The following is a 144,179-nucleotide window of genomic DNA, read 5'->3' as shown; positions in this document are numbered from 1 at the left end:
ATAAGCCTCAGTTTCCTTTGATTTAAATGAGGCTAACATTACCCATCTTGTGAGGATGTAGGTAAAAAGGATGGGACAGTACTTGGCACAGAGTAGCTCTCAGTAAGCATTCGCTCCCCATTTCTTCCCCGCCCAGGATACTCAATACATGGAGTTGAATAAATGAATAAATTATTTCAGAGATGAATACACTTTGGCATCTTTCTTGGATATATTCACACTCCCCAAAGCCCAAATATTGCAGTTAAAAAAAAAGCATCCAACGGCCGGGTGCGGTGGCTCATGCCTGTAATCTCAGCACATTGGGAGGCCAAGGCGGGTGGATCATTTGAGGTCAGGAGTTTGAGACCAGCCTGGCCGACATGGTGAAGCCCTGTCTCTACTAAAAATACAAAAGTTAGCCAGGTGTAGTGGTGTGCACCTATAATCCCAGTTATTCAGGAGGCTGAGGCAGGAGAATCGCTTGAGCCTGGGAGGCGGAGGTTGCAATGAGCCAAGATTGTACCAGTGCACTCCAGTTTGGGCAACAGAGTGAGACCTTGTCTCAAAAAAAAAAAAAAAAAAAATCAACTAGGTAACCAAATTTGCAGGAGGCAGCCATCCTATACCAGGGCCTAAAATGATTTCCAGCAGATGGAGAAGCACCTCTGTTGTTTTCTAAAGGGAAATACATGTCTGAAATCCCAGCACTTTGGGAGGCTGAGGAGAGGATCATTTGAGCCCAGGAGTTTGAGACCAGCCTGGGCAACATAGTGATACTCCATCCTGACATATAAAAAATTTAAAAATTAGCTGGGCACAGTGGCAGGCACCTGTAGTCCCAGCTACTCGGAAGGTGGAGATGGGAGGCTTGTCTGAGCCTGGGAGTTCAAGGCTGCAGTGAGCTGTGTTTGCACCCCAGCACTCCAGCCTGGGTAACACAGTAAGACCTTATCTCAAAAAATAAACAAACACATAAAATAAAATAATGCAAAGAAACTACGTCAGGAAACACGACCGGATGCGGTGGCTCATGCCTGTAATCCCAGCACTTTGGGGGACTGAGGCGGGTGGATCACCTGAGGTAAGATGTTCGAGACCAGCCTGGCCAACATGGGGAAACTCTGACTCTACTAAAAATACAAGTATCAGCTGGGCGTGGTCGCGGGTGCCTGTAATCCCAGCTACTTGGGAGGCTGAGTAATGAGAATCGCTTGCACCCAGGAGGCAGATGTTGCAGTGAGCTGAGATTGCGCCACTGCACTCCTGCCTGGGCGACAAGAGCGAGACTCCATCTCAAAAAAAAAAAAGAAACGACATCAGGAAACAATGCCACAGGACCTTGTGTTTGACCTCTTTTATTTCTCTCCTTGATACAGAAAGCACCCAATTGGTGCCTAATAAATGCACACTAAAGGCTTTGCCTCCTTTGAGGTGCTGGAGCAGCGAGACTGGCTGGGAGCCACATGAAGTCCTGGAGCCACAGTGTCCTCTAGTGGGAAACTGAGGCCACAGCACTCCACAGAGTTGAAGACACACAGTGCGGTGCCAGAGCTGGGCAGTTTCCCTAAAGTGACCCGGATTAGTCTCAGTGCAGGTGCCAGGGCAGACTTCCAGGGCTGTTTTCATGCCTGGAAAAAACAAACAAACAAACAACACACTTTACAAGACGTGTTTTTCTGCACGTATTACTCAGAAAGCCATTGCAGCCACATTTGTTCCTTAAAATTCATTGTCAGTCAATTTACCGGTCTAGGAGATGATTATAGGCTAACATCACAGAAAGAAACCAGATATTTGCTGCCTCTGATGGAACTATACAGCACCCCCTAAGTATTTTTGCTGTAGAATAGAACCTGAATCTGTTTAAGTCTCTAGATCCAATTCACAGGAAATACATTGGTCATTAATGAATAAACACATTTAGAATATGTTGAATGACACCACAGGGATATGATCAGGAAAATCCATACCATAGGAAACTACAGGACAAATCTCCTAGTTTCATCATATATATATGTATGTATGCATATTTGATCCTGAGTTTAAAAAATCAAGTGAAAAAAAAAACTTATTTAAAAACTTGGGGTGATCCAAACACTGTATATTTGATTTTAAGGAATTGTGTTTTTTTTTGAGACAGGGTCTTGTTCTGTTGCCAAGGTTGGAGTGCAATGGTGTCATCGTGTCTCACTGCAGCCTCGACATCCCAGGCTCAATCAATCCTCCTACCTCAGCCTTCTGGGAATCTGTCACTACAGGCCTCACCACCACGCCCAGCTAATTTTTGTATTTCTTTGTCGACATCGGGTCTTGCCATGTTGCCCAGGCTGGTCTTGAGCTCCTGAGCTCAAGCGATCTGCCCACCTTGACCTCCCAAAGTGCCAGGATGAGCCAACATGCTTGGCCAGTAGTTATTTTTAAAGTGTGAAGATGGTATTGTGGTTTGGTTTGGTTTTAAGATTCTTTATACTTTAGAGGTACACACTGAAGTATTTTCAGATGAAATAATGGGCTATCTGGGATTTGTTCAGCATAATTCCAGAGGGGGTGGGGGAACAATGAAACAGATAGACCATGTTGGGAAGTGTTGAAGTTTGGTGGTGGGTACGTGACAGATCATTATACTAGTCTACTTTTGTTTTTATTTGAACGTTTTAAAAATATATATTAAAAAAAATCCTTACTAAGGTTTTACTTTAATTCTCTTTGAGAGCCCATAGGTAACTCCTTTAAAAGCCTTATTTTGCTGCCTCTGTGAGAAAACTATTTGACAGCTTCTGTAGGATGGGGTGTTACAGATTGCTTTCACCAAGCACATCTGAGAAGTATGGTCAGAATCGGGTGAATCGCTATGCTTTAAAACTTGAGGGTCAGGTACAGTGGCTCATGCCTGTAATCCCAAGACTTTGAGAGGCAGAGGTGGGAGGATCGCCTGAGCTTAGGATGTTCAAGTCCAGCTTGGGCAATATAAGGAGACCTCACCTCTACAAAAAAATTTAAAAAGCTGGGGGCAGGGGTGTGGGCCTCTAGTCCCAGCTACTCAGGAGGCTGAGGCAGGAAGATTGCTTGAGCCCAGGAGATGGAGGCTGCAGTGAGCCGTGATGGCGCCACTGAACTCCAGCTTGGGCGACAGAGACCCTGTCTCAAAAAAATAAATAAAACGGCACCATTTGAAAGAGCTTCTGTTCTTTTATTTACCCCTGGATCATAGGGTGGGAAGAGGCCAAGAACCAGTGGACAGGTGGTTTAAGGGCGGCTTTGACAAATGCTCTGACTCGAGGAAGCCAGTCGCACCTATGCTCCAGGCAATCTCCAGACTGTCTCCATGACCCTCTCTCCTGAACAGTAACTCCTGACCAGAACTTCCCAAGAAAACCTCAGCAAGTGTATAGGTGGGTTAAGCACCTCCTGCGTCCTTTGCAACCATTATTCTCCCCTCTGCACCAGCTTATATAAACACAGCTGTATCAGCAGCCCGCCAGCTGCCAACTCTCCTAGAAGATATTCGGCATTTTCCTATTCTGGCTAAAAATAAGTCTCAGGCTCTCCTGGGCATCTGCAGGTGGAGTGCTCATTCTGCCATGCTGGAGTTTTCTTAAGATGCTGGAAGAAAGAAACATGGAATTACTTGTATCATGTTCATGGCAGAAGCTCTGCTCCTTCCTTTGGGAAATGGTCACAAGCATAATTGAAGCTGAAAGGAGCCCTTCTGCCTGTCCCTAAAGGTCTTCACTAACTGGGTACTAACCTCGAACACGGCATCTGCAGACAGAGGGCATGGGTTCAAGTCCCAGTCCTGCTGCTTACCTAAGTCTAGCACAGGTTCCTTAAACTCCTTTAGCCTTAGTTCTTTTATAATGGGCATGATAGTAATATCTACCTCTTGGTTATGATAAATGATATGTGAAAAGGGCTTTGGAAACAGTTCTATAAATGTGCTAATTTTTTTCCTTCTTCTTTTTTTTTTTTTTTTTTTTTTTTGAGACAGAGTTTCACTCTTATTGCCCAGGTTGGAGTGCAATGGTGCGATCTAGGCTCATTGCAACCTCCGCCTCCCAGGTTCAAGTGATTCTCCCGCCTTAGCCTCTTGAGTGGCTGGGATTACAGACATGCGCCACCACACCTGGGTAATTTTGTATTTTTGGTAGAGACGGGGGTTTCTCCATGTTGGTCAACTCCCGACCTCAGGTGATCTGCTTGTCTCAGCCTCCCAAAGTGCTAAGATTACAGGTGTGAGCCACCGCACCCAGCCTATTTTTTCCTTCTTATTACACTCTCCCACCCACCCCCTTGGACCAACAGGCTCTCATTTATACACTCAACAAACACTTGAGACATTTTAAGAAAAGAAAACTTCAGACCAATATTCCTCGTGAACATAGGTTCAGACATTCTTAAAATGTTGGCAAGTCAACTCTAACATATATGAATAGAATAATACATCGTGACCAAATGGGGTTAATTTAGCACAGCAACTTGGTTTAACATTTGCAAATCCATGTTGGCTGGGCATGGTGGCTCATGCCTGTAATCCCAGCACTTTGGGAGGCTGAGGCAGCAAGATTGCTTGAGCTCGGGAATTTGAGACCAGCCTGGGCAACATTATGAGACCTTATAATGAGACTTTGTTTCTAAAATGTCAGCTAGGCATCGTGGCACATGCCCATTGTACCAGCTACTTGGGAGATTGAGGTGGGAGAATTGCTTTAGCCTGGGTGATCGAGGCTGCAGTGAGCCAAGATCAAGGCTGCAGTGAGCCATGATTGCACCACTGCACTCCCGCCTGGGAGGCAGAGATCCTATCTAAAACAAAACAAAACCGAAACTATGTTATTTACCATATTAACAGACTGAAGAAGAAAAAACATACGATAATTTCAATAGATGTGGAAAATCATCTGACAAAATTCAACATCTATTTATGATAGGAACTCTCAGGTGGTTGCTGTCCCAGCAACAGCCTGAAGGTGGGCAAAGGGGGAAGGAGGGAGACCAGTTAGAAGCCTATTCCATCAATCCCAGCTAGAGAAAGACTAGGGAGAGAATTGAATCATGACGGTGGTGAGAGGTGGTCACTCTCTGATTATCTTGAAGGTAGGCCCAATAGGATTTGCTAATAGAATGACTGTAGGGAGTGAGGGAAAGAAAGTATCCAATAAGGATGACTCAAATATTTTTGGACTGATCAACTGAAAAGCTAAAGTTGTGGTTAATAATGATGGGGAAGATGGTGGGCACAGCAGATTTTGGTGGAATAGATCAAAAGTTTAATTTTGGACATGTTGAGTTTGAGATATACATTGAGCATCCAAGGTAAGACGTCTAATAGGCAGAGGATATATGAATCCAACGATAAAGAGAGAGACCATATTTGGGCTCTAAATTTGGGAGGCTTCAGCATATAGTTGGTGTTTAAAGTTAGGAGAGAAATAAAATTACCAAAAATCTGAGAAGAGACAGAAAAAAGGTGTCAAGTACTCAGCCCTGTGTCCCTTCACCATTAAGATATCTGATAGAGAAAGACAATACAGCAAAGAAGCCCAGAAAATAGTGGCCAGCGAGGCAGAAAAAAAAAACAGGAGATTGTGGAGGCCAGAAGCAGACAGTGCTCTGAGGAGAAAGGAAATGTGTCAGACACTGTTGCTGAGGGTAAGACGACGGCTGAGATCAGATGCTGTTGTTGAGGGTAAGACGGTGGCTGAGATCAGACACTGTTGTTGAGGGTAAGACGGTGGCTGAGATCAGATGCTGTTGTTGAGGGTAAGACGGTGGCTGAGATCAGATGCTGTTGCTGAGGGTAAGACGGTGGCTGAGAACCGATTGTTGAATTTGGCAATGTGGAGGACATTGGAGACCTTTACAAGAGCAGTTTCGATATGGTAGGGGAGGCAACAAGCTGGGAGGAGCGGCTCAAGACAGAATAGGAACATCAATCTCTTCAAAAACTCTTCCAAAAAATAGAAAAGGAGAGAACACTTCCCAACTCATTCTATGAGGCCAGTATTACCATGAAAAGTGTTACTTGGGGCCGGGCGCAGTGGCTCATGCCTGTAATCCCAGCATTTTGAGAGGCCGAGGTGGGCGGATCACGAGGTCAGGAGATTGAGACCACCCTGGCTAACACAGTGAAACCCCATCTCTACTAAAAATACAAAAAATTAGCCGGGCGTGGTGGTGGGCACCTATAGTCCCAGCTACTTGGGAGGCTGAGGCAGGAAAATGGCGTGAACCCGGGAGAGGGAGGTTGCAGTGAGCTGAGATCGTGCCATTGCACTCCAGCCTGGGTGATAGAGCGAGACTCTGTCTCAAAAAAAAAAAAAAAAAAGAAAAAGAAAAGTGTTACTTGGATAACAAAACTAGACAGAGACATCACAAGAAAACTATACAATGATACACCTTATGCTATAGATGCAAACGTCCTCAACAAAATACTAACAAACTGAATCCAACAACATATAAAAAGAAGTATATACCATGACCAAACAGGATTTTCCCAGAAATGCGAGATTGGTTCATCATACAAAAATCAATGTAATACATATACTCTATGAATAGAATAAAGGACAAAAAACAAATGATCATTTCAGTAAACAAAAAAAAGCACTTGATAAAATCCAATGTTGCTTCATTATAAAAACACTCAACAAACTAGGAGGAGAATTGGTTTAATCTGATGAAAGACATCTGTGAAAGACCCACAGCTCAGCCTGGGCAACATGGCGAAACGCTGTCTCTACTAAAACATACAAACATTAGCCGGAGGCTGGGTGTGGTGGCTCACCCCTATAATCCCAGCACTTAGGGAGGCTGAGGCGGGCAGATTGCTTGAGGTCAGGAGTTCAAGACCAGCCTGGCCAACATAGCAAAACCCCATCTGTACTAAAAATACAAAAATTAGCTGGGCATGGTGGCACGTGCCTGTAATCCCAGCCATTCGGGAGGCTGAGACAAGAGAATTGCTTGAACCCAGGAGGCAGAGGTTGCAGTGAGCTGAGATTGTGCCACTGTACTCCAGCCTGGGTGACACAGCAAGACTCTGAAGAAAAAAAAAAAAAGGCTGGGCACAGTGGCTCACATCTGTGATTCCAGCCCTTTGGGAGGCCGAGGCAGGTGGATCACGAGGTCAGGAGATCGAGACCATCCTGGCTAACATGGTGAAACTCCGTCTCTACTAAAAATACAAAAATATTAGCTGGGCTTGGTGGTGGGCACCTGTCGTCCCATCTGCTGGGGAGGCTGAAGCAGGAGAATGATGCAAACCCGGGAGGCAGAGCTTGCAGTGAGCCAAGATTGGGCCACTGCACTCCAGCCTGGGCGACTGAGCAAGACTCCGTCTCAAAACAAACAAACAAACAAACAAAGCAGAATTAGCCAGGCATGGTGGTGTGTGCCTGTGATCCCAGTCACTTGGGGGCTGGGAGGCTTGCTTGAGCCCAGGAGGCGGAGGTTGCAGTGAACCAAGATCATGCCACTGCACTACAGGCTGGATAAAAGAACAAGACCCTGTCTCAAAAAATAAAAAAAATAAAAAAGAGAAAACCCACAGCTAACCCGTAACTTACTCCTGAAAAGACTGAATGCTTTCCCCCCTAAGAACAAAACAAGGATGTCTGCTCTTGTCATTTGTACTTAACATTGTACTGAGAGGTCTAGGCCGGGCAATTAAGAAAGAAAAATAAGTAAAAGACATACACTTTGGAAAGGAAGGAATAAAACTATCTCTAATTGCAGATGACATGGTCTTATGTATAGAAAGTCCTAGGCCTGGTGTGGTGGCTCACGCCTAATTCCAGCACTTTGGGAGACCAAGGAGGGAGGATTGCTTGAACCCAGGAGTTGGAGATCAGGCTGGGCAACATGGCAAGACTGTGTTTCCACCAAAAAAAAAAAAAAAAGGGAAAGAAAGAAAGAGTAGCCGGGCACAGTGGCTCACGTCTGTAATCCCAGTACTTTGGGGGACTGAAGCGGGCCGATCACCTGAGGTCAGGAGTTCGAGACCAGCCTGACCAACATGGAGAAACCCTGTCTCTACTAAAAATACAAAAATAAATTAGCCTGGCATGGTGGCACATGCCTGTAATCCCAGCTACTCTGGAGGCTGAGGCAGGAGAATCACTTGAACTCGGGAGGCAGAAGTTTCCACGAGCCGAGATGGAGCCATTGCACTCCAGCCTGGGTAACGAGAGCAAAACTCTGAAAAAAAAAAAAAGAAAAGAAAAGAAAAGAAAGAAAGAAAGAGAAAAAAGCTGCGTGTGGTGGCATGTGCCTGTGGTCTCAGCTACCGGGGAGGCTGAAGTGGGAGGATCACATGAGCCTGGGAGGCAGAGGTTGCAGTGAGCCGAGATCATGCCACTGTACTCCAGCCTGGGCAACAGAATGAAACCCTGTCATAAAAAAAGAAAAGAAAATTGAAAACATATGCCCATACAAAACCTTGCATATGAATGTTTGTAGCATTACTGATAATAATGAAAAGGAGGAAACAACCCAAAATATCCATAATTTTTTTTTTTTGAGACAGAGTCTTGTTCTGTTGCCCAGGTGATCTCGGCTCACCGCAACTTCCACCTCCTGGGTTCAAGTGATTCTCATGTCTCAACTTCCCAGTAGCTAGAATCACAGGCATGCACCACCACGCCCAGCTAATTTTCATATTTTCAGTAGAGAGTCATGTTGGTCGGGCTGGTCTCGAACTCCAGCCTCAAGTGATCTGCCTGCCTTGGTGGATCCACATATTGTATGATTCCATTTACATAAAATATTTAGAAGAGGCAAATTCGTAGAGACAGAAAGTAGATTAGTGATTACCAGGGGTTCGGAGAAAGGACTGGGGAGGGACTGCTAATGGGTACAGTTTCTTTCTGGAGTGATGAAATGAGATAGTGGTGATGGTTGCACAAGTTTGTGACTATACTAAAAAGCCACTGAATTGTACATGCTAAAAAGGTGAATTTTATGGAGTGTGAGCTATATCTCAGGTTCTGAAAAGAGACAGAATAGGAGACACTGAGGAAACTCTTTCAAGCAAGTTATAAAGGGAACAGAGAAATATGGACGAAGAGATATTTTTTTTTCATATGGGGGAAATAACTTTGTTAGTAAATCCAGAGGAAAACAAATCGAAGATCCAAGAAAGACAGGGGGAACTGTTGAAGGATGCAGACGACAGAGGGAAGAATCTAGTGCTTAACCGAAGGAGCTGCCTAGGGACAGTTTCTCTGTAGTCACAGAAGGGAAAATACAGCAGATACGTGCAAGTCTAGGTAGGTGGGCGCGCACGGGATGAGAGCTGGATGAGATTCTCTTCCAAGTGCTCTCCTTCAGAGAGCTTGGTCTGTTTTCCTTCAACATCTTGCTTATAGCCTCCTATTTCAAAACGTGCCTGCCAAGAAAGCACACTTGCTTCCAAGAAAACAAGCAAGAAATCAAACAAACCAATCCCCTAAAATCATCTACCCTGAAAGCTTTATTCCTTTTCCTCAAGACAGGGTCTTGCTCTGTCATCCAGGCACAATTATAGCTCACTGCTGGCCCCAACAGCTTTAAAAAATGAATTCCAGCCAGGGACACAGTGGCTTATGCCTGTAATCCCAGCACTTTGGGAGGCCGAGGCAGGAGGACTGCTTTAACTCAGGAATTTGAGCCTGGGCAATCTAGCAAGACCTCACCTCTTCTAAAAATTTTTTTAAACTAGTCAGGTATGGTGGCATGTGCCTGTAGTCCCAGGTTCTTGGGAGGTTGAGGTGGGAGGATTGCCTGAGCCCGAGAGGGCGAGGCTGCAGTGAACTATGATTGTCACTGTACTCCCTGATGGGCAAGAGTGAAACCCCAACTCAAAAAAAAAAAAAATTCTATCTCAAACTAGTCATTCTGAATTCTTTCAACAATGTTATTTATTTCTATGTTATTTTAATCTATTTTTGAAATTAAATTTTATTATTAAAGACTGATACTTGCTCAAATGAAATCCAAAAGGTATAGAAAGCAAATCTCTTTCCCACCTGTCCCCAGCCCTCCTCCTTGAGGCCAGTTTATTGTATATCCTCTGAAAGGTAGTCTACGCACAATTGCGTATTTATCCCTCCTCCCTTTTTAATTAATTAATTAATTTATTTATTTATTTTTGAGATGGAGTCTCACTCTGTCGCATAGGCTGGAGTGCAGTGGCGCGATCTCAGCTCACTGCAAGCTCTGCCTCCTGAGTTCATGCCCTTCTGCCTCAGCCTCCTGAGTAGCTGGGACTACAGGTGCCCGCCACCACACCCAGCTAATTTTTGTATTTTTTTCCGTAGAGACGGGATTTCACCGTATTAGCCAGGATGGTCTCAATCTCCTGACCTTGTGATCCACCCGCTTCAGCCTCCCAAAGTGCTGGGATTACAGGCGTGAGCCACCGCGTCCGGCTCTCTCTTCCCTTTTTAAAACCATAAATAGTATCCAGACTTACCTAGTATTCTGCATCATGCTGTTTTCACTGAAGATACATCTTGGAGACCGCTTCATATCAGTACATACAGCACTGATACATTCGTTTTCATAACTGCCATGACATGGTGGTCCTAAAACATGTTCACAGAGTCCTTGATACTTCTCCTTTCAAGAGGTGGCTTGATTCCCCTCCCCAAACATGTGTGCTGGACTTAGTGACATGCTTCTGTAGAACAGAATACAGCAGAAGCAATGATGTGTGCCCTCTGAGACTAGGTCAAACAAGACAGTGTAACTTCCTTCTGTTTTCTATCTCTTGGGTCACTTGCTCTGGGATCAGCCAACTGTCATGTCATTCAAGCAGCCGTGTGAAGAGAGGCCCATGTGGTGAGAAGCTGAGGCCTCCTGCCAATGGCTACTGTGCCATCTTGGAAAGGGATCTCCCAGCCCCAGTCAAGCCTTCAGGTGACTGCAGCCCTGGTTGACAGTCTGAATACAATCTAATTAGTGACCTGGAGCCAGAATCACCCAGCTAAATTGCTCCCAAATTCCTGACCCACAGAGACTGTGAGATAACACGTTTATTTTAAGCTGCCAAGTTTTGGGATAATTTGTTACACAGCTATATGTAATTATATATATATATATATATACACTTTTTTTTTGAGATAGGGTCTTGCTGTGTCACTCAGGCTAGAGGGCAGTGGCACGATCTCAACTCACTGCAACCTCTGCTTCCTCAGCTCATGAGATCCTCTCACGTCAGCACCCTGAGTAGCTGGGACTACAGGCGTACAGTTCCATGCCTGGCAAATTTTTTAATTTTTTTTGTAGAGATGGGTAGAGACCATGTTGCTCAGGCTGGTCTCGAACTCCTGGACTCAAGCAATCCGCCTGCCTTGGCCTCCCAAAGTGCTGGGATTCCAGGTGTGAGCCATCATACCCCACCAGCAATAGAAAATTAAGACACGTGTTTAAGATAAATGTGTCCTATCTCCTCCATCATCCCATTTCAACATGAAAAGCCCTTGGCCAGCCATAAAGCGTGTCATGAATGTGAGGTAAAATGCTTCCTATCCCATTTTCTCTCCCCAGCTTTCTGATGGCGACCAGCACATACCTCTGAGTTTATTCAAACCTGTCGCTCTCCAGTAACACAGTATGGTCTGTGGGTCTTTGAGCCAAGTGTGTGCTGGCCCATCTCATGTGCTCCCAGTTGATGATTTCCCCCAGAGATGTTGGTGTTTTCATCAGTACTTCCACCAGCAATTCTCTGGGTCGGTGTCAGAACCATGTAATAATAAGTTTTTGAAATGTTCAGGAAGTGAAGTCAGCTAAGAAACAAATTTGGCTTTCTGAGCCCTTTCCCATCTCGCTGATCTGGGCAGGCCTCCCTGCAGTGTGGAGAGGACCTGTCAACTGTACTCTGAGAAGAAAGATTTCTTTTTTTAAAAAATCTCATCTTTTCCCTGGAGTGGAAAGGCAGCTAATAGCATTCAGATATTTTGAGATGAAACTGTTACCATGGGAATGTTTCCATATCTCTCCCTTAATAATGATGGGTAGAAACAATGAACAGTACAGCTCTTAGAATTCTAGAAATAAAGGAAACAAGGGGAGAAAAATGAAAGCTGGAAAAACAGGTCCCCCTAAAGGACTGATTACCTCACTCAAAACTCTGCTCTGGCTGCATTCTAGGTGAATGTGGGGAGTCTGTAGGGTCAGCAGTTTTTCTCCAAGGGTCGGGGTTCCCATATAGGAGGGAGATCGGTGATCCTGAGGTGGGTGGGGGGTGATTCTTCAGTATTGCTGGTAAGGGGGTGAAGCTGGTCTCTCCTTCTGAGGCTCTGTGTGTGGGGTGAGGAGTGAAGGAGGAAAATTGAAGAGCTAACAAATCCAGATGCTTCTAAATACTTCTCCATCTTTGTCCTGGCAAGAGGTCAAAGCACTTGAGGAACTCCTCCTCCCTAGGGCCTCAGACTGTACCCTAAAAGTAGAAGCATGCTGGCACACATTTTCATCTTGCAGTTCCAGAATTTCCTATGCTGGACTGTCCTCTACAAGGGCTCAGGAATAATTTTTTTTTTTTTTTTTTTTTTTTTTTTTTTTTTTTGAGACGGAGTCTCACTCTGTAGCCCAGGCTGGAGTGCAGTGGCCGGATCTCAGCTCACTGCAAGCTCCGCCTCCCGGGTTCACGCCATTCTCCGGCCTCAGCCTCCCGAGTAGCTGGGACTACAGGCGCTGCCACCTCGCCCGGCTATTTTTTGTATTTCTTAGTAGAGACGGGGTTTCACCGTGTTAGCCAGGATGGTCTCGATCTCCTGACCTCGTGATCCGCCCATCTCGGCCTCCCAAAGTGCTGGGATTACAGGCTTGAGCCACCGCGCCCGGCCAGGAATAATTTCTTAACCAGGAAGGCACCTCCTCCTCCACCCACTGCTTGAAACACTGTAGGGGTCCCCTCAGGTCATTGTCAGCTGAGGTCCTGTTTCTCTAGGACTTTGAGAAATCAAAGGACAGATGACTCATTAATGAGCAAAATAATTTATCTCCTGTGACAGGCATTTTACCTTGTCTGCCATAACCCCATACTCTCTCTTGGAAGGATTTGTTTGCCTTTATTGTTTCTACTTTTGAGAAGGGTCATCCAAATAGAGCCATCCTGCCTATAAAATGAACGGGGATCCAACCCATTAGCTGGGAATTTAAGAACTCACGTTGAGGCCGGGCGCAGTGGCTCAAGCCTGTAATCCCAGCACTTTGGGAGGCCGAGACGGGTGGATCACGAGGTCAGGAGATCGAGACCATCCTGGCTAACACGGTGAAACCCCGTCTCTACTAAAAAATACAAAAAACTAGCCGGGCGTGGTGGCGGGCACCTGTAGTCCCAGCTACTCGGGAGGCTGAGGCAGGAGAATGGCATAAACCCGGGAGGCGGAGCTTGCAGTGAGCTGAGATTTGGCCACTGCACTCCAGCCAGGGCGACAGAACGAGACTCTGTCTCAAAAAAAAAAAAAAGAAAAAAGAAAAAAAAAAAAAGAACTCATGTTGAATGTGTCAAGATAGGCACATTGGGTATCCCCTTATTGTAGGCACCCCTTAAATATCTCAAAGATGAAAGAAGTGGATACCATCCCACCAAGCACCCCTGCACAGTGTGAACTCACCTAAGGTGAGAACCGCCTGTTCACCGAAATCTTTATCTGTCAATTCCCTGCCTCCACCCCTGACCTAAGTTTGCTTGGAATGTCAGCATCTAGGGATTTCTTTTTTGTTCTTGAGATCTTTAGTTAAAATACAATGTAAGCAGCACTTGAACTATTTCTTGGCGGTAGCAACTGAAAGCTAATCTTTATAGGAATGTAGCTTAAGGAGCAGAAACCATATTGGGTTGGGTGAACAACTAGAGAACGAAGTGTCTTCTTTCTCTGAAGCATCTACTGAAGCAACACATATGGTTGTCCCTGTCTCTCACACCCTCCAGAACCCACATTTTCTGTTCTAAAATTTATGATCCACAAAGAGAAAAGCAGTTTAAACATTTGATCTAGCATAAATATAAGCTCAGCAGAGGGAGCGCGGCAAGAGGTTCTAAACATAGGTGGCTCCACAGCGCAGAGAAACCAGCCAGGAGACACCCAGGCAAGCGTCCTTGGCTGACTTCCCAGGTCCCTTGGCTTTGGGCTTTCCACGGTCCTGGCCACATAAGGAAGGCTCTCTCTGCGGGTAACAGGCATCTCCTAATTCTTTCTAGCTGCCTGCTGCCCTGGTAGGGCCTCTTCATTTGGGCTTGGGAGGTCATTTTTGGCAAACAGTAACTGTTACTCCCAAAATGTGGATCCTAAAATGTGGAAGAATCCTGATAACAATGTAAGATGCTACAGCTGCACCTGGATGGCGGCAGAGTTATAATCTGGTACATGTTTCAGCTGCCACTTATACATAACAGGTGAGCACAGCGTTCCTGCTGCTTGAAATGAACACCCATTCTGTTCCAAGCACATTATTACATGGCATATTTTTTTAAATTCAGCTGCACTTTGACAGTTTTTACAGAAAGTATGTGTCTCAATTTTTATATACCAAACTGGAGGAAATTTATCCAGTGAGGTGATTACTGATCTCCAGCCCCAGAACCCAGAAGCGTGAGGCACACAGGCACCTGAACTCTTCCAGGCCAAATGAAACTAACTAAACGCTCTTTTGTTTTGTTTTGTTTTGTTTTGTTTTGAGATGGAGTCTCGCTCTGTCGCCCAGGCTGGAGCGCAGTGGCAAGATCTCAGCTCACTGCAAGCTCCGCCTCCCAGGTTCACGCCATTCTCCTGCCTCAGCCTCCCGAGTAGCTGGGACTACACAGGTGCCCGCCACCACGCCTGGCTAATTTTTTGTATTTTTAATAGAGACGGGGTTTCACCATGTTAGCCAGGATGGTCTTGATCTCCTGACCTTGTGATCCTCCCACCTTGGCCTCTCAAAGTGCTGGGATTACAGGTGTGAGCCACCGCACCCGGCCTAAATATTCTTTATGTATGAATTGTTATGGTGCAAGGTGAACACTACCTCCTCCATAAAAGCTTTCTGGGAGCTCCTTAACGGGAGAAAATCCCACCTCTGCTCGAATTCCCACTGCACTTGATTTTTTTTTTTTTTTTTTTTGAGATGGAGTCTCGCTCTGTCACCCAAGCTGTAGTGCAGTGGTGCAATCTCAGCTCACTGCAAGCTCTGCCTCCTGGGTTCAAGCGATTCTCCCACCTCAGCCTCCCGAGTAGCTGGGATTACAGGCATCTGCCATCATGCCTGGCTAATGTTTGTATTTTTGTAGAGATGGGGTTTCACCATGTTGGACAGGCTGGTCTTGAACTCCAGACCTCAGGTGATCCACCTGCCTCAGCCTCCCAAGGTGCTGGGATTACAGGCGTGAGACACTGCACCCAGCCCGTACTTGATTTTATCTCTTATAGTTCTTATTTTTCTACCTAAATACTTATTTACGTATTACTTCTCCCTATTGTATCAGAAGATCTTTGAATCAGGCACCTCCCCCATAACTATTTCATCTCTATTTCTCACAACATACAGCCCAGCACTTTATACAAAGGAGGCTCCAAGTACATGTTTCTGAAGGAAAGAATGACCAAGCAGAACAGAATCCCTTGTGATAAACTAAGTGTAGCAGTAGAAGAGAGATCACTGAGCCCCGGCCAAGAGGCCTAGTTGACCAGACGACTTGAAGAAAGGCTCAGACCCCAAGTCTGAGGCCTGTGACCCCTGGCTCTGAATTGTGCAAGTTCCTGACATTCTGTCGTTGATTTTGTGGAAGCCCTTCCCCACAGCTCAGTTGTTTGAGCCAGCTCTGCAGGAAATATTTTGGTTGTCCTTTAGCTTTATTTCCTCACTCAGTCCAACAAGCTGCACTGACTTTCATAGAATTTTAAGGCAAATGGCTTAAAGTTCATTTATTTGTCCATTTACTCATTGATTCAAAACATATTTATTGAGCATCGACTATGTACCAAGTATTGTTCTAGTCCCTGAATATAAAGTGGTGATTAAGACAGTCAAAGCCCTACTCTTATAGAGCCTACGTTGAAGCAGCAGGGAGACCCTCGACAAATGAAGGAACACATGTGGAAAAGGAAGGAAGGAGGGAAAGAGGAGAGAGAAGGAGGGAGGGACAGAAGATAGTGGGGAGGGAGGGGGAGAGGGAATGAGAGAGGGAGGGAGGAAGAAGTAAGGGAGGGAGGGAGGGAGGGAGGATGGAATGGTGGGAGGGATGGAGGATGGGAATGAGACAGGGAGGGAGGATGGAAGGGAGGGAGGGATGGAGGATGGGAACGAGAGAGGGAGGGAGGGAGGATGGAAGGGAGGGAACGAGAGAGGATGAAAGGGAGGGAGGGAGGATGGCTGGTGGTGAGATGCTGACAATCAGGGTGATGTCAGATAGAGTTTTTGTTTATTTGTTTTGAGACAGAGTCTCGCTTTGTCACCCAGGCTGGAGTTCAATGGTGTGATCTCGGCTCACTGCAACCTCTGCCACCTGGATTCTCCTGCCTCAGCCTCCCAAGTGACGGGGATTACAGGCACCCACCACCATGCCCAGCTAATTTTTGTATTTTTAGTAGAGAAGGGGTTTCACCATGTTGGTCAGGCTGGTCTTGAACTCCTGGCCTCAAGTGATCCACCCCCCTCAGCCTCCCAACATGTTGGGATTACAGGTGTGAGCCACCACACCTGACCGTCAGATTGAGTTTCTAGATGGTTTCTTTACACAGTCTGGAAAGGCTCCACTTTGAGGAGGTAACATTTAAATTGAGATGTACGTGACAAGCATGAGGCAGCTTTGCAAAAAAAGAGGGAAAAGCATTTCAAGCAGAGAATAGCCGGTGCAAAGGCTCTGAAGGAAGCAGGCAATAGGTCTGCAAACTGAGATCAGAGAAGCAGGCAAGGAACAGTGCAGTCAGGCTTTAAAAAGCAGGACAAGGGCCAGGCGCGGTGGCTCATGTCTGTAATCCCAGCACTTTGAGAGGCCGAAGCAGGCAGATCACGAGGTCCGGAGATCGAGACCATCCTGGCTAACACGGTGAAACCCCGTCTCTACAAAAAATACAAAAAATTAGCTGGGCCCACGTGGAGGTGGGTGCCTGTAATCCCAGTTACTTGGGGGGCTGAGGCAGGAGAATCGCTTGAACCCAGGAGGCAGAGGTTGCAGTGAGCTGAGATAGCGCCATTGCACTCCAGCCTGGGCGACAAGAGTGAGACTCCATCTCAAAAAAAAAAAAAAAAAAAAAAAAAAAAAAGTAAGAGGAAGTCAGGAAAAAGTGTAGTGAATGTGTGAAAACATATTCAGCCACTCATTCTCTAGATGGTATATAGAAGTGGCTGGGCCGGGCGCGGTGGCTCAAGCCTGTAATCCCAGCACTTTGGGAGGCCGAGACGGGCGGATCACGAGATCAGGAGATCGAGACCATCCTGGCTAACACGGTGAAACCCCGTCTCTACTAAAAATACAAAAAAATAAGCCGGGCGAGGTGGCGGGCGCCTGTAGTCCCAGCTGCTCGGGAGGCTGAGGCAGGAGAATTGCGCGAACCCGGGAGGCGGAGCTTGCAGTGAGCGGAGATCTGGCCACTGCACTCCAGCCTGGGCGACAGAGCGAGACTCCGTCTCAAAAAAAAAAAAAAAAAAAAAAAAAAAAAGAAGTGGCTGGATGGCACTGGAATTACGGAAATCCTGGAGGCAGATTACAGAAGCAGATATGAAAAATATTAGTGACAAAACTTTATTCTAGGAGGTTCCCCCCATTAAAGCCCCTGACACAAGTACTTTTCCATTTATAAAATGTGAATAAATTTTAAGAGCATTTTTTCAAAATTAACAACTTAAGAACAATTAAAAATCATAAAAAGTGCTTTTCAAAGAGTAGTTATAGCCTTACTTCCCCTCAGTTATCTGTACCTGAGATAAACCTAACCACGTGTCTGCACTCCTCTCAATAAACACATCAATTACCTAGTGACAGCTAGCAGAAATGAAAGCAGAATGCCTCAGAGGAAATGAAAGTCTTCCAGAAAATTTGCTTTGCCAACTTTAACCCTTTTTAGTTAAAGAGATGTCAAAACTGTTTAGTGGGGTTTTTCTTTCTTTCTCTTTTTCCCCTTAGGCCTGTTTCTTTTTGTTTTTTGTTTTCACAGAATATACTGCAAATTTACCAAAGGTAGGAAAAAAAGGCCAGTCATTAGGTTGGCTCCTACAGTGGAAGGAGTACCAAACTGGGAAACAAGATACCCGGTTTCAGTCCTAGCTCGAGGACAAACTAATACTGTGGCTTTGAGTAAGTCACTTCTTGCTGTCACCTAGGCTGGAGTTCAGGGATCTGGGCTCACTGCAAGCTCCACCTCCTGGGTTCAAGCAATTCTCCTGCCTCAGCCTCCCAAGTAGCTGGGACTACAGGCACCCACCACCATGCCTGGCTAATTTTTTGTATTTTTAATAGGGACGTGATTTCACTGTGTTAGCCAGGATGGTCTCGATCTCCTGACCTCGTAATCTGCCCGCCTCGGCCTCCCAAAGTGCTGGGATTACAGGCGTGAGAAACCGCACCCGGCCATCACTTCTCGCCTTTTTGTGCTCCCTGTATGCTATGAAAGTATGGAGTTGGACAGATGACCTTTATACTATGTAAGCTATTTAAGCTTTGAAATATTGGCTTTAAAATTTAAAGAAATATAAGAAGGATGATCACACGTTCATGCGCACAAGGGGGTAAATTCCCCAGATAACTAGAGTTCAAAATAACCATTCTCATGGGATTCCTTTACTTTCCATGTATACCAGTTACACAACTGGACAACTGAAAACAAGCATGGATGAAGTGCCAAAAGAATAGTTCCACATGAGTCCTCAGAAGAAGTGGAACCGATGCTCCCTTTACCTTCTAAGCATCAAACTGCTCTTTGAGGTTAATCCCACGGTGGCGGGCGCACCGTGCTCTTATGAGCAATATGATCAGTAAAAGTGAAAAAAATCAAACACTCCTACATCCACTCTTAGTTTTCACACAAACAAAACATGACTACAGTATTTTTAAGTTCTTCCTAATATTGAAACTTTTTTGGCCGGGCGCGGTGGCTCAAGCCTGTAATCCCAGCACTTTGGGAGGCCGAGGCGGGTGGATCACGAGGTCAGGAGATCGAGACTATCCTGGCTAACATGGTGAAACCCTGTCTCTACTAAAAATACAAAAAACCAGCCGGGCGTGGTGGCGGGCGCCTGTAGTCTCAGCTACTTGGGAGGCTGAGGCGGGAGAATGGCGTGAACCCGGGAGGCGGAGCTTGCAGTGAGCCGAGATCACGCCACTGCACTCCAGCCTGGGAGACACAGCGAGACTCCGTCTCAAAAAAAAAAAAAAAAAAAAAAAAAAATATTGAACCTTTTCACATTCCAAAACAATCAGGTAATTTTTAAAAATCATTAGTAAATGCTGCTGTGCATTTACTACTATATTTTCATCAGTTACAGGGGGTGTTTATCAAATCTGGCTGTCAGTTTCTGTACAGCACGTGAATGGTTTCCACTTTTTTGTTGCTGTTGCTGTTGAGATGGAGTCTTGCTGGAGTGCAGTGATGTAATCTCGGCTAAGTGCAACATCTGCCTCCTGGAGTCAAGCTATTCTCCTGCCTCAGGCTCCCAAGTAGCTGGGATTATAGGCATGCACCACCACATCTGGCTAATTTTTGTGTTTTTAGTAAAGAAGGGGTTTCACCACATTGCACCAGCTGGTCTCAAACTCTTGACTTCAGGTGCCCGCCTCGGCCTCCCAAAGTGCTGGGATTACAGGCGTGAGCCACCACGCCTGGCTAGTTTCCACATTTTTAGATGGTTAAGAAAATCAAAATAAGAATATTTTCTGGTACATAAAACTGACACAAAACTCACATCTCTGTGTCCATAAATGAAGTTTCATTAGAACGAAATCACTCATTTGCTTATATATTGTCTATGATTGTTTTCATGCTACAACAGAGTTAACTAGTTGTGAAAGTCTCAAATACTTCCAATCTGGCCCTTTGCAGAAAAAGTTTGCGACTTATAACTTAAACTGCAGCCTATACATTCATGTTATCCTAATAAAACTCCTAAGAGTTGATTAAAATACACTTATATGGGCTGCGCATGATGGCTTCTGCCTGTAATCAATCCCAGCACTTTGAGAGGCCGAGGTGGCAGATCACCTGAGGTCAGGAGTTCGAGACCAGCCTGGCCAACATGGTGAAACTTTCCATCTCTACTAAAAATACAAAAATTAGGTGAGCATGGTGGCAGGCACCTGTAATCCCAGCTACTCGGGAGGCTGAGGCAGGAGAATCGTTTGAACCTGGGAGGCAGAGGTTGCAGTGAGCCAAGATCATGCCATTGCACTCCAGCCTGGGCAACAAGAGCAAAACTCTGTCTCAAAAAAATAAAAAAAAAACTTGTATATAAACTATAAATAGGAAAATGCTGAAAGAGAAACACTGTTCTTGTGGAATTTGGAATTTTCAATGTATAAAAATAATATTGGCAATTCCTCCTTATCTGTACACAGCTGACATTCAGCTTTCAAACCCAGAAGGACTAACAATCTCTCGATTTCACCATTGGACCTCTGCAACTATCTATGCTAAAGAAGATAAAATTGGCCGGGCGTGGTAACAAAAATTAGTTGGGCATGGTGGCACATGCCTGTAATCCCGGCTACTCAGGAGGCTGAGGCGGGAGAATCACATGAAGCCGGGAGGCAGAGGTTTCAGTGAGCCGAGTGGTGCCACTGTGAGACTGTCTCAAATAAAATAAAATCTTACCTTCTGGGTAAGATACTTTCTGAACCCAAAATATCTGGGACAAACGGTCTGACAAGTCTGAGTGCCATGGGAGCAAGAGGATATTTTATGAAACTGAGATGCACTAGAGAAACCTAAAATACACAGCTGTGATACTCACAGGTCAGACTTCCACAGAGCTGAGGGCCAAGCAGGTTAACAGACACTTGCTTTCACTGACAGCGACGTTTGATAAAAAGAGTTAAAAAGACACGAATTACTTGTAACCTTAGGGGTTTAAATAAGTGTGTTATTGGACTGTGAATCTGGTGATAAAGGCATTGGGTGATTGAGTGAGACTCCATCTCAAAAAAAAAAAAAAAGACTGGCTCATCAGTATAGTTCTTTTTTCCTTTGTTTTTTTTAGATGAGGTCTCGCTCTGTTGCCCAGGCTGAAGAGCTGTGGCGTGATCTCAGCTCACTGCAACCTCCACCTCCTGAGTTCAAGCGATTCTCCTGCCTCAGCCCGCTGGGTAGCTGAGATTACAGGTGTGTGCTACCACACCCGGGTGTTTTTTTGTTTTTGTGTGTTTTTTTTTTTTTTTTTTTTTGAGACGGAATCTTGCTCTGTCGCCCAGGCTGGAGTGCAGTGGCCGGATCTCAGCTCACTGCAAGCTCTGCCTCCCGGGTTCATGCCATTCTCCTGCCTCAGCCTCCCGAGTAGCTGGGACTACAGACGCCCGCCACCTCGCCCGGCTAGTTTTTTGTATTTTTTTAGTAGAGACGGGGTTTCACCGTGTTAGCCAGGATGGTCTCGATCTCCTGACCTCGTGATCCGCCCGTCTCGGCCTCCTAAAGTGCTGGGATTACAGGCTTGAGCCACCGCACCCGGCCTGTTCTTGTTTTTTTTTAAATTAGAGACAGTGTTTCATCATGTTGGTCAGGCTGGTCTGAAACTCCTGATCTCAAATGATCTGCCTGCCTTGGCCTCCCAAAGTGCTGGGATTACAGGCATGAGCCACTGTGCTCGGCCTCATCAGTATATTTCTTCTTTGATGCCTTTCCCTGGCAGGTGATGTGCATATATGCACTGATACCCAAAGTCCTACCACTTTCATAGGCCATTTCAGAATGGTCATGTGCTCCCCAAATTCCTAACATCAGTGCCCACTCCTACCGTAGCATTATTAGTGCCAACAATGCGGGAAATTGCTCATTTTTTGGTCAAATGTGAAAGAGAAAGACATGAATAGCAAGAAGCAACAGACGCCTGATATAATAAATAAGGCTAAGTTACTACATTATGCTAGGACTACACACCTTCAAAGCAATGTTTCTTCACACAACTGCCTTATTATTCATTAAGACATTGTAGTAAACGGCCTCAAATTGTCCATTTGAAAGACAATGCTGAGGAGCTAGTGGTGTCGACAGGTTCCAGGCAATTCGAGCTCCAGCTAGGACGATGGAGGTTGTTTGCAACGACCATCTGGGGAAGAAGGTCCATGCTAAATGCAACACGGATGATACCATTGGGGACCTTAAGAAACCAATTGCCGGCCGGGCGCGGTGGCTCATGCCTGTTATTCCAGCACTTTGGGAGGCCAAGGTGGGTGGATCACGAGGTCAGGAGATCGAGACCATCCTGGCTAACACGGTGAAACCCCGTCTCTACTAAAAATCAAAAAATTAGCTGGGCGTGGTGGTGAGCGCCTGTAATCCCAGCCACTGGGAGGCTGAGGCAGGAGAATGGCATGAACCCAGGAGGTGGAGCTTGCAGTGAGCCCAGATTGCACCACTGCACTCCAGCCTGGGCAACAAGGCGAGACTCCGTCTCAAAAAAAAAAAAAAAAAAGAAACCGATTGCAGCCTAAACTGGTACCCGTTGGAACAAGATCTTGGAACAAGATTGTAATCCCAGCACTTTGTAATCCCAGCACTTTGGGAGGCCGAAGTGGGTGGATCATCTGAAGTCAGGAGTTCAAGACCAGCCTAGCCAACATGGCAAAACCCCGTCTCTACTAAAAATACAAAAATTCGCCAGGCATGGTGATGCGTGCCTGTAATCCCAGCTCCTCGGGTGGCTGAGGCAGAAGAATTGCTGGAACCTGGGAGGTGGAGGTTTCAGGGAGCCAACATTGTGCCACTGCACCCCAGCCTATGGGTAACAGAGCAAGACTGTCTCAAAAAAAAAAAAAAAAAAAAAAAAATTAGCCGGGCATGGTGGTGGGCGCCTGTAGTCCCAGCTACTAGGAGGCTGAGGTTGCAGTGAGCCATGATCGTGCCACTGCACTCTAGCCTGGGTGACAGAGCAAGACTCTGTCTCAGAAAAAAAAAAAAAAAGACAATGCAACTGGTGTAAAGTGAAAGATCTCCTTTCGACTCTCAAGTTTCTATTTTCTTCATTTCTCCTTAGTATTCTTAAAGCTTGCATCTCCTGAGCAAACTGTAAAAGCCAGAAGAAGCCTTTTCTTGTGTTCACATTATTTTCTCACATTCACTAGTCTCTAAAGTAGATGCAAAATGAAGAAAAATAGGCCAGCTCTGGTGGCTCATACCTATAATCCCAGCACTTTGGGAGGCTGAGGCAGAAGGATCACTTGAGCTCTGGAGTTTGAGACCAGCCTGTGCAACAGAGTGAGACCTCATCTCCACTAAAAGTATTTTTTTTTAAATTTGCCAGGTGTGGTGGCACATGTCTGCAGTCCCAGCTACTTGGAGGCTGAGGAGGGTGGATCACTTGAGCGCACAACGTCAAGGTTGCAGTGAGCTGTGATTACGCTCCTGCATTCCAGCCCTGGCAACAGAGCAAGACTCTGTCTCGAAAAGAAAGAAAAAACCACTATGTGCCTGTAGGTTAAAGATGAGAAAACAGTGAGCATTCCCTCTACTAATCCACCCCACCTGGAGTGATTGACAAGCGAGGAAAGGGGCTAGCTTAGCAAGGGAGTGTGTCCAGAGCAAGCGCAAGATAGGGCAGCTGCTCCCTCCCTTCTTTTGAACCAAAGAAATGTAAGTTCCCCAAATGAAAAGATGGAGAGAGAGTATCTAAATATATAAACACACCACTCATTAACTCTTGGTAAGCTAGCTTCTTTCCTCTGCTTCTCACAAACGCAACAACCTATAAAGCATTTAAAGCAGTATTTCAGACAAACTAGAAAAGAGCTTGGAAAAAATTAACTGTCATTGCAAACTATACAACTGACATAAATTTGGTAAGTGGGAAATTCTCAGAAAATAATAAAAATGAGGAGTCAGGCCGGGTGTGGGGGCTCACACCTGTAATCCCAGCACTTTGGGAGGCTGAGATGGGAGGACTGCTTGAGCCCAGGAGTTCAAGGATGCGGTGAGCTATGATCGTGCCACTGCACTCCAGCCTGAGCAACAGAGTGAGACCTTGTCTTATAAAAAAATAAATAAAAATAAAAAATGAAGTGTCTATGTTATTTTGCAAGCTAGTAAGTGATACTGTTACTAGTTGCTCAAGAGGTGTGATCTTGTAAGAAAATGTCCCTTAGAACGGCAAAGGGGAAAAATCATGTTAAAGGAGAAAATAAACATGCAAACAACAGTAGAAACCACATTAATTAGCTATGTGAAGGGGAAAACAATTGGCCTTTTACCAGAATAGACTTCTCTACAACTTTTAAATAAATATCCTCTTACATGTATACATCGTACTTGACCGTTTTCCTAATGATTTTTTTTTTTTTTTGAGATGAAGTCTTGCTCTGTTGCCCAGGCGGAGTGTAGTGGTATGATCTCGGTTGACTGCAACCTCTGCCTCCTGGGTTCAAGCAATTCTCCTGCCTCAGCCTCCCGAGTAGCTGAGATTACAGGCATGCGCCACCACACCTGGCTAATTTCTTGTATTTTTAATGGAGACGGGTTTTTGCCGTGTTGGCCAGGCTGGTCTTGAACTCCTGACCTCAAGTGATCTGCCTGCCTCAGCCTCCCAAAGTGCTGGGATTACAGGCGTGAGGCATCACAACTGACTCAGCATTTTTTTTTTTTTTTTTGAGATGTAGTTTCACTCTTGTTGCCCAGGCTGGAGTGCAATGGCGCGATCTCAGCTCACCGCAATCTACACCTCCCAGGTTCAAACGATCTCCTGCCTCAGCCTCCCAAGTAGCTGGGATTACAGGCATGTGCCACCATGCCCAGCTAATTTTTTGTATTTAGTAGAGACAGGTTTTCACCTTGTTGGTCAGGCTAGTCTCGAACTCCTGATCTCAGGTGATCCACCCACCTCGGCCTCCCAAAGTGCCGGGATTACACGATTGAGCCACCACTCCCTACTGAGTATTCCTTTTACACAAACAATTCTCAATATGAGAGACAGAAACCAGAGGACTTCACTCACATCTGTACAGAAATACTTCAGAAGACAAAAGAACTCAAGATCACAGTACACAGCAGTTATTTATTTAAATACTTGAAAAGGCGGATGATGGAAAAAATAGGTTTATCATGAGAGTTTATATTCATTAGATTTATCATTTAAAAAATTACTGCCTCTAGGTTATCCTAGCCTGATATAGAACACTTGGTGACACATGCAGTTACTGTAATAGACTATAATAGACACAGCCATTATAGAATGATTTACACTTGGGAGGAAATTCAACAGTAGTAAGGGTGACTCTTTATTTAAACTAAAAACATTGGTAATATACAAATTGGTTTTTTTTTTCATTTCATTGAAAGGGCTATAAAATTCAACATACTGACAAAAGAAGCAACATAATCACATAGATAACGTCTCTGCTAATTGCTTTTACCTTACTTCACCCTTAAAGGTGAGCTGCACACTCAGCTACACAATTTTCTAGACTGTGCGATGGCTTCAAGGCTGGCCTACCACAACTGACTGAAAAAAAGTCATGTTGGTAAGCTGACACTGCTTATGTTTTTAAAAACGGAGAGAGAATGGCAAATTGTGCCTCATGTCCTTATAGAATCCAAAGGATCATTCTGAGTAAATGTGAAATAAATAAAGTGTTCCATGAGTAAATACAATCTCTGGGCTAACTTAAACCTAGGAGAGTGAGCCAAGTGAGCACTAACAATACCATTTAGAAATGTCTAGAAACACCATTTCTAGAACTCAGCTTGGGAGACCGTATCTTACCTGAATATGTACATATATTTACAAAATATTCCCTTTTGGCCTCTGGAATTTAGCCATTTTAGTTTGGCTGTTAGCTGTTTTCTTTCCATATGCTAGCCAATACTGCAGTTATAACTATCATTAAAATACTCTTATGCATGAATTACAAATATTAATAAAGTAACTCTGCATGTATAAATATCTCAATATTTCTAGCAGAACTTAAAGCATTCAGAATGTACATAAAAGTATTTGTTTTTGGTAGGGCCAGTATTTCTTTTTATATCATCGCTGTTTCAGTAATGCTTTGTACATAGCAAAGCCCAAAACTGCAAAAACAGTAGCACCAAAACTTGCTCGAAGCCAAAACGTGGAGCTCTTGAGGTCAGCTTGTGTCACATGCCTGTAGTCAGAAAATATAATTATTACTTAAAACATGATTAGTATGAAAACCTATACCAGTTATTTAGCAGTCTACTTTTAGGTAAGTATTAGTACACTTGTCAAGCTAATTGCATACAGTAATGTTTATCAAAAACATTGATCAATATAGCCATGTATATAATTACTTAATCATTACTTTAAGAAAATGACATAATGTAGACACTAATAAAGACAATTAGCTACTTTGTGGGAGTAGACATCCAAATTTGTAAACGTTTTTTTCACACGGGAAATAAAGAAGTTAGACAAATCAATCTAGCATTTTGTAATACCATCATGGTCCTTCAAAATGAAAATTAAGGTGGTGTTCCCACAATTTTGAGGATCATATTCATGGTTAAATAATGTGCAATCTCCTATCCCCAGGAACTGAAAGCTATTTTGTAAGCAGTTAAGTGACAAGTGACAATACTTTTCTAAGATAAGTGATTAAAGTCAACTTTGGAAACACTGAGCCTCATAAAAATTTACAAAAAACACCACCCCAAAAAACCGAAAGGGGGAGGGGAAGATTTATCAGTTTGCATTAATTTGGTTACTGCTAATTAAAGAGAAAAAAAAACAATCCCTGGTGTTAGTCAGACAGGCAGTGATAATGGTACCAACTAACGGACATAATGTAACGTGATGGATTGAAAGGCAATGACATAAAGGAAGCCATAGTATGCATGACAAGGGACAGCCTGTACCACAAACTGAGTTGTGAGCATGCTTAGTAAGTACCCTCAAGAGTCTCAAGTATGACAGCTTACCATGAAGAGGATAAAGCTCTAAAGAAAAGGTCAGAACGTTTTATTTAAATGTCACTGAAGTCTTAGTTACTAAGTGAACACAATTGAGATGATGTAGAAAACTTAAAAAATTGGCCGGGTGCAGTGGCTCATGCCTGTAATCCCAGCACTCTGGGAGGCCAAGACGGGTGGATCACCTGAGGTCAGGAGTTCGAGACCGGCCTGGCCAACATGGTGAAACCCTGTCTCTACTAAAAATATAAAAATTAGCCGGGCATGGTGGTGGGTGCCTGTAATCCCAGCTACTTGGGAGGCTGAGGCAGGAAAATTGCTTGAACCTAGGAGACAGAGGCTGCAGTGAGCCGACATGATGCCACTGCACTCTAGCCTAGGTGACAGAGTGAGACTCCATCTCAAAAAAAAAAAAAGAAAGAAAACTTACAAAATTAAGAGCTTAGAGAGACTGTCTAGTTTAGATTATTTTATAACTAAGTTAAACAGATTTGAAGCAAAAGTCAGATATCATTAAAAGACCAAGGTACTGACATATGCAAAAGAGTTAAGAGCCAAGAATTCAAACTGCACAAAACTACTTTGCCTCAGTAACAGTCAAAGTGAACAGATTAGTTATCACAAAATAGAGTCTGTACATCCCTAGGACAAAAGTCTACAACACAAGCTAGAGTGCTCCATGCTTACCACCACAACAAAGCAAGACACAACACTCCAATTCTCACCCTCACCAGTTTCTATTTTTAAAAAAATCACTCCTCACATAATTATTTCTTACAAAGCAAAGTGATATCACAGATTCATTCCAGCTTGCAAGTTAGTTTTTCCAACAGGCAGTGTTTCATTTAAAAAAAAGGCAGAGAAGAAAACGCTTAGGTTTTTCAAGTTGGAAAAATTCCAACTAGACCAACCCATTGGAAATGTTACCTGGCTTCAAGAAAAAGTGGACCATGAGATGACTCCATGAAGATGGAATCTTCTACAGAGCTGACAGCGTGCACCTGGTGAGTAATACTGCCTTCGTCGTCTGCTAACAGCATGGCACCCCACTCAGCTACCCGGGCTCTTAACCTTTTATATACATGCATACAGTTTGCAGTTCACAGCAGAGCTCACAAAAAAGGGGACTCAAAATAACATCTCTCAATTATGCATCCCACACATAAATTGAGTTGCCACACTATATGATGGATCTCATGTTTTCTATATTTAAAATAAATGTATTCTATAGCAAATTGCCAAACTTAAAAAAAAATCTATCTGTATGTACTCTCTCAACAAACACACACACACCCACCCCAGACAAGGAAATCTAAAGCTGTTATATATATTCTCTAAACATCCCTATGAGTCTGGTCTTGGTACATCTGAAATACCAAGTCCTCTAAACCAACACCATAAGCAGTACCTGACAACATGTAGTAACCATAAGTATTCATCAGAAATGAGGTTAACGACTATTAGTCATGAAGTTTACAGATGATTATAACTTTGGATTATCAAAAACTACAAATATATATCTGTGAAAAAATTGAGTCCAATATCCCAAACTCATAGACCACCATGGATCTATGACAAGAGTAACAAAAGTTTACAACAACTAGTCAATGCAGATGTATAGAATTTAAAGTCAGATCACAGGCTAAAGATGCATTAGAGGTTTCTCTTCATCTTTGGTCTCCCTGTGATTATCACGCATCTGCACTGACGGATTTATTTTATTTTATTTTAAAATTTTTACATTTATTTTTTAACTTAGGAGGGAAAAAGAATTAGGATTTAAGCTAACTATAATCACATTGAAATCAATCAAAACGATTTCTCATAAATAGTCTTCAAATATGGACATCTGTTTCACAGAGCTCCCTGTGGTTTTCTGTTTGTTTGTTTATAGAGATGAAGTCTCACTATGTTGTCCAGGCTGGTCTTGAACTCCTGAGCTCAAGCAATCCTTCCACCTTGACCTCTATAACTGCTGGAACTACAGGCTGGTCTCCCCTGTGTTTTAAGACACATGAAATAATATATTCTGACTGATCTTATTGCTTAGTTTTCTTTTGCATTTCAAGATTAATATAGATACATGTTCAAGATACAGCTAGTTTAAAACTTAAGGTAAATATTAACTTATAAAATATATTTCAATGGCTCCATCAATGTTACAGTAGCTATTTAAGACAATTTTAGACATGGAAAATTACTTACAGAACTATTTTACACCTTTACCACCTGCATGTAAAGGCTGCACTACCAGGTTCTATTTATAAAAGAGAAAGCATTTAAAATGGAGGGCACACTTATCATTGCTTAACTGATACCATTTCAATAGAGAATAGTGTGGTCTCGCATGTATTCCAAAAGTATCAAAAACTAACTCATGTTTGTCCTTTCAGTTCTCAAACAGAGGCAAGTAACAGTTTCATAAAGCTTCTGGCTCATTTATTTCTTTCTTTCTTTTTCTTTTTATTTTTTTGGAGACAGACGAATTCTCACTCTGTCGCTAGGCTGGAGTGCAGTGGCGTGATCTCAGCTCACTGCAACCTCCGCCTCCCAGGTTCAAGTGATTCTCCTGCCTCAGCCTTCCGAGTAGCTGGGACTACAGGTGCATGCCACCACGCCCAACTAATTTTTGTATTTTTAGTAGAGACAGGGTTTCACCATGTTGGCCACGACGGTCTCAATCTCCCGAACTCAAGTGATCCACCCACCTTGGCTTCCCAAAGGGCTGAGATTACAGGCGTGAGCCACCATGCCCAGCTGCTTCTGGCTCATTTCTAAACTTAAGCAGAAACAATTCTTCCACAGTTCAAAAGCATAATTCTTTCAAAATGACTTACAGAAAATACCATCTTAGAATAACTTACAGTATCTTATTGCATAGTTTTCTTTCTTTCTAAAGTTTATTTTCAAAGATAAAAAAAGTTAATATACACTCATTAGAAAATAAGGCAAAGTAAGAAAAAAAATCATTTATGTTACCCAAGGCAACAAATTAAAATGTCAGGTATTTCCTTTTAGACTTTTTTTTTTTTTTTTTTTTTTTTTTTTTGAGACAGAGTCTCACAATCTCAGCTCACTGCAACCTCCACCTCCCGGCTTCAAGTCATTCTTGTGCCTCAGGCTCCCGAGTAGCTGGGATTACAGGTATGTACCACCATGCCCAGCTAATTTTTGGTATTTTTAGTAGAGATGGGTTTTCACCATGTTGACCAGGCTGGTCTCAAACTCCTGACCTCAAGTGATCTGCCTGCCTCAGCTTCCCAAAGTGCTGGGATTACAGGTGTGAGCCACTGTGACCAGCCCCTTTTAGACTTTTTCTATGTATTTTTTACATAGCTGCAAACACAGTGTGTGTATAATTCTATATATTTTTCACACTTGTTATAAGGCATGGACTTCTTCATCAATTATGGAAACATTCTAAATAGCTGGATTATATTCTATTATCCTATTGCTGGCTATCTCCTTTTGTTTTATTATTTTACTTTTCAGAGACAGCGTCTTGCTGTGTCACCCAGGCTGGATAGTGCAGTGGTACAATCCTAGCTCACCGCAGCCTTGAACTGCTGAGCTCAAGTGATCTTCCTGCTTCAGCCACATAAGTAGCTGGGACTACAGGTGTATGCTATCATGCCTGGATAATTTTCATTTTTCTTGTAGAGATGGGGTCTTGCTATGTTACACAGGCTAGTCTTGAACTCCTGGCCTCAGCCTCCCAAAGTGCTGGGATTATAGGCATAAGCCACCATGCCCAACCTGGCTATCTCCATTTATTTGTGGCTACAAAAAAAAGACTATCTTTCTACATAAAATTTTTCTCCATATTTAGGATGTTTTCATTAAGATAGACTTCCCAGAATTAAATGTTACAAGGTCAAAAACGTGTATGTGTGTCTATGTAAAAAGGGTTTTTTCTAACCTAGTGATATATCAAAATCACCAAACTTTCCTACTCTATGTGGAATAAGATCATTTAGTTAAGCAGTATGTCTTTTTACAACATTAGAAATAATGACTAACTGTTGAATATAACCCTGACTAATCATTCACAGTTTGTTAGAGCTTTCAAGTTCTCAGTTGAAAATTACTGTGTCTGGGATGTTGGCTTTCTGGCTTAGAAGTGCTGAAGGCCCATAAATATATCAGACGTCAAGTTCTCCTTGACATAGGTGTAGGAGCCAACCAACACATCTGGACTTGGGTTTTATTAAGGCCGCTACTTAATAATGCAGAGAGAAGAAAATGTTGCAAAAATTCAGGTAATAAAGAGTTAAATGAATAACTGTGTGAACAGTCACACAAGGCATATGCAGACTGGCCAAAATTCCTATGTACCTTTGCACTGAATATCTTTAGTGCAAGGGCATACAAAATACTTTTAATTAACCCTGCAACTTAAGGTGAATATAAAAACATGAACTGGCTGGGCACAGAGGCTCACACTGTAATCCCAGATCTTTGGGGGGCTGAAGTTGGAGGACTGCTTGAGGCCAGGAGTTCAAGACCAGCCTGGGCAACACAGAGGAAGGGTAAGAATTCAGAAATTGTTACCCAGATATCAATTAACCTTGTCTTAGACTGTAAGCTGTGATGCAGATGAAAAGAAAAGTTCAGTAGAAAATACTCAAAGGAAGCAAAACTGAGAGACTTTACTCAGAGGCGCTCCAGAGAGTCATTTTTATCAGTCTTCCCCACAATTTCTCAGAAATGTATTTGAATTTCCTATTTTTCACTCCTCATCTCACCATCTTATTCTTTCCAAAATACAACTAAGAGATGTACAAATGCACTAATGTGAATGGTCTTCTAATTTTACAACTCTATCCATATATATATATCTCAGGTATAGATTTTTAAGATAATACTCTAAAACAACCAACATAACTGTAATGTGAGTGTATCTAAAGTTACCAGGGCACAGAGATATCATATTTAGCTTTTTCTTATTTGTAATTACATATCTCAAGTTGAAAACTATACTGAGGTCACCAAACTACAGTAAATTTTTCTGTCTTTATTTATTTATTTAAAGACAGGGTCTTGCTCTTATTCAGGCTGGAATGCAGTGGCATGAACACAGCTCACTGCAGCCTCAACCTCCTGGGCTCAGGTGATCCTTCTGCCTTAGCCTCCCATGTAGCTGGGACCCCAAAAGCATGCTACCACATCTGGCTAATTTATGATTTTTTGTAGAGATGGGGGGTCTTAATACAACTTTGTTGCCCAGACTGGTCTGGAACTCCTGGGTTCACATAATCCTACTGCCTCGATCTCCAAAACTGCTGAAATTATGAGTGTGAAACACTGTGCCCAGCTCTATTTTTTTTTTTTTTTTCAGACAGAATCTCATTGTGTCACCCAGGCTAGAGTACAGTGGCACAAACACAGCTCACTACAGCCTTGACCTCCTGGACTCAAGCAAACCTCTCACCTCAACCTCCTATATAGCTGGGACCACAGGTGTGAGCCATCACACCCAGCTTTTTTTTTTTTTTTTTTTACTTTTTGTAGAGACAGGATCTCACTTTGTGACCCAGGCTGGTCCCGAACTCCTGAGCTCAAGTGATCCTCCTGCCTTGACCTCCCAAAGTGCTGGGATTAGAAGCATGAGCCACTGCACTTGGCCCTTTTCTATTTTCAAATATTCCACTTAAAAAAAAGTCTTCTGAGGCCGGGCATGGTGGCCCATGCCTGTAATCTCAGCATTTGGGAGGCAGAAGAAGCCAGATCACTTGAGGTCAGGAGTTCAAGATCAGCCTGGCCAACATGGTGAAACCCATCTCTACTAAAAATACAAAAAATTAGCCAGGTGTGGTGGTGCATACCTGTAATCCCAGCTACTTGGGAGCTGAGGCAGGAGAATCGCTTGAACCTGGGAGGTGGGGGTTGCAGTGAGCCGAGATAGGGCCACTGCACTCCAGCCTGGGCAACAAAGTCAGACTCTATCATAAAATAAAATAAAAAAATAAAATTAAAAAAATAAAATAAAAAATAAAATAAAATAAAATATTAGAAATTAAAAAAAAAAAAAGTCTTCTGAACTCTCTGCTTTTATTTCTCCAAATGTTTCAATCTGGTGAAGTATTTTCTTTCTTTCTTTTTTTTTTTGAGATGGAGTCTTTGCTCTGTCACCAGGTTGGAATGCAGTGGTGCGATCTCAGCTCACTGCAACCTCCGCCTCCTGGGTTCAAGCAATTCTCCTGCCTCAGCCTCCTGAGTAGCTGGGACTACAGGTGCGCACCACCACGCCCAGCTAATTTTTGTATTTTTAGTAGAGATGGGGTTTCACCATGTTGGCCAGGATGGTCTCAATCTCTTGACCTCATGATCTGCCCTCCTTGGCCTCCCGAAGTGCTGGGATTACAGGCGTGAGCCACAGTGCCTGGCCATATTTTCTATATCTACTTTTAATAATAATGCCACTATAGCTAATAACAATTTTAATAAGGACAATTCTCCTAACTGAGCCAATAGGCATAAAATATTTCAATAGGATATTTATTAGGATAAATATTTAATAGGATAAATAGGTTAAGGAATCAATATACAGTGTCTAGCAGCTTCAACACAAACCATAAGCAAGCTGTTAACTGAGCATGCCTAAATAGTAACACACTTTGGGAAAGGACACGGGTGTGTACTAATGTCAAGAAATGCTTCACCAAGCATTAGAAGAATCTGAATTTACAGATGATCATGAATACAAAGGAAATGCTCCAATATCTATATGTTAACTAGTGATACTTAAAGATCACGTAAGACAAACTTCACCTTGTCATGTCCTTTAATATATTAACCAAATGACAAAAAATTTAAAAATTATAAGAAGCAGCAGCTTACTTAATGAAATCTATTAAACTCTTGTATAACTTTAAATATATAACTATGTATACAAATTCACGAACAATCTTATAAGGACCTTCATACAAGGGAATAAATAAGTTTCATAAGAAACTAACGGGCCGGGCGCGGTGGCTCAAGCCTGTAATCCCAGCACTTTGGGAGCCGAGACGGGCGGATCACGAGGTCAGGAGATCGAGACCATCCTGGCTAACATGGTGAAACCCCGTCTCTACTAAAAAAAATACAAAAAATTAGCCGGGCGAGGTGGCAGGCGCCTGTAGTCCCAGCTACTCGGGAGGCTGAGGCAGGAGAATGGCGTGAACCCGGGAGGCGGAGCTTGCAGTGAGCTGAGATCCCGCCACTGCACTCCAGCCTGGGCGACAGAGCGAGACTCCGAGACTCCGTCTCAAAAAAAAAAAAAAAAAAAAGAAACTAACGCAGGACTTCCTTGGATAAAATATTTTACTATAACGTAATATTCCAAGGACTCTTAGATTTCCAACATTTAACAACATTAAGATTTTTAGAAACCTATCCTCTTCATAAGGCAATCCTATGAAAAAGCAGTTCATTTTTGTCTGACAATATTAAAATCCTTTTTTCAACAAAGGACTCCTATATTAAGTAATGAATTTCACGCTACATAAAGGAAGAACTTGGGTGATTATTAAAGCAATATGGGTGAATGAAGTCAGTCATTAATGAATGGCTTAAATGTCACACACATATTTAATCTAAAAATACATTATAAATAGGGTAAAAAATGCAATAGGTATGCTGTCCATCACGCTTTTGGGCCTCTGTAAATACTCAGTGTGAACTATGCGCTTGGTTGTCAAACTCTAATGCTGCCACTGAACTTAAGAAGTAGCACGAACCAACAATGTATATGGCTAATGCAAATAATAAAATAGAATGAAAGAAATCCTAAAACCAAAACATGCACAAAGGAAATCATGCCCAAATAACAAACTGTAAAATAAACAATATTTGATTAAATAACAGGTTAGAGGAAGTTATGGGATTATACACAAAAACTTAGCTGGGAAGGAGATTGAGAGTATTAAAAAATTACTAAGTGACACAAACAAACAAATGAAAACAAACATCTAAAAAAAGGACAAATTAAAGTTCACGACACACTACAATCTAGAAACATTCTCATGCAAAGCAGGAGTGTTCTCAAGTCAGAGTAATAAATACTTAACAAATAAAAATCCTGGGTAGTTCAAACCAACAATCAAGCTCATCTATATATAATCACTTTCAAATTTAAAAGATATTTAAAATATAAAATATATTCAAAAGATCTTTTTCTCCAGTAATGTAATTTATACCACTTGAAATGAAAGCAGTCCCAAAGATTAAAATCATCTGACCACATGTTAATCATTCTCCAAATGTATTTAAATTCAAATAGTTCCAGTTATTCATAAATTAGTCTAAAGGAAAACATAAACCTATCCAGATCTAAGAGTGAGATCATAATTACCAAGAGAAAGATTACATGTGAGATAGATGTGTGTTTAATACTACTCTCACATGTCAAAGTCAATATACGTTCAATTAAATTGGAAATAATTTTTTTATTATTTCTATATTTAAAATATATAATGTTAGTAAATAAGTTCAAGAAAAAAGACAATTTTTTTCTCATAAAAGAAAAAACACTTGCAGAAATTAACCTCTTGAAACTGCCTAATTCATTTTCAGGTTATATAGCACTTTTCTTTTTAGCATGAAGGACTAACATCACTGAAAATATAAGCAAAGTTAAAAAATGTTTTTCTTAGAGACATAATATTTAGAAAGATGCGTAAAAGCAGGTTCCATATCTTCTTCATTTTCAAATTTTGCCCCAGTTCACAGCAGGTTCCTATTCAAAGCAGGTACTTAAATTAAGTACTCTGAATGAATAAACCAAATCAAGGTGGGGTTAGGAGAGAGTAGGGTAATAAGAGAATGTGGCCTCAATCAAACATGTATCATATCTGGTAGCAATTTGTATTTCAGTGACCAAAATTTTTACAAGCACTCTAAAACAATTGCTGATTTGAGACCAATACTTGTCTACTAATTTAATTCTTTGCAGACATTCAATGAAACTTTTTACTTAAATAAAAATGACGGCTGGGCGAGGTGGCGCACACCTGTAATCCCAGCACTTTGGGAGCCTGAGGCGGGCAGATCACCTGAGGTCAGGAGTTCGAGACCAGTTTGAAACACGGCGAAACTAAAAATACAAAAGTTAGCCGGGCAAGGTGGCACATGCCTGTGCTCCCAGCTACTCAGGAGGCTGAGGCACAAGAATCACTTGAACCTGGGAGGTGGAGGTTGCAGTGAGCTGAGATCATGCCACTGCACTCCAGCCTGGGTGGCAGAGTGAGACTCCATCTCAAAAAACAAACAAACAAACAAACAAACAAACAAACAAAGACAAGCCTTTTAGAACTGCTCTTTTACAATTCTAAATCAAACACTAAGCATGGTAGTTCTGATATCTAAAAACAAAGACTTAGGACCTAGTGGTAAGTGAGAACCCTCCACCCTCCCTATGAATAAACTACAGTGAAAAAGTTTTAAATGACTTTTACTTAATCAGTCTTTTTTGTGCTTAACATTAGGATATGTCTAACACAGGAAACCAATAGTGACCAACTAATAACAGCTGCCAAAACCTGAGAAGTTAACAGGGAAAAGTGGTTCCATTCTCATCCCACCACCCAATAACTTTTTCCAATTTTTCATGGGAAAGGAGTAAAATGGTGGTGGTGGTGATGGGACCAGAGACATTTTCATTCTGTAGGTGTCCTTTTCCTGGGCCTCCATTTTCACAACTAGGCCATACCTTAAGACTGAGGTTGCAAGCTGGTGGACCATAAGCATGCTTTGCTCTGATTAGTACTTTAAAAATTTGTTAATTAATTGCTAATCTCTAAATATCAGGAAATTTCACACCAAAGCCTTGATTTCCAGTCTCTTGTAAAACCAGAAAATCTGGCAACACCAGACCTGTACAACAACAAATGGCCAGAGCTGAGTGGTGGCTGCCTCTTTTAGACAGTGCCTGTCACAGTCCCCACCTCTCCTTGTTTCTTATACTTGGCCACCTTCATTCTTTTACATTATCCATCCAGGACCTGTGGGCACTGAGTTTTTGGCCCCCACCTACCTATCTTACTTACCTTTCATAAAGTAGAAGAAACTCCAGTATGCAGCCCCTAAAATTCCACTGTACTTCTCTTAAATAATTGAAATACTAACGGGGATAAGGAAGGAGCTGTTTGAAAAGTACACTGGATCCTCTACTTGTTGTTTTCATTCCTTCCGTTCTTGATTACCAGATGTCAGGATGTGTGCTGACATTACCATCAAATTACTACCAGTTTATAAACAGGTATGACCAAAGCTTACTGATTTCTCTTTGAGGGTCACTATATAATTTACTATGTGCAATTGTATTCATTTAATGCACAATCTATCCTATTTCATTTGAAAGCTAACTAAACCAATTTTATTTGAAAGCTAACTAAACCAATTTTATTTGAAAGCTAACTAAACCAATCTAGGAATAAAATTGTCACCAGGGACACAGACGATGAATCAATCTGTAATTATGGACAATCAAGAGTTTCTAGAATAGGTAAAAAAAAAAAAAAAAAAAATAGGTGGTTTGTGATCAGCAATTATGGGGAGCCAAGGTAAGTCCACCAAAATAAGATATCAAATAGATGTTGCTTGCTAATTAGATAAAATTATGATATTGGTAGATCAGAGGAATATGGAAGAAATTATATACTGATTTTAGAAAAATCCTTCATGAAATATCTGATAAGATAGGAAGATAAAATGTGGGCTGGATAATAGCATATTTTTCATTGACTGAAAAATCCTTTCCCAAGAATTTTGAACCTGTCATTATACTATAGGGCTTGCTCAGTTTAGTACTCTCCCTCTTTCCAACCTCTGCGTATTCAACATCTTTTTTTTTTTATCAGTAACTTGAAAGACAGTACATATCTACCAAATTTGCAAACAGCACAATGCTTAGAGAGATATATAATGGGACAAATGACAGAAATAATGTTCGAAATGATTGAACTAGAACAAATGGATCAAAAAGAAGAATATGACATTTAATAGAGATATGTATGTATCTGCATTTAGATTTAAAGCATCAACTAAAAAATGCCAAATACACAATTAGAAAGGAGGAGACATCTGTCTCTTCATATGAAAAACATCTGACTTTAATTAACCCCAAGATAATATATGTCAACAGTGGGATGGGACTGCCAAAAAGTTAATTCATGCCCTAGACAGATGCTGTCCTAATTGTGAAACACAGCTGCCCACTGTTCTGGACTACTCACACTAGAAGTGCAACACTGCTTTCTATTCTTGGTGGCACCTTTTAAGAGGTACTGTGAAAACCTAAGGGGCTTTCAGATGAAGACAACCAGGAATGATGAGTTCACTAAACCATCTAATTTAAGAAAAGGCTGAAAGAAATGGGAATGTTCTACCTGGAGAAGAGAAAATTAGGGGAGACATGATGGCCGTCTTCAAATGCCTGAAGGATTGCTATGTTGAAGAGGGAGTAGAATGGTCGTATGTTGTTCTAAAGGGCAGAACTAAAACTAAAGAGAGAAAGTTATAGGGAAAACATTTAGTTAAAAAAAAATAATAAAAGCAAAAGCAAAAACGCTTTCCAATGAGGCAAGCCATCAGCAGATAAACAGCACTCTCTCAGGAAGGCTTGCAGGAAGGCATTCTAACAGGAGGTCAGGCCAGATGAATTCCAGAATCTCTTCCAACTCAACGATTCCCAAAACTGGAGCACCTGAGTGTTGTTTGGTTTGAACTAGCCTTGCATTTTCTGTCAGTCATCATGAGAGAATCTGTCTATGTTACTACTTTACAAGGTGCTGAAGCACAGAAGCAGAACTTTGCCACCAAATGAGTGTGGTGATCCCTTCAAAGCAGTCACCTGAGATGGTTGCATTCTTATTCCAGAGCTGCTAGTGCTCGAAACATCACTGAAACTCTTAGAATGCCTTCAAAATCAGTTTCTGACTCATAGAAGAAATAAACTCACTGTTTCACAGACATATCCACTATATTGCTGGTGGATACAAACTATGGTCATTTGATATAAAGTCTAGCCCTCAGTGAGTGTCCGAATGGTGAGCCAAATAACTGACCCATTTCTAACCAAAACTGAATATTTAGGTTGACATCCATCTTAATCCAGCCCAGCTCCCAATGACTTTTAAATGATTTCAAAAACCTAATGCATATAAATATGACATCAGGTACAAATTAGTATTCAGCTCCTAAATGCTCAAAAAATGTAAAACTGTTTTGAACAAAGGTAGCATGATCAGAATAAGAATACAACCTTCCAAGATTATTGCTTTGAGGGAATATATGCATCCTTTTTTTTTTTTCTCTTTCTTTCTTAAAAGCATATTACTTTATAGGATTACTTCATGCTTTTGGTTCAATTATAAAGACCTAAAAAACCAGTACTACAGATCTTTTTCTCTTTTCCATATTCCTTTGAGTTCTTAAAGCTGGTTATTATCCTCATGTCTAGAAACCATGTTCTTTCAAATAAACACTCCAGGTGCTTAAAAGTAAAAGTAGATTATAATTATAAATGGTTTCAAGAATAGAATATTTTTTCAAACCCAAAATACTGTTTGCATTACTATGGTTTTAATGAGATATATTATTTCAATGTAAGCTGAGTACAGTATAATATAATATCTTTCATTTAGGATCAATGTGTCTTTTCTTTACTACAAAAGTCCTAATCTATTTCTATTATTTCTATAACTCACAGCCAAAAGATTTTAATTTCCCTATACATATTATCTTTTAATAGGAAAGATAATTTATTTTCCTTATGAAAAAAATTATCCAAAATCTTATTTTACAGTCCTCTAAATATACCTATTAATTTTAAAACATTATTAAGGATGCTTCCAAAACTAAACATTGTCATCACAGTGAGAATTTTAGTGGAAGTTAGTTGGGCATCAGTCAGCTTGTCTTTGTAGTGAGTATCTGTATAATAAATAGTTATCCACTTTTTTCTTTTGTATTTTAACAGAATGCCTGGTACCCAGTAAATAAAGTTAAGAACCTGTTAAGAACTGCAGTGAAGATTTTGTTCTTTACAGATTGCAGCAAGTCTGAGTTGAGGAAGTTCTGACAGATGCAAAATGTACACCTGTTGCAGGTGCACATACAGCGTAACCGGGCATGGCTGCGAAAACACACAGAAGGACAGGAGTTGAGTTCTTACTTACAAATATGGCACAAGTCAGGGCGTGCCAACTTAAAAAAAAAAAAAGACTTAGGCATAAGCAACACTCTTTGTAGAAAGGAAAAGGACAGTGTGGGGCATGCTAAAGTTGTGCAGAATTCCACATTTACCAAAAACATAATAAACAGTAATAGCTTCCTCCTCCCTCCCTGTAGAAAATCTAGGGAAAATTAGCTGACACTTTTGCTTTTTTTGGAGGGGGGATGGAATTATTATTACATGGATTTTTGTGGAATAAATATGCACAGCAATAGATGGCACCCTTGTCTAAATTAATAAAAAGAAAAACTGAGTAAGCCATAAGCACCCACCAAAAGGACAAAGTTTGCTAGCGTTTAAATAACCATTCCCTCCTCCTCCTCCCTCAGCATACACACATGCCTGAAAACCAGGAAGGAGAAGAATGATAAATACACAAATGAGTCAAAAGACAAGTATATTCAACCCTGAGAAGATGTGAACAACAACGTCTTTACTTCATCAAGCACCCTGGCTCTCAAAGGAACTAAATCAAGGTGCTTTATAAATTTCTACTCAAATAAAATATAGGGTTGATTTCATCTGCTACCCAAACACAGCAGCTAAATATGACAGTATGAAACTCTGGGTAAGGATGTAAAAATCAACAATGGATCCAATTGAAATTAGATATGAAATTTAGGGAGGCTTTTTGACTCCTTTCTGGTTGAGTAGAGTTGTACTAGTTGGTGCAGGCACAGGGGACAACCCATTTCACCTCAGCTCTAACTACCAAAGTAGGGGGTCTCCAATGACTGTTCAGTGGTCAGAGCCACTCATTCATACAAAGCCATCACACCACCCATGAAGAGGTACTGGCTCAGAACCCACTCAGAAGAGCACCACCTGATGAATCAATGACATCAATTCCTGTAACACCTGAACATTTTTTTATAGGCTTCTCAGTCAAAGGACTGGCCCAATCTGACTTGGCTTAGCTTGTGAGATCTGATGAGACCACAGCACATGGTGGCATGGTTGTGGCGATTAGCAGCATTCCAATAATGCCTAATTCCCAACATGAAGAAAAACAAGAATTAATTTTTAAAAAAATCTGTATAGTCTCAAGACATTCCTTTTTCATTTTTTTTTCATTTTTTTTTTGACTTGTGATGATGAACAAATCACTGCTACTAAGTCACTGCCAGCTGTCATACTGGAATCCATCTGTTATTTTATAAATCAAATCTGATTCTTTAACATACACAAGGCTCCACCCACCAAAAAGGAGAGATGCAAAGTATGCTTAGCAACAGGGAGATGCTTCATGAGAAGTAGTTTGGGATTAACCGTATAAACAAGTGGTCCATGTATGTACATTTATCATATAACACACACACACACACACGCGCACACACACAGAATTACAATAACATGTTTTAAAAATGCAGATGTAAAAACACAGTTGCAGTTACTGTAACTACAAGATTAAAGAAGTACATTTATATAGTAAGGAAGACAACGTAATATACAGTTAGGCAGCAAGCCTGACCAAGCAGTGCGTTTCTACATAATTACTAAATGTTAATTATGGCAAGAAAGGAGATTTGGTCATTCTCTAAGAAAATATCAACAAAATCCCACAGAAGTCATAAAGAAAAAGTAACTTACAAAGCAGTTTTTAGAAAGACCCAGATTTTTCTCAAATTCTCTATTCTATCAGTGTGGCCCATGTCTCGGGAGAGTCTGTCTCTGTAATGATCCTCTCTGTAGATAACATACATGAGAGTTTTAAAGCAAAGGTAAAACATAAATAAGGTTTTGGTTATTCTATAATAATAGGAATGACTTGTCTTCGAATACAAATAGAAATTCAAGGGTTTGTTGCATCTAAAAAAAGTATTAGGTAATAAAATAGCAGTAAAGTTAACTCTGACTTTAAAAATCTGTACAAATCAACACCTTTTTGAAAAATGTTAGTCTTGGTTTATAGCAATGTTTGATTATTACTCTATTTTACACTACAGTTTTTATAAGAAGAAAAATAATTTAGAGACTAACATAAGAATAAGTAGAATAAGCTATAAAGTCCTGAGAAACGCACTGCCTGAAAAACTATTTTGTTACAAAACAGAATTTATACAAACACACTACTTGAGGGAAATGCCATTAAGAACCATGCAATTTTAAGGCAGTTAGTAAACTACAGAGATGACCACAGTTATGTGCTTGTGCATATGCATGTATAGATATATAATAAATGTACATGAAATTTGTGGCTCATAACACTTAATGTAAAACATTTATACAGTAGAAATTCCAATTACAACTACTCTTTACGGCACTTAAAAAAGACATATCCTGAACTCAAGCATACCCATAATTTCAACATAAATTAATAAAAGATTTTAGAAAACTTCATATACCTAAGGTCAATAACAGAAAAATGTAAAAATAAACTTTGTTCATATGAAAATGCTTTATAAGCATAAAACAACATGATGCCAACCCCATTTTATTCCAGTAAAACTATTTTTTAATGCTGGGTAGGGCGTTGTGTTTTATTGTACTATCCTATTAAGATAGTTAGAGCCTGCTCAAAAATATACAAATATTGCCAGAAGTACTGTTTATATTGTTCTATTGAGGCATTCAAACCAAACTTGCATTTACTCACATTTGTACCTTCTCATTACAAAGTATCTTTCTGTTGCTGAACAATTCCTATGTGACAAAGATATTCCCTTCATGGCTAATAATGGCATGCAATGTTATGAACCATGCAACATGAAAATGAAGACAGAGCAAGTACTTACGGATACATGGCCATTGTTGTCAATTTAACAAAGATATCCTTACTGGGGGCATCAGCAGTATTGCAAGTGAAGGCTTGGGGTGGAGGCATTTTGTGTTTCCTGCAGAAATCAGTAGGTGAAATACTATATTCTTGTTTAACTTCATGCAGGTCTGACTTTGCAGCTACGATTAAGCAAGGTATTCTGCTGTCCATAAAGTGTTGCTATGGAATAAAAAATGAAATCAAAATCTGATAATAAGTTCAAAAATTACTATTTAATTAAATGTGAACCACACATTTCCTCCAGAGAGGCAAAGCAACAGTAGTTTCAAAGCAAAAAAATGAACCAAAAGGCAAAGATTAGCAGTGGTCTAGGTAAATTTCATATAATAAATAAGACCCAGACCACTTTTCCAATGCGGATGACAAAACAGACCTATACTGATTCTTTAGTTTACAATTTAAAAAAAATGTAATTAAAAACACACATTAAACACACATTATTTTGAAATATGAAGAAATCCACCTAAATTCTTCTATAAAAACTACTTTCATTTTTTCATATCACCTCTAGTCCTTGAACACATGTATTCATATGGTGTTTGTACAGTTGCAGTCATGCTGGACATAATAACTTAAAAATGTAATACTGTGTCCTCCATATTCTTCAGAATTCAAAACCATTTTTAATTATCCATTTATTGTTTTTAATTTATTTTTTAAATATTGTCTAATATTCCACTAGATTATTTTATCTTCAGTAAATCATCGTCCATTGTCAGCCATCTTGATTATTTCCAGTTTTTTGCTATTTCATAATCTCTAAGTGACTGATAGACTTTCTAAGCTTCAGGTTTATCCTTTTCCTCTGGCTGTTATTCTTGGTATATTTGGCAATATATAATCCATACGTACTACTCTTTTTTTTTCATCAGAGAGAAGGCAGACATATGTAACTTTAACAGCCAGGAAGACCTTGCATTAATGCAAAAGTTCTCAATCAAGAAGCACCTCAGAATCACATGTAGAAAACTTTTAGAAATATATAGGTCTGAGACTCTACCACTTTAGAACAAAACCAGAACCTTTAGGGATAGGGTAAAGATGTATGTATTTTTAAAAAGCTCCACACATGATTTTGTTGCATTTTTGTGATTAGGAAACACCACACTGCAATTCCATAAAAACTCCATATGAGGTTACATTTAGTCATAGTCTGTAGGAGCAACAAACCTTAAAAATCCTGGCACAGTATTCAAAGGATTTGGGATTGCTGACATCATATACCAGGCACACAACATCACAAATGATCTCAGCTTCAGTTAGAAATTCCGATTCTGAGATATCATGCAACTTGTAAAAGAAAAAGACAATGAAATATATAAGTATCATAATATTGATATATTAAGTCATGATAGCTTATTACTTCCTCCCCTGGACTTCCTAGCTTTAAAAGTACTGGTTAAGCATAACTTTTCGGGCCATTTTTAAAAGTAGAAAGTATAGACAAATAAGTATCTTCTGTTTCTGTAGACTAAAAATGGTGATTAAGATTCTGTGGAAGCTTAGCCAAGCACACTGACATGTGCCTGTAGTCCCAGCTACTGGGGAGGCTAAGGCAGGAGAATCGCTTGAGCCTGGAAAGCAGAGGTTACAGTGAGCCAAGATCGTGCCACTGCACTCCAGCCTGGGTGAGCCTGTCTCAAAAAAAAAAAAAATTCAATGGCAGCTAGTATTAGTGAGTGACTAATGTGTGGCAGCAGACCCTCTACATGCATTGTTTACATTCTACAGAAAAGGAGACGGGCTAGAAAGATTAAGTCAGCTGCCCATGGTACACATCTAGGAAGTTATCAAATCAAAATTTGAACTCAGATATGATTCTCAAATCTATTTTCTTTCTACCACACCACCTTTTCTCCCCCACTAATCAAAAACAAAAAGCAAATAACTCTTTACAGTAAAGTCATTTTGCTCTGTTTCACTGCCACTCTTTGGTGTTTATTATAAAATTTCTTAAATATTCCATCTATGATATAATGATCTCCAATAAGAGTAAAATTCAGGGATGGGCACTGTGGCTCACACCTGTAATCCCAGCACTTTGGAAGACTGAGGTGGGTAAACCGCTTGAGCCCAGGAGTTTGAGACCAGCCCGGGATAGGGTTTCTCCATGTTGGTCAGGCTGGGGTGATCCACCTGCCTCGGCCTCCCAAAGTTTGCTGGGATTACAGGTGTGAGCCACCACACCCGGCCCATATAACCGTCCTTCTACTGTATTTCATGGTATCTTTTCAGCCCTTCTTTTGTACTTTTTTTATTGTTTGTTTGATTTTATTGCTACTTGCAGAGCAGGGCTAACCCACAGGCAGTGTGCCTAGAGTAGCCTATACATTTTTAAGGCTAACATATTTGTTAAATATTCCCTTCCCTGCTAAATAAACTTGATTCAGATTATAGGTAAACTACCAAGCATTAGCAGGATTTTCATATTAATTTCTAGTCAATAGTACAGGAAATAATTTTTTAAAAAATAGAAGTATGCAGCCATAAATAAGGAGTTCATGTCCTTTGCAGAGACATGGATGAAGTTGGAAGCCATCATTCTCAGCAAACTAACACAGGAACAGAAAACCAAACACTGCATGTTCTCACTCATAAGTGGGAGTTGAACAATGAGAATACATGGATACAGGGAGGGGCACATCACACACCGGGGCCTGTCGGGGGCTGAGGGGCAAGGGAAGGGAGAGCATTAGGACAAATACCTAGTGCATGTGGGTCTGAAAACCTAGATGATGGGTTGACCTATGCAACAAACCTGCACAAGTATCCCAGAACTTAAAGTAAAAAAAAAAAAAAAAAATAGAAGTAGAAGAAAGTAAAAGGGGAGTTCATTTTTTTCACCTTTTTTGTTTTTGTTTTTGAGGTGGAGTCTCACTTTGTCGCCCAGGCTGGGACGCAGTGGCGCAATCTTGACTCACTGCAACCTCCGCCTCCCAGGTTCACGCAATTCTCCTGCCTCAGCCTCCTAAGTACCTGGGATTACAGGCACGTGCCACCATGCCCAGCTAATTTTTGCATTTTTAGTAGAGACAAGCTTTCACCATGTTGGCCAGGCTGGTCTCGAACTCCTGACCTCAGGTGATCCACCTGACTCAGCCTCCCAAAGTGTCGGGATTACAGGCATGAGCTACTGCGCCTGGCCTAAACCTCTTTTCCTTATAAATTACCCAGTCTTAGGTAGTGTGAGCCACCACACCTGGCCCGTTTTCTTCCACTTTCTTATTGTGGTATAGCTAATGTGCAATTAAGCGTACCAATAGATGAATTTTTATTTATATCTATACCTATGCAATTATCACATAGATAAAAAGACTTAAAATTCTTTTTTTTTTCCCCCTGGAGATGGAGTTTCACTCTTGCTGCCCAGGCAGGAGTGCAATGGCATTATCTCAGCTCACCACAACCTCTGCCTCCCGGGTTCAAGCGATTCTCCTGCCTCAGCCTCCCGAGTAGCTGGGATTACAGGCATGAGCCACCATGCCCGGCTAATTTTGTATTTTTAGTAGAGACGGGGTTTTTCCATGTTGGTCAGGCTGGTCTTGAACTCCTGACCTCAGGTGCTCCACCTGCCCTGGCCTCCCAAAATGCTGGGATTACAGGCATGAGCCACCGCGCCCAGCCAAAAAGACTTAAAATTCTAATGAATAAACCAGATGAAAAAAAATAAAATCAAGCTTGGTAGCACATGCCTGTAGTCCCAGCTCCTTGGGAGGCTGAGGTGGGAGATCCCTTGAGCCCAAGAGCTAGCCAGGACAACATAGTTAAGACTGTGTCTCTAAAGAAATTATTAAGAAATTTTGCCAGGCGCAGTGGCTCACGCCTGTAATCCCAGCACTTTGGGAGGCCGAGACGGGCGGATCACGAGGTCAGGAGATCGAGACCATCCTGGCTAACACGGTGAAACCCCGTCTCTACTAAAAAAATACAAAAAACTATCCGGGCGAGGCGGCGGTCGCCTGTAGTCCCAGCTACTCGGGAGGCTGAGGCAGGAGAATGGCATGAACCTGGGAGGCGGAGCTTGCAGTGAGCTGAGATCCGGCCACTGCACTCCAGCCTGGGCGACAGAGTGAGACTCCGTCTCAAAAAAATAAAAAAAATAAAAAAAAATAAAAAATTTTATAATTTTCTAAAGAAATATATAAAAAAAAACACACACAAGTTCTATATAGAGTCATTCAATTGAAGCCAATTTGTTTTCAAAGAGCCATTTTAAAATGTACCCAATAATTAGAAATTTTTGTGTGCCACAGAATTTCTTACCAACAAGTATTTCTCTTGTCCATATACATAAACAGTGTTAATCGCATAGTAGGATTTATGATCTTCACGAATTTTCTTCTGCCTCTGAAAACAGAACACCGAAAATCTCAATATCTGCAGTAACTAGTTTTCAACAATACACAAATACCTCTGTGTATATGTGCAGGTGTGTTATAAATAAAAGGGCATTCTTCCCTACACTGTGTACTACTTACCAGTATAAAGGAGATACTGATTTTATGTTTCTTAGTTCTTAAGACCTAAAATAAAAAGATGTATTTGTTCTGCATAAAGTACAAGCAGTAGCTAAAAAGGAAGGAAACTATCCCTATTACTGCAAGTATATTCTAGAGCCACCTGCTGGCAATCTTCATTATACTATAATTTGGTCTGATCGAGATGAATACCCACCTAGAAATATGTCGGCAGGGTGTGGTGGCACATACCTGTAATCTCAGCACTTTGGGAGGCCAAGGTGAGAGGATCACTTGAGCTCAGGAGTTCAAGACCACCCTGGGCAACATGGCAAAACCCCATCTCTACTAAAAATACAAAAATTAGCTGGGCCTGGTGGTTCACGCCTGTAGTCCCAGCTGCTCTGGGGGCTGAGCTGGGAGGATCACCTAAGCCCAGATGGTTGAGGCTGCAGTGAGCCATGATCACGTCACTGAACTCCAGTCTAGCCAACAGAACAACACCTTGCCTCAAAAAAAAAAAAAAAAAAAAAAAAAAAAAAAAGAAGAAGAAGAAAAGAAATATGTCTTCTTCTTCTTACTCAAGGGAGTAGTAAGAACTAGATAACAATATTCAATTCAAAATATTTACTGTGCATTTCCTTCATGCCAAGAACTGTGTTAGGTGCTTTCACATCTATAGTCGTTTAATGCCCATTTAAACACTGGTTAAAAAAAGACAAATGAACGAGCTAATATCAATGAAACAAAGATAAAGACAGTTCAACAGGATTATTGTTACATTTAGACTGTACTTGACTAATATAGGCCATTGAGTTCTACTAATTATCTAAAAATGTCAATGGCTACGAAAACATATAAACTTGTAAATATAAAAATTTGTTGGATAAAATTGTATTTTACAAGAACTCTCACCATTAAGTTTCTTCCAAGAAGAGCCTGAAGAACTCCACTTTTCCCACAGTTTTTCACTCCAATTACATTACATCTGAACACATTTCTTTGAGTTTGTTTTTTCTGCAGGTCTATCTTTTTATCTCTTGTTACTAAAAAAAATAATAATAATAAAAACCCACTAAATATATACCACTTAGATTCAATAAGCCTCCATTCCACCTTTTGCAAAATAGGGCATTGCTGCTTATCATTTTTATGAAGTAGTTGATCTATAAACAAACATATTGTATGACAGTCAAGCTGTATGTGAATGAAGTACATAGAATGCAGAAGGGCCCCAGTTAGTGGAAAAATGCATTTCTGAAAGTTGACTGGAATGTGAATGTCATGTAACCAAACATTTATTTCATCATAAAATAGTGTATTTTCATAAGGAAAATATCCTACAAATGAATGAAAATTACTAAGAATATAGCCAACATTATATTCCATCTAATTTTTTCTGTGATAAACTGTCACATATTATAAACTAAAAGATGCTATTTCAAATCTGCACTCTCTTGGAGCTGGATCCATAAAAGGAAAAGGGACACACACTTTGGGGTTAGCCATCCTTTCAAATGTAAACTGTAAAAGAGGCATGCCAGAAAACAATGCTGTATCATCAGGACAGCAGGTAACCCTTCCTGAGGTAAAGAGACCTCCTTGGAGCCTGGCGCGGTGGCTCACACCTGTAATCCCAGAACGGTGGGAGGCCAGGGTGGGCAGATCGCAAGGTCAAGAGATTGAGACCATCCTGGCCAACATGGTGAAACCCCATCTCTACTAAAAATACAAAAATCAGCTGGGCATGGTGGCACATGCCTGTAGTCCCAGCTATTTGGGAGGCTGAGGCAAGTGAATCGCTTGAACCCAGGAGGCGGAGGTTGCAGTGAGCCAAGATCTCGTCACTGCACTCCAGCCTGGTGACAGAGAGAGACTCTGTCTCAAACAACAACAACAAAAAAACCAACAACCTCCTTAGGCTATACCTGAAGACTGAACTACAGACCTCACCAGAGATACTAGTGATAGTAGAAAAAAACCAAAAATGATAAAAATATATAATTATGGGATAGTTAAATAAGTTATAGAACATCCATATTGTGACACATTATTAACATTAAGATAAATAAAGTATACTTACTGATACAGAAAGATGTAAACAATGTGCTGAGTGAAAGAACCTCATGGCTGGCTAGTGACTATTTTCTTATTTTCTGGTGTTGAATTAAATACTGTCTAATTGGTTAAGTATTTTAAAGGGTACCTGCTCTGTCAATTTAAGAAAGGCTGTCTTCTTGTGCTAGGGATTCCCGTAAGATACGGCACATTTTCCACCAACAGGGATATAAGAAACTCTTGAAATGATCAGTTCCTTAACTTGCTATTTCCATACATTTGGTTTACTTTAAGTGGTGCACATTCCTTGGCAAGAATGCCTGGCTTACATTACAAGATTTGTGAAAGCTGTATTAATACAGAAAACAGTTAATAGGCATTATTTTTAATGTTTAAAGAAAATTAAAATGCAAGATCAACTGGTAAATCCTTTAATGCCCGTAGCTCTTCTTCATTTTCATCAGTGGAGTAACCCCAGGGAGTAGACTCGAAGCTAAGTCTCTACTCTTCCTTTCTTTTCATAAACAGTAAAATCAAACACCTCAACACAAAAGAAATGATCAGATCACAAGGAAAACTAATCGAGTGTAGATGGAAGACTAATGAAGATGAATTTATTCTTACTCTTTGTTACGTTTGAAAATGGAGTGCAAATCTCTAATCATGAGCTGAACAGTATCTAGATACTTACCTGTAATAGCTGAAGCTTGAGACTCTTGCTCAGTCAATATTGAATAGCCAAGATAGCCCAAATACTCCAGGCACCGCTGTACATCTAAATAAGTTGTGAGCCTACAAAAGAAAAGAATTTAAAATGTGAAAATTCCTAAATGAATATTTATGGGAAAAAAATCCAATAGCTAAAAAACTTTATGTACCACACCTAGATAATTTTTGTATAGACTACTTTAATTTCCTATGTGCCCAACCATAGTTTTTCCTACACTGCCATTCTTTTTTTTTTTTTTTTTTTTTGAAAGACAGAGTCTTACTTTGTCATCCACGCTAGAGTGCAATGGCATAAACACAGCTCACTGTAGCCTCAACCCCCTGGGTGCAAGTGATCTTCCTGCATCAGCCCCCCAAGTAGCTGGGACTATAGGCATGTGCCCCCAAGCCTGGCTAATTTATTTTTTAATTTTTAAAAATGTTTTAGTAGAGACAGGGTTTCGCCACGTTGCCTAGGCTGGTCTCGAACTCCTGATCTCAAGTGATCCATCCGCCTTGGCCTCCCAAAGTGCTAGGATTATAGGTATGAGCCACGTTGCCTGGCCCTACACTGCCGTTCTTAAAGCAGAGAAGAAAAGGGAGAAGAATGCAAGATGGCGGGAAATTCCTCTCTCTACTCCATCTGCCCAGAAACACCAAGGCCACAAAGATAAGCAGTGAGTGGCTGGTAAAATCGTGATAGAGTGGGGATATTTTACGTGATCTACTTTCCAAGTTAATATAAAGTTAATATATTTTCAAATATTAGCCAGTTGAGGACTTAATAAAACACACATGAAAAAGTGACAAAGGTGGCCAGGCACAGTGGCTCATGACTGTAATCCCAGCACTTTGGGAGGCTGAAGTGGGTAGATCACCTGAGGTCAGGAGTTCCAGACCAGCCTGACCAACATGGAGAAATCCCATCTCTACTAAAAATACACAATTAGCCAGGTGTGGTGGCGCATGCCTGTAATCCCAGCTACTCGGGAGGCTGAGGTAGGAGAATCGCTTGAATCCGGGAGGCTAAGGTTGCAGTGAGCTGAGATCACACCATTGCACTCCAGCCTGGGCAACAAGAGCGAAATTCTGTTTCAAAAAAAAAAAAAAGTGACAAAGGTGCAAAAATAATCTGAAATTAGCCTTTCTTACATATTTGAAAAAAGAAAAGATCCTAATGTTGAGTCAGTTAAGGCTAAAGCAATTATGTCACTATGCAAGACCAGAAGATTCCCTTAATACCCTAGGTATAATATCAACCATGCTATAACTAGGTTGTAGACAAATCCTCACAAAATCTTACTAAGAGTTCATTAAAGGCTAGGCGTGGTAGCTCATGCCTGTAATCCCAGCACTTTGGGAGGCTGAAGCGGGCAGATCACTTGAGGCCAGAAGTTCGAGACCAGCCTGGCCAACATGGTGAAACCCTGTCTCTACTAAAAATACATCATCCAAAATAAAACAGTCCCTTCCTGATAAATTTATAGAACATTTATAGTTCATCTTAGAGATATCAGCAGCTAATCTTGCTTAGAGGCAATTATGATTGAAGCATTTCATAAGGTCTTACAAGCTGACAAAGTAACAAATGTAATACATAATAACTTTAAACTATTTGCAACTCTAGAGGAAAGAGGTGAGCTCTATACTCACGTCCACTGGGAAAGGAATCCCTGGTAGGTTATCCAGCCTCTCTCATTGGTACAAACTGTATTATTCACATCTGGCCCCCAAGGTATGTAAGGGAAAACTTTAAATAAATCTTTAAGCTCATCAGGTGACAAAGCACAGTCTCTATCCTGAAGAAACACAAGGATACATAATGTTTAGATAGCGAAGATACTAATTTCCAACACAAAAGTCCCCCAATCTAGTAAAGCTATGCTTTTTAAAACTACTTAACAAGTGACAAGAAATTTTACATTTTATCAAGAAAATTCCTCACGTGTATATAAGAAAACCGATAAGAGAGTCTGTTAGAAATTAGACATTTTCATCTTGAGAAAACAACAAAGGTAAACAGCAGAAAATATTTTTGTGAATTTTACTTAGAGAGGTTAAGCAGTTTTTGGCTATGTGACATACACATCCCATAGCTCAGGGAACAGAGTTATATCATTCACTGAAAAATATTTTGCTATATATTATGGAAAATTACAGCTAAAGGCTTACCAAATCATGCTTGTCAAAGGTGCTTTGGAGAAACAAATATGCATGATGATTTAATTCAGTAGTGCAATCAGGAGGTATTTTTAGCCTGTTGAAAAAATTCAAGAGTAAAATAAATCATTACTCAAATTTTAAAATTTAAGAAATGAATATAAAATTGCAACAAGTCTTTTGTGAGGTAATACCATTTACAAGAATATCTTCACTTGGTATCATTTAGACTTCCCAAGGAAACTCTCTGGAGTGATTTTGCCACTCTTCAGAAGAGTCATAATAATGCTCATTCCAAAGTAACAACATTTTCTTTCTTTCCCATTTTTAAATTCAGACAGGGTCTCACTGTTGCCCAGGCTACAGTACAGTGGCACGATCACAGCTCATTGCAGTCTCGACCTCCTGGGCTCAATCAATCTGCCCATCTCAGCCTCTTGAGTAGCTGGGACCACAGGCGCACACTACCATGCCTGGCTAATTTTTGTATTTTTGTAGAGATGGGGTCTCACCCCATTGCCCAGGCTGGCTTGAACTCCTGGGCTCAAACAATCCACCCACCTTGGCCTCCCAAAGTGTTGGGATTACAGGCATGAGCCACTGTACCAGGCCCATTTTCTTAAATATCAGAAAAGCAGGTTGAAGGGAAGTAACAGAGCCAAATTTTTATTTATTTATCCACTATTCTAGCAGCAATGTGAAGGAGAGAGGAAGAAGGTTCCATAAGGATAGAGAGATTCATGTAGTAGCTCCAGGAAGTTATTTTGAAGAAAATTAAAGGCAAAGAGGATAAAAAAAACTGAAAGAGATGATTAGTGTAAGCCACAATGCCATAAGACAGGGAATTTCCCAACTGTCATACTTAAAGCAATAAGCAACCTCCCATAGAATTCATCTATTCACATAAATGACACAAGAAAAGAAAACCTTATGAGAGAGTCCTATAACAAATTCATTCATTCAGTATATATTTATTGAAAAATCTAGGAAATTAACTTGAGCCAAGATTTAGTAACTTAGTCAAAGGAAGTTTCAGTTTAGAACTGATTAATGGACTAGGAATCTAATCAGAAAGAACTTTGCTTCCTCAAAAATGGAGAAGTAAAAAGTAACAGTCTTTCTAGATAGCTGGAGGTGCTATGCTAAAATAACAGAGCACCATGAAGGTAATGTGCCAATGAAAAAATGAAGAATGACTGAAAACTCTGAGGCCAGATCCTGGGAAGTCACCATCCCTGAAAAGCTCGCTTCCCTGGGATATAGAAGAGGGATCCTGCAACAAGGCAGTCTCTTGTTTGGGGATGGCACTGGGTCTATTTTTAAACAAACAGAACTTGAACATAGTATTATCAAAGGAAAATAACGGGCCAGGCATGGTGGCTCAGGCCTGTAATCCCAGCACCTTAGGAGGCTGAGGCAAGAAGATCATTTGAGGCCCCAAGATGAGCCTAGGAAATATAGTGAAACAAAGAAAGAAAAGAAAGAAAAGAAAAGAAAAAAGGAGGGGAGGGGACGGCATTGTGGTGCACACCTATAGTCCCAGCTATTCGGAAAGCTCAGGTGGGAGGATTGCTTGAGCCATGGAGCTCAAGGTTGCAGTGAGCTAGCCAAAATGAGACGTCTCTTTAAAAAAAAAAAAAAAAAGGCCGGGTGCGGTGGCTCACATCTGTAATCCCAGCACTTTGGGAGGCCGAGGCGGGCGGATCATGAGATCAGGAGATCGAGACCATCCTGGCTAACACGGTGAAACCCTGCCTCTCTAAAAATACCAAAAATTGACCAGGTGTGGTGGCGGGCGCCTATAGTCCCAGCTACTCAGGAGGCTGAGGCAGGAGAATGGCGTGAACCCGGGAGGCAGAGCTTGCGCCACTGCACTCCAGCCTGGGCGACAGAGCAAAATTCCCGTCTCAAAAAAAAAAGAAAGAAAGAAGAAGAAAAAGAACCACAAATAGACCAGTCGTTTAGGAAAATACCTACTTCAACTTAAGCTGTTTAGGAAAATACCGACTTCAACTTAAGCTAAGAAGAACAGGCTATAAAACTAAGGGAGAAGAACAACGTAAGAAAAATGTTAACCAGCATATTTCTGAGATCTCTTGACTCCCAAAACAAGTTTATTGTCTAGCATCTTATTTTTCCTTCCTCAGTAAAACGAACAAAAAAAGATACCTGTAGTCTCCACAAGAAGAGGAAAAGTTTGAGTCATGAGGGAATCAGTGGTTCCCAACTGGGGATAATTTCACTTCAGAGGGCACATTTGGCAATTTCTCAACAGTTCTGGTTGTCACAACTGGAGGTATCACTGACTTCTACAGATGTGATAAACATCCTATACTGCACAGGACATCCACAACAAAAAATTCTCTGGTCCAAAATGTCAATAGTGCTGAGGTTGAGAAATCCTACTATAAAGCTCTGCTATAATTCTAAAATATTCCCAATTAGCTTAAAGCCCACCTCCCCATGTGTGCTAAATCAACCTTAAAAATATTTAGCAAGTAAAATCAATTACAAGACCAAAGGTGACTAAGCATGGCTCAATGCCTGTAATCACAGCAATTTGGGAGGCCGAGGTGGGAGGATCACTTGAGCCCAGGAGTTCAAAACCAGCCTGGGCAACATAGTGAGATCCTGTCTCAATAAAAAATTTAAAAAACAAAACAAAACAAAACCAAAGGTACATACAGGGGGAACAAATATTCAGGTGTCAAATCCAGATCATCATCATAACCAAATCGTCGAAGCACAGTCCAAGTAGTTTCGTGTCTCCCTCTCTGGATAAAAAGTGTGTGTAAAAAGAGAAAACCTGAAATAAAGTAAATTAGTAAATAAAGGATACAGAGTCACATAGGAGAAAAGCATGTAACATAATGGCAAGAACTAGATTCATGAACATATGGATGCTAGCTTTGCATTGTAAAGCTCAAAACAAAACAAAATTCACAAGTATCTCAATGAAACAGCTGATTTCAGAGTTGTTTCACATATACACCCAGCTCAGCAAGAGACAGCACAGGAGGAAATGGCCAACATTACATCTCAAGGAATATACTGACATGCACAAAGTTATACAAGAGTAGTGTTCTACAGATCTTTGAGTTTATTTTTGTCATGGAAAATTCTGGTTTTCAATCTCATTAACTTCACTGTGCCTCTATAATATATTCTCCAGAGAACATTCTATACTGGTAAATTTGACCCATAGACAAAATTCCCTAAAAATAATGACTATTTAAAGGCTGTTTATGAGTAGGAAGAATTTTAAGACACTTTTTTTTTGTTCCAGATATCTCCTTCCCTCAGGTGGACCTCTGTATCCTTGAGATCCAACCAATTTCCCCACCTCTAATTTATACTGGTAGTAAAGATGATAATCCCCAACAATGGTCTGTCCCTCCCAACTCGTAAATATCCAAATCAGACTTTAGGCATACTAGTAAATATTAACGTTTCCTTAAAGTATAAATAATGCAATAAAGACCTTCACCTTCTGCCAAATTTTGAAAATATTAAGTTTCAAAAGGGGGAAAAATACCATTCACCTACCTTTCAGGGTCAACCCACTGTCAGCCACACCATCACTTATATGTTTTCTGACTACATTCTTGACATCCTCCAGAGCTTGAGGAGCTAATGGAGTGTTGAAACAAATCCTCTAGCAAAAAACATAAAAATATATTTAAAAACAAACCAGCATTAAAACCACAAATAATATAAAATGGTAATCTACAAAGCAACATTAAATCCAATAACTGCAACCAAAGAAACATATTCTACATTAGGAATAGTCTCCACTTTGTATTATTTAAGTAAAACCTGGGCCGGGCACGGTGGCTCACGCCTGTAATCCCAGCACTTTGGGAGGCTGAGGCAGGTGGATCATGAGGTCAGGAGATCGAGTCCACCCTGGCCAACATGGTGAAACCTCATCTTCACTAAAAATACAAAAATTAGCTGGGTGTGGTGGCACATGCCTGTAGTCCCAGCTACCTGGGAGGCTGAGGCAGGAGAATCACTTGAACCCAGGAGGTGGAGGTTGCAGTGAGCCAAGATTACACCATTGCACTCCAGCCTGGGTGACAGAGCGAGACTCTATCTCAAAAAACAAAAGTAAAACATGTCATACTTAGAAAGAAATATTTCCAACTCCCTCCATCCTGTATCTAAAACACAGGGCTATTTGTGTAGCTATGTTATTCAAAACTAAGAAAGCAAAATGAAGGCCGGGCGCGGTGGCTCAAGCCTGTAATCCTAGCACTTTGGGAGGCCGAGACGGGTGGAGACCTCGTGGTCAGGAGATCGAGACCATCCTGGCTAACACGGTGAAACCCCGTCTCTACTAAGAAATACAAAAAACTAGCCGGGCGAGGTGGCGGGCGCCTGTAGTCCCAGCTACTCGGGAGGCTGAGGCAGGAGAATGGCGTGAACCCGGGAGGCGGAGCTTGCAGTGAGCTGAGATCCGGCCACTGCACTCCAGCCTGGGCGACAGAGCGAGACTCCGTCTCAAAACAAACAAACAAACAAAAAAAAAAGAAAGCAAAATGATTCAGAGTTCAGACTCCAAGTCATCCTTAACATTTATACCATAAAATGAAGCTACCAAATCCCCTCAATTCCTGGGCATAAGAGAGTTTTATAGACTAAGTAAAGGCATATATAGGTTGATGTGATAGTTCTATGTGAAAGAAACTTATGTTTATAACATACTGTTCTTGTTGTTTAAGCTAATACATTTTATAGCTTTCAGCAAAAAAAAAAAAAAAAAAAAAAGATATGCAAATATCTGAAATAAAGGACCATTACCTGAAAGAAGTTGAGTTCAGCATCATTGAGAGTACCATCATTATCTTGATCAGATATTTTAAATATACGAGTAAGGGCTTTTATACAAGCTGGTTTCATCTATAAATCATTGAGAAAAGAAATAATTATTTAAACTGTGATTTTCATAAGCAATGCTGAGAAAAATTCTGATTGTTTTTACACAGTATCAAATACCACCAACATGAAAAAATGAACTAAAGCAAAGCCATTTACTTTTATATGCAAACCTTTTTAAGTAAATGAGGCAATATTTGCTGGGACTGATAATTGGAATGGTCAAGCTCTCCCCTTATGACCACAAATCCTTTAAGAACAGGCAAAGGAGAAGTTCATCTTTAGGAGGGATTCATTTTTCTAGTCACATAAAGAAGAACTATTTATTTATCTATATCTTCTGTCATTCCATAGACAATATGAACTGACTTATAAAACTACTAAGGACTTTCCCCTCAACTTCCGATTTCTGACCATCCACTTTCTGGTAGCAGAATGAGATTTGTTTTGATCTGTCCCCTGTGTGTATGTTAAAGCTGGAAAATAAAATACGCTCATTCACAAACAAGTGGCAAAATTATCACTAGTTAGTAAGTGTAAAAAATTTTTACTAACTTCCTAGTATAAGAATTTATACTTTAAAAAGAACTTTGCCTTTTGTGACTCTAAAACTGTTATGACTAATGCTGCTGGAAATATATTCTGACAATTTCCTTCATTTTTATTTTATGATTCATCATGGATAGAATAAATAAATGACTATTTTAAAATAAGGCCCACATGCTTCTTCACTGTATAACCACTATAGGGTAATCACTGTCAATAATTTTGAGAATAAAACTTCAAGGAGAGCTTCGAATTTTGTCTAAGCTTGGAAATAGATCTCCTATGGTTCTACCTAAATCAGAGAAATGACATGTCAAGCTGAGGAAATATAAACTTATTAACTTACAAAATGGTAATGATGACAGCTTTGATCATGCTATCAAACTCAAATGCAGAAAAGAAATTCTTTTAAAAATAGGAAAGAAAATAATTATCTTCCAAACATACACAGATAACCCCTTCTATTCTTGTTTTAAATGGGATCTTTGGGAGAGTAATTTGATATAGTGAGAAAAAGATAAAACTTAAGATACTAAGAGATTAGAAAGAAATGAGAAAAAGAAGTCAAACATTTAGAAAGCATTTGAGGCTGGGTGTGGTGGCTCACACTTGTAATCCCAGCACTTTGGGAGGCCGAGGAGTGCAGATCACCTGAGATCAGGAGTTCGAGATCAGCCTGGCCAACATGGCGAAACCCCATCTCTACTAAAAATAGAAAAGTTAGCTGTGTGTGGTGGCGCATGCCTGTAGTCCCAGTACTTGGGATGCTAAGGCAGGAGAATCGCTTGAACCTGGGAGGCAGAGGTTGCAGTGAGCCAAGATTGTACCACTGCACTCCAGTCTGGGAGACAAAGAAAGACTCCGTCTCAAAAAAAAGAAAGCATCTAATGGGGCTTCCTTTATAAAAGAGTACTAAATGGACTATAACATCTACAATCACAGGTGATTTATTCTTTAAAATAATGAATGGTAAGATGATGCTTCTATAAATGTGATCCTAATGTTAGACATTAAAGATTAATAAAAACTACACTGTTATATTTCATTTACTCTCCTTTAAAATAAGTTGAATAATTTAAATGTTTCCAAAAGAAGCAACAGCAAGAATAATATACAAAACAGAACCTAAACATAACCTTTTATTTTGTCTAAGTGATTTTTCCTCACATAATAAAGGGGTACATTTTCAAAAAGTAATTTTAAGAAAAATAAACAATGTACTTTTCTTCTTTTTTTTTTTTTTGAGACGGAATCTTGCTCTGTTGCCTAGGCTGGAGTGCAGTGGTGCGATCTTGGCTCACTGCAACCTCCGCCTCCCAGGTTCAAGCGATTCTCCTGCCTCAGCCTCCCGAGTAGCTGGGACTACAGGCATGTGCCACCACACCCAGTTAATTTTTCGTATTTTTAGTAGAGACGGGGTTTCACCATGTTAGCCAGGATAGTCTCGCTCTCCCCACCTTGTGATCTGCCTGCCTCAGCCTTCCAAAGTGCTGGGATTACAGGCATGAGCCATCACACCCAGCCAACAATATACACACTTTTCATTAAAGCTTGAAAAGAACTCTAAGGTATTGGCCCAATGTCATATTTAAAAACTAACCACCTGAAAATGTAACATCAAAAAAAGGACTACTAAAAAGTATTAAAAATTCTACTTAATAAAGCTGTAAAAAATTATGGTATTTGGCTGGATATGGTAGCTCACACACTTTGGGAGGCCAAGGCAGGCAGATCACTTGAGGCTAGAAGTTTTAGATCAGACTAGCCCACATGATGAAACCCCATCTCTGCTAAAAATACAAAAATTAGCCAGGCATGGTGGTGCACGCCTGTAATCCCAGCTACTTGGGAGGCTGAGGCAGGAGAATCGTGTGAACCTGGGAGGCAGAGGCTGCAGAGAGCTGAGATCGTGCCATTGCACTCCATCCTGGGAGACAGAGTGAGACTCCATCTCGAAAAGGGAAGGGGAGAGGAAGGGAGGGGAAGGGGGAGGGGGAGGGGAGGGGGAGGGGAGGCGGGGAGGGGAGGGGGAGGGGAGCTGGGGGGGGAGGGGAGGGGAGGGGGGGCGGGGAGGGGCGGGGGCGGGGAGGGGGGGGAGGGGCGGGGGGGGGGGGGCGGGGAGGGGCGGGGAGGGGGGGGGGGGGGGGGGGGAGGGGAGGGGAGGCGGGGAGGGGCGGGGAGGGGAGGCGGGGAGGGGAGGCGGGAAACGGGAAACGAAAAGATTGTTGTTTAAATAAAAGATTCTGTTATAGGCAATTTAAAGTTTGTACTTGTGTAAAACAAGGTATAGTCTAAAAGTTGAAATTTTGGCCGGGCGCGGTGGCTCACGCCTGTAATCCCAGCACTTTGGGAGGCCGAGGCGGGCGGATCACAAGGTCAGGAGATCGAGACCACGGTGAAACCCCGTCTCTACTAAAAATACAAAAAATTAGCCGGGCGCGGTTGTGGGCGCCTGTAGTCCCAGCTACTCGGGATGCTGAGGCAGGAGAATGGCGTGAACCCGGGAGGCGGAGCTTGCAGTGAGCCGAGATCGCGCCACTGCACTCCAGCCTGGGCTGGGCGACAGAGCGAGACTCCGTCTCAAAAAATAAATAAATAAAAAATAAATAAATAAATAAATAAAATAAATAAAATAAAAGTTGAAATTTTTACCTCTCACTCAGGTCCACCTAAGAATTGAGTAATAGATGGTGGTAGATATTTTAACTCTTATGGGATGGGGATGGGGATGAGGGATTAACAGATTAGCAGAACAAATAACAGGCCTGAGAACAAAGTAGCAATTAAAAAATTGAGAACAAACTAATAAAGGGGATTTCATATACTGCTAGGCTAAGGCCTCAGAGGTAAATCCCTGTAACAGTTCCCACAGTATTAAGACTGTTTCCCAAATTTCCTTTATCATACATAAAATACCTAGCTGAATCAGAATGGAATCTATGTATTTCGTTTTTTTGTTTTGTTTTGTTTTGTTTTCTTGACACAGAGTCTTCTCACTCCGTCGCCCAGGCTGGAGTGCAGTGGCGCAATCCCGGCTCACTGCAAGCCTCGGCCTCCTGGGTTCACGCCATTCTCCTGCTTCAGCCTCCTGAGTAGCTGGGACTACAGGCGTCTGCCATCACGCCCAGCTAATTTTTTTGTATTTTTAGTAGAGACAGGGTTTTACCATGTTAGCCAGGATAGTCTCAATCTCCTCACCTCGTGATCCGCCCACCTTGGCCTTCCAAAGTGCTGGGATTACAGGCGTGAGCCACCACGCCCAGCCAGAATCTATGTTTTTAACAAGTAACACCTAGTGACTATTATGATGAGGTAAATTTGGGAAATACTGGATTCAGAGTAAATTAGAGGCCGGGCGCGGTGGCTCACGCCTGTAATCCCAGCACTTTGGGAGGCCGAGACGGGCGGATCACGAGGTCAGGAGATCAAGACCATCCTGGCTAACACAGTGAAACCCTGTCTCTACTAAAAAAATACAAAAAACTAGCCGGGCGAGGTGGCGGGCGCCTGTAGTCCCAGCTACTCGGGAGGCTGAGGAGGGGAGAATGGCGTGAACCCGGGAGGCGGAGCTTGCAGTGAGCTGAGATCCGGCCACTGCACTCCAGCCTGGGCGACAGAGCGAGACTCCGTCTCAAAAAAAAAAAAAAAAAGAAAAGAAAAGAACAGAGTAAATTAGAAAGAAGAATCCTAACTAAGGAAAAGTAAACCAAGAATAAGAGTAAACTAGAATCAGATTAAGGATAACTCAAATTAATTATTTATACTAGGAGTTGGCACTTTTTCTGTAAAGGGCCACACAGCAATTTTTTAAGCTTTGGGGCCAACAGGCAAAGTTAAGCATGTCATTTAGGTACTTACATCGTAAGAAAGAAATCAAACTTCTACCAAGTTTTTCTGATAAAACTCAAAATACAACTGAGTACAGTTTTGCAACACAAATTTATTAATGAGAAGAATGAAATTGTTTTTTGGAAGGAAAACATTTTGCTTTGTTAGGGTTCAAAGTTAGTGTTGTCTACCATGAAAATTAATTGCAAATGTTTGTATGTTAATGCTGATCTGTACTGACATTTTACATGTCCCATCTTTGAAAATGTCTTTTTGCACAAATATATACTGCCAATACTGGTACATATCCACAAACCTATGACTTCAATAGAACACAAGGTATTTATAAAATTATATTTGATTCTTTTCTTGATGTTTGCCTTTTAGCGTGTCATTACAATGCAGATTAATCAATTCCAGTTGAAGGTTAATGGAAACTCAATTGCATAGTTAAATGGATTACAAAATATGGAAATTTCCTTTGCATTTGCACCGATGTCTAAAAAAATGATGCTGGAACTGTAATTCGAACCTGGAAAATTTATCTGCTTTCCCATCTAAAAAAATACTTTATTATTATTTTCATGTTTTGGCATGATGGGTATGCAATGAATATAAATAAAAGGTCCTGGTACAGTGATATACATAGTACTTGAAATGCTGTCTAGGTGTGTCAGCGCAATTAGTAGTACACTCAGCAGCAGTGAGAAGAGATGAGAGTAGCACATATAAACTCTATTGAAACTACTAAACTTTGCCTTTGTAGCACACAAACAGCCACAGATAACATAAAAGAATGACCATGGCTATGTTACAGTCAAACTTTATTTTTATGAAATCATAAAATCTGAATGTAACATAATTTTCACCTATCACAAAATATTATTTATTTTGACTTTTTTTTCAATCATTTAAAAAAATATATGGCCAGGCACAGTGGTTCATGCCTGTAATCCCTGCACTGAGAGGCAAAGGCAGGCAGATCACCTGAGGTCAGGAGTTCGAGACCAGCCTGGCCAATGTGGTGAAACCCCCTTCTCTACCAAAAATATAAAAATTAGCCAGATGTGGTGGCACATGCCTGTAGTCCCAACAACTTGGGAGGCTGAGGTGGGAGAATCGCCTGAATTCAGTGAGCTGAGATCATACCACTGCACTCCAACCTGGGCAACACAGCAAGACTCCATCTCAAAATATATATATATAAAAATATATATATAAAATGTTTCCTTAGTGTACAGACTGTGTGAAAACAGGTGGTAGGCCAAATATGGCCCATGAGTCAGTTTGCTAACCACTCACTTATACTATAAACTTTTCCTGAAAGAGATCTGCAACTTTTTATTCTTAAAAACAATACCTCGCCGGGCGCGGTGGCTCAAGCCTGTAATCCCAGCACTTTGAGAGGCCGAGACGGGCGGATCACGAGGTCAGGAGATCGAGACCATCCTGGCTAACACGGTGAAACCCCGTCTCTACTTAAGAAATACAAAAAACTAGCCGGGCGAGGTGGCGGGCGCCTGTAGTCCCAGCTACTCGGGAGGCTTAGGCCGGAGAATGGCGTAAACCCGGGAGGCGGAGCTTGCAGTGAGCTGAGATCCGGCCACTGCACTCCAGCCTGGGTGACAGAGCGAGACTCCGTCTCAAAAAAAAAAAAAACAATACCTCTCTCGACAAACAGAACCAAAGCAACCACCTCAAGCTGGGTGTGGTGGTGTGGTGGCTCACACTTGTAATCCCAGCTACTCAGGAGGCTGAGGCAGGAGGAGGCCAGGAGTTCAAGACCAGCTTGGGGAATATAGCAAAGACTTCTTTTTTTTTTTTTTTTTTTTGAGACAAAGTCTCAATCCGTAGCCCAGGCTGGAGTGCAGTGGTGCAATCTCAGCTCTCTGCAACCTCCACCTCCCAGATTCAAGCGATTCTCGTGAGTGGCTGGGATTACAGGTATGCGCCACTATGCCCAGCTAATTTTTGTATTTTTAGTAGAAACGGCGTTTTGCCACGTTGGCCACGCTGGTCTCGAACTCCTGGCCTCTAGTGATCCCCCTGCCTCAGCCTCCCAAAGTGCTGGGATTACAAGCATGAGTCACTGCACCTGGCCCCTGCTTCTTAAAAGAAAAATTAACTTAAAAAAAAAAAGACAACCCAACTAAACAATGGGCAACGGCAGCTACTCAGGAAGCTGGGGCAGGAGGACTGTTTGAGGCTAGAGGTTCAAGACCACCTTGGGCAACTCAGCAAGACCCCACCTTTACAAAAAAAATTAAAAATTAGCTGTGTGTGGTGGCATGCACCTACAGTCCCAGCTACTCAGGAGGCTGAGTGGGAGGACTGCTTGGGTCCAGGAGGTTGAGGCTGCAGTGAGCCATGATCATGCCACTGTACTCCAGCCTAGATGACAGTTAGACCCTGTCTCTTTAAAACAAAAATGGGAAAGGACTTTGAATAGGCAATAGACATTTCTCCAAAGAAGATGGCCAATGAGCACATGAAAATTACACAACATCATTAGCCATCAGGGAAATGCAAATCAAAACAATGAGATCCCAACCACATCTACTAGGATGGCTATAATAAACCAAAAAAGAAAAGTAAAATAACAAATGTGGCAAAGATGTGGAGAAACTGGAACCTTCATACACTGCTGGTGGGAATGTAAAATGGTCCAGTCATTGTGTAAAGTAGCTGCTGGTTCCTCAATATGTTAAATATACAATTACCATGTGACTCAGCAATTCAACTACTAAATGTATGCAAAAGAATTTAAAACAGGCCAGGAGTGTTGGCTCAGGCCTGTACTCCCAGCACTTTGAGAGGCTAGATGGGAGAACTGTTTGAGGCCAGGAGTTTGAGACCAGTCTGGGCAACATAGTGAGATCTTGACTTTACAAGAAAATTTAAAAATTAGCTGGGCACGGTGGCATGTGCCTGTAGTCCCAACTACTCAGGAGGCTGAGGTGGGAGGATGGCCTGAGCCTTGGAGTTTGAGGCTGCAGTGAGTTATGATCACACCACTGTGCTCCAGCCTGGGCCACAAAGCAAGATCTTGTCTCTAAATTAAAAAAAAAAAAAAAAAAAAAAAAAAGGCCAGGTATGGTGGTTCACACCTGTAATCCCAACACTTTGGGAGGCCAAGGCAGGTGGATTGCTTGAGCCTAGGAGTTTAAGACCAACCTGGGCAACATGGTGAAACCCCATCTTCTTCTAAAAATACAAAAATTAGTTGGATGTGGTGGTACACACATGTAATCCCAACTATTTGGGAGGCTGAGGTGGGAGGATTGCTGAAGCCAGGAAGTTGAAGGGGCAGTGAGCTGTGAATGCGCTACTGCACTCTAGCCTGGGCAACACAGTAAGTCCTTGACCCCCAAAAAAAAGAACAGGCCAGGAGCAGTGGCTCGTGCCTGTAATTCCAGCACTTTGGGAGGCCGAGGAAGGAGGATCACCTGAGGGTGGGTGTTCAAGACCAGCCTGACCAACGTGGAGAAACCCCATAACTACTAAAAATACAAAATTAGTAGGGTATAGTGGCCCTTGCCTGTAATTCCAGCTACTCGGGAGGCTGAGGCAGGAGAATCACCTGAACCCAGGAGGCGGAGGTTGTGGTGAGCCAAGATTGCACCATTGTACTCCAGCCTGGGTGACAAGAGCAAAACTCTGTCTCAAAAAAAAAAAAAGAAAGAAAGAGAAAAACTAGTCAGGTATGGGTAGTGTGTGCCTATACTTCCAGCTACTTGAGAGGATGACTGCTTGAGCCAGGATTTTGAGGTTATAGTAAGCTGTAATCATGCCACTGCACCCCCCAGCCTGGGTGACAGCAAGACCCTGTCTTCAAAAAAAAAAAACCAAACAAATGTTCAAACAAAAACTTGTATTGAATGTTTACAACAGTCTATTCATAATAGCCTGAAAGTAGAAACTACTCAATATCCATCAACAGATATGGGGATAAACTAAATATGATGTATCCAGCTAGGTGTGGTGGCTCACACCTGTAATCCCAGCACTCTTGGAGGCAAAGGTAGAGGCGGGAAGATTGTTTGAGCCCAGGAGTTTGAGACCAGCCTGGGCAACATGGCAAAATCCTGTCTTTACAAAAAATAAAATGTAAAAAAAAAAATCAACTGGGCACAGTGGCGAACGCCTATAGTCCTAGCTACTCCAGAGGCTAAGGCGGGAGGATCACTTGAGCCCAGGAGCTTGCGGTTGCAGTGTGCTGTGATCACACCACTGCTCTCCAGCCTGGGTGACAGAATGAGACTCTGTCTCAAAAAATAATAAAAATAAAAATAAAATAAAACCCACCAAAGACTTGGTGTATCCATAAAATGATTATCGGGCCATAAAAAGAAATGAAATACTGACACATGCTATAACGTGGATATACCTTGAAAATATTATGCTAAGTAAAAGAAGCCAGAAACAAAAGACCACATATTGTATAAGTCCATTTATATAAAATGTCCAGAGAGGCAAATCCACAGAGACAGAAGGTAGATTGGTGCTGGCCAGGGGTTGAGTAAGGGGACAATGGGGAGTGACTGCTAATTAATGGGTACAGGGTTTCTCTTTGGGGTGATGAAAACTTCTGAAATTAGAGCGTGGTGATGATTGCATAACTTTGTGAATATACTAAAAACCACGGAATTGTATAACTTTAAAAGGATGAATTTTAAGGTACTTGAAATATATCTCAAAAAGATTTAGTTTTTCAATGTCTATGGCAAAATATTAAATTTTGGATATTTCAATAAGGAGTTACTGTGTTTCTTAGCTATAAAACAAAAGCAGCTGGGCGCAGTGGCTCACACCTGTAATCCCAGCACTTTGGGAGGCCCAGGCAGGCAGATCACTTGAGGTCAGGAGTTCAAGATCAGCCTGGGCAACATGTGAAACCCTGTCTCTATTAAAAATACAAAAATTAGCCGAGTATGGTGGCGCATGCCTGTGATCCCAGCTACTTTGGCAGGCTGAAGCATGAGAATCACTTGAACCCCAGAGGTGGAGGTTGCAGTGAGCCGAGATCCAGATCGTGCCACTGCACTCCAGCCTGAGTGACAGAGTGAGACTCTGTCTCAAAAGAAAAAAAAAACAAAAACAAAAGGAGTAGTCACATTGTATTACGTTGCGCCTATGTCAAAAAACTATATAAGATTTTTGTTTGTGTGTGTTTTTCAATTTGTAGATTTTATAGTAGCAAAACAAGAAGACCATTAGCTAAGTCTTTGGACTTTTTTGTTGTTACTGTTGCCAATTCTTCTGTTTGTTTTAATGGCACTTCCTGAAGCAGTACTTGATTAGATTCCATTGATGTGGAAAATACTATGAATATTTAATGTGAATGTCACTGAAGAAGAGTACCTGGTAAATGTAACCATTTAATAAGCAATAAATTTAATTTTTAGCAGTTTAATCTCTACACAAATACTGAAAATCACTACCTTACTCGAGTTACTCATACACATTCCAGCCCCTATAAACATAGCCTGTTACCTCCTTCTCCTCTGGGCAGTACAGGGGCCCTGTAGGATGAAGAACAGCTTTCTGTGCATAATAAAAGAGCTCTGATATGTTCTTCAGGTTTTTCGCTGAACACTGAAAAAAATAAAATTAAAATTTTACACTCTGAAATCAATTAGGAGAGCTAAAAACAATTTTCAAACTATCACCATATGGCAAAAGAAAGATTCCTTGAAAAAAAATGAAAAATGCATCTTTGTGGACATCACAATATGAATGTCTAGAAAGAGCTCAGAGGCCAGCTCCAACTTCTCTGTTTTATTTGGTTTACATGACTTTACAAAGAGCAGGAAATTTATTCCATTCCACATTGTCCCCCCTATTTAAAACCCCAATTTAGTAAGAATTCATCAAAAATAAATTTTCAAATCAAATTATGAGGCATACCTCCACACAGGTTTCTATTTCTGTATACTGGTTCATAATAGGAAGGATGGTCTCCATACTACTATATTCCACCAGATCAGATTTGTTCCCAACCAATATTAAAGGCAACCTAAAATAAACAGGGCACATTGTAATAAGGAAGGCAAAAGACATTAGATTTATATTTTAATTTACATCATAACCCATTCTAACTAAAAAGTTTTTATTTAATCTTCTCAACAACATGAACCTTCCTCTACAGTCATGTCAAGCCCCCTAGATAACATGTATTTACTCAACATGTTATCTGTTGAGCACCTATTATAAGCCACATACTGCTCCAAGTATTAAGGACACAAGACAGAAGGTCTCTACCCATTCTGTTTTGTTTTTTGTTTTCTTGAGACAGGGTCTAGCTCTGTTGTCCAGGCTGGAGTGCAGTGGCAGGAACATAGCTCACTGCAACCTCAAATTCCTATGCTCAAGTGATCCACTTGCCCTAGCCTCCCTAGTAGCTAGGACTATAGGTACAAGCCACTACACTCAGCTAATTAAAAAAAATTTTTTTGTAGAGAAGGGTCTAGCTACATTGCCTAGGCTAGTCTCAAACTTCTGGCCTCCCAAAGTGTTGGGATTATAGGCATGAGCTACCATGCCTGGGCAGATCCAGAAACCTGACCATTCCAATAGTGAAAAACAGAAAATGAGCAATAAGCAAATAAAATAATTTCCAATTCAATAAGTACTATGCAAGAAATAAACAGGGCGATAGAGTAGTGGGAAGGAGCTAGTTATGTATAATAATTAAGGAAAACCCCCTATGTAAAGGTGACATTTGAGCCAAGGGGTGAAGGATAAGATGAAATCTGCCATGTAAAGAGTCAGGGAAGAGCAAGCCAGGAGGAAGGAACAGCATATGCAAAGGCCCCAAACTGAAAAAACATCCTGATGGGGCCAAACAACAGGAAAATGCCAGAATGGCTACAGAGTACTGAGTAAAGAGAAAAAGGTATACAATGGGGTTAGAAAGAGGATCAAAGGTCAGACACATAAGAACTTAACAAGCTGCAGTAAGGAGTATAGGTTTTATTGTTAGTGTAAAATGGGAAGCCACTGAATGGTTCTAAGAAGGGGGTTAATATTTTTAAGTGCAGTGATTTTTAGAGCTATATACTGAAATATTTACAACATGAAAATAATATCTCTATTTGCTTCAAAATAATCTCAGCAGGAGGGGTAATAGATGAAACAAGACTGGCCATGAGTTAATTGTTGAAGCTGGATAACAGGTATGTACCTCAGTATATGTTACATTTTTTCACTAACAAATTTTTAAAAATATAATAGTAACTTGGATTACAGCAGTGACAGTAAAGATGAAAAGGAAAATATTCAAATTTCAGATATATTTTATAAGACAGAAACAGCTGATAGGTTAGATATGAAGATTGAGGGAAAAGCAGAAACCAAGAAAAATACTTAGGTTTTGGCTGGAAAAAAATGGGTAGATCTCAAAAGATAGAGAAGATTGAGGATAATTTTTTGTTTCTGTTTTTGGCAGGGAGTAGACCGGGAATTAAAGATTCTGATCTGGCCGGGCGCGGTGGCTCAAGCCTGTAATCCCAGCACTTTGGGAGGCCGAGACGGGTGGATCACGAGGTCAGGAGATCGAGACCATGCTGGTTAACACGGTGAAACCCCGTCTCTACTAAAAAATACAAAAAATTAGCCGGGTGAGGTGGCGGGCGCCTGTAGTCCCAGCTACTCGGGAGGCTGAGGCAGGAGAATGGCGTAGACCCGGAAGGCGGAGCTTGCAGTGAGCTGAGATCCGGCGGAGCTTGCAGTGAGCTGAGATCCGGCCACTGCACTCCAGCCTGGGCGACAGAGCGAGACTCCGTCTCCAAAAAAAAAAAAAAAAAAAAAAAAAAAGATTCTGATCTTTAATTCCTTTTTTTTTTTTTTTTTTTTTTTTTGAGACGGAGTCTCGCTCTGTCACCCAGGCTGGAGTGCAGTGGCCGGATCTCAGCTCACTACAAGCTACAATGTTGTGATGTTGGCTCACTGCAACCTCCGCCTCCCGGGTTCACGCCATTCTCCTGCCTCAGCCTCCCGAGTAGCTGGGACTACAGGCGCCTGCCACCTCCCCCGGCTAAGTTTTTTTTGTATTTTTAGTAGAGACGGGGTTTCACTGTGTTAGCCAGGATGGTCTCGATCTCCTGACCTTGTGATCCACCCGTCTCGGCCTCCCAAAGTGCTGGGATTACAGGCTTGAGCCACCGCGCCCGGCTCTGATCTTTAATTCCTAAAGATCTAAAGTTAAATCTGATAAGCCTATGGGGGAAAATCTTAATGGGGATATTAAGGAGGACCAACCTAGTGGAGAACTGTTGTGAATCCTGCAAGAGAGCTTGGAGGGAAAGCAAATCATCCTGCTGGAACTCTAGACTGCAACAGAAGCACTTGAAAGCATTTAGCTTACCTAACCCTTGGTGTGCCATTATGCTTGAAAAGACTGACCACCATATAGCCCAAATATAAATTCCTAACAGAACCAGGAGGGTTTCCAAAAATGTAGTGGTTTGTAACCAAAGGTGTGCATCAGAGTAATTTATGGAGCTTAAAAAAATATATATATATATGTCTGGTACAGCAGCTCACGCCTGTAATCTCAGCACTTTGGGAGGCCAAGGCGGAAGGATTGCTTGAGTTCTGCCAGGAGCTTAAGACTATCCTGGATGACTTAGTGAGACCCTGTTTCTACAAAAGTTTTTTAAAAATTAGAAAGGTGTGGTGGCACACATTTGCAGTCCCAGCTACTTGGGAGGCTGTCATGGTAAGCCAAAATTTTTTAATTCAGTGGTCCAAGGTGGTGCTTGATAGATCTTAGCAAAACTGCCCTCTCTTAAAGATTCCCTCCCAGAAATGGCTCAAGGAAGAGCAAGAAAAGCAGATATTAGGAGCATATGGGTATTGGATCCCCCAAGGCAGCTCTGTCCAATACAACATTCTATGATGGTGGAAATGCTCTTTATCTCTACTCTCCATTACTGTAACCATTAGTCACATGTGGCTATGTGCACCTGAAATGTGGCTAAGTGTATCCGAGGAACAAGTTTTAGTTTTATTAATTTTAATTAATTTAAAGTTAAATCACCACAACTGACGAGAGGTTACTACATTGGACAGCACAGTTGTAAAGGGTCATTCTTTCCTTTCCACCTTGTCAAATCATCACAAAGTTAAAACCATGATAAAAGACAAGCCATACAATGCCACAGCATTGTTCACAGCACATATAATGTCATCTGTCTCCCTTCCAAAATATGTAAGACAGAGGGTTAATGACCATAGTCATATGTTTAGAACCAGATCTTTAGAGTTTCAAGGCACGAAAATGGCCAACTAAAAGATAAATCTAAAAAATTGAGAAAAGGACCAAATGTGTACAATACATAGGTATTAGTCTGATTTTCCTATTTAAAAAGATTCAGGCTGGGCACAGTAGCTCATGCCTGTAATCCCAGCACTTTGGGAGACCAAGGTGAGCAGATCATTTGAGGTCATGAGTTCGAGACCAGACTGACCAATGTGTGAAACCCTCTCTACTAAATAATACAAAAATTAGGCAGGCGTTAGTGGTACATGCCTGTAGTGCCAGTTACTCAGGAGGCTGAAGCATGAGAATCACTTGAATCCGGGCGGTGGAGGCTGCAAGGAGCCAAGATCACGCCCCTACACTCCAGCCTGGGTGATAAAGCAAGACTCTGCCTCAAAATTAATTAATTAATTAATTAATCTGAGACTTTTCAAGCAGCAGTTTGACAAAGAGAAATGTAAGATTTATGACCAAAATAATCTGTTTGTTTGTTTGTTTGTTTGAGACGGAGTCTCGCTCTGTCGTGGGGCTGGAGCGCAGTGGCCGGATCTCAGCTCACTGCAAGCTCCGCCTCCCGGGTTTACGCCATTCTCCTGCCTCAGCCTCCCGAGTAGCTGGGACTACAGGCGCCCGCCACCTCATCCGGCTAGTTTTTTGTATTTTTTAGTAGAGACGGAGTTTCACCGTGTGAACCAGGATGGTCTCAATCTCCTGACCTCGTGATCCGCCCATCTTGGCCTCCCAAAGTGGTGGGATTACAGGCTTGAGCCACCGCGCCCAGCCAAAAATAATGTCTGAAGTTGTGAATCATTATATCAGAGTTCTGTTTCTTGCTTTGCTCTCAAGTATATTTACTGCCTCAAATGAGTCCCCCCAGCAAAGGCATGTGGGTGTGTGTATGAACAGACAGAAAAACTGACAGATAAGGCAAATATGGCAAAATCTTAACTAGTAAATTTAAGTGACGGATTTAGGGAAGGTCAGTGTACTACTTCCCGTACCTTTACTGCAAGCTTTAAACTTTTTAACATAAAAAGTTTGAGAGAGGAAAACATACCTGCTGTCTTTGTCTGTTCTTTCATTTATGAGAGGAATCCATCGACTTGTTACCTAAAATGAAAATTAACAAGCGCTTAGCCATGATGAGGATCTTTACAAAACACTCTTACCTTAGACCCCTAAAATTCTAAACTGAGGATCAACTTTGGAAGCGCTCCACTGAAACCAACTATAGTGAAAAAAAGGTCACACCTACCTTATCAATAGAATGCTTGTTGTTAACGGCATACACTATACAGATGACATTAGCCTTGAAGAAAAATTAACAAATTAGCGGTATCTAAAAATAATAAAAATGGAGACAGCACTTAATTAGCAACTTGTTAATATATTTGGGAGAAAGGAAGAAAAAATTTAAAAGCTAAAACAAAAAAACAAAAAATGAATTAGCTGGCCTCTAAGAGAAAATGTTCCTAAGGACTTAAAGCAAAAACACATACTCAGTAACAGCCATAACAACAAAGAACTGCCGGGCGCGGTGGCTCAAGCCTGTAATCCCAGCACTTTGGGAGGCCGAGACGGGCGGATCACGACGTCAGGAGTTCGAGACCATCCTGGCTAACATCGTGAAACCCCGTCTCTACTAAAAAATACAAAAAACTAGCCGGGCGAGGTGGTGGGCGCCTGTAGTCCCAGCTACTCGGGAGGCTGAGGCAGGAGAATGGCGTAAAAACCCGGGAGGCGGAGCTTGCAATGAGCTGAGATCCGGCCACTGCACTCCAGCCTGGGCGACACAGCAAGACTCCGTCTAAAAAAAAAAAAAAAAAAAAAAAAAAAAAAAAAACAACAACAAAGAACTGAAAAAGAACTCTTGGTAATTAAGAGAATGAAGAAGGGATGGGGTGGATCACTTGAGGCCAGGAGTTTGAGACCAGCCTGGTTAACATGGCAAAACCCTATCTCTACTAAAATACAAAAATTAGCTGGGCATGGTGGTGCATGCCTGTAATCTCAGCTACTCAGGAGGCTGAGGCATGAGAATCGCTTGAGCCTGCAAGATGGAGGTTGCAGTAAGGCAAAAAATTGCACCACTGCACTCCAGCCTGGGTGACAGTGAGACACGGTCCCAAAAAAACAAAAACAAAAAACAAAAAGAGAATGAAAAAGGCAGGCTCATAAAATCATCACTGTTTTTCTACACAAAAACCCATACCTCTGTTTTTTAAAGCTCACCTGTGATATTTCTTGATGAAGTTGTTCATCACTCTGTTCTGCTTCTACAAAAGACAAAAAGTCAATGTTTCATATTGCAAACACTTTCATAAAAACTAATGGCCAAGCTAAATTCTATGCAACACCCATCTAACATCCCTCAAAATGACATGGTATAGCAAACACAAGGGAAAGCCAAGGGAAGTAAAGGTTGAACTATGATAAGGCAGCTGGCACTGAAAGACGAGTCTCTAAAAGGATAACTCAGGCATGGAACAGCAGAAGCACTGTGTAATAAATCTAGGCCAGCATCTGATTCAGAGTTGAAAAGGGTCAGGCAAAGGACCTAAGAAATCCAAGCTAGCAGACTGGGTGCTTAAGAGTTAAAAGCTCAGACAAAGCATCTATACACACAGGATCAAAAGGCAGGTGAGATTCTGGGTAATACAAGCTTAAGATCTAGATAGCAAGTGGGAGTAATAATAACCAGGACCCAGAGGCAAAACTATAGCTTGATAGTGAAGTGATGAGAATTCCCTCTCTAGCGTGTATCTTTAGCTAGGACTGGTCTCAATGGGTAGGTGTGCCTGTAACTCCACGGATGTGGGGATATGAATGATACAGCTAGGATAGAAAGCAAATAATTAAAGAGCAAAGCAATTACTGACATATTGATTTAGACCACCTTAGGTTACATATATCTTCCCCTAAAAATGCCTGTTACTTCTGACATATAAACTAATACCATACATGAATTCAATGGTATTTTATACTATGCTAAATAACAGGCCATATTTTTAATATCTTTCCATGTTAAGCAATCAATGGGTTAAGGCTTCAATTCTAATACTGAAGTGAATCTAATTATATGGCTATACATATTGAAGAATAATTCTGTAAATAAATCTAGTTATGAGATTGATTGTAGCAGAAGGCATTCACCTCCCTCAGCTTCCAGTACAGTGCTGTCCAACATACAGACAACGCAAGTCACATATATAGTTTTCAATTTTTTAGTAGCAACCTTTAAAAAGGTAAGTAAAAAAAGGTAAAATTAAATTTGCATTTAACCCAAAATATCAAAAATATTTAAATTTCAACATGTACTCAACAGAAAAATTAATGAAATATTTTACATCCTTTTTTCATACTAAGTCTTCAAAATCCAGTTATATTTTACACTTAACAACACATTTTAATTTAGAACAGTCACATTTCAAGTGTTCAACAGCCACAGGTATTATGGAACCCAACTTAGTAATCTGAGGACGAAGAACTGTCAGATGGAGGCACCCAGTGGGATATGGGGTAGAGGCTGACAGAGAGACATAAATGAGGTAAGAATCGTAAAGGATCATTTACTGCTACAGAGAAAAGACCACCTCTCGCAACATTTGTAGAAGCTCAGTAAGTATCTTTTTTCAAGTCTATTAAATTAACCTACACCTTCACCTACAAGAGGATATTCATTACCTGAGTAATCTACAATGTGTGTTGGAACTCTCTCTGGGGTGACATCAGCTGGAATGGTGATCTCTTCTGCCCTGGGAGGAACCTTCATTTACAAACAAATATAGAAAGAAAAAAGAAAAAACCAACCTTTCAATATTATCACTCAAACTTGTAAGAGATGATATAAATTTATCTACACAGATTGAGTATTTCTTTTCTTTCTTTCTTTCTTTCGTTTTTTTTTGAGACGGAGTCTCGCTTTGTCGCCCAGGCTGGAGTGCAGTGGTCGGATCTCAGCTCACTGCAAGCTCCGCCTCCTGGGTTCACACCATTCTCCTGCCTCAGCCTCCCGAGTAGCTGGGACTACAGGCGCCCGTCACCTCGTCCGGCTAGTTTTTTGTATTTTTTAGTAGAGACGGGGTTTCACCGTGTTAGCCAGGATGGTCTCGATCTCCTGACCTCGTGATCCACTGGTCTCGGCCTCCCAAAGTGCTGGGATTACAGGCTTGAGCCACCGCGCCCGGCCTCTTTTTTTTTTTTTTAACAGAGTCTCACTCTATGGCCCAGGCTGGAATGCAGTGGTGCAATCTCAGCTCACTGCAACCTCTGCTGCCTGGGTTCAAGCGATTCTCCTGCCTCAGCCTCCCAAGTAGCTGAGATTACAGGCACCTGCCACTGCACCCAGCTAATTATTGTATTTTTAGTAGAGATGGGGTTTCACCATCTTGGCCAGGCTGGTCTTGAACTCCTGACCTTGTAATCCACCCGCCTCGGCCTCCCAAAGTACTGGGATCACAGGCTGAGTATCTCTAAGCCCAAAATTTGAAATCTGAAATGTTCCAAAATTTGAAACTTTTTAGCACTAACATGGTACTCAAAGCAAATGCTCATTGGAGTATTTCTGATTTTCAGATTAGGGAAATGCTCAACTGGTAAGTATAATGCTCATATTCCAAAATCTGAACAAATCTGAAATCTGAAACACTTCTGGTCCCAAGCATTTCAGATAAGGGATGCTCAACTTGTATTAGTCCCTCTCACCAATACCCATTTGTTGTACATGCAAAGTGTTTATTTTTGTGCTTTACCACAGATGCAAATATATATTAAAACTGTATGATAAAAACATTTTTAATGCATATTTCTAACTACATAGACACAACACATTCAGGATACTTCAGATCTGACACGGACTCAAATAATTATTGAATTAATTTGGTGTTTCAGTGTTACATATTTTAAATGTGTTGTTTTCATTCTATTTTGTTGAAGGCTGAAGATACTCTGCAAATGAGGAGGTATTTTAATCCAAAACAATCTGCAAATAAACCAACAGGTTATCAACATTCATTTCCTCTAGAAAATAATTGACTGGCTACATAAACCTTATGTTTGTTTGTTTTTTATTTATTTTTTGAGACAGGGTTTCGCTCTTGTTGCCTAGGCTGGAGTGCAATGGGACGATCTCAGCTCACTGCAACCTCTGCCTCTGGGTTCAAGCTATTCTCCTGCCTCAGCCTTCCAAGTAGCTGGGATTATAGGCATGCACCACCATGCCTGGCTAATTTTCTATTTTACTAGAGACGGGGTTTCACCATGTTGGCCAGGCTGGTCTTGAACTCCTGACCTCAAGTGATCCGCCCACCTCAGCCCCCCAAAGTGCTGGGATTACTGGCATGAGCCACCACATCCAGCCAAGCCTTATGTTTAATGATTCCATCTTTCACAAGGACTGAATTTTTTTTTTAATTAATTAAAAACCCTTCTAGATTACTTATAATCGCTAAAAAAGTGAAAAGATAAATTTAAAAAAACCAAAAACACAAAACCCTTATCCACAATCAAGAGGACTATGCTAAAACAATTCTAAACTAAAACTCTCACAGAAAACTTTTAGATGTTATATCCAGAGTAATTATACATTAATGTTACTGATTCTACAAATAATACATGAAAATATACTTCATTTCTTAAATTAAGTAATTACTTATTTAACCACCTTGTCTAAGAGAAAAAAGGCAAAAAATAATAATAAATAGTCTTTTGGCAGCTGTAAATGTTGAAAACACTACCACATGATACATCAAATTCTTATTTGAACAATGAAATTATACAGATATTCCTTTTTTTTTTTTTTTTTTTTGAGACGGAGTCTCGCTCTGTCGCCCAGGCTGGAGTGCAGTGGCGCGATCTCGGCTCACTGCAAGCTCCGCCTCCCGGGTTCACGCCATTCTCCTGCCTCAGCCTCCCGAGTAGCTGGGACTACAGGCGCCCACAACCGCGCCCGGCTAATTTTTTGTATTTTTAGTAGAGACGGGGTTTCACCGTGGTCTCGATCTCCTGACCTTGTGATCCGCCCGCCTCGGCCTCCCAAAGTGCTGGGATTACAGGCGTGAGCCACCGCGCCCGGCCGTACAGATATTCCTATCTAAACTAGAGTAAAAGAAGGATAAATGTAAACTGTGACACTAATGATACCTGCTATGCAAGAAAGAGGGTAATTTGAAATTATGTTCATCCCATTGTACAAATTTCATTCCCTCTAATTATATGCTAACTTTATGTAAAGTTTAGCCAATAGCTCCTCACTCTAGAACTTCCAAAATGTAAATTTATTGCCAGTAATAATAAAACCACCTTACTACCTTTGGTGGCACTTCCCTGCTATTAAATTCATCTCATTTGAGACCCATAACAATCCTTTGAGGTAGGCAAAGGTAGAATGAGGTCGTTTCATCATTTGTGAAATGAAGCAGGTAGATCATATTAAGGGTTTTCAAATATATGTATCATAATTCTAGTGGTTCCGACAAAAACACCTCACAGACCAGGGAGTGTCAGGCAGAAGGCAAGAAGGGATTCACACCTTTCCCCTTAACTTCAACTCATGGAATGCTCATTATCTTTTTTATATTTTGGGTTTATAAGCAACATTTTATTTTTAAGAAAGGGTTATAGAGCTTATATTTTATCTATATCCCTTTCAGCTTCCATTTTATAGATGAGACAACTGAGGCACAGAGAGTACAAAGGTCCTAGACAAAGTCAAAGGAAGAAAATGCAAAAGACTTAGGTGAACTTAGATATAGGTTGGTTATTTATTCTATACTGTACTTCATAGACATAACTGATAAACAAATAGTAGCTTTTTAAAAAGTCCCAACTGGCAGGGCACAGTGGTACATCCCAGCACTCTGGGAAGCTGAGACAGGAGGATTGCTTGAGTCCAAGAGTTGGAGGTTGCAGTGGGCTATGATGGCACCACTGCACACCAGCCTGGGCAATAGAGTGAGACCCTGTCTCTAAACAAGGAAGAAAAAAAGTCTCAACTGTCCAAAAGAAAGCACATAACACAGGCCAAAAGAGACAGAGTTCAGTTCATTTTAATTGGATTTTGATAATTTTTTTAAAAATTTAAATATGGAAATCAAAATGTTTACCTCTTCTGGAAATTCTTCACTGACCAGAGACATAATCAGTGATGTCTTCCCCACTCTAGCTGTGAAAAGAAAAATCGTTACTTTAATAAAGTGTTTAGGTTCTACATAAGCTCAATTCGGCAACCACATAAGGAAGTTTGTTACTCATTAGCTAAAATCTAAGGCATCCAAATTATCAAGTTTTAGTATAATACTTAAAAGTATATCTTTATGTTTAGAAAAGTCACACATACTCATTGTTTTTAAAAACTTGCCAAAATATATTCTGTAAAAGCACAAATCCCTCCTAACATCCTCTACTAACATTTTAATATTCTCCCAGATTTTTCCTATACTTATATTAACTTGTAATATTTTACCACAATGGAATCATAGTTATCACACTACTTTGCAATTTTCCTTTATCACTTAATTATGCATTTGGGCAGTATTTCATGTCAGTACATAAAAACTCCTAGGAGAAGAGAAGACAAAAGTTACTGGTTAATGGGTACATAGTTTTTGTTGAGGATAATAAAAAAAAGTTTTAAGTACAGATAGTGGTGATGGTTACACAACATTATGAATAAATTTAATGTTGCTGAATTGTATACTTACAGTTAATAAGTTATATATATTTTAAACAATTTTTAAAAGCAGCAATAATAAACCCATTTTATATTTATATTTCTTAAAAATTTTTTTTTTTTTTTTTTTGAGATGGAGTCTCACTGTGTTGCCTAGGCTAGAGTGCAGTGGCGCAATCTTGGCTCACTGCAATCTCCACCGCATGGGTTCATTCAAGCGATTTTCATGCCTTAGCCTCCCAAGTAGCTGGGATTATAGGCATGTGTCACCATGTCCAGCTAATTTTTGTATTTTTAGTAGAGACAGGGTTTCCCCATGTTGGCCAGGCTGGTCTCAAACTCCTGACCTCAGGTGATCTGCCTGCCTCGGCCTCCCAAAGTGCTGGGATTACAGGCGTGAGCTACCGCGCCCAGCCATCCTGCATTATTTTTGATAGTTGTATTAGAATCCACTGTATGATGTATTATAATTTATTAAAATAAACTCTTAACAAGGAACATTGGAATGGTTTCCAAGTTTTAACTTTTTTTTTTTTTTTTGATTCAGGGTCCCACTCTGATTGCCCAAGCTGGAGTGCAGTGGTATGATTTTTTTCGCTCACTGCAGCCTCGACCTCCCCAGGCTCAGGTGATTCTCCCAGCTCAGCCTCCCGAGTAGCTGGGACTACAGGCAGATGCCACTACAATCAGATAATTTTTTTGTATTTTTAATAGAGACAGGGTTTCGTTATGTTGCCCAGGCTGGTCTCAAACTCCTGGACTCAAGCAATCCACCAACCTAAGCCTCCCAAAGTGCTGGGATTACAGGTGTGAGTCACTGCACCTAGCCCTAAGTTTTCACTTTTATAAACAATGCAACAATTAGTATTTCCACAGAATAAATTCCTAGAAGTAGAACTCAAGTTAGTGCACAAGATCTTTTTTATTTTTAACTGACATTGTTAAACTATCTCCAAAAACGAAAAAACCAATTTACATCCTCGTAAACAGAATATCAGAGTGCCCATTTCTATGCATCTCTACATTCTTTCTTCCATAGAGCATCATATTTAAAGGGTTAGTAACAAGGTAAAAGCAAAGAAAGTCTCCTATTACATTTTCTATTCTAGCAATTTTTTTATACACAAACTTTAAAATCTTAACTTTTATTATGAAATTTGACTTCTATTCCTGTCACTTTCTGATCATATAATTACTACTGTTAGACATTCAACTCATCAACTAAATCCTTTTGTGAATCTAGAGGAAAACAGTCCACATGCTTACTAATCTCTGCCATTATCAACAAATTATAGTTTCCAAAATTAAAGTCTAAATATAAAAGAAATGAAATTTTTTGAGTTAAGAAAAGTCCCATTCCCTTCTTAAACGATTAAAAGGAAGGATGAACACAAGCCAAGTCTCTGGGAAAATAGTGAATGTCTAGAACACAGGAAGGACAGTGAAAACAGCTTAGAGAATGCTATGAACAACTGAGTACCGCTGATAGAGGGATAGATTAGATGATTTAACAGGTGTCTTCTAGCTCTGATTTCTACAGGCCTTTTCAATTGACTTGTGTAAGGTTTGGGCCTTTTTCAAATGGCTGACCACAGGTCACATTTCACAGAGTTCTGATGATGTCCATGAATCCATCATCATAGAACCGCTAGAATCTAGTTAGCAATGTCAGTTTATTCAGCTCCCCAGAAAATTTTCAGATAAAGAACCTGGGATCCAGGACAGTCATTTTCTCCAAGTCTCACTAAAAGATTAGTTGCAGATTTAAGAGAATAACCCATCTCCTGATGGTCAAGTCAATGTTTTCTCTTTATTGTGCCATACTTAACATCAAAAGGGAATGGTGACCCCTAAAGCCATGTATCAGAATAATTTATGAGGCTTATATATATAATATATATAAATAAATATATTTTTATATATAAATATTATATATATTTGTGTGTGTGTGTGTGTGTGTGTGTGTGTGTATGTCTGGTGCAGCAGCTCATGCCTGTAATCCCAGCACTTTGTGAGGCTGAAGTGGGAGGACTCTTTGAGGCCAGGAGTTCCAGACCAGCCTAGGTAACATAGTGAGACCCTGTCTCTACAAAACAGTTTTTAAAAAATTAGCCAGGTGTGGTGGCACACACTTGTAGTCCCAGCTATTTGGGAGGCTGAGGCGGGAGGACTGTTTGAGCACAGGAGTTGGAGAAGACAGTGCTCCATGATCCTACCATTGTACTCCAGCTGGGGTGACAGGGTGAAACTCTGTCTGAAGGAAAAAATATATGCGTGTGTATGTGAGAGAGAGTGTGTGTGTGTGCACTTTTCCTTTGTTTTCCTTTGAGATGGGGGTCTCTGTCACCTAGGTTGGAGCATAGTGGGATGATCATAGCTCACTGTAGCCTCGAACTCTTGGGCTCAAGCAATCCTCCTGCCTTAGCCTCCTGAATAGCTAGTACTACAGGCCACGCCGCCACATCCAGTGAATTTTTTTATTCTTTGTGGGGACAGGGTCTCACCATGTTGCCCAAGATGATCTTAAACTCCTGGCCTCAAGCAATCCTCCTGTCTTGGTCTCCCAAGTTGCTGGTATTATAGGACCCAACCAAGATTTTCAGTGTAGATGAAACAGCCTTATATCAGAAGAAGATGCCATCAATAGCTAGAGAGCAGACATCAATGCCGGGTTTCAAAGCTTAAACGGATAGGCTGACTCTTGTTAGGGGCTAATGCAGGTTGCCTTTAAATTGAAGCCAGTGGTCATTTGCCATTCTGAAAATCCTAGAGCCCTTAAAAATTATGCTCAATCTGGCCGGGCATGGTGGCTCGCACCTGTAATCTCAGTTACTCAGGAGGCTCCACTAAAAATACAAAAATTAACCAGGCGTTGTGGCAGGCGCCTGTAGTCCCAGCTACTCAGGAGGCTGAGGCAGGAGAATGGCATGAACCCATGAGGCGGAGTTTGCAGTGAGCCGAGATTGCACCACTGCACTCCAGCCCGGGCAACACAGCGAGACTTCAACTCAAAAAAAAAAAAAGGCCGGGCGCAGTGGCTCAAGTCTGTAATCCCAGCACTTTGGGAGGCCGAGACGGGCGGATTACGAGGTCAGGAGATCGAGACCATGCTGGTTAACACGGTGAAACCCCGTCTCTACTAAAAAATACAAAAAATTAGCCGGGTGAGGTGGTGGGCGCCTGTAGTCCCAGCTACTCGGGAGGCTGAGGCAGGAGAATGGTGTGAACCCGGGAGGCGGAGCTTGCAGTGAGCTGAGATCCGGCCACTGCACTCCAGCCTGGGTGACAGCGCAAGACTCCGTCTCAAAAAAAAAAAAAAAAAAAAAATTATGCTCAATCTATTCTGCCTGCACTCTATAAATGGAATAACAAAGCCTGGATGACAATACATCTGTTTACAGAATGGTTTACTGAATATTTTAAGCCTACTACTGAGACCAACTCCTCAAAAAAAAGACTCCTTTCAAAATATTACTGCTCACTGACAATACACCTGTTCACCCAAGAGCACTGATGGAGACGTACGAGATTATTTTTGTGCCTGCTAACCAGACATCCGGTCTGCCGTCCATGGTTCAAGGAGTAATTACAACTTTCAAGACTTATTATTTAGGCTTACTATTTACATTTTGTAAGCCTATATATAGCTACCATAGACAGTGATTCCTCTGATGGATGTGGGCAAAGTAAACTAAAAACCTTCTGGAAATAATTCACTATTCTAGATGCCATTAAGAACATTCATGATTCATGGGAGGAGATCAAAGTAACATTATCAGGAGTTTGGAAGAAGTTGGTTCCAACCCTCACATGACTTTGAGGGATTCAAGACCTCAATGAAGGAATTGCAGATATGGTGGAAATAGCAAGAAAAGAGCTAGAATTAGAAGTGAAGCCTAAAAATGTGACTAAACTACTGCAATCTCATAATAAAACTTGAACAGATTAAGAGTTTATTATGGATGAGCAAAGAATGTGGTTTCTTGAGACAGAATCTAGTGGTGAAGATGCTGTGAGCAATACTGAAATGACAACAAACGACTTGGAATATTACAAACTTAGTTGATAAAGCAGCAGTAGGGTTTGAGGGGACTGACTCCAATTCTGAAAGAAGTTCCACTGTGGGTAAAATGCTATTAAATGGCATCACATGCTACAGAGAAACCTTTAGTGAAAGGAAGAGTCAATCGATGCAGCAAACATCATAGTTGTCTTATTTTAAGAAATTGCCACAGTCACCCCAGCCTTCAGCAATCACCACCCTAAACAGTCAGCAGCCATCAACCCTGAGGCAAGACTCTCCACCAGCAGAAAGGTTACAACTCATTGAAGGCTCAGATAATCATTAGCATTTTTTGACAATCAAGTATTTTTTAATTAAGGTATGTACATTTTTTAGACATTACATTACATACTTAACAGACTACTCGTAAAACGAATATAACTTTTTTTTTTTTTTTTAAGATAGAGTCTCGCTCTGTCACCCAAGCTGGAGTGCAGTGGCACAATCTTGGCTCACTGCAACCTCTGCCACCCAGATTCAAGGAATTTTCATGCCTCAGCCACTTGAGTGGTTGGGATTCCAAGCATGTGCCACTACGTCTGGCTAAAGTTTTTTGTATTTTTAGTAGAGATGGGGTTTCACCTTGTTGGCCATGCAGGTCTTGAACTCCTGGTCTCAGGAGATCCGCCCATCTTGGCATCCCAAAGTGCTGGGATTACAGGCATGCACCACTGCACCCAGCCTGTCAACATAACTTTTATATGCACTGGGAAACCAAAAAAATTTGTAAGCCACTTTACTGTGGCAGTGTAGAACCAAACTCACAGTATCTCTGAAGTATGCCTGTTTATTTATTTATATATGAGTACAGAGTAACAGACTCCTGTATTATCCTATTATTTTATGGTTTGTCATTATTTGGAGGCCGAAGTTCCATTTCACTTCTAAAAATGACACTTATGCAGGTATAAGTCAACATGTGCAATATGATCCCATTTTAAAGATAAATATGTTTGTGCATAGAAAAAACCCTGGATGAATATATTATACTAACAGTGGTTATCTTGAAAAACAAACACAGGGCCGGGCGCGGTGGCTCAAGCCTGTAATCCCAGCACTTTGGGAGGCCAAGACGGGCGGATCACGAGGTCAGGAGATCGAGACCATCCTGGCTAATATGGTGAAACCCCATCTCTACTAAAAATACAAAAAACTAGCCGGGCGAGGTGGTGGGCGCCTGTAGTCCCAGCTACTCGGGAGGCTGAGGCAGGAGAATGGCGTAAACCCGGGAGGCGGAGCTTGCAGTGAGCTGAGATCCGGCCACTGCACTCCAGCCTGGGCGACAAAGCGAGACTCCGTCTCAAAAAAAAAAAAAAAAAAAAAAAAAAAAAAGAAAAGCAAACACAAAATTTTTGTAACTAGAAAAGATCAGTAACTTTTTTTTTTTTTTTTTTTTTTTTTTTTTGAGACAGGGTCTCTCTCGATCACTCAGGCTGGAGTGTAGCGGCACAATCTTGGTTCACTGCAACTTCCACCTCCCAGGTTCAAGCCATTCTTGTGCCTCAGCCTCCCAAGTAGCTAGGATTACAGGTGTGTGCCACCATGCCTGGCTAATTTTTGTATTGTTGTTTTTGTTGTTGTTGTTGTTGTTAGTAGAGAGGGAGTTTCACCATGTTGGCCAGGCTGGTCTTGAACTCCTGGCCTGAAGTGATCTACCCGCCTCGGCCTCCCTAAGTGCTGGGATTACAGGTGTGAGCCACCACGTCCAGCTTATTTATTTTTGAGACAGGGTCTCACTCTGTCACCCAGGTTGAAGTGCAATTGTATCATCACAGCTCACTGTAGTTTTGACCTTCCAGGCTCAAATGATCCTCCCACCTCAGCCTCCTGGGTAGCTAGGACTACAGGTGTGCACTACTATACCTGGCTAATTTTCTGTATTTTTAGTAGAGACAGGGTTTCACTATGTTGCCCAGGCTGGTCTTGAATTCCTGGGCTCAAGCCATCTACCTGCCTCAGCCTCCCAAAGTGCTGGGACTACAGGTGTGAGCCACCACGCCCAGCCTCAATAAGTATTATTTTCAAAGTCCATTTTTGGTATTAAAAATTGGGATGTTAGGCTGGGCACAGTGGCTCAAGCCCATAATCCCAGCACTTTGGGAGGCCAAGGCAGACAGATCATGAGGTCAAGAGATCAAGACCATCCTGGTCAACATGGTGAAACCCCATCTCTATTAAAAATACAAATTGGGCCGGGCGCGGTGGCTCAAGCCTGTAATCCCAGCACTTTGGGAGGCCGAGGCGGGCAGATCACAAGGTCAGGAGATCGAGACCACAGTGAAACCCCGTCTCTACTAAAAATACAAAAAATTAGCCGGGCGCGGTGGCGGGCGCCTGTAGTCCTAGCTACTCAGGAGGCTGAGGCAGGAGAATGGCGTGAACCCAGGAGGCGGAGCTTGCAGTGAGCCGAGATCGCGCCACTGCACTCCAGCCTGGGCAACAGCGTGAGACTCCGTCTCAAAAAAAAAAAAAATACAAATTGGCCGGGCGCGGTGGCTCAAGCCTGTAATCCCAGCACTTTGGGAGGCCGAGACGGGCGGATCACGAGGTCAGGAGATCGAGACCATCCTGGCTAACACGGTGAAACCGTCTCTACTAAAAATACAAAAAAATAAGCCAGGCGAGGTGGCGGGCGCCTGTAGTCCCAGCTGCTCGGGAGGCTGAGGCAGGAGAATGGCGCAAACCCGGGAGGTGGAGCTTGCAGTGAGCGGAGATCTGGCCACTGCACTCCAGCCTGGGCGACAGAGCGAGACTCCGTCTCAAAAAAAAAAAAAAAAAAAAAAAAAAACAAATTAGCTGGGCATGGTGGCACATGCCTGTAGTCCCAGCTGCTTGGGAGGCTGAGGCAGGAGAATCGCTTGAACCTGGGAGGTGGAGGCTGCAGTGAGCCAAGATCACACCACTGCACTCCAGCCTGGCAACAAGGCGAGACTCCGTAAAAAAAAAAAAAAAAAAATTGGGATGTTAAAGATGACAACTAAAATTTACCCCAAAGTTGACAGGTTAAATGCATTCTTTCATCTTTTGATAAATAGTTCTTCAGCAATTCTATAAGCCAGGCACTATTCTTGATCCTGGGGATACCACTGATCATGGCCACTAGGTGGTCCTCTCTACTTTTACATTACATTGTAACAGACTTAGATAGTTATCACCAATATAGTTAACATTCTTTTTTTTTTTTTCCCCTTTCTTTTTCTTTAAGATGGAGTCTTGCTCTGTTGCCTAGACTGGAGTGCAGTGGCACAATCTCAGCTTATTGCAACCTCTGCCTCCCAGGTTCAAGTGATTCTCCTGCCTCAGCCTCCCAAGTAGCTGGGATTACAGGTGCACACCACCACGCCGGCTCCTTTTTGTATTTTTAGTAGAGACAGGATTTTACCATATTGGCCAGGCTGGTCTCGAACTCTTGACCTTGTGATCTGCCCACCTCGGCCTCCCAAAGTGCTGGGATTACCAGGCATGAGCCACTACGCCCAGCCTTGGCTAACATTCTTTTCACATATCTGGATAAAAAGAAAAATTTTTTAAATGTACCATCTCCGATTCATCATTCCTCTGTATTTAGCAGTCAAGATCTGTCAAATTTTCCTTTGACATTTTTAATATTCATTCCTTCCCTCGCTGTTCCCCTATTTCCCTAATTATGGTACTTTTACTGAAAAATCTCCCAGTCCCAAATTTCCTATCCCTTTCTCCAGTCTCTCTCCTCATTAATCTACCAACAATACAAATGCTGGTCCATTTTTCTTACATGCTTTTTTCATTTTCTAACTCACCTGACCAAACACTTTCTTTGACTCTCAATTATCTACCACATCAAAATGAAATCATTCTACTGGCCTTTGAATATCATAATCTATCCCTAGCTCACCTATCTAATCTCATTTCCCACTATCCCCCACTCAATTTGCTCAAATAAGGCCATTCTGCATTGTATAAGTCCAAACAAGCCACGATAAATCCTGCCCACCTCACAGTTTCCCTCATCTAAACATCATTCCCGCTCTCCTCTCTACTTTCCCAATTGTTATTAATAATTACCTTTCAAGGATGGTTCAAATTCTACCTATAGCTCTTATTTCCTCCACTTCCTCCTTTGAACTACTTCTGTGCCACATTTCTATTAAATTATAACTTAAATTTTTTTTTTTTTTTTTTTTTTTTTTTTTTGAGACGGAGTCTCGCTCTATCGCCCAGGCTGGAGTGCAGTGGCGCGATCTCGGCTCACTGCAAGCTCTGCCTCCCCGGTTCACGCCATTCTCCTGCCTCAGCCTCCCGAGTAGCTGGGACTACAGGCGCCGCCACCTCGCCCGGCTAATTTTTTTTTTGTATTTTTAGTAGAGACGGGGTTTCATTGTGTTAGCCAGGATGGTCTTGATCTCCTGACCTCGTGATCCGCCCGTCTCGGCCTCCCAAAGTGCTGGGATTACAGGCTTGAGCCACCGCGCCCGGCCAAATTATAACTTAAATTTATACCCAAGATATATACTTAATATATATAGTCTACATTGACACAATAACCAAATATTTGGAAACACTTGGATAGTGAACAAAATTTTCCAATTTTACATGAATGGGAAAAGGGCCTCTAGCACATCAACCAGACTGAATCATCTGATTTGACTTCACCTGGCCCAAGCACAGCAGTACTGCTGTATTTTCAGCATCATCACTAAGGAAATTAGTCCCACCTCCTGGAGATTCTGGAACTACCATTCAAATATTTTCTTAACAGCAACCGGAGAACTGGGAAAAACAGGTAACTGCTGAAGCAGTTAAAATATAAACATATGCTAAAATTACTTTGTTCAATTTGTTTTTAGTAAAAAATAAAATGTTAAAATTTCAAATAATATAAAGGAGGGTGTGATATAGAATACATCTGGTCTTTGTCCCCAGCTCCTGGCACAGAGCATCAGAATCCTTTGGAATTTCCTGAATGATAGGAGTGTCTTTTATTATGAATAATGAGTCCCTTTCAACCATACTTGAGTTCATCCTAATGAGGTAACTCATATGGGGAGAAGGAGGCAACAGAGCATGCTAGCAGGGTTTTCACCAGAAAAACCAACTACATGATTAGAGGGTCAGAACTCTCAGTCCCATCCCAAAACCTCCAATGGGGAAAGACCTGGAGTCAAGCACGTGGCCAATGACTTAATCGCGTCTACCTACTGAAAACCCATATAAAAACTCTGAACATCAAAGATCAGGAGAGCTTCCTGGTTAGTGAACAGGTCAATGTACCAGGAAGGTGGTGCACACTGACCATACAGGGAAAGAAGCTCCTGAGCTCAGGACCCTTCCAGACCTTTCCCCACATACCTCTTCAATCTGGTTGTTCATTTGTATAATCGTGAATATAGCACTTTCCCGAGTTTTGTGATGCGCTCTAGTCTGAGGGGGCAGTAGGAAGCCCTGAATTTGTAGTTGGTCAGGCCACAGTGCACACTGCTGAAGTAAGGGCAATGTTGTTGGGAACTTTGCTCTTTAACTGGTGGTGAAACTGCCTTTGTAAAATTATGAATGGCAGTAAGAGAAATCTGACATAGTTGACTCCATCTTGCCTCTTTTTTTTTTTTCTTTTTTTGAGATGGAGTCTCGCTCTGTCGCCCAGGCTGGAGTGCAGTGGCCAGATCTCCGCTCACTGCAAGCTCCGCCTCCCGGGTTCACGCCATTCTCCTGCCTCAGCCTCCCGAGCAGCTGGGATTACAGGCGCCCACCACACGCCCGGCTAATTTTTTGTATTTTTAGTAGAGACAGGGTTTCACCGTGTTAGCCAGGATGGGCTAGATCTCCTGACCTCGTGATCTGACCGCCTTGGCCTCCCAAAGTGCTGGGATTACAGGCGTGAGCCACCGCGCCCGGCCTCCATCTTGCTTCTAACTTCCAAGCTGTCCTTGGTCATTCCTGGGAATAAGCCAAGATAACCTTGAGAGGAATTTAAGTTTACTGTTTAATCTTAAAGCAAGAATGATAACAGCACTTCCTAAAACTAAACCACCTTTGTAAAACTAATGAAAGGCCACAAGGTTAGGATTATGTGAGGGACCTGAATTCTGCTAAGATATAGGTGTAAACAATACCAACCATTGTTCCGGAGGTCAGGAGATTTGTAACTTCCCCAGTGACTCCTGTGAATAACATCACTATAGCGGAGCCTACAACTGGCATTCTGAGATTTTTTTTGCATTTCTGGTGAAGGACTGACTCTACCAGGACCCACAACTTGTGACTCAATCGATCCTGTGGCCCCTAATCAGTGGCTGATTGAGCACATGAGGAATGTTTTCTGCATCCCTATGATTTAATCCTCAACCAATCAAAACACCCTCCATTCTCTAGCCCCCTGCCCACCAAACTATCCTTGAAAAACCCAAACCTCTGAGCCTTCTGGGAGACTAATTTGAGTGATACATCTAGTTCTCCTGCATGGCCAGCCTTGTGTTAATTAAGTTATTTCTTTACTACAATACTGTGGTCTCAGTGAATTGGTCTGTCTGTGTAGCAGGCAGAAGAACCCACTGGGCGACTATAGTGGATCTGAAGCTAACTCTGGGTGGTGTCAGTGTTACAGGATCCTTGGGGTGTCATTTCACCAACTGGAAACTTCTGTGGCCAGTGGTGCCTTTGCTCAAGTTTTGCTCTGGCCCACTGGGCTCGTTCCACCCACTCAGCCTTGCAGGCTGTGCTCAACTCACACGACCAGCCTGGATCCCATGCCTGCCAAAGGTGAGCCAGGCACAAAGTGGTGAGGGGTGTGTGAACAAGCAAGGGGTCTGACCACTGTGCACAGCCAGGCATGCCGGCTGCTGCTGTGGGGTGGGCAGCTCCAGGTGCCAGCTTGGGTACCATCTCCCTGCAAGGCTGCAGGTGGACCAGGCGCATCACAAGCAGCTTCCACAGCTGCAATGGAGAACACAGTGGTGCCCAGAAGCTTGGCAACTCCAGGAACCACAGGGCCCCAAAGAGGGAGTCACAGCCCTGGCTAAGGGAGCTCCCAGATCCGGGCTCCCTAAAGGGCTGCAGCTCTTCTCTCCTTCTCTACGCTCTCAAGGTAGCAAGCAAGGGGCATATTTCAGCCCTGTTTGTGTTACAGCTTTTTTAGCCCCACCATTCGGCAGGTCCTGAGTTCTTGTCCTGCATCTGGGAATAATGAGGTAACAGACAAGTGGAGGGTGAGCAAGACAAACAGGAGCTTTACCAAGCAACAGAACAGCTCAGAGGAAACCTACAGCGAGTACCTCCTCTCTGTAGCCAGGGTGTCCCAACAAGTGTTCAGTTCTCAGCAGAGAGGATAGCTCCTCTCTGCTTAGCATGTTGTCCCGAAGAATGTTCAGCTCTCAGCAGAGAGGGTAGTTCCTCTCTGTAGGCAGGTCATCCCGTCGTCTCTCTTTTGGTCTGGCAGAGTCCGGGGGGGCTTTTTATGGGCCTCACAGGGGAGGAAGAGTGTGCCGATTGGTCCATGGGAAGCCATGGGAGGACCCGCGCCACAGGTTCCCACACTAGTCTGCGGGATCAGCAGCCTAGCCCCTGGGCTTCAGGCCGTCCCCAGCCTGAAGGTGCGGACCTGCCCCCTTCTGCCCAGGAGCCTGTCTGCCTCCTGCTGGCATTCAAGGCGCCAAGACAGTGCCAGGGGGTACCTGCAGGCCTGCGCCAAGCTGCCCTCGGCCTCCCTCCCATGCTCGCCAGTGCCCAAAGTCTGGAGCGGGCCAAAGTGGCAGGGGTCTGGCATGTCACCACTGCCCCAAGCACGTGCACACCTGGCCAGGCTGCAACAGCACCTAGGCTTGGCCCCAACCTCACTCTGAGATCAGAACGGGTGGCAGGAGCAAGGAGAGGCCAGGCAGCAGGAGCAGACACCTCCAAGTCCACAGGCTTCCCAGGCCCCTGAGACTGCAGAGATGCCTGGGTCCACAGCCACGGCTGGGCAGCTGCAGCTGCGACTGGGAGGTGGGGCTCCTGCCTGCTTCCAGCTCCTGCCAGCTCCACGGAGCGCGGCACCGCTCAGGACCCAGCTCCACCTCGGGGCCCCTCTCTGCCCACCCCTCCGTGCCTGACCAGACTGCTCCCCTGCCAGTGGGTGACTCGGCCCGGCCCCATCATGGTGGCTCTCAGGGTATCAGGCTCCAGGGGGCTCCCAGGGGTGGGCTCTGAGGACTGCACCTCTCCTCTCCACATTTCCCCTGCAACAGCAGCAGATGAGGTACAGGTGGTGTGGCAGCCCCGGCCAACGCCGCACAAACGAACCCGATGATCTTGAGGCTGGCCCCACGAGTCCCAGCTGCACCTTCAGCAGAGTGCTCATGGGCTCCTGAGACACAGTCGGGGGACAGGTTGAGGCCACAGTGGAGGCTCTGGCCTGGAAGCAGGTCCTGCCCAGCCATGAGAGGTGGTAATGGTGCACTCAGTTGCCTCAGGGATGCAGAGCACAGGGGTCCCACCGCCACCACTGCTGCTCCAGCAGCTGCTCCTGCTGCCACCGCCTGCGCCTCCCTGCTGCAGCCAACGGCCACTCCGGATGGCTGCCACTGCCATCATTAGAATTGAATTGAATTGTATGACACTCAGTTGGTATAGGAAAATTGGTGTTGGAACTCAGAGGGTATGTGAGCTCTGTATTTATCAAAAGAACTTACAGCTAAAATACTCACGCCTGTAATCCCAGCACTTTGGGAGGCCAAGGTGGACAGATCATGAGGTCAAGAGATAGAGACCATCCTGGCCAACAAGGTGAAACCCCATCTCTACTAAAAATACAAAAATTAGCTGGGCGTGGTGGCATGCGCTTGTAGTCCCAGCTACTAGGGAGGCTGACGCAGGAGAATCGTTTGAAACCGGGAGGCAGAGGTTGCAGTGAGCCGAAATTGCATTGCGTCCCCTACAGGCATGAGCCACTGAGCCCAGCCAACACATGTATTCTTAACTCTGATTCATGTGTGTAATATCTAGGCAACCTCCCAACATATCACCAGTGATCCCCTGAAGGACTTCTTAAACCTCCTTGATGAAAATGTGACATTTCCTGCCAGCTACTGAAGATCTCCAGAAAGATTAAGAAACAAATATTTCATTATCACCCATAGGAAACTCCTCAAGGGCAGAAAACATGTCTTTCTTGTTTACTGTTGATTAACAGTAGCTCCAGCTCCCATGGCACTTAATAAATGCAGCTGTATAGCTTGGTGGTTAGGAGAACAAATTTGAAACTCAGGAAAGTGGATGATTACTTCGGAGGGAAAGAGAGGACAATGTAATGGGAAGGGAGCTTCAAATGGTTGGTAATACTTTATTTCTTAAACTGGGTGTTGGGTATTTGTCATATTATTCTTTATTACCTTTTACATAAATATTTAATCAAAAAAGAAAAGAAGAAAAAAGAACACAGGCTTTGGAACTAGACAGAATTGGGCTGAAATCTTAGTTCCAGCACTTACTTGCTGTGCTTCCTCAAGCAAGTCATCAAGCCTGTTTATTCATCTATAAAGTACTGACCGGCCTCGTAGAATTGTTAAGAGGATTAATCAAGATGAGAGCTATATAATGCTTAGCACAAGACCTGGCACACATTAAGTACACAAATGGTAAATGTCATGATGATAATCAGTTTGAATTAAAGATGTTAAAATGAGCACTGGCCTGGGTCAGAAAATCTGGATTCAGGAACCAGTTTTTGCCATTACAGTATGATCCTGAGTTACAGCTCTCTGGGCCTCAATTTTTCTCACCAGTTAAATCAGTTAACAAAAGAAAAGGTGGGGATAGGTGGACTAGATGTTATCTACATGCTTACAGCATATGCTTAAACTTCCATGGAGCACACCTAGAAAACTGGTCTGTAACATGAGAAAAAGTGCACATTAACATTAAGGGCTAGGCATGGCAGCTCATGCCCATAATCCCAGCACTTTGGGAGGCTGAGGTGAGGGGAGCACTTGAGCCCAGGAGTTCAAAACCAGCCTGGGCAACACAGCGAGACCCCGTCTCTACCAAAAATAATTTTAAAAATTAGCCAGGCGTGGTGGCGTGTGCTTGTAGTCGCAGCTACTTGGGAGGCTGAGGTAGGAGGATCACCTGAGCCCAGGAGGTTGAGGCTGCAGTGAGCCATGATCACACCACTGCACACCAGGCTGGTCCAGGCTGGGTGACACAGTGAGACCCTGTCTCAAAACACACATTCACACAACACTAGGTAAGATATAGTACCCTAGAAATGGCAGAGAGATCTGCAAACTGTATCTGTTTTAACTGTGTGTGGGAAAGTGATTTGGCAGAAACATTCGTCTAGCTACAAGAACAAAGTAAAACTCACCAAGCCAATGTTGGGTCCCGGAATTTTCAGGTCTTGCCAACTTACGTGCAACACTTCATAACCCTTTTTCCTTAAATAACTACATTCATCCTGCCCTTGCTTAAGGTTCCAGCAACCCCAAACCGTCAGCTAGCTCAAGGTAATATTGCTGTCAACATTCATATTAGTTCATCCTGATTCCAGATGATTATGCACGATGGAAGCAAAACACAGATGCTCCTTCACTTATGATGGGATTTCTTCCCCATAAACCCATCACAAGTTGAAAATATAAGTTAAAAACACACTTAGACCAGATGCAGTGGCTCATGTCTCTAATCCCAGCAGTTTGGGCGGCTGAGGTGGGAGAATCACTTGAGCCCAAGAGTTCAAGATTAGCCTGAACAACAAAGTAAGACCCTATGTCTACAGAAAATAAAACATTAGCCAGGCATGGTGGTGCACACCCATAGTCTCAGGTATTTGGGAGGCTAAGGTGGGAAGATCCCTGGAGCCTGGGAAGTCGAAGCTGCAGTGAGCCATGATTGAGTCACTGCACTCCAGCTGGGGCAACAGAGTGAGACCTTGTCTCAAAAAAATTTTTTTTAATGTGTTAGGATCCTCCCTGGCAACCAAAACTAAAAAAAAAAGAAAAGAAAAGAAAAGAAAGAAAGAAAATGTATTTAATGCTAGCAACACAGAAAGATAGTCCCTGACTTACCATACTTCTGTTTTTCTTTTTCTTTTCTTTTTTGAGACAGGATCTTGTTCTGTTGTCCAGGCTGCAGTGCATGGCACAATCTCGGCTTACTGCAACCTCCGCTCCCAGGTTCAAGCAATTATCCTACCTCAGCCTCCCGAGTAGCTGGGATTACAGGCATGTGCCACCATGCCCGGCTAATTTTTTTGTATTTTTAGTAAAGACAGGGTTTCTCCATGTTGGCCAGGCTGGCCTCGAACTCCTGACCTCAACTGATCCACCCACCTCAGCCTCCCAAAGTAACAGGTTTACAAGCATGAGCCACTGCACCCAGCCAATTTTTTTTTTTAATTTCTTGTAGAGATGGGGTCTCCCTATGTTGCCCAGGCTGGCCTCAAACCCCTGAGCTCAAGTGCGTCTCTTGCCTTGGCCTCTCAAGTGCTGGGGTTACAGGCATGAGCCATTGTGCCTGGCCTGTTTTCTTTTTTTTTTTTTTTTAAGAGACAAAGTCTCACTATGTTGTGCAGGCAAGAGTACAGTTGCATGATCATAGCTCACTGCAGCTTTGAACTCCTGGGTTCAAGTGATCCTCTCGCCTCAGCTTCCCAAGTAGCTGAGACTACAGGTGCATGCCACCATACCCAGCTAATTTTAAAAATTGTTTGTACAGATAGGTTCTCATTACGTTTCCCAGACTGGTCTCAAACTTCTGGCCTCAAATTATCCTCCTGCATTGGCCTCCCAAAGTGCTGGCATTATAGGCATGAGCCACAGAGCCCAGCTACCTGGATATTTTAAATATTTCTATATTCTCATCTTTCATCTACTATATTAAGGATGGCAAAAATGAAGCTGACATTCAATAATTCAGTCCCACTCTAGGTCCTTAAGAAATGTGCCTACCTTAATATGCTTAAGACCCTGATTCTTCTCATAATCCCCTTTTCAGAATTATCTTTTTAAAATTTTGCTCATGTTCTAGCACTCTAAGGCCCTCACCAGTTTTAGAAAGAAAAAAAAATCTACCTTTTAGTCCACAGTTCAAAAAACGTTAAACAGGCCAAGTGAGGTGGCTCTCACCTGTAATCCCAGCATGCTGGGAGGCTGAGGCAGGCACATCACTTGAGCCCAGGAGTTCTAGACCAGCCTGGACAACATGGTGAAACTCCATCTCTACAAAAAATTTAAAACTTAGCCAGGCATGGCGATGCATGCCTATATTCAGGTATTTGGAAGGTTGAGATAGGAGAATCACCTGAGCCCAGGAAGTCGAAGCTACAGTGAGCCATGATCATGCCACTGCACTCCAGCCTGGACAACAGGGTGAGGCCCTGTCTCAAAAAGAAAAAAAAAAAAAAAGATAAATAATGTGATCAAAATTAAGCCGATCCCCAAACACTGAAAGTCTACTGGTTTCCAAGAAAGCACTTGTTCCTTAATCCCAATCACACAGGATTTCTTAGCAAAATTCAGGCTTTTTTTTTTTTTTTTGAGACAGAGTCTCGCTCTGTCACGCAGGCTGGAGTGCACTGGCGCAATCTCGGTTCACTGCACGCTCTGCCTCCCGGGTTCACGCCATTCTCCCGCCTCAGCCTCCCGAGTAGCTGGGACCACAGGCGCCCGCCACCACACCCGGTTAATTTATTTATTTTATTTTTTTTGTATTTTTAGTAGAGTCGGGGTTTCACCTTGTTAGCCAGGATGGTCTCCATCTCCTGACCTCGTGATCCGCCCACCTCGGTCTCCCAAAGTGCTGGGATTACAGGCATAAGCCACCACGCCCAGCCCAGGCTTTCAAGATATGTTTTGTTCCCTTTGAAGTTCCCTCCCTCACCATGGCCCTTAAAACTCATCCATTCTTCCTCAACTCTCTTCTTTTTTTTTTTTTTTCAGAGCAGGAGTGGAAATTTATTTTAAAAGGCTTTATAAGAGAAAATAAATGAAAAATTTGCTTGCTAGAAACCCAAGTGGGGGCCTGAAGGTCCAAGAGAGAAAAGACTCTCATCTCTTCTTAAAACTCATTAGAACAATCTTTTTCCCAGTCGCAGTCCCCTTCTGCTTTTCCCATGGACTCCCTATATCTGCAGTGATATTTTCAGAACAGACAACAAACATTATGAGGAAATTCAGATTTCTTCACAGCTCTGCTCATTAGTCTGAAGGGCAGTTCTGGCTGCCTGTGTAGCAGCAGGCTCTTGCCAAAGTACAAACCTGCCACCAGGTCTATTGCAGCAGGGCAGGCCTCAGAGACAGGAAAGAAAACACTTTGGCAGTCGTAAAGTCGACAACAATCAAGTAGCTTTACTCACGCTTGAACATACAGACACACAACACAGTAGTAACAAAGAGTGGGGGCAATTCTGTTTATTTATATCAGTCACTATCTTTTAAAGTGTGATTTTAAAAAATTTATTCACATCCTGCCTCATCTAGAAAAGAATTTGAGGTAATTCAGCACTTAGTACATTATAAAAAATACCATCTAGTTTGTGAAGTAATTGTACAATAAAAGACCTTTTAAAAATCAAAGAACATGAATCTCTTCCACATTAAAATGCAAGAGTGATTTCCTTTTTTTTTTTTTTTTTTTTTTTTTTGAGTCAGAGTCTTGCACTGTCGCACAGGCTGGAGTGCAACGGCGTGATCTCGGCTCACTGCAACCTCCACCTCCCGGGTTCAAGCAATTCTCCTGCCTCAGCCTCCCATGTAGCTGGGATTACAGCCACCCACCACCATGCCCGGCTAATTTTTTGTATTTTTAGTAGGTACGGGGTTTCACTGTGTTGGCCAGGCTGGTCTTGAACTCCTGACCTTGTGATCTGCCCGCCTCGGCCTCCCAAAGTGCTGGGATTACAGGCACGAGGCACTGCGCCAGGCCGTGATTTCCTTTTTTAAAAAAGTTCATTGAGAGAGAGACACACCACGCAGGACTGAAAATGGTTCGTCTAAGGGGATTCATGACAGATTTCAGAAACCATGATGAACAGAATGGCCCCAGAGAATCCCCAGCCAGACCCTTTCATCAACAGGAATGATTCCAACATGAAGGTGATACCACCACAGGATCCAGATAGTCCCAGTTTCACTCTGTCATCTAAGCTGGAGTGCAGTGGTGCAGTCTTGGCTCACTGCAGCCTCAACCTCCCAGGTTCAAGTGATCCTCCCACCTTAGCCTCCAAGAAGGTGGGACTACAGCAACATGGAGAAAGCATCAAGAACATATTTAATTCACCCGCCAACAGTATGAAGAGCTTAGGAAGTTCTGTTTAGCCAGACCATGTTCCTAGATAGAAATTTTCAGGAGAAACTAGCTTTGAAACTCAACCTACCAGAGTCAAAAGTAAAGAACACAGTGTCATGGTGAATTGGAGAGGACATGAAGATGATAACCTGGTTGTTTTCACTCAGGAGAAGCCTGGAATGCCTTCTCCAAGAACAGACCACAATCTCCTCTCTTCCCCCACTCCCCGGTTTGGTTTAGGAACCGGTGATTCAAACTGAAGCAGCAGCAGCAATCAGCAAAGCAACCAAACCAGATACCTTCCATCCAAGAAGAATGTGCCCACCTCCCCCAGAACATCCCCCAATCCTTATGCTTTTTCTCCTGTGGTTTCAGATTTCTACAGCTCCCTTCCACCTCAGCCCTTAGACTCTTTCAACTGGGCATGGAACTCTACTTTCACTGAGAGTCCCACAAGTGACTTCTAAATGCAAGATACTCAATGGGAGAGGCTTGTGGCCTCAGTTCCTGCTTTGTACTCTGATGCCTATGACATATCCCAAATCATAGAACTGTACAATCTTCCTGATAAGAATGAGATATCCAGCTATTCTTTCCACTGTCTGTATCAGTATCTCTCACTCACAAAGTACCAGGTAGGAGGACAGGGTTCCTCTCTCGGCACCTTTGCTGGTCCAGCTGTAGGCCTATCTCCCACACAAACCTGGCCCAGTATGATAAAGCATCCAGAAAACCTACAATATGGTAGACTTTGGATTTCTCTGACCAGAGTACTAATAAATATGGACCATTTAGAAAAGAGGTCTTCTTGCCTCTTATACATGGAAAAAAAAAAGTTCATTAGCAGCAAAAGTTCAAAATTGGAGCAAGAGAGACAGATGACAGTCAATTTAGCGAAAAAAAAAATAGCACATTTTCATCAGTATCATTTTTGTATTTCCTTTTGGAAGGGCAGTGAAATAACAGCTACTTTAATAAAGGATCAGACAAATGTGACTTGGTTAAAAAATGCTTCAGTGAATCTAAACTAGGGCTTTTTGCTCTCCTTAGGGCCTGCCTACCTAACCCTATGTGAGACTATCAAAGGAATAATAAAGCAGCAAGTGTAAAAGCCACTTTTAAGCTATTTTTTAAAAAATTAATATTTTGGCCAGGTGCAGTAGCTCACACCTGTAATAACCAGCACTTTGGGAGGCTGAGGCCTCCCTGGATCAATTGAGGCCAGGAATTCAAGACCAGCTTGGCCAACATGGCAAAACCCATCTCTACTAAAAAAATACAAAAAATTAGCCAGGCCTGATGGCGCATGCCTATAATCCCAGCTACTAGGGAGGCTGAGGCAAGAGAATCACTTGAACCCAGTAGGTGGAGGTTACAGTGAGCCGAGATCATGCCATTGCACTCCAGCCTGGGCAACAAAGCAAGACACACACACACATACACACACTCTCTCTCTTTACACACACACACACACACACACACACACACACACACTTTAGAGACGAGATTTCACTCTGTTGCCCAGGTTGGTCTGGAACTCGTGGGCTCAAGCGATTCACCTGCCTTGGCCTCCCAAAGCGCTGAGATTACAGGCATGAGCCACCACACCCAGACTACGCTAATTTTAACTGAGAAATAAATAAGAGTGCCTTAAAGATAACGAAACATTTTAGAATATTAAATTCTAAAAACTATTTAAATATGCTTAAAATCAAAAAGGTATCTTAATAATGGCAAATATGATATAAACACTGTATTTTTAACTGCTTCAGAAAATAAAGATTGTTTATGAGGAGACAAAAATCCCAAGCTCTTCTTAAATTGTACTAATTAAACTTTATATTTATTATAAAAATTATAGGACAAATGCATATAAAACATTGTATTTTATAATAAAATTTGTAACAAATAATTACAAATAAAATTTATAATAAAATGTATAAAATGTAATATAAATACATTTGATGCAAACATTTAGTATGTTATTAATATAGAGGACACAAAAATTATCCTTTATTAGCCAACCGACTAATGGCCTCTATTTCTTCTATTTTGCCTGAGAAATATTGAAGTAATCTATAAAAACTAAAAGGAAGACCACAATTATCCGCAAGGACAGAAGGCCTTCTAATCCAGTTCAATAGAATATGCCACAGTTCTGAGACTCCATGCTTCTAAGTAGGTCATCCATGGAAAACATAATTCATCACTATAGAACAAATTATCTAGATTTATCCAGGCTACAAATTTGTCTTTTCATCACATCTTTTGAACATCTAGTTTCAAATGACAGCAAATTCCTAATATTCGTGAAGCAGAAATAACATTATCTGATTCCAATTACCACTCTACCCCTTACTGGCTATTTTTCTTGATAACAAACACCCCCTGCTTCAAGTGGCAAAGAGACCTACTCCTCATTTTTATGTTTCTTTAGTAAGAAGACTTGTTGGCTCTTCCTAAGTTATTGAAATTAGAATACACTGGGGGGAGGAGGGTAACTATGGAGTTATATTTTTAACTGGAAAACTTTAGCATTTGGCAAAATAGCTAAACACTGTTTCAGAGGACAATTTCATTGCCCATATGCAGATGATGTGGCCTGCAGAACAAAAGCTATTGCTCAGCTATCCCTCTCCTTCAAACGAGATCAACACTAGTAACCAACTGGTGCAGCAAAAAAAAGGCAGCAGAGAATAGGTTTCAATACATATGTGAGGATGATATAGAAAAGACTCTGTGTGTACAGAACAGACTCTTTATGCAGAATGGACTCTATGGCCAGGGATGTTTGAACTTCGGCTTTCTCTGCATTTAAAGACAGCCTAACTTCTTTTATCTAAGCACTAAATACTCATTAAGCAATTTGCATTAAAGCCTGCATGCATCAGAAGTGGGCCCAGAAAAGATCCATTTCACCACAATGGGTGTTTGAATATCCTTGGCTATAGAATATTACCTAGGTAGTAAACACAGTATAATTGAAACTGGAGCAGTTTAATCTTTTTTTTTTTTTTTTTTGAGACGGAATCTCACTCTGTCGCCCAGGCTGGAGTGCAGTGGCACGATCTCAGCTCACCACAACCTCTGTCTCCTGGGTTCAAGTGATTTTCTGCCTCAGCCTCCTGAGTAGCTGGGATTACAGTTGCGCACCACCACGCCCAGCTAATTTTTGTATTTTTAGTAGAGACAGCTACTAGGGAGGCTGAGGCAAGAGAATCACTTGAACCCAGGAGGTGGAGGTTATAGTGAGCCGAGATCATGCCACTGCACTCCAGCCTGTTTCACCACGTCAGTTAGGCTGGTGTCGAACTCCTGACCTTGTGATCCACCCGCCTCAGCCTCCCAAAGTGCGGGATTACAGGTGTAAGCCACCGCACCTGGACAGTTTAATCTTTAAATATCATTCCAACAAAGACCAGAATGGAAAGCAATGTAATAGGTTAAAAAAAGGCCGGGCGCGGTGGCTCAAGCCTGTAATCCCAGCACTTTGGGAGGCCGAGACGGGCGGATCACGAGGTCAGGAGATCGAGACCATCCTGGCTAACACGGTGAAACCCCATCTCTACTAAAAAATACAAAAAACTAGCCGGGCGAGGTGGCGGGTGCCTGTAGTCCCAGCTACTCGGGAGGCTGAGGCAGGAGAATGGCGTAAACCCGGGAGGCGGAGCTTGCAGTGAGCTGAGATCCGGCCACTGCACTCCAGCCTGGGCCACAAAGCGAGACTCCGTCTCAAAAAAAAAAAAAAAAAAAAAAAAAAAAAAAGTAGAGGCAGGGTCTCACTATGTTGCCCAGGTCAATCTCAAACTCCTGGGCTCAAGCAAGTCTCCTGCCTTGACCTCGCAAGTGCTGGGATTAGCAATATGGCTTTAAAATGATCTTAGGCCAGGCACAGTGGCGCATGTCTATGATCTCAGCACTTCAGGAGGCCAAGGTGGGTGGATCACTTGAGGTCAGGAGTTCAAGACCAGCCTGGTCAACATGGTGTATTTTTGTATTCTACTAAAAATACAAAAATTAGCCAGGCATGGTGGCGTGTGCCTGTAATCCCAGTTACTTGGGAGGCTGAAGCAGGAGAATCACTTGAAACCAAGAGGCTGACGCTGTAATGAGCCGAGACTGCGCCACTGCACTGCAGCCTGGATGACAGGGTGAGACTGTCTCAAAAAAATGAAAAAAGAGCAGGCCAGGCATGGTGGCTCACACCTATAATCCCAGCCTTTGGGAGGCCAAGGTGGGTGGATCACTTGAGGTTGACCAGCCTGGTCAACATAGTGAAACCCTGTCTCTACTAAGAAAAAACAACAACAACAAAAAAAATTAGCCAGACATGGTGGCGCATGCCTGTCATTCCAGCTACTCGGGAGGCTGAGGTTACAGTGAGCCGAGATGGCACCACTGTACTCCAGCCTGGGAAACAAACAGCCTGGGAGCAAGACCCTGTCTCAAAAAAATAATAATAATAAAGAAAGAAAAATGATCCCATTTTTATGACAGAGAGGAATGGCTGGAAAACAAGGAAAGTCTAACTAAACAAACTGAACTAGCTTGAACTCATTCATTCTTTCAAGAAATACCTGAGTGCCTCTTTTGTGCCAGGTCTACTCTAGCCACTGGGGATACAGCAAGAAGGAAGACAAAGCCCCTGCCTTCATGACGATTCTTTTCTAGCCCAAGAGTCAGGACAACAAATGTACAAATATACATGGTTATGGGGATAATGCCTAGGTCAGAGCCTTCTTATAGAGAGAGCAATGAAGGACAGAGTAGCATAAAAGGGAAGGGCCAGATTGTGGAGGGCCTTATAGGACTGCATTAAGAAGTTTGGACTTGAGGGGGGCGGGGAGAGATAGCATTAGGAGATATACCTAATGTAAATGATGAGTTAATGGGTACAGCACACCAACATGGCACATGTTTATATATGTAACAAACCTGCACATTGTGCACATGTACCCTAGAACTTAAAGTATAATAAAAAAAAGAAGAAGTTTGGACTTTATTCTAAGTGAAAGTAGAAATCATTGGATGATACATATATTTTTTGAGACAGATTCTCACCCTGTCACCTAGGCTGGAGTGCAGGGGTGCAGTAACGGCTCACAGCAGCCTCAAACTCCTGGGCTCAGGTGATTTTCCCACCTCAGCCTCTCAAGTAGCTGGAACTGCAGGTGCATGCTACCTCACCCAGCTAATTTTTTGTATTTTTTGTAGAGATGAGGTTTCATCATGTTGCCCAGGCTGGTTTCAAAATCCTGGGCTCAATCGATCCTCCTGCCTCGGCTTCCCAAAGTGCTGAGATAATAGGCATGAGCCACCACACCTGGCACATTAGATGATTTTTAGGGGGCATAGCAGAATCTGAGATATTTTCTAAATATGAATCTGGGAGTATATATTCAGGACAGCTTGAATCTATACTCCAGGGTAAAAATATTAAAAATAAAAAAAATAAAGATGAATCTGCCTGCTCCGTAGAAAATGGAGGAAAGCAGGAGCAAAAAGACTGGTTAAGGGAGATATTGCAAAATTCAAAGCCAAAGCCAATGGAAGTTTGAACTAGTTTGGCAGAGGTTGCAATGATAATCAGAGTTAGACAAACCAGTTAAAGAGCTGCCAGATCCATTTTAAAAGAAGGTAACAGTTCCATTTTCTTAATGAACTTAACTAGTAAAAAACAAATATATCTCAATTTAATTTAAAAAGAAGACTCCATTAAAATGAAAACTATCCTGCTTACCATTTATTTTTATTTTTATATTTTGAGACAGAGTCTCGCTCTGTCACCCAGGTTGGAGTGCAGTGGTGTGATCTCACCTCACTGCGACCTCCACCTTCTGGGTGCAAGTCATTCTCCTGCCTTAGCCTCCTGAGTAGCTGGGATTACAGGCGCATGCCACCACAGCTGACTAATTATTGTATTGTTAGTAGAGACTGGGTTTCGTCATGTTGGTCAGGCTGGTCTCAAACTCCTGACCTCAGGTGATCTGCCCACCTTGGCCTCCCAAAGTGTTGGGGTTACAGGCATGAGCAACTGCGCCCAGCCATTAAAAATTAATTTTTTTTTTTTTTAAGAGACAGAGTCTTGCTCTGTCACCCAGGCTGAAGTACAGTGGTGTGATCATGGCTCACTGCAACCTCGACCTTCTGGGTTCAAGCAATTGTCTCACCTCAGCCTCCACAGTAGCTAGGACTACAGGTTCAAACCACCTTGCCTAGCTAACAGTGTTGTGGTTGTTTTTTTTTTTTTTTTGAGGCGGGGTCTCACTATGTTGCCCAGGCTGGTCTCAAACTCCTGTGTTCAAGCAATCCTCCTGCCTCAGCCTCCCAAAGTGCTGGGATTACAGGAGCAAGTCACTGTGCCCAACCATTAATATTTAAATTTTCTGTAGAGACAGGATCTCATTACATTGCCCAGGTTGGTCTCGAACTCCTTGGCCTCAAGTGATCCTCCTGCTTCAGCCTCCCGGAGTGCTTGGAATACAGGTATGAGCCACCTCAGCCAGCTGTGTGGGTGCACTATTAAAGTGTTTTTTTTTTTAGACAGAGTCTTGCTCTGTTGCCCAGGCCGGCACGTCTAGGCTCACTGCAACCTCCTCCTCCTCCTCCAGGGTTCAAGCGATTCTCCTGCTTCAGCCTCCAGAGTAGCTGGGACTACAGGTGTGTGCCACCACACCCGGCTAATTTTTGTATTTTTAGTAGAGGCGGGGTTTCACCATGTTGGCCAGGTTCGTCTCGAACTCCTGACCTCAAGTGATCTGCCTGCCTTGGCCTCCCAAAGTGCTGGGATTACAGGTATGAGCCACCATGTCCATCAGATTTTAAAAATTTTGTTTATTTATATTAGACAGAGTCTCACTCTGTCACTCAGGCTAGAGTCCAGTGGCATGATCTCAGTCACTGCAACCTCCACCTCCCGGGTTCAAGTAATTCTCCTGCCTCAGCCTCCCGAGTAGCTGGGATCACAGGCGCACACCACCATGCCTGGCTAATTTTTGTATTTTTAGTAAAGACAAGGTTTCACCATGTTGGCCAGGCTGGTCTCGAACTCCTGACCTCAGGTGATCCACCTGCCTCGGCCTCCCAAAGTGCTGGCAGTACAGGCATGAGCCACCATGCCCAGTCTGTTTTTATTTTTTTGAGAGAGGCTATTGTTCTATTACCTAGGCTAGAGCACCATGGCACAATCTCATCTCACTGTAGCCTTGACCTCCCAGGCTCAAGCAATCCTCCCATTTCAGCCTCCTAAGTAGCTGGGACTAGAGGCACGTGCCACCATGCCGAGCTAATTTTTTCTATTTTCTGTAAAGACGAGGTCTTGCTATGTTGTCCAGGCCGGTCTCGAACTCCTCGGGCTCAAGCTATCCTCCTGCCTTGGCCTCCTAAAGTGCTGGGATTACAAGTGTGAGCCACCGTGCCTGGCCTTGTTTTTTTTGTTGTTGTTGACACAGGGTCTTTACCCAGGCTGGAGTGTAGTGGCACAAACATGGCTCACCAAAGCCTCAACCTTCCGGGCCTAAGTAATCCTCTTGTCTCAACCTCCTAAGTAGCTGGAACCACAAGTGTGTGCCACCATGCCTAGCTAATTTTTTTAAATTTTATTTTATGTAGAGATGGAGAATCGCCATGTTGCCTAGGCTGATCTTTAACTCCTAGGCTCAAGCGATCCTCCCACCTTAGACTCCCAAAGTGTTAGGATAACAGGTGTTAGCCACTGCACCTGGCAAAATGTTGTTTTGTTTAAGGAATAGTAGCTGACTTTTGATTTGGCCTGATTTGTATTTGGTTTGTTCAATAATTAAGATGCGGGCCGGGCACGGTGGCTCATGCCTATAATCCCAGCACTTTGGGAGGCAGAGGTGGGCGGACCACCTGAGGTTGGGAGATCAAGACAATCCTGGCTACCATGGTGAAACCCCGTCTCTAGTAAAAATGCAAAAAATTAGCCAGGCGTGGTGAAACATGCCTGTGATCCCAGCTACTAAGGAGGCTGAGGCAGGAGAATCGCTTGAACCCAGGAGGTAGAGGTTGCGGTGAGCCCAGATCACGCCATTGCACTCCAGCCTGGGCAACAAGAGCGAAACTCCATCTAAAAATAAATAAATAAGTAAGATGCAGATAATATTTAAAACACTTTGGCTTTCTTTGCAAATAAATACCTTTATATATATATATATATATATATATATATATATAAAAATAGTAACTTCTTTGATCTAAGCACTAAACAATCATTAAGCAATTAGTTAGCATTAAAGCCTGGATAGATGAGAAGCGGGCCAAGAAAAGATCCATTTCACCTCAACAGTACAGCATAATGGTTTAGTCAACATAATGTTGAAACCATTCACAACTATTTCAGAGCTTTGGTGAATGATGCTGCTACTATGGTTCAGAGAAAGACACTGACAGCAACAAAATATCACTGTGCAACTACTGAAGTGATAGTGAATGAATGAACAGGCTTTACAACAATACTTCTTTTTCTTTGCTTTTCCTGTTCCTCTCAATTAACCATGTTAAAACTACATCTGAAAACTAGACTCGCTCAAACAGGTAAGTAATAACTCAAATCACCACTACTTTTTTCTAATGTCAAAAGATATTAGATATATTCCAGGTATACTAGAATATACCTAGCTCTAGCTTTTTTTTTTTTTTTTTTTTTTTTTGAGACAGAGTCTCACTCTGTCGCCCAGGCTGGAGTGCAGTGGCACGATCTCGGCTCACTGAAACCTCCACCTCCTGGGTTCACACCATTCTCTTGCCTCAGCCTCCCAAGTAGCTGGGATTATAGGCATGGGAAACCACAACTGGCTAGTTTGGTATTTTTAGTAGAGATGGGGTTTCATCATGTTAGTCACACTGGTCTTGAACTCCTGACCTCAGGTGATCCACCTGTGTTGGCCTCCCAAAGTGCTGGGATTACAGGTGTGAACCACCACGCCCCGCCAAGACCTAGCATTTAAAAGTGATACACCTAGGCTAACAGCTGCCAAATACTTACATCAAATCTCACAAAGTAAAGCTTCTAACACTTCCTCCCAAAATATCAGCCTTTAAAATTACATATTCTGATTAAGAGTAACTCTATTTCGGCCGGGCGCAGTGGCTCACGCCTGTAATCCCAGCACTTTGCGAGGCCAAGGCGGGTGGATCACAACGTCAGGAGATGGAGACCAGGTGAAACCCCGTCTCTACTAAAAATACAAAAAATTAGCCGGGCGTGGTGGCAGGTGCCTGTAGTCCCAGCTACTTGGGAGGCTGAGGCAGGAGAATGGCAGGAACCCAGGAGGCGGAGCTTGCAGTGAGCCGAGATCGCACCACTGCACTCCAGCCAGGGGGACAGAGCGAGACTCCGTCTCAAAAAAAAAAAAAAAAAAAAGAGTAACTCTATTTCTAATATTTTTAAATGTGAAAAATAACATGTATGATTGATGGCCTGTTTTTGGTACCATTCTTTAAGAAAAGTGTCTTCGACCAGCCTGGCCAACATGGTGAAACCCCGTCTCTACTAAAAATACAAAAATTAGCCAAGCATGGTGGCACACACCTGTAATCCCAGCTACTCGGGAGGCTGAGGCAGGAGAATTGCTTGGACCTGGGAGGCAGAGGTTGCAGTGAGCCAAGATCACGCCACTGCACTCCAGCCTGAGCATCAGAGTGAGACTCGATCTCAAAAAAAGAAAAAACAAGTGTCTTCCTGTGGCTGACCATGGTGGCCATCACCTGTAGTCTCAACTACTCTGCAGGCTGAGGTAGGAGGAATCACTTGAGCCCAACAGGTCGAGGCTGTGGTACACTATGATCATTCCTGTGAACAGCTACTGAACTCTAGCCTGGGCAACATAGTGAGGACCCATCTCTTTAAAAACAAACAAACAAAAAAAGGGCTAGGCGCAGTGGCTCACGCCTGTAATCCCAGCACTGTGGGAGGCTGAGTCGGGCGGAACACGAGGTCAGGATTTCAAGAGCAGCCTGGCCAACATGGTGAAACTCTGTCTCAACTAAAGATATAGGGCCGGGTGCGGTGGCTCAAGCCTGTAATCCCAGCACTTTGGGAGGCCGAGACGGGCGGATCACGAGGTCAGGAGATCGAGACCACCCTGGCTGACACGGTGAAACCCCGTCTCTGCTAAAAAATACAAAAAACTAGCCGGCGAGGTGGCGGGCGCCTGTAGTCCCAGCTACTCGGGAGGCTGAGGCAGGAGAATGGCGTGAACCCGGGAGGCGGAGCTTGCAGTGAGCTGAGATCCGGCCACTGCACTCCAGCCTGGGCGGCAGAGCGAGACTCCGTCTCAAAAAAAAAAAAAAGATATAAAAAATTAGCTGGGCGTGGTGGCACGCGCCTGTGTCCCCAGCTACTCGGGAGGTTGGGGCAGGAGAATCGCTTGAACCCAGGAGGCAGAGGTTGCAGTGAGCCGAGATCGCGCCACCACACTCCAGCCCAGAAGACAGACAGACAGACAGACAGACAGACAGACAGACAGACAGAAATAAAGAAAGAAAGGAAGACAGAAAGGAAGAAAGGAAGAAAGAAAAGAAAAAGGAAAGGTTTCTTTCTCAAAAACTAATGCTTTCTCTTGTGTCAAGTTGCTCACTATAATCAGAAAACTCTAGCACATACATATAGTTTTACCAACTTTCTTATTGCTTTCTACAGAACGTGGATCATAAGTTTTCTAACAAATTTTGAATCCTTTCATGTATTCCTAAATAATACTGTTAATGTTTTTATTTATTTATTTATTTTTTGAGATGGAGTCTCTCTCTGTTGCACAGGCTGGAGTGCAGTGGCATGATCGTGGCTCACTGTAACCTCCGCCTCCCAGCTTTAAGCAATTCTCCTGCCTCAGCCTCCTGAGTAGCTGGGACTACAGGCGCGACCACCACGCCCAAATAATTTTTGTATTTTTAGTAGAGACAGGGTTTCACCATGTTGGCCAGGATTGTCTCTATCTCGACATCGTGATCCTCCCGCCTCGGGCTCCCAAAGTGCTGGGATTACAGGCGTGAGTCAGAACACCCGGCCCAAGTAATACTGCTAATGATTTAACCTACACGTCCTAAGGATGACATATTATTTGTATGTATAACACTTCTATTTAGATTTGTGTGTGTGTGTGTGTGAGACAGTCTCACTCTGTCACCCAGGTTAGAGTGCAGTGGTGCGATCTCAGCTCACTGCAACTTCCATCTCCTGGATTCAAGTGATTCTCCTGCATTAGCCTCTCTAGCAGCTGGGATTACAGGAATCCACCACCACACCCAGCTAATATTTGTATTTTTAGTAGAGATGGGATTTCACCATGTTGGGCAGGCTGGTCTCCAACTCCTGACCTGAGGTGATCCACCTGCCTCAGTCTCCCAAAGTGCTGGGATTACAGATGTGAGTCACCATACCCAGCCTATTTAGATGTTTTACACACTAACGATATTCAAAATATTGATCCTATATTCAAAAATAAATCCAAAACATAGACTCTATTTTTTAAAAAATGAGTATTAAAAATTATTATACTATAAAACTATTTCATGGCCAAGCAAGGTGGCTCACACCTGTAATCCCTGCACTTTGGGAGGCTGAGACGGACAGATCACCTGAGGTCAGGAATTTGAGACCAGCTTGGCCAACATGGTAAAACCTCATCTCTACTAAAAATACAAAAAAAAAAAATTAGGCGTGGTGACATGTGCCTTTAGTCCCAGCTACTTGGGAGGCTGAAGTGGGAGAATCTCCTGAACCCGGGAGGCGGAAGTTGCAGTGAGCCAAGATCACGGCACTGAACTCCAGCCTCTGTGACAGAGCGAGGCGCTGTCTCAAAACAACAACAACAACAAACTATTTCATCATATATTTGAGGATCTGGTTTTTTAAGCAAGTCGTCTACTCACTTTCCCTACCTTGCTCCAAAAGCATAAGCAGGAATCATATATTAAATAACACCTTCCTGAACTTTGTCAAGGAAGTCCGTGAAAAATACAGATTAAGATATAGTTATAAATAAAAATTAAAATTTACGGCCGGGCACGGTGGCTCAAGCCTGTAATCCCAGCACTTTGGGAGGCCGAGACGGGCGGATCACGAGGTCAGGAGATCGAGACCATCCTGGTTAACACGGTGAAACCCCGTCTCTACTAAAAAATACAAAAAACTAGCCGGCCGAGGTGGCGGACGCCTGTAGTCCCAGCTACTCGGGAGGCGGAGGCAGGAGAATGGCGTGAACCCGGGAGGCGGAGCTTGCAGTGAGCTGAGATCCGGCCACTGCACTCCAGCCTGGGTGACAGCGCGAGACTCCGTCTCAAAAAAAAAAAAAAAATTAAAATTTACAACTGCAAATCAAAAAGTAAACTATGGCTGGCTAAGCTTACCCCTAAATTCTAATTCTAAAGGAAGATTTCTCCAAACAGCAGGTGGATGAAATTTCAATGAACATCAAAGAACGCTACAGAAGAGGGTAAAAAATGTGTTAACTTTCCTTGGGAGTCCATCATGGTGACCCTGAGGGGTTACTAAGAATGAAATAATGATTTAGAATAGAATGCTTCGAAACAGCAATGGCAGAGTATTAACAAATGTATTAACACTTTAAAACAAACAATCCAGTTGTCCCCGGCCCACTTTCTTATTTTAGTCCTAGCACATGAGTCACATAACTTGCAGACTGATAACAAGAAGTCCCCGCTGCTGTGTCCTCATGTCAGTGACAGAGGCAACTCTCCTTTATTATATTTTCAAAAGGTGAAATGTATGAAATTTCTGGGTGGGGGGAGATACCAAATGTCTGTGTGCCTATAGTTATTAATAAGTTAACTACCAAGTAATTACGGAATAAATAATGCTTAAAAAGAGGGCAAAGATTAGGCTTTAGGGTAACAATAATTGGACCCTCCCCAGATAATTCTAATTCATTGAACGCTTGCATAACTCGAAGTTGAGAAAAAATTTTTGAGGAAATATCTCGAGTACCAGAAGTTAGTCCAATGCAAAGTACAAGTGCTACTAAAAAGGATCCGGCCCTTTCCACTACTCACATCTTAATGTAATGCATAAAGGGAGCGAAGACTGCGAGTGCCCAAAAAAATGCAGAAACCTGACCTTGCCCACAAGTCGAATAGTTCTCCACCCCTCCCCCAGCTTCCCCGGGAGCCGGTTCACGCAATCCCAATTGGTCAGTCTGCTTATTCCAGCACCTGCCTGGCAGTGACAAGGGAATCTCCAGGGGAAGACGAGAAGGTCTGAAAGGAGGCGGCCTGGGAAACTGTGAGGCCCAGAAGTACAGGGTTTGAAAAGGAAAAGGAGAGAACCTTCGAAGGGATGAGGTCGGGCGGTTAGGGGCTAATGGGAACATGGCTTGCGAGAACGGCTGGGGAACAAGGAAAGGAGATCTCTGGAGGGCCCAGGTGAGGTGACAGGATGAGGGCCGCCGGCGGGCAGCCAAAAGAGAAGAGCGAAGGGGCTGGAAGGCCTAGAAACACACGCGGAGAGAGGCGAGAGGAGCTGTGAGGCGCGAGAAGGGCCCAGGCTGCAAAGGTTAGCGCTGCAGGGGCGACAGGGGCTGCAGAGGCAGGGAGGGCAGGGACTCAGGGGCCGGCCCTAGAGCGCGGACTCACGTTCTCCCACCAGCAGGATCCGCACGTCTTTCTTCATGTCGGCGGCTCTCGGGGGCCGGCCTCCGCCCGCACGCATGGAGTGGACTCCTCTCACCGGGAGCGCCCACCCCACGGCGCCACCTGCCAGCCTCTTCGGCCGCCGGGGCCCGCCGCGCCGCCCCCTCAGTTGCTTCCCTGCAAGAGAGCTGGGACAGCACCAGCTCCGCCTCCTCCGGCCCAGCGGGCGGCGGCGGAGGGGACGACGGCACGCGGCGAGGGACACGCGCTTTCGGAACGCGAACGCTCTCAGCGCCGGAACAGCGTTCCCGCGGCCACGCAGCCGCAGCGCAGGCCCAGGGAGCCTCACCCACCCTCCTCTGGGCACCGCGACCCGGGAGACGCTTGGGCCCGGAATTTGAATGGCGGATTCCCTGGTTTAACCCCATATGTTTTATAGACAGGGACAGAAATTCCCTGTTCAAAGTCACATAGCTAGAGCTTGGCAGTGACTCAGAGCAGGGATCTTCTCACCAGACTCTAAACTCTGGGAGAGCAGCAATCTGCTTGCATGGTTTTCGGTTGCGTCCCCACGTTATTGGACAGAGCCCTCAGAAAATGCTTGAGAATAGGGCGACTGGCTCCCAGGATCCGGCGCTTTCCACTTTCGAAAGCCCGTCACACTAGTTGCTTTTGCCTGTGATGCTTGTAAAATACGATTATAAGATTCGTTTTTATGCTGTGTGAACAGACTCCTTTCTTTATAACCAAACTAAGTGACTTTTTTTTCTGTCTCTGTAGTTTATTTTATGGCAGGGTTTTCGGATACTCTACTCAGGCTTACCCGGCGTAATGCTAGACACGGAGGTGGCACTGGATAATAAACTCTAAATGATTTTTCTAACATTGCCTTAATTTTCTCTTGACCCTCTCCATCTGGAGGAATTTGTTGCTACATGCTTAATGTTTGGTACACGATGAGAAAATACACACACACACACACACACGCGCGCGCGTGCGAATATGCGTCACATCCCTAATGCTTGGCACACAGTGGGAAATATAAAATACATAAATTAATGAGGAGGCACTATCTGTGCATAATGTACCTTTTTTCTATCTTAAATATTACATAATGAACATTTAAAGGGAATGAAATGTGCCTAATACCAATCTCCCTTTCGCGTAGGAGAAGTCACGTGGTCTCTTGCAGCAGTTAAGAGTTGCTGGCAAATTTCCTGGGTTTGAATCTCGGCTCCACATAATAGCTCTGTGATCCTAAGTAAGTGCTTTTATTTTTACTTCTCTCAGCCACTGTTTCTTCTTCTGTAGCATGGAAATAATGATGATAATACCTTCCTCTTGAGATGGTTGTTAGTAATAAATACCATAATACTTGTCAAGCAGTTGATACAGTGCCAGACTCAAGAGTGTGTGCCCTACTGATCTCAGCTATCATTATTATCATTTAAAAAGTTATTAAAAAGTTTTAATCCACAGGTTTTTTTGTTTTTTGTTTTTTGTTTTTTGTTTTTTTTGAAACTGAGTCTTGCTCTGTTGCCCAGACTGGTGTGCAGTGGCGCCATCTCGGCTCACTGCAAGCTCCGCCTCCTGGGTTCATGCCATTCTCCTGCCTCAGCCTCCCGAGTAGCTGGGACTGCCGGTGCCCGCCACCACACCCGGCTAATTTTTTTGTATTTTTAGTAGAGACGGGGTTTCACCATGTTAGCCAGGATGGTCTCGATCTCCTGAATGGAAATGTGAAGTTCAGGAGGCTTGGTTACCTGATCTTTCAGGGAAAAGTAGCCCTCAGAATTTTAGTGTTACAAAATGTTTGAGTTGGAAGAACCCTGATAGAGCTCCTATTCCAATCCCATTACTCTGTAGATAAGAAAAGCAAGGCCCACAGAGACACAGTGACCTGGCACAGATGGCATGGCTGAGGCTGAGCTTTGTTCTGCCATTCCTAGTGCATACTCTAGGGCAACTCATGTCACCTAGTTGTGCCTCAGTTTCCTCTCTACCAAGTGAAGGCTATGATCTCTTCCTTATGAAGTTGTTTGGAGGAGCTCATAAAATAATGTATTTTACGTGAATAATGTATTTCATATGAGTAATGTAATGAACTATAAATCTTTTTCCTTAAAAAAAAAAAGTTATACAAATATCAGAGCACAGAGGACAAAAGCCTTTTACAGAGGGGCAAATTATTTAGGGCACTGCTTGCACCACACAGCTTTGTGAAGAATCTCGGAGCTAGCCTAGGAGCTCTCAATCAGCGTTGCCAGTTAATGACAATGTTGTTTCATTGGGGCTTCTCCAGGAGGGTGAGCAGTAACAAGGTCTTCATGGGGTTGTAGATGTGTACTGGGTAATGTCTGGTAGGCAGGGGCTGGGAAAAAGCATTTATTTAGAGGGATATCACAGAGATAATATTGCAAAGAACTCCTTTGTAAATAAAACTTACTTAAAAATCCATATCCAGTCAGGTATGCTGTTTCAACACCTATAATCCCAAAGCTTGGGGTAGCTGAGGTGGGAGGAGCTCTTGAGGCCAGGAGTTCAAGACAAGAAACATCGAAACCCCATCTCTACAAAAAATAAACAAATTAGCTGGGCGTGGTGGCATGCACCTGTAGTTCTAGCTGGGAGGCTGAGGTGGGAGGATCACTGGAGACCAGGAGTTGGAGGCTGCAGTGGGCTATGATCGCACCATTGCACTCAAGCCTGGGTGACGGAGCCAGAGTCTGTCTCTAAATAAAAAAAAAATAAAAATCTGACTAGGGCACAATAGCTCACACCTGTAATCCTAGCACTTTGGGAGGCCGAGGTGGGAGGATCACTTGCGCTCAGGAGTTTGAGAGCAGCCTGGCCAACATAGCGAAAACCCGCCTCTACTAAAAATACAAAAGTTAGCTGGGTGTGGTGGCGCATGCCTGTAATCCCAGCTATTCGGGAGGCTGAGGCAGGAGAATCGCTTGAACCCAGGAGGTGGAGGTTGTAGTGAGCTGAGATCACACCACTGCAGTCCAGCCTGGGTGACAGAGTGAGACTCCATCTCAGAAAAAAAAAAAAAAACCTAACTCAATAACTGCAGAAAAGAGGCAACATCAAGCACTTTCAGCGAGCAATGGATATGGTTTGGTACAAACTGAGGCCAGCACTTGCTAAAGTTGGGGAGAGGGAGTCTGGTATGCCAGGGTTTGCCTCCCCTGCAATGTAAGTTTCTTTATACAGTCCGCAGCCATCTCCTGATCATCTATATGTCTGCCAGTTTGACTCCCTAACTTGCCTTGAACCTTATGCCCTCCTTATGATGTTAACAAATGTCCACTAGGGGTCACTCTGATGTTCTCCTGGAGACAGCACAGGTCGGTGGTTAAAGCAGGGAAGCTTGGCTGGGGATGAGAGGATTGCTTGAGCCCAGGAGTTCGAGACCTGCCTGAATAACATAGGGAGACCCTGTCTCTACAAAAGAATTTTAAAGAATTAAGCCGGGCGCCGTGGCTCACGCCTGTAATCCCAGCACTTTGGGAGACCGAGGTGGACAGATCACCTGAGGCCAGGAGTTCGAAACTAGCCTGGCCAACATGGCGAAATCCTGTCTTCACTAAAAATACAAAACTTAGCTGGATGTGGTGGTGGGCGCCTGTAATCCCAGCTACTTGGAAGGCTGAAGCATGAGAATCTCTTGAACCCGGGAGGCGGAGTTGCAGTGAGCCGACATCGCATCACTGCACTCCAGCCTGGGGGATAAAGTGAGACTCTGTCTCAAAAAAAGAAAAGAAAAGAAAAATTAAAGAATTAATTGGATGTGGTGGCACACATCTGTAGTCCCAGCCACATGGGAGGATTGCTTGAGCCTAGGAGGTCGAGACTGCAGTGAGTTGTGATCGTACCACTGCACTCCAGTCTGGGTGACAGAGTAAGACGCCATTTCTTAAAAACAACAACAACAAAGACTAAGGACGCTGCTAGGTCTGAACATCAATCTTGCCTGTTACTAGCTGTGCATCATTGGACAGATTATTTAACTTCTCTGTGCCTCAACTGCCAAATGGGAATAACAATAGGACATACCTCATGAGATTGTTATGAAGATTAAATTAGTTAATGTAATAGGAAAGGCCAGGCACGGTGGCTAACGCCTGTAATCCCGGCACTTGGGAGGACGAGGTGGAAGGATCGCCTGAGGTCAGGAGTTCGAGACCAGCCTGGCCAACATGGTGAAACCCCATCTCTTCTAAAAATACAAAAATTAGCCAGGCATGGTGGTGGGCACCTGTAATCCCAGCTACTCAGGAGCTGAGGCAGAGAATCACTTGAACCCGGGAGGTAGAGGTTACAGTGAGCTGAGATCATGCCACTGCACTCCAGCCTGGGCAACACAGCGAAGACTCCATCTCAAAAAAAAAAAAAAACTTATTAGCCAGGCGTAATGGCATGCACCTGTAGTCCCAGCTACCTGGGATGCTGAGGTGGTCGATCACTTGAGCCTAGGAGGTCAAGGCTGCAATGAGCTGTGATTGTGCCACTACACTCCAGATTGGGTGACAGAGCAAGACCCTGTCTCAAAAAAAAAAAAAAAAAAAAAATAGCTGAGGTGGGAGGATCTCTTGAGGCCAGGAGTTCAAGACCAGCCTGAGAAACATCGAAACCCCATCTCTACAAAAAACAAATTAGCTGGGCATGGTGGCATGCACCTGTAGTTCCAGGTGGGAGGCTGAGGTGGGAGGATCACTGGAGACCAGGAGTTGGAGGCTGCAGTGAGCAATGATCACACCACTGTACTCAAGCCTGGTGAGATATATATATATATATATGTTAGGAAAACACTTAGATTTGTGCCTGGTGTGTGGTCAGTGATATATAAATGTTGGAAGAGGGAGATAGGAAAGACACACTCCTTGTTCATTGGCAGATAATGAAGAAATATTCCAGGGAGGATGCAAATAAGGAGGTTTAGTCTCCCCCTTCCCACCCACACATCAAATAAAATAAATTATAAGGGATGTAGCTTCTGTACACCTCTCTGAGCCTGAGGACAGAGCTTCATGATGACACATACTGCAGCAAATCATAAGCCAAAGAATGGAGTTGTTGGCAGTGAATTTACTGTTGGGATATTGCAGATTGATTACAATGTATTAAATAGATTGGATAAGGCCAAGAGGACAGATTGGTATCTAGAAGGCACTGATGGAATTTTCCTCTAGAATGCCAGGAAGGAGCTCTACCCTCACAATACAGGCTTCATGCCTCCTCAACTGTGCAGGGGAGGAGGTCAGAGCAAAGTACTTTCACCAGGAGATAAGAGGATCCATCTTTATGCCTAGCAGCACAGCCTCTCTCTGAGTTCCAGGACAGCAGAACATCCAGGGCCGTGGGTAGGCCTGCTGGGAGAAGATAAAGTATGTGTTAAATGACTGACATTGGGTGGGAACAGGCGCCCCACCTCTGATTGGTGAGTTAGACACAGTCCTGGGCAGGAGACCAAATAAGACTTGGCTTGGCATCGGTCCCATGCTTCAGATGCATCTATCTTTGGTCTTTCAAGTTAAACCCAAAGCAACATCCATCATCTGTGCTTTCTTCACTTTCGTGTCCCATTCCTTCCAGGATGCCTTCCTCCTTTTCCTGCCAGGCCCACTCTGGTGGAGTGGAAAAATCCAATGCTTTGATACCAGGTAAATGCTGTATTTTATCTTGCCTTTTAACACACTCGTTCTTGGTTCATTGTTCAAACATCCATGTCTTTGGCATAGTCAGTCACAAGGGTCGGTCTCTAGAGGACATGGATCCTGCCTGTTTGCTTGATTTGGCTTGAAGGTACATCACTCAGCACAATTACTTATTAAAAGGTATTTGATCATAACTGTCAGTGTTGAAAGGAAATTTCCAGACAAGAGCTTCATCTGTTAATGAAGCTGCATCCAGTCTTCTTTTTAATTTTCTTGAGCTCCTTTCAGATAAATTGGAAAACAAATACCCTCAATTAAGACAATTGATATTGCAGGGCGCAGTGGCTCACGCCTGTAATCCCAGCACTTGGGGAGGCCAAGGCGGGTGGATCACAAGGTCAGGAGATCAAGACCATCCTGGCTAACATGGTGAAACCCCGTCTCTACTAAAAACACAAAAAATTAGCCAAGTGTAGTTGTGGGCGCCTATAGTCCCAGCTACTCGGGAGGCTGAGGCAAGAGAATGGCACGAACCCGGAAGGCGGAGTTTGCAGTGAGCGGAGATAGCATCACTGTACTCCAGCCTGGGTGACAGAGCGAGACTCCATCTCAAAAAAAAAAAAGAAAAAGACATAATTGATATTAAGAAGCCTACCCCCAAATGGCCTGAATTTCTATGGAGTGATTAAGAGCATGATTATCTCCAATACTTTACTAGCTGTGTAATACTGACTAACAATGTTGGGCAAGTGACTGACATCTCTGAAAAACATAAACCTCATCTGCAAAATGGAGCTATTTCATAGGGCTCTTCTGAGGATTAAATAAAATGCTGCAGGTAAAGCATTCATCACATTGCTTAAAATGTAGTACATGCTCACATATCACCCTTAACAGCTACATTTTAAATTAGGAATTTATTTGCTGATTTACATCATCTTCCCAAGGGCAAATTGATTAGCCTGTCCACCAAATTGTAAACTCTGAAAGGCAAAAACGCATTTAATTTTTAATCACTTTAGAGACATTAAAAATTTTGCTGACTTCTTTTTTTGTTTGAGACAGAATCTCACTCTGTCACCCAGGATGGAGTACAGTGGTGCAATCTAGACTCACTGAAACCTCTACCCCACCCCCACTCTTCCATCCCCCACCCCTGGGCTCAAGCAATCCTCCCACCTCCGCCTCCTGAGTAGCTGGGACTACAGGCATGCACCACTATGCCCAGCTAATTTTTTCTTTTTTTGTATTTTTTGTAGAGACAGGGTTTTTATTATGTTGCCCAGGCTGATCCTGAACTGGGCTCAAGTGATCCACCTGCCTCGGCCTCCCAAAGTGCTGGCATTACAGACATCAGCCACCTGGCCTGCTGACTTTTTAAAAAAATCTTTTATACATGCATACACACACAGAAATATATGTACATTCTCAAGATTTTTTTAGACCACAATCCATTTCTGCCAAACAAAAAAATTCCATGGAATGGTACATTTATAATTTATTTTCTTGCTCTTCTGTAAAGCAAGAAACAAATTATCATCTCTGTTTACCTCTGCAAAGAAATCATCAGAATTAAATATAAGAAAATAATTCAAAAGAAAAAATATAAATAGATAAATATGTACAGTCAGCCCTCCATATCCATGAGTTCTACATCTGTGGATTCAACCAAATGGGGATGCAAAATACAATATTCTCAGAATGCAGAACCCATGGTTACAGAGGCTTACTTTTCACATCCAGGGTTTCAGCAGGGCCAACTACAGGACCTGAGCATCCTCAGATGTTGGTATTCAAGGGGATCCTGGAACTAATTCCCCTTCAGTATCGAGGGATGACCATGTATATATATAGTCATGCACCGCACAACATTTTGGTCAGTGATGGACCACATATATGAAAGTGGTCCCATTAGATTATAAACTGTATTTTTTACTGTATCTTTTCTGTGTTTAGATACGTTTTGATACACAAATGCTCACCATTGTGTTACTGTTGCCTACAGTAGTCAGTGTAGTAACATGCTGTACAGGTTCATATGGTTTTATGGCATTGAGCACTTAACCTGTGGGATCGCCAGGTGTCAGAATTAAATTGAATTATAAGACATCCAGCCAATGTCTGTTACAGAATTGCTTGTTTTGTGTGTGAGGGAAAAAACTCACACATATCTGGTATCAAAAGTGTTGTGCTGAATGACTGTGTCAGAGAATAGGAAAAAGACACTTTGGGCTGGGTGGGGTGGCTCATGCCTCCAATCCTAGCATTTTGGGAGACTGAGGAGGGCAGATCACTTGAGGCCTGGAACTTGCAACCAGCCTGGGCAATATGACGAAATCCTATCTCTATAAAAGATACGATAATTATCCAGGCATGGTGGCACATGCCTGTAGTCCCAGGTACTCAGGAGGCTGAGGCAGGAGGATCATTTGAGCCCAGGATGTGGAGGTTGCAGTGAGCTGAGATCGTGCCACTGCACTCCAGCCTGGGTGACAGAGTAAGACTTGTCTCAAAAAAAAAAAGACACTTTGGGTTTTTTTTTCCTTGATATCTCAAATACATATATTATGTTTGTTATCAACAGATATATAGATATAGATATAGATATTCTGTGTAAGCAACACTACACGCTTTAAAAATGTTAAAAAATTGAAAAATGTACAATTTTAGGGGAATAGCTAAATTAAGTATGACATAACATGATTGGAATTTATGCAGTCATTTAAATTAGTGACTGTTAGAGAGATGGAAAAGTATTTACAAAATAAATGAGAATATAGAAATATAAAACTATATACAATTATGACTATGTAAAAACCATTTGATCTATTCATTTATGCAACTTTAACCTTCTAGACTTTTAAAATTTTGAACTTTTACAAGCATGCTCCTGTGTTACTCAGATAATAAAAACTAATGGATTTACATAAATATTAGATAAGAGCACAAATGAAGGAAAAAGTATGTTAAAGATCATAAATTAATTTTAGTACAACATCTTTTGTAAAATTTCAAAGTTTATTGATTTATTTTTATTTATTATCTTTTTTTTTTTTTTTTGATGGAGTCTTGCTCTGTTGCCCACGCTGGAGCGCAATGGTGTGATCTCGGCTCACTGCAACCTCTGCCTCCTGGGTTCAAGCGATTCTCCTCCCTCAGCCTTCCAAGTAGCTGAGATTATAGGCATGCACCACCATGCCTGGCTAATTTTCGTATTTTTTAGCAGAGACGGGGTTTTGCCATGTTGGCCAGGCTGGTCTTGAACACCTGACCTCAGGTGATCTGCCTGCCTCGGCCTCAGAAAGTGCTGGAATTACAGACGTGAGCCACTGCGTCCGGCCTTTTTTTTTTTTTTTTTTTTTTTGAGACGGAGTCTCTGTTGCCCAGGCTGGAGTGCAGTGGCGTGATCTTGGCTCACTGCAACCTCCACCTCCCAGGTTCAAGTGATTCTCCTGCCTCAGCCTCCCGAGTAGCTGGAATTACAGACACCCACCACCACGCCCGGCTAATTTTTGCATTTTTAGTAGAGATGGGGTTTCACCATGTTGGCCAGGCTGGTCTCAAACTCCTGACCTCAGGTGATCTGCCCGCCTCAGCCTCCCAAAGTGCTGGGATTACAGGCATGAGCCACCACGCCCAGCCCAGCCTTTTTTCTGAGACAGAGTCTCAAGTCTTGCTCTGTTGCCCAAGTTGCAGTGCAGAGGCGCAATCTCAGCTCACTGCAGCCTCTGCCTCCCAGGTTCAAGTCATTCTCCTGTCTCGGCCTCCCTAGTAGCTGGGATTACAGGTGCATGTTACCACACCTGGCTAATTTTTGTATTTTTAGTCTGGTCTTGAACTTCTGACCTCAAGTGATCCACCCGTCTCAGACTCCCAAAGTGCTGGGATTACAGGTGTGAGCCACCACACCCGGCCCAAAGTTAATTTAATAATTATGTATTTTAAACTAAGTAGAAATATTTAGAAGGATAGCAATGCTTTAAGTGAAATATTAATGTAGGATATCATGTTTATTAAGTCATTCAACTAAGTTACTAAGTTCCAGTATGCTTAAGGCTCTGTGCTAGGTGCTAGGGACATAGTAATGAACAACATAGATTTATCGAGGCAGGCAAATTGTGAACAAGGAAGTTCATCTTTACGCATCCATATTTCTTCTCACTAGAATCCTCCAAATCATTCCCTATTTGCCCTAACCACCCCTTCCAAAAACCTTCCCTAAGAGGTATATCTCATAATCTAAATCTCCTCTGCCTTCCTCCTCCCCACCCCATCGATAGCCCATGCTAGCCTGGCCTGTGTGATTGTGTCCCATTCCTTCTAGCAATCTGCTGTCCCTGCTTGGCTGTGTTAATAGATCACCCCAGGTGACGTAATGCTTTAACCCAGCAGAACCACAAATATCCCCAGAAAGCTCTTAGGAAAATGAGTGGCTTTCCTGTCCCTATCCCTACTATTATGGGTCAGCTTTGATCTGATCTAAACTTGCTGTGCCCACGTCATGTTAGACTCAGTAAGTGAAAGATGCCAGTTCTCCTGGCGGAAACCAGATCTGTATATGCACTCTGGGAAAACATAGCTTTCAACTGTGTCTTCCCTCTGGACAAGAGGAGGACACTCCAGGCAAAGCAAACTGCATGCAAAGGTACGTGGTGTGAGGCAAAGCAAGGGGGCTAGGGTGGAGGGTGTATGTGGGAGAATGGCAGGAAATGAGGGCTGGGGCAGATAAGAGTAGAGAGGTAGGGAAGTCGAACTGTAAGCACTGGTGGTCACAGTGGTGAATCTTAAGCAGAGAAGTGACATGATCTGATTTGTGTTTTGGAAAGCTCATAGTAGCAGAATTAGGAGGATGAATAGGGAAGGGGTTCTGACTGGAGTTACAAGGGCTCCATGATATCATGAAATATATATATTTGATCTTCCTCTTGTTTCCTGATATGGAGCTCCTAAAACCCTTGGCATCTCTGGACTGATGAGTGTCTTTTGGATACCAATTAAATGACTAGAGGCTGGGGGCCCTGAGAGAGCTTCAGGATGGGGACTGGTCACTGGAAAGATCAAGGCAAGATTAAAGTGTTGGGACTTTCAGCCCCACCTCTGGAGAGGAGAAGGGAGCTGAAGGTTAGTTGATCGCCAGTGACCAATGATTTAATCAATTGTGCCTACAGAATGAAGCTTCCATAAACACTCCAAAGGAGTAAGTTTGGAGAGCTTCCAAATAGCTGAACATCTGGAGGTGCCTGGAGGGTGGTGAGCCAGGAGACAGCATGGGAACTCCGTGCCCTTCCCACATGCCTTGCCATATGCATCTCTTCTATTTGCCAGTTCATTTGTTTCCTTTTTTTTTTTTTTTTTTTTCTTTTTTTGTTGAGACGGAATCTCGCTCTGTCGCCCAGGCTGGAGTGCAGTGGCCGGATCTCAGCTCACTGCAAGCTCTGCCTCCCGGGTTTACACCATTCTCCTGCCTCAGCCTCCCAAGTAGCTGGGACTACAGGTGCCCGCCACCTCGCCTGGCTAGTTTTTTGTATTTTTTTAGTAGAGACGGGGTTTCACTGTGTTAGCCAGGATGATCTCGATCTCCTGACCTCGTGATCCGCCCGTCTCGGGATTACAGGCTTGAGCCACCGCGCCCGGCCCCTTCTTTTTTTTTTTTTTTTTTTTTTTTTGAGACAGGGTGTTGTTCTGTCACCCAGTCTGGAGTGCAGTGGTGCACTCACGGCTCACTGCATTCTTAACCTCCTGGGCTCAAGTGATCCTCCTACTTCAGCCTCCTGAAGAACTGGGACTACAGAACTGGGCACCACCATGCCTGGCTAATTCCTTAAAATTTTTTTGTAGAGATGATGTCTCACTGTGTTGCGCAAGCTGGTCTCAAACTCCTGTGCTCAAGTGACCTTCCTGCCTCAGCCTCCCAAAGTGCTGGGATTGCAGGTGTGAGCCACTGTGCCCAGCCCATCTGCATCTTTTGTAATATCCTTTATAATACATGGGTAAACATAAGCATTTCCCTGAGTTCTGTGAGCTGCTGTAGCAAATTAATCTAACACAAAGAAGGGGTTGTGGGAACGCCAATTTATAGCCGTCAATCACAAGCACAGACCACAACCTGGGGCTTGTGATTGGAATCTGAAGTAGGGACAGTCTTGCGAGACTGAGTCCTCAACCTATGGGATCTGACAGTATGTTCTGGTCGATAGTGTCAGAATTGAACTCAATTATAGGATACCTAGCTGGTCTCTGCTATAGAATTGCTTGCTTGGTGTGTGGGGAAATAATTCCCATACATCTGGGTTAACGGAAGCATTCTATGTTGAGAAGAGAGTACAGAATAGGAAACACAGCACTTTGGCCGGATGCGGTGGCTCACACCTATAATCCTAGCACTTTGGGAGGCTGAGGTGGGCGGATCACCTGAGGTCAGGAGTTCGAGACCAGCCTGGCCAACATAGCAAAACCCCGTCTCTACTAAAAATACAAAAAATTAGCTGGGCATGGTGGTGTGTGCCTATAATCCCAGCCATCTAGGAGGCTGAGGCAGTAGAAGAATCGCTTGAACCCAGGACATGGAGGTTGCAGTGAGATGAGATCACGCCACTGCACTTCAGCCTGGCCAACACAGCAAGACTGTCTCCAAATAAAATAATCCAGGAGAGGCTGGGCGCAGTGGCTCATACCTGTAATCTCAGCAGTTTGGAAGGCTAAGGTGGGTGCATCGCTTGAATCCAGAAGTTTGAGACCAGCCTGGGCAACATGATGAAAACCCATCTCTATTAATACATACATACATATATACATAAAATCATCCAGGAGAGAAGAGATAAGAGTCTGAACCCAGAGTGTTGATAAACAGGGAAGAGCAGGGGCCAGAGCTGAGATGGTTTGAGGAGGTGGAATCAAGTGTCGGACCCTGTTGCCTAATTGATACGAAAAGCAGTCAAAGAAAAGAACCTACAGTTACTCCCAAACATTATATCCTGGAGACTGCCCCTGACTAAATCCATGAGGTTCTCTCCCACAGGGCATATTGATTTTGAAAAATAAAAGTGAAACACTTCAGTGGGGAAGGAGAGAAGACACAGTCCTTCATTGAGATAATACAGCCGTAAAAGAATGAGACCTCTGGTGAAAGTCATGTCTCTGGAGAGAAGAAGAAGGAACTATCGCTCCAGACCAATCTCTTAGAATCATGTTTCCCAAAGTGGTAAAACAAGAGATCACTGTAGATGGAGCGAGGACATTGAGAAACAGTGACTCTCGAGTGTAGGAAGTCTTTCCCTTTTCTCTTATCTTTGGATCCTAAGTCAAGATGAAAACAAGGGCTCCTGAGCAAGCCTCTGGTCCAGAGCCTCAGACAGAGGACAATAGTAAGCTAGTCACATTGTTGCCGTTTCCTGGAAACATGTTTAGAGTTGCCCCTGTACCTAAAACACATGACTCTGGTTTCCATCTATGTAAGTTCAAATGTTTTTTGTGGTTTTTTTTGAGATGGAGTCTTGCTCTGTCTCCCAGGCTGGAGTGCGGTGACGCGATCTAGGCTCAGCAAGCTCCACCCTCCGGGTTCACGCCATTCTCCTGCCTCGGCCTCCTGAGTAGCTGGGACTACAGGCGCCTGCCACCATGCCTGGCTAATTTTTTTTGTATGTATTTTTAGTAGAGACGAGGTTTCACCATTTTAGCCAGGATGGTCTCAATCTCCTGACCTCGTGATCCGCCTGCCTCCGCCTCCCAAAGTGCTGGGATTACAGGCGTGAGCCACCGTGCCCGGCCTAAATGTTTATTTTTAAAATTGGCCGGACAGGGTAGCTTATGCCTGTAATCCTAGCACTTTGGGAGGCCTAGGCAGGTGGCTCAAGTGAGGTCAGGAGTTTGAGACCAGCCTAGCCAACATGGTAAAACCCTGTCTCTCCTAAAAATACAAAAATTAGCAAGGTGTGTTGGTGGGCACCTGTGATCCTAGCTACTTGGGAGGCTGAGGCAGGAGAATCGCTTGAACCTGGGAGGCGGAGGTTGCAGTGAGCCGAGATCACACCACTGCACTCCAATCTGGGCAACAGAGAGACTCTGTATCAAATAAATAAATAAAATAAAAGTATGTGAGGAGGGAAAAGTGAGTTGACTTAAGAAAAAATATTAAGTAAATTATGGTACAAAAGATCTGAAAAGCTGTTAAGAATCATCCAGTTGGCACATGAACAGCTGAAGACTGGGAAACGCTGTCCTTAAAAAAATCCTGTGGCTAATTAGGAAGGCAAATCCCAAATCAAAATAAACCTTCAGCATGATGTAAATACTACAATTAAAGAGGAAGTCTGCAGTCTTGGAAGGACAGTCACGCAGTGGTTAGGGTTTTCAAGAATCATGAATGAGGATGAATTTGGAGTCTGGGGCTAAGGGCTCAAGCAGAGTTAGGGGTGATGGAGCTAAGCATACACCAAGGAAGATCCTCGATTTCCTGTCAAAAGTCCCAAGTTCCCTGGGGAAGGCCTTTCTCCCTTAACCAGGGCAAGGGGGCCTGAGACGTCTCCTCAGATTTCTCAGGCATTGATTGATTTTGTGTTTTGTTGCTGAAATCAGCTGGAAAAAAAGGTCTTCAAATTAAACTTTTCCAGGAAAAAAAAAAGTAAGCCACACACAGTGGCTCACATCTATAAAAATCCAGCACTTTGGGAGGGTGAAGTGGAAGGATTGCTTCAGTCTAGGAGTTTGAGACCAGCCTGGGCAACATAGGGAGAACGTGTGTCTACAAAACATAAAAAATTTAGCTGGGTGTGGTGGCTCATGCCTGTAGTCCCAGCTACTCAGGAGGCTGAGGTAGGAGGATCACTTGAGCCCGGGAGGTCAAGGTTGCAGTGAGCCATAATGACACCACTGCACTCCAGCCTAGGTGACAGAGCAAGACACTGTCTCAAAAATAAAATAGGCTGGGTGCAGTGGCTCACACCTGTAATCCCTCCACTTTGGGAGGCCGAGGCAGGCGCATCACCTGAGGTCAGGAGTTCGAGACCAGCCTGGCCAACATGGCGAAACCCCATCTCTACTAAAAATACAAAAAATAGCTGGGCATGGTGGCCCATGCCTGTAGTCCCAGCTACTTGGGAGGCTGAGGCAGGAGAATAGCTTGAACCCCGGAGGCAGAGGTCACAGTAAGCCGAGATCCTGCCACTGCACTCCAACCTGGGTGACAGAGCGAGACTCTGTCTCAAAAAATTAATAATAACATAAAATTGGCTGGGCGCGGTGGCTCATGCGGGTGGATCACAAGCTCAGGAGATTGAGACCATCCTGGCTAACATAATGAAACCCCATCTCTACTAAAAATACAAAAAATTAGGCAGGCATGGTGGTGGGTACCTGTAGTCCCAGCTACTCATGAGGCTGAAGCAGGAGAATGGCATGAACCCAGGAGACGGAGCTTGCAGTGAGCTGAGATCTCGCCACTGCACTCCAGCCAGGGTGACAGAGCAAGACTCTGTCTAAAAAATAAATAACATAAAATAAAATAAAAATAAGGCCAGCACAGTGGCTCACCGCTGTAATCCCAGCACTCTGGGAGACCAAGATGGGTGGATCACTTGAGGTCAGGAGTTCAAGACCAGCTTGGCCAACATTGCGAAACTCGGTCTCTACTAAAAGTATAAAAAATTAGCCAGGCGTGATGGCATGTGAGGCAGGAGAATCACTTCAACCTGAGAGATGGAGGTTGCAGTGAGCCAAGATTGTGCCACTGCACTCCAGCCTAGGCAACAGAGTGAGACTGTCTCAAAAACAAAACAAAACAGCATTTGAGAGAGAAGCAAGGAACAGATAGATATAACTATTTTAGAGGTTTCCTCAAGCCTAACAAGATGGTGGCTTCCTGCTTAGCAGGTGGTCTTCCAGGAACCCAAACCCAAAGCCCCGGATCCAATAGTGGGTTCGACAGAACTATCCAGCAGCTGCCTCACCAGAGTGTGTGAGTGGAAGAGAAGAGAGAAAGAGAGAAGCAGCCCACAGCACTGATGAGGACACTCCATTCTCCCCAACCCCCAGGAGAAAAAGCACTTAAGAGAGACAAGGCCTCACAGAAAACAAATTTTTTAGAACAGTGTCCCCAGATAGCACAAGAAGCTGCCAAAGGAGTTCCTGGTGCTCTCCCATGAGGCTGTGTGTCTCTCCTAAAGACTGAATGTTTGTGTTCTCCCAAAATTCATGTACTGAAATCCTAACCCCAAATGTGACGGTACTGGGAGGTGATTAGGTCATGAAGATAGAGGCTTCATGAATGAGATTAGTGACTGTAATCCCAGCACTTTGGGAGGCTGAGGTGGGTGGATCACCAGAGGTCAGGAGTTCAAGACCAGCCTAGCCAACACCGTGAAACCGTCTGTACTAAAAAATACAAAAATAAGCCAGGTGTGGTGGCGGGCACCTGTAATCCCAGCTACTCCGGAGGCTGTGGCAGAGAGAATTGCTTGAACCCGGGAGGCAGATGTTGTAGTAAGCCAAGATCACTTCACTCCGTGAAGCCACTTCACTCCGTCCTGGATGACAGAGTGAGACTCTGACTCAAAAAAAAAAAAAAAAAAAAAGGGGAGGTGGGGGAACTCCTGAGTGCTCCCTCACTAGACACCAAATCTGCCAGCACCTTGATTTTGGACTCCCCAGCCTCCAGAACTGTGATAAATAAAATTCTTTTCTTTTCTTTCTTTCTTTTTATTTTCTTTTCTCTTTTTTCTTCTCCCCCCTCTCTCTTCCTCTCTCTTGCTCTCTCTCTCCCTCCCTCCTCTCTCTCTGTTTCTTTTAGACGGTCTTGCTCTGTCACCCAGGCTGGAGTGCAGTGGCATGATCACAGCTCACTATAGCCTTGACCTCCTGGGCCCATGCAGTCCTCCAGCCTCAGTCTCCAGAGTCGCTGAGACTCCAGGCACATGCCATCACACTCAGCCAATATAAAGATTTTGTGGAGATGGGGTCTGTTGTCCAGGCTGGTCTCAAACTCCTGGGCTCAAGTGTTGCTCCTGCTTTGGCCTCCCAGAGTGCTGGGATTGCAGGAGTGAGTCACCATACTCAGCTGAGAAATACATTTCTGGTTTTTGTAAGCCACCCAGTCTATGGCAGTCTGTTATAGTAGCCCGAATGGACTGAGACAGTCCCCAGGGAAAGTCTTTCTGGCTTGGTCCACGGGCAGATGATTTCCTCACCCCCACAGTGCAGACCCCAGTGACAGGTCCTCATCCACTGGCATTTCAGCTTTAGTTATTCTCCTTTGGAGATTTTACGTTTTGTTTGAGGGAAGGACACTATTTTCTACAGTGTCCTGGAAGAGATACGCTGACACAAAGTGCAAGCCAAAAGCAAAGGAATCAAAAGTGATAGCCTTCCTTCCTTTCCTATCTTTCTGATTCTAGTGCTCTGGCTCCAGTCTGGGGACATCATGTGGCCAGCAGATAAAACCAACACTCGCAGAGGCCTCATTGCAATACATACTGTCTGAGAGGACAATATTTAACCAAAGAACCTCAAGAGGCTAAAACCCTGCACTCCAAACTCTGAATCTTGACTCAAAAGGCAAACATCAAAGTAACTCTGGGTGAGAAGATAAAAGCTCCATGATGCAGAAAGTGAGGGCCCATAGCTTCTTTTTATTTATTTGTTTATTTATTTTTGAGACAGAGTCTCGCTCTGTCTGCCAGGCTGGAGTGCAGTTGTGTAATCTCGGCTCACTGCAACCTCCATCTCCTGGGTTCAAGCGGTTCTCCTGCCCCAGCCTCCCAAGTAGCTGGGACTACAGGTGCCCGCCATCATGCCCAGATAATTTTTGTATTTTTAGTAGAGATGGGGTTTCACCATATTGGCCAGGCTGGTCTTGAACTCTTGACCTTGTGGTCCGCCTGCCTCAGCCTCTCAAAGTGCTAGGATTACAGGCGTGAGCCACTGCGCCCAGCCTTATTTATTTATTTTTGAGACAGAGTCTCGATTATCACCCAGGCTGGAGTACAGTGGCACAATCATGGCTCACTGCAACCTCCGCCTCCCGGGCTCAAGCGGTTCTCCTGCCTCAGCGTCCAAATAGCTGGGATTACAGGTGCGTGCTACTATGCCCAGCTAATTTTTGTATTTTTAGTAGAGACAAGTTTTCACCATGTTAAGTAGGCTGGTCTCGAACTCCTGACCTCAGGTGAACCATCCACCTCAGCCTCCAAAAGTGCTGAGATTATAGGTGTGAGCCACCACACCCGGCCACGCATAGCTTCTTAGTGGTCACTTGGCACAAACAGGGAACCCCTGTCCCTGCTTAGACAACTCAAGGCCACTATATTAAGGACAACCACCAAAATCAGAAAGAAAGGGTACCTCATGACTTTAGGGCTAGCTGTGTCCCATCAAAGCGGAAGGCCAGGTCCTGGCCTTAGCATAGGACCTTATCGGAGAGTAACAAGGGGAGAGGCTTCAGAGTGAGAAAACCGGTCAGGCGTGGTGGCTCAAACCTGTAATCCCAGAACTTTGGGAGGCCGAGGCAGGTAGATCACTTGAGGTCAGGAATTCGAGACCAGGCTGGACAACATGGTAAAACCCTGTCTCTCCTAAAAATACAAAAATTAGCCGAGCGTGGGGGTGCACACCTATAATCCCACCTACTTGGGAGGCTGAGGCACGAGAATCACTTGAACCCTGGAGGCGTAAGTTGCAGTGAGCCGAGATCACACCACTGCACTCCAGCCTGAGCGACAGAGCAAGACTCTAAAAAAAAAAGGAAAGAAAAAAAAGTGAGAAAACTAGGCCTGGTTTCAGCTCTGCCATGACTGGCTGATCAACCCTGGACAAACCACCACGCATGTCCCAGCCTCTGCTTCCTTACGCATCAACAAGAAGGTAATAATGCCCATCACACAGGGCAGTGGTGAGGCTCAGAAAGCATATTAGTAGACCATGTGGAAGAATTCTGCTTGCCCCTGTTTTGAAGGAGCGATTAACCATGTATAGAAATTAGGCGTGAGTCTCAGGATGGTAAAGGCCAAGGTGGGTGATATTAAGATGCAATTCCGTCATTGCTGCTGTGATTATCATCACCCTTGTATTCTTCCGATTTCCTCACCTCCAACTTTATTTAATGCTTTCAGCAACCCTGTGAGGAAGGTAAGGACGGGCAAATAATTATGATGTCCATTTTAGAGGGGAAAGAAAGGCAAGAAGAGTTTATACTGTCAAATGCTGCCTGGCTGGTTTGCATGACAGGGCTTTCTCTTCAACCTAGTTCAGGAGCTGAACGTCCCCATCTTCAGAATAGGTACGAGTCAACAGCAGAGCTCTTATATGGATGAATTGTAAGACAAAAAAAAAAAAAAGAGAGAAAGAGAGACATGTATATTAGGAGATAAGAGACATCAAATAATGGGTATGAGGGTTCTTTCTGGGGGTGATGACAATATCCTAAAATTAGATTATGGTGATGGTTTTACAACTCTGTAAATACAGTAAAAAACATATATTTGTACACCTTAAGTGAATTTCATAGAATGTAAATTATATGTCAGCCAGGCGCAGTGGCTCGCGCCTGTAATCCTAGCACTGTGGGAGGCTGAGGTAGGCTGATTGCTTGAGCTCAGGAGTTCGAGACCAGCCTGGGCAACATGGTGAAACCCCATCTCTACTAAAAATGCAAAAATTAGCTGGGCGTGGTGGCGCATGCCTGTAATCCCAGCTGCTCGGGAGGCTGAGGATCACTTGAACCCGGGAGGCAGAGGTTGCAGTGAGCCAAGATTCACACCACTGTACTCCAGCTTGGGTGACAATGTGAGACCCTGTCTCCAAAATAAAATAAATAAATAAATAATATTCCCAACAAAGCTGTTAAAGGAAAGGACATACCATTTTTTTTAATGGGCAAGATGAAACTACTGTGGCTATGGATGCATATTTGAGTGATAAAACTCTAAAGAAATGCAAGGAAGTGATTGGTGTGAAAGTCAAGACTCCTTTCAGGCACAGGAAGGGTTTTGTGATTAGAATGGGGCACAGGAAGGAGCTTCTGGGGCGGGTAGTAGGTTCTATTTCTTGACGTGAATGATAGTTACAAGGGTATTTACCTTATAATAACTCATTAAGCTCCACATGTTTCATGTAGTTTTCTGTATCTGTTTTCTTATACAATAAAATGGTTGTTAAAAATAGGGGAAATCAAGTATGAAATAACACCCTGTGTCAGACATACTGTAGGGTGGCCCCCGTGAGCCCCACTTCCTGGCATTCATGTCCTTCTGTAATCCCCTCCCCTGGAGTGTGGGTGGTACCGTGACTTGCTTCTAATCAACAGAAGGCAAAGGCAATGGGATGTACATGATTACGTGTTTATGTGGTTATGCTATGTGAGATTTTTTTTTTTTAATTTATTTATTATTATTATACTTTAAGTTGTAGGGTACATGTGCATAACGTGCAGGTTTGTTAGCTATGTGAGATTTTGTGTCATCTGGCTAGGATACCCTCTCCCTTGTTGGCTTTGAGGAAGCAAGCAGCTGTGTTGCAAAGGCCTATGGAGTAAGGAACTGAGGGTGGTCTCCAGCCAACAACCAGAAAGAAACTGAGGCCCTCAGTCCGGCAACTCACAAGGAACTGAAGGCTGCCAACAACCATGTGAGTTTGGAGGCAGATCCTTCCCCATTCGAGCCTCTGATGACCCTGTGTCCCCAGATGACATGTTGACTGCAGCTTGTAAAACTCCGATGTAGGAGCTCAGCTAAGCTATGCCCTGACTCCTGACTCACAGAAAGTGTGAAATAATATATATGTGTTATTTTAAACCATTAAATTTGTGGCAATATTCTTCATAGCGATTGATAAGTAGCAAATTGTGTTTAGAGATCCTCTGAGACTGTCCTCAGGTTCAGTGATTCCCTAGAAGGACTCACAGAATTCAGCAAAGCTGTTGTACTCATGGTTACAGTTTATTACAGTGAAAGGCTACAGATTAAAATCAGCAATGAAGAAAGGCACAGGAGGCAAGGTCCAAGAGAACTTCCAATTATCCTCTCCTGGCAGAGTCTTCAGGATAATGCTTAATTCTCCCAGCAATGATGTGTGGACACAATGATGTGTGCACAGAGTATTACCAACCAGGGTAGCTCAGCCATGCCTTGGTGTCTAGGGCTTTTACTGGGGATTGGTCACATAGGCATGCTTCACTGCCCACATGGCTGACTTAGTCTCCTCAGCTTGACCTTGCAAGGTCAAGCTAATACTTATTTATTTATTTATTTACTTTTTTGGAGACGGAGTCTCGCTCTGTCGCCCAGGCTGGAGTGCAGTGGCCGGATCTCAGCTCACTGCAAGCTCCGCCTCCCGGGTCTATGCCATTCTCCTGCCTCAGCCTCCCGAGTAGCTGGGACTACAGGCGCCCGCCACCTCGCCCGGCTAGTTTTTTGTATTTTTTAGTAGAGACAGGGTTTCACTGTGTTAGCCAGGATGGTCTCGATCTCCTGACCTCGTGATCCGCCCGTCTCAGCCTCCCAAAGTGCTGGGATTACAGGCTTGAGCCACGGCGCCCGGCAAACAAAAACACTCTTATCAGGCAGGATATTCTAATGGCTTAGAGGTTATCTCCCAGGAGCCGGGCAGGGGCCTGTCCTTTATTTGGAATGTCCAGGGTTCAAACATCCCAAGTTCATCCTGTATCACACAAAAGGATTAACTTCAAAAGTGGTATTCTTGGCCAGGTGTTGTGGCTCACACCTGTAATCCAGCACCTTGGGAGGCTGAGGTGGGAGGACTGCTTAAGGCCAGGAATTCGACGCCAGCCTGGGCAACCTAGGGAGATCCAATCTCTATTGTAATTTTTCTTAAAAGTGGTATTGTTAGGTTACTACCCTGATTGATGACAGGGAGAGAGACCAGGAAACCACTGTGTTGTAATCCCTGAGGAAACCTTACACCTTTACTTGCTTTATTATCAGGTAATTTCCAGGATGTAAGCCATACAGCCAGAAGGCAGGGTGCAGAGGAGAGGCGGCAGAGATGGTACACTCATACAGAAGCTTCTCCTGATTGTCCACCGAATAGAAGGCAAGCTTCCCCTCCTCAAGGTTCAGCCAGATGCCCACCACCCCAGGTCTGTCTGAGCCAAGGACAGTTTCCTTGACCATGTGCCATGCAGAGAGCTGGTTAGTCCCCTTCCATTCCACACAACAAGAGTCCATAGTCCTTCCCAGGACCTGGTCACGGCTCATCTCCCAGGAAGCCACCCCAACTGCCCAGTGGCTGCAGTTCCTAGTGTCCACTTCCCAGTAATGCTTTCCAGAAAAGAGGGCCTGGGAACACAAGACCTGGCTGGTGGAAAACCTCTCACAGCTCCAGCGATAGGGTTGTGGGCGGTGAGACACAGTCACTGTACGGGAATCCGTGGACACCTCCAGGCTGCAGGAAAGGCTCTTCAAGTTAAAGGTTGGATGGATGGCCCCTTTGGGAAAAAAAAAAGAACACCAAGAACATGGCCAGTCATCTTTTGACCATCCATGCTAAGAAGTCTTGGAATAGCAAAAAGCAACTTTGTATCTTTTGGTGTGATGTTTCACTCACACTGGCATTAAAATTATTCGGTGGGATGTTTCACTCACACTGGCATTAAAATTATTCGGTGGGATGTTTCACTCACACTGGCATTAAAATTATTTGGTGTGATGTTTCACTCACACTGGCATTAAAATTGGTACATCACCCAACAGAAAGAAATGATAAATGTTTCAGATGATAGATAAGCTAACTACCTTGATCTGATCACTATGCATCATATGTATTAAAACATCACTATGTATCCCATAAATATGTACAATGACTACATTTATTTATTTTAAAAATTTATTTAGAAAAGAAGCAGGGTTTTGCCATGTTTCCCAGGCTGGTGTTGAACTCCTGAGCTCCAGCAATCCTGCCATCTCAGCCTCCCAAAGTGCTGCGATTACAGGCATGAGCCACTGCACCCAGACTATACAATTATTATATGTCAATTTTAAAAATCAGGCCAGCCCGGCGCGGTGGCTCACGCCTCTAATCCCAGCACTTTGGGAGGCCGAGGCGGGCAGATCACAAGGTCAGGAGATCAAGACCATCCTGACTAACACGGTGAAACCCTGTCTCTACTAAAAACACAAAAAATTAGCCAGGCATGGTGGTAGGCTCCTGTAGCAGAGCTTGCAGTGAGCCGAGATCACGCCACTGCACTCTAGCCTGGGCGACAGAGCGAGGCTCCGTCTCAAAAAAAAAAAAAAAAAAAAAAAAAATTAGCTGGGCATGGTAGCTCATGCCTGTAATCCCAGCTACTCAGGAGGCTGAGGCAGGAAAATTGCTTGAGCCTGGGAGGCAGAGGTTGCAGTGAGCCAAGATGTGCCACTGCACTCCAGCCTGGGGAACAGAGAAGATTTTGTCTCAAAAACAAAACAAAACAAAACAAACAAACAAACGGTGGCCCACGCCTATTATCCCAGCACTTTGGGAGGCTGAGGCGGGCAGATCACGAGGTCAGGAGTTTGAGACCAGCCATGGCTAACCTGGTGAAACCCCGTTTCTACTAAAAATACAAAAAATTAGCCAGGCATTGTAGCACATGCCTGTAATCCCAGCTACTCGGGAGGCTGAGGCAGGGGAATCATTTGAACCCAGGAGCCAGAGGTTGCAGTGAGCCGAGATCGTGCCATTGCACTCCAGCTTGGGCAACAAGAGCGAAACTCCTTCTCAAAAAAAAAAAAAAAAAAAAAAATTCAAGCCAGGCACAGTGGCTCATGCCTGGAATCCCAGCACTTTGAGAGGCTGAGGTGGGAGGATCACTTGAGGCGAGGAGTTCCAGACCAGCCTGGGCAACATAGAGAGACCCTGTCTCTACAAAAATAAGCAAGCAGGCCGGGCGCGGTGGCTCAAGCCTGTAATCCCAGCACTTTGGGAGGCCGAGACGGGCGGATCACGAGGTCAGGAGATCGAGACCATCCTGGCTAACGCGGTGAAACCCCGTCTCTACTACAAAGATACAAAAAACTAGCCGGGCAAGGTGGCGGGCGCCTGTAGTCCCAGCTACTCGGGAGGCTGAGGCAGGAGAATGGCATGAACCCAGGAGGCGGAGCTTGCAGTGAGCTGAGATCCGGCCACTGCATTCCAACCTGGGCAACAGAGCAAGACTCCGTCTCAAAAAAAAAAAAAAAAAAAATAAGCAAGCAAACAACCAAAAATTGGTACATCGACTTGCAATTTTCTATACATACCTCTGATACTATTATATCAACAATACCCCTTTCCCATATTAATTTTTACTAACCCACTAGTCATCTTTTAGGAAGCCCTCTTGGCATCCCACCCAGCAAAGTCATCTCTTGCTTTTCTCAACACCTCTGGTGCTTTATGTGTTCTCTCATGATACTTACCAGCTTCTATCTATCTACCTACCTACCTACCTACCTACCTACCTACCTATATATATATATTTTTTGAGACAGAGTTTTGCTCTTGTTGCCCAGGCTGGAGTGCAATGGCACGATCTCAGCTTACCACAACCTCTGCCTCCCAGGTTCAAGCAATTCTCCTGCGTCAGCCTCCAGAGAAGCTGTGATTACAGACATGCACCACCATGCCTGGCTAATTTTGTATTTTTAGTAGAGACGGGGTTTCTCCATGTTGGCCAGGCTGGTCTCGAACTCCCGACCTCAAGTGATCCACCTGCCTCGGCCTCCCAAAGTGCTGGGATTATAGGCATGAGCCACCGTGCCTGGCCCATCTTCTATCTATCTAGCTGTTTATACCTTCCCAGTTAAACTGAAACTTCCTGATGAAGGACCATATCTTATTCACTTTGTATATTTAATACGGTTTCCTATTGAGTGAATAAATTGCTAACTCTTATAAAACATGACTACTCCAGGTGTTTTACTCATACTCACTCACTTAACCCTCATAGCAATCCCGCAAGAGAAGTACTATATTATCTCCGTTTTACAGATGAGGAAACCCAGGCTCTAGGAGTTTAAGTGACTTGTTCAAGATCACACAGCTAGTTAGTGGAGCTGCTGGGCTTCAAACCCAAGCAGTCTGGCTCCGGGATCCATGCTCTTAAGGACTGTCCCAGACTGAGATGGCAGAAATATCTCAGCAGGTTTAGGAAAAGGCAGTTGGTTGTAGTTGGTGGCCACAGCACAGATGCAGAAATACCTCAGCAGGTTTGGGTATTTGGCTGTAGTTGGTGGCCACAGCAGAGAGGCTCAAAGGTTGGCTGGACTCTTGAGTGCTCTTGGATCTAGAGTCTCAACCTGCTTTGCCTTTGCAATCAGCTCCCCTCGTGGAGGGACCTAGTATAGGGAACACACTCATGTGCAGTAAGCCAAGGAGTGGCCCTAGCAGTAGGGAGATGGACATACGATGTTCTCGAAGCTCTGCTCCACAGCAAGCCAAACCCAGGTTTAAAGTGGACCACATACTTACACTGAGCAAACTGAGAAGCTCTCTTGAGTGCAGGGTGGCTCTGGTCAGGCAATGGGCATGAGGAGGAAGATGGGGCTTCCGGGAGTTCTCCTAAATAACAAAAAAATTAAGAGAGGAAAGTCCCATCAGAAAAAGGCAAACTGAAGGTATCCAAACATCATGATCAAGGCACATGGCTTGTCTTCTTATCATCTGCACATTTTTCAGTGTCAGGACTGGATCAGGCAGAGGCAGTGCCTGCAGCCCGGGTATGTGCACCTCCATGTTCTCACTGTGGACTTTTCACTCTTTCTTCACTAAGCTCTCAGCTCCTTGCTGGGAAAGATCTCGTCCATCTATGTGTTCTAAGCACCAAGCCCCATACCAGCCCCACAGATAGAAGGTATTTTATGCACACTCATAAAATAAAATTAACTAACACAGTTCCAGGGGATTGCAGCACCCTAACACCTAGAATATCCAGGATCCCCAAGTCAATGCTTTAAACAGGTGTTAAACTGGGTAACATGAGTTGGTGTGAAACTCATCACCACTGCTGACACCTCCTAATTCCCTCTCAATGTGCTAAAGTTTAATTATTAACTTAAAGCAGTCATCTGTGCTAGAGTGCAATGACCACGTCAGGCAGATAAGTAAGGGAAGGCTTGGGGGCAGACTTTGAAGGCAAAATCTTGTCCTATTTGTATCTTGAAGTGACAGCAGCTGAAGTGAATCTAAGACTCTGCCTGAGAAGAGACAAAAGACCTTGTCTAGGGTGTGCTTGTGATAACTTAGGTCACGAGAGCAAGAGAGCTGCCTGTCAAGAGGTCATCCTCAAAGTTCAGGTGGGAACTGAAGCAATCCATGTGTCCATAGAAAGAGAAATGGATAAAGAAATGTGATGTATACATACAATGGAATATTATTTAACCTTAAAAAGTAACAAATTATGGCAGGGCGTGGTGGCTCACACCTGTAATCCCAGCACTTTGGGAGGCCAAGGTGGGCAGATCACAAGGTCAGGAGTTCAAGACCAGCCTGGCCAATATGGTGAAACCCCATCTCTACTAAAAATACAAAAATTAGCCAGGTGTGGTGGCACGCGGCTGTAGTTCCAGCTACTTGGGAAGCTGAGGCAGGAGAATCGCTTGAACCCGGGAGGCGGAGGTTGCAGTGAGCCGAGATCATGACACTGACTACAGCCTGGGCGACAAAGCGAGACTCCATCTCAAAAAAAAGGTAATGAATTCTGGCTAGACACGGTGGCTCACGCCTGTAATCCCAGCACTTTGGGAGGCTGAGATGGGCAGATCACCTGAGGTCAGGAGTTCCAGACCTCCCTGGCCAACATGGCAAAACCCTGTTGCTACTAAAAAAATACACACACACACACACACACACACACACACACACACACACAAAATTAGTCAGGGGTGGCAGCACATGCCTATAATCCCAGCTACTACTCAGGAGGCAGAGGTGGGAGAATCGCTTGAATCCAGGAGGCACAGGTTGCAGTGAGTTGAGATCGTGCCACTGCACTCCAGCCTGGATGATAGAGCAAGACTCCATCTCAAACAACAAAAAGTAACAAATTCTGATATATGCTACAACATAGGTGAGCTTGGGGAACATTACACTAAGTGAAGTAAACCTCTCACACACAAATATTGTATGATTCCACTCACATGAGGTATCTAGAATAGTCAAATTCATAGACAGAAAGTGGAATAGTGGTTGCTGGGTGTGAGGGGGTTGAGGGAATGTGGAATTGTTGCTTAATGGATATAGTTTCAATTCTGCAACATGAAGCAAGGCATGGTGGCCCATGCTTATAGTCCCAGCTAGTTAGGAGGCTGAGGCAGGAGGATCACTTGAGGCCAGGAGTTCCAGACCAGCCTGGGCAACATAATGAGACCCTGTCTCTACAAAACAATTCTTTTTTTTTTTTTTTTTTTTTTGAGATGGAGCGCTCTGTCGCCCAGGCTGGAGTGCAGTGGCGCAATCTCAGCTCACTGCAAGCTCCACCTCCCGAGTTCACGCCATTCTCCTGCCTCAGCCGCCCGAGTAGCTGGGACTACGGACGCCTGCCACCACACCCGGCTAATTGTTTGTATTTTTAGTAGAGACAGGGTTTCACCATGTTAGCCAGGATGGTCTCGATCTCCTGATCTTGTGATCCGCCCACCTCGGCCTCCCAAAGTGCTGGGATTACAGGCCAAACAATTCTTTAAATAGCTGAACATGGCGGTGTGAGCCTACAGTCCTGGCTACTGGGGAGGCTGAAGCAGGAGGACTGAGGTTACAGTGAGCCATGGTTGTGCCACTGTACTCTAGCCTGGGCAACAAAGTAAGACCTATCCCTAAAATTAAAATTAAAGTTACAGGTCAGGCACAGTGGCTCACACCTGTAATCCCAGCACTTTGGGAGGCCAAGACAGGTGGATCACCTGAGCCCAGGAGTTCAAGACCAGCCTGGCCAACATGGCGTAACCCTGTCTCCACTAAAAATATAAAACGAATTAGCCAGGTGTGGTGGTGGATGCCTGTAATGCCAGCTACTCCGGAGGCTGAGGCAGGAGAATCGTTTGAACCCAGGAGGTGGAGGTTGCAGTGAGCCAAGATCGTGCCATTGCATTCCAGCCTGGGCAACAAGAGTGAAACTCCGTATCAAAAAAAAAAAAAATTAAAGTTACAAAAAAGAAAATGATCTGGAGATTGGTTATATGATAATGTAAGCACACTTAACAGTACTGAGCTCTGAGCTGCCTACATTTTTGTTGTTGTAGCCAAGGCTGGAGTGCAGTGGCCCGATTTCAGCTCACTACAACTTCTGCCTCCCAGGCTCAAGTGATACTCCCACTTCAGCCTCCCAAGTAGCTGGGACTACAGGCGTGCACCACCACAGCAGGCTAGTTTTTGTATTATTGGTAGAGAAGTGGGTCTCACTGTTACCCAGGCTGCTCTTGAACTCCTGGACTCAGGTGATGCGCCCACCTCAACCTCCCAAAGTGCTGTGATTACAGGCGTGAGCCACTGCACCTGACTGAGCTGCCTACTTGAAAACAGTAAATTTTATGTTATATGTATTTTCACCACAATTTAGAAAAACACAAACTTCAGATGAATATCACTGTTCTCCTATTTAGCTGATAGGATTGTTACTTATTGTTAATTAGTGTTTTTAAAATGTTTGACTGGGCACAGTGGCTCACGCCTGTAATCCCAACAATTTTGGGAAGTTGAGTCAGGAGGATCACTTGAGCCCAAGGGTGGGAGACCAGCCTGGGCAACATGGCAAAACCCCATCTCTACAAAAAGTACAAAAAAATTAGCTGAGTGTGGTGGCACACGCCTGTATTCCCAGCTACTTGGGAGTCTTCGGCGGGAAGATCACCTGAGCCTGGGAGATTGAGGCTGCAGTGACTGCGCCACTGCACTCCAGCCTGGGTAACAAAGAACCTGTCTCAAAATAAAAAAATTAATTAATTAATTAATTCAGCAGAATGCAGATTATAAACAAAAGAAAAAGAAAGGAAAAAAATTTTTATAAACGTTTGCAAGACCTACTGAAGTTATTTACTTTTTTTTTTAAATTAACACTCCCTAATACTTTTATCTCTATTGATGAGAGAAATAATCTACACTTAACCATGGAAAAACTGATAATTTTCCAAAGAATCATGGTTATCCAGTTAAGAGCAACATTTTAAGCAGAGCAATATCCTTAAACATGAAAATGCTATGAGATATGTCTATAAAGTGGCACTACGCAAATCTTATTTAAAATTCGCTAGGGGCTCAGTGTGGTGGTTCATGCCTATAATCCCAGCGCTTTGGGAGCCAAAGCACAAGGATTGCTGGAGGCTAGGAGATCAACACCAGCCTGGGCAATAAAGTGAGATCCCTGTCTCTATTTAAAAAACAAATAAGGCCAGGCGCAGTGGCTCACGCCTGTAATCCCAGCACTTTAGGAGGCTGAGGCAGGCAGATCACCTGAGGTCAGGAGTTTAAGACCAGCCCGGCCAACATGGTGAAACCCCGTCTCTACTAAAAATACAAAAATTAACCAGATGTGGTGGTGGCAGCTTGTAATCCCAGCTGCTCAGGAGGCTGAGGTAGGAGAATCGCTTGAACCCGGGAGGCAGAGGCTGTGGTGAGCCGAAATCATGCCACTGCACTCCAGCCTGGGCGACAGAGCGAGACTCTGTCTCAAAAATAATAATAATAATAATAAATAAAACAAAATGCACTAGGATACATGCTGAGATATACTTGAAATGAGTCAAAGGTTTAAATGTAAAACATGAAACCACAGATTTAAATGTAAACTGTAAAAGTAAAAACACACACATATACCTGAGAAAATTCCTTTCTAAACTTCAGGGGGTTGAGTTTTCTAACTAAAACTTAAAATCTACAATGCATAAAAGAAAAAACGAATAAAATTTACTACATGAAAATAGAAGCAAGACCTCTTCTCCACAAAAAAATAAACAAAAAATTAACTGAGCGTGGTAGCGCCACCTGCAGTCCCACCTACTCAAGGAGCTAAGATGAACTAATTGCTTGAGCCCAGGAGTTCCAGGCCAGCCTAGGCAACATAGCAAAACCCTGTCTCTCCCCAAAACACAAGAATTAGCCGGGCGCGCTGACATGTGCCTGCGGTCCCAGCTACTCAGGAGGCTAAGGAGGGAGGATCACTTGAGCCTGGGAGGTCAAGGCTGGGGTGAGCCATGATCGCACCACTGCACTCCAGCCTGGGCAACAAAGTAAAACCTTGTCTCAAAAAAATAAAAAAGAAATATTTAGAGCCCAGGAATTGCCACAGCACTCTAGTCAACCAGTCTAGGCAACAGAACAAGACCCTGTCTCCTGTCTCTAAAAAAAAAAAATTGAGGCCAGGCATGGTGGTTCACACCTGTAATCCCAGCACTTTGGCAGGCAGAGATAGAAGGATTGCTTGAGCCTAGGAGTTTGAGACCAGCCTGGGCAAAACAGTGAGATTTCATCTCTATAAAAAATTATGTAAAGGCCAGGCGCGGTGGCTCATTCCTGTGTAATCCCAACACGTTGGGAGGCCAAAGCAGGTGGATCACCTGAGGTCAGGAGTTTGAGACCAGCCTGACCAACATGGAGAAACCCTGTCTCTACTAAAAATATAAAAATTAGCCAGGTGTGGTGGCACAGGCCTGTAATCTCAGCTACTTGGGAGACTAAGGCAGGAGAATCGTTTGAACCCGGGAGACAGATGTTGCAGTGAGCCAGGTCACACTTTTGCACTTTAGCCTGGGCAACAAGAGCGAAACTCCTTAAAAAAAAAAAAAAAAAAAATTATGTAAATTTAAAAATGTCTATATGGCATTATAAAACCTGTAAAAGAAACATAAAAAGACAAATGACATATTAAGAAACAAAATTTGCAATTCATATAACAAATAAAAGGTTAATCTCTTTAATTTACAAAGAGCTCCTAAATGTCAATTTTTAGAAGACCAATAACACAAGATATGAAAGACAATTCATGGAGAAACACAAATTAAAAGTGTAGTATAGGCCGGGCATGGTGGCTCATGCCTGTAATCCCAGCACTTTGGGAGACCGAGGGAAGCAGATCACCTGAGGTCAGGAGTTCGAGACCAGCCTGACCAACATGGCAAAACCCCGCCTCTACTAAAAGTACAAAAATTAGTCAGGCCTGGTGGCGGTGCCTGTAAGCCCAGCTACTCAGGAGGCTGAGGCAGGAGAATCACTTGAACCTGGGAGACAGAGGTCGCAGCGTGCTGAGATCGCCCCACTGTGCTCCAACCTGGACGACAAGAACAAGATTCAGTCTCAAAAAAAACAAAAAACAAAAAAACCCCAAAAACGTGCAGTATACTCTCACATCAATATATTTTCTTGAGTCACAGTTTCATTCTTATTGCCCAGGCTGGAGGCCAATGGCACAGTCTTGGCTCACTACAACCTCTGCCTGCCGGGTTCAAGCGATTCTCCTGCCTCAACCTCCCAAGTATCTGGGATTACAGGCACCCACCACCAAGACTGGCTAATTTCACATCAATATTTTCACCCATGAGATTGGTTTAAAAAAAAAAAAGGAGGCCGGGCGCGGTGGCTCAAGCCTGTAATCCCAGCACTTTGGGAGGCCGAGGCGGGCGGATCACGAGGTCAGGAGATCAAGACCATCCTGGCTAACCCGGTGAAACCCTGTCTCTACTAAAAAATACAAAAAAACTAGCCGGGCGAGGTGGCGGGCGCCTGTAGTCCCAGCTGCTCGGGAGGCTGAGGCAGGAGAATGGCGTGAACCCGGGAGGCAGAGCTTGCAGTGAGCTGAGATCTGGCCACTGCACTCCAGCCTGGGCGACAGAGCGAGACTCCGTCTCAAAAAAAAAAAAAAGGCAAATGTCTGCCAACACACTCAGTTGGCAGGTTGGGGACACACACTTTTTCTGTGGGAGTCAAGACTGGTATAACCCAACAGGAGGGTGATTTAGCAATGTATATCAAAATGACAAATGAATTCACCCTATGACCCAGCTAGCTTCACTACAATTTGAGCTACAATTATATCTGCACCCATATGAAACAATGTACATGCAGTTATTGATTTTAGCATTATTTGTCACTGTAAACAATTGGAAACAATCATGCATTCACCTGTAGAGGACTGAGTAAATAAATATTGGCATACCCAGATATTAGAATACTGAGCAGCTGAAAAAGGGAAAATGCGGCCGGGTGCGGCTGCTCATGCCTGTAATCCCAGCACTTTGGGAGGCCAAGGCAGGTGGATCACAAGGTCAGGAGATCGAGACCATCTTGGCTAACACGGTGAAACCCCGTCTCTACTAAAAATACAAAAAATTAGCCGGGCGTGGTGGCGGGCGCCTGTAGTCCCAGCTACTCAGGAGGCCGAGGCAGAAGAATGAGTGATCCCAGGAGGCAAAGCTTGCAGTGAGCCAAGATCACACCACTGCACTCCAGCCTGGGCAACACAGCAAGACTCCGTCTCAAAAAAAAAAAAGGGGGGGGGCGCGGAAATGCTCTAGGTACTAAAAAAAGCAAAGAAAAAATGTCCTAAGTACTGTACTGTAAAATGAAGATTAAGTAAAAGACAAAAGCAAAATGCAGGATAATATACATAATGTGCTATCTTTTGTGTATAAAAAAAAGATTGGGAGAAAGAAGAATATAAATTCATATTCGCTGACATTTGCATAAATAACTTCTGAACACTCAAAAAACTGTAATAAAAGTGGTACACTGAGATGAGAGAATGGGGCAATTGGCAAGGATGGAAGAGAGATTGGGCTGTATGCCCTTTTTATACTGTTCGTTGTTTTGTTTTTTTTTGAGACGGAGCTTCGCTCTTGTCACCCATACTGGAGTGCAGTGGCTCACTGCAACCTCCGCCTTCCGGGTTCAAGTGATTTTCCTGCCTAAGCCTCTGGAGTAGCTGGCACTACTGGAGCGTGCCACCACATCTGGCTAATTTTTTGTAGTTTTAGTAGAGACGGGGTTTCACCATGTTGGCCAGCCTGGTCTCGAACTCCTGACCTCAGGTGATCCACCTGCCTCGGCCTCACAGTGCTGGGATTACAGGCGTGAGCCACGGCGCCCAGTCCTGTTTTGATTTTTGAATGAGAAATTTTAAATGTAACCCCCCAAAATTTAAAAATTGATCTTAAATTTGTATAAAGAAATAAAATCACTAAGGAACCCAACCTAAGTTTAGAAGCACACAGGATACGAAGGTGCTTCCTTCTCAGATAATTTTTGGAACAATAAACTGCTCTCTAATTGTTTTCCTTAAGAAACTTTTCCCAAGGAATCATGCTTCTCCATTTACATAAGAAATGATTCTTCTTCTTCTTCTTCTTCTTTTTTTTTTTTTTTGAGACAGAGTTTCATTCTTGTTGCCTAGGCTAGAGTACAATGGTGCAACCTCTGCCTCCCAGGTTCAAGTGATTCTTGTGCCTCCACCTCCTGAGTAGCTGGGATTACAGGCACCCGCCACCACGTCCAGCTAATTTTTGTGTTTTTAGTAGAGACAGGGTTTCGCCAGGTTGACCGGGCTGGTCTTGAACTCTTGGCCTCAGGTGATCCACCTGCCTCAGTCTCCCAAAGTGCTGGGATTACAGGCATGAGCCACTGCGCCGGCCAGAAATGATTTTTAAAGTAGCATAAGATTGTTTAAATATGAAAATATAAAGGATATAAAAGCTATCAGAAGAGGAAAAGCTATAGAAGAAATGCCTCTAAAGCATATGAAGCTAGCAGTGGCCAGAGCAGGAGGAAGAACCCTGGGAGACCAGATAGAGCTAACGTCTAATGTCTGACAAGAAGGTGTTAGTTATTTTTCAATAACTCTGGAAGAACAACAGAGAAACTACAGGACCAGGACAGAAAAGTTCTTTTCTATATTGTACTATTTAATATTAACATTAACACACTCCCCAGAGATTATATCTTAATAGACTGTATCAAGAACTAGTTACAAAGTGGCATGCTGGTTTCATTTGTTTGTAGACAAGATCTCCCTCTGTTGCCCAGGATAGAATGCAGTGGCATGATCACTCAGCCTTGAACCCCTGGCTCAAGTGATCCTCCAGCCTTAGCCTACAGAGT

General features: G+C 43.2%; 3 protein-coding genes and 1 long non-coding RNA gene across 12 annotated transcripts in view; 2 read left to right on the top strand and 2 right to left on the bottom strand.

Moving 5' to 3' along the window:
• Positions 1 to 25,111: 25,111 nt before the first annotated feature.
• RHOT1 (ras homolog family member T1) lies at positions 25,112 to 110,737 on the bottom strand. Of its 7 annotated transcripts, none has more exons than XM_050763789.1 (22): positions 110,479 to 110,737; positions 78,001 to 78,059; positions 74,582 to 74,663; positions 73,130 to 73,173; positions 72,153 to 72,206; positions 71,955 to 72,007; positions 67,543 to 67,651; positions 67,129 to 67,230; positions 57,187 to 57,285; positions 55,930 to 56,038; positions 55,069 to 55,189; positions 52,396 to 52,480; positions 51,877 to 52,022; positions 50,207 to 50,307; positions 48,373 to 48,503; positions 47,264 to 47,347; positions 44,171 to 44,290; positions 42,957 to 43,159; positions 41,812 to 41,907; positions 40,000 to 40,122; positions 27,933 to 28,076; positions 25,112 to 26,221 (listed from the first exon to the last, which is right to left on the bottom strand). In XM_050763789.1, exons 1-22 carry the CDS (start codon positions 110,552 to 110,554, stop codon positions 26,104 to 26,106), a joined length of 2,259 nt encoding a protein of 752 aa, XP_050619746.1. In that variant the 5' UTR covers positions 110,555 to 110,737; the 3' UTR covers positions 25,112 to 26,103. The 7 variants fall into 7 exon arrangements, 6 of the variants coding, with proteins under 6 accessions (XP_050619746.1, XP_050619748.1, XP_050619747.1 ...); XR_007720272.1 differs by lacking the exon at positions 27,933 to 28,076 and adding an exon at positions 38,375 to 38,488 and having other exon boundaries at positions 26,163 to 26,221; positions 110,479 to 110,690; XM_050763791.1 differs by lacking the exon at positions 27,933 to 28,076.
• Positions 110,738 to 129,672: 18,935 nt separating this feature from the next.
• Positions 129,673 to 132,163, top strand: LOC126939015 (uncharacterized). The gene is made up of 3 exons (XR_007720280.1): positions 129,673 to 130,467; positions 130,555 to 130,748; positions 132,065 to 132,163. It is a non-coding gene; the product is annotated as an uncharacterized LOC126939015 (long non-coding RNA).
• RNF135 (ring finger protein 135) overlaps positions 131,041 to 144,179 on the bottom strand; it is a 32,557-nt gene continuing 19,418 nt past the window's right edge. The window contains exons 4-6 of one of the 3 annotated variants that reach the window (XM_050763822.1): positions 138,946 to 139,010; positions 135,570 to 135,659; positions 132,018 to 132,567 (exon numbers count right to left, since the gene is read on the bottom strand). In XM_050763822.1, coding sequence (XP_050619779.1) covers positions 132,541 to 132,567; positions 135,570 to 135,659; positions 138,946 to 139,010 — 182 coding nt within the window. In that variant the 3' untranslated portion in view covers positions 132,018 to 132,540. Of the gene's footprint in view, positions 132,568 to 135,569; positions 135,660 to 138,945; positions 139,011 to 144,179 lie in introns of all 3 variants that reach the window. The other 2 variants (XM_050763820.1, XM_050763821.1) reach the window with 2 other exon arrangements.
• COPRS (coordinator of PRMT5 and differentiation stimulator) overlaps positions 142,580 to 144,179 on the top strand; it is a 415,601-nt gene continuing 414,001 nt past the window's right edge. The window contains exon 1 of the mRNA XM_050763845.1: positions 142,580 to 142,584. The gene's annotated coding sequence lies outside the window, so the exon portion shown is untranslated. The remainder of the gene's footprint in view (positions 142,585 to 144,179) is intronic.

The sequence above is a fragment of the Macaca thibetana genome, chromosome 16 (assembly GCF_024542745.1).
Source record: "Macaca thibetana thibetana isolate TM-01 chromosome 16, ASM2454274v1, whole genome shotgun sequence".
In the NCBI taxonomy this organism is placed as follows: Eukaryota; Metazoa; Chordata; class Mammalia; order Primates; family Cercopithecidae; genus Macaca; species Macaca thibetana.
The sequence above is the reverse complement of the archived record's forward strand: the minus strand, read 5'-3'. Positions and strand labels throughout refer to the sequence as shown.

Bases quoted from the DNA above. Each gene is read 5' to 3' on its own strand.
- RHOT1 (XM_050763789.1), bottom strand. From the start codon at position 110,554: ATGCGTGCGGGCGGAGGCCGGCCCCCGAGAGCCGCCGACATGAAGAAA. The intron at 50,308-51,876 runs GTGAGTATAGAG...TTTCTTTTGTAG, and splicing joins GGATTCCTTTCCCAGTGGAC to GCTCACAACTTATTTAGATG. The intron at 40,123-41,811 runs GTAAGTTACTTT...GTGTTTTCGCAG, and splicing joins GTCTTTCTAAAAACTGCTTT to CCATGCCCGGTTACGCTGTA.